At 38.4% G+C, this 144,179-nt stretch overlaps 2 long non-coding RNA genes across 2 annotated transcripts; both read right to left on the bottom strand.

Moving 5' to 3' along the window:
* Positions 1-17,420: 17,420 nt before the first annotated feature.
* LOC139675794 (uncharacterized) lies at positions 17,421-20,438 on the bottom strand. The gene is made up of 3 exons (XR_011698545.1): positions 20,378-20,438; positions 17,569-17,664; positions 17,421-17,431 (listed from the first exon to the last, which is right to left on the bottom strand). It is a non-coding gene; the product is annotated as an uncharacterized lncRNA (long non-coding RNA).
* Positions 20,439-41,974: 21,536 nt separating this feature from the next.
* LOC139675793 (uncharacterized) lies at positions 41,975-92,808 on the bottom strand. Its single transcript, XR_011698544.1, has 3 exons — positions 92,722-92,808; positions 73,723-73,806; positions 41,975-42,043 (listed from the first exon to the last, which is right to left on the bottom strand). It is a non-coding gene; the product is annotated as an uncharacterized lncRNA (long non-coding RNA).
* Between the last annotated feature and the right edge of the window lie 51,371 nt (positions 92,809-144,179).

Genomic DNA, 144,179 nt, shown 5'->3' on the forward strand with positions numbered 1-144,179 from the left:
ACACACACACACACACACAAATAAAAGAGTCTGACACTCCTGTAAAGGTGATGGATCTATATTGAAAACACTGGAAGAACAACAAGGAGAAAGGAAAAATTAAGAAACCTCATATTGCTTGACTTCCCCACCTACAGTGTTGTGTGCCTATGAATCCCCTGATATTTTACTTGTTTCTATTTAATATGTAACTTCTGTATTTTCAATAACATACAAAAAAAAAAGAAATTTATTTTGAGGTTTATATATATGCTTCTGATTTTTTTTTAACTGAAGAATGTGACTTAAATTTCTGAACATATGAAGAGTGGAAATGCCTCAGCATTAGAAACACAATTGGAACAATTTTAAAGTTTATAATTTCCATAAAACATTTAGATACATATCAAATCTAAATGAGCGACTGATGAGAGAACTGTTTTTTTGTTTGGGTTGGGTTTTTTTTTGTTTGTTTGTGGGGGTTTTTTTGTTGTTGTTGGGGTTTTTTTGATTTTGGTTTTTTTTTTTTTTTTTTGTGACAGAAGAATTTCAAGATCCTTGTTCAACCATGACTCTCACTGAAATTTAGGAAAAAATTGTCTGAGCCAAGACAGCAGGATTCAGTCCCAGGGATTTTTCTGCAAGGCCTTAGGGCCAAATTCATTTTTGATTTAAATCAGACTAGTAGAACTGAAGTCAATAAAATGCCACTGATTTATATCAGCTCTTATTTATTGCTGTAGCACCCATGCTTACCTCCATGTCCCCACTGAAATCATTCTCCACCACTGATTAGGTGAATATATAAAAGCTGTCAGAGAGCACAAGCCAACTGGCATCTCTTTGCAAAACTCCAAATGTCAGGTTTCCCTCATTTGCAAAAAAGGTCCTGATCCTACTAATACTGGAGGAAATAAGAATTCCTACAATGCAGCCCCATGCTACTCTGTTGGGGTAAATGGGATAAAAATCAAGAACTGGAACACAGAGCTCCTGTGAGCATTACTGCTCCCGTTCATTTGAGATGTGGTATGCAGGGAAGTTTAGGGCTGGCTCTTTCTGGGTTATCTTACTGGTAACTTCAGTTCTGTTGAATAATGTGAAACCTCTTGGTGACATTTCTAGACAGATTCCCCTTTCATTTCCTAGTTTGCATTATTTTTTTTCTTTTTGTCATTGTTCATCAGAGATGTTCAAGACTCATTTTTATCAACCCCCCCTAATATTCTATTATTTATGCAAAATGACAAATCCTTTTGGTGTCTGAAGACAGAATGGGCAGATGCCTGGCTGTGTTCAAACAAGTGGTTTGCCAAAGAATAATGGGGCAACTGTGAAGTGGATCTCCTGATGGCCCTTTGGCTCAATTTTCAGAGTGACTTGATGTTCCCAATGTAGATTCCTTCTGGAAGAAAGCCAAGTGATGGCTCCATGCCACAAGCAATGCAGTCCAAGAGGCCCCACAGCTCACAGGGCTCCCTCAGTACATGCCTAATGCTTCTTTCTTCTGCAAAGCTTCAAAACACAAAACCTAGAGCCATTTATCACCAAGGATTAGATTCTCTCCTCTAGTGTAAACCCCTCAAGACATATATAACATCAGTGTATAACAGCTCTGCATGAGTTGTTTGGGTCAACTGACCCACTCGTCTGAAACTGAAATACTGCCAAGATAGATGTAACCACTCTCCAGAGAACTTTTAGGTTCCTTCTCCAGAATCTCCATTGAAACTCTAATTTAATTCACTATGCCCCTGCTAATGTTATAAAACAACAACAAAAAATCACTCTCAATCTACAAAGCCAGTATGGGAATATCAACCCAACTAGGCTGCTTTCTTTCATCATCCTAGTGGTTTGTAACAGGACAAAGATATAATTTTAATATGTTGATTATTTACCTTTTCCTCTGGCTTTGCTAATTTCAAAGGAACAAGAAACTCTAAAAGTATCGAGAAATTAAGGAGCTTTCTTTAAAACAAGAAGATCTTGTTTGTATTTATGCCAGTGCTGCACAAAAAAGTGCTCTCAACTATGCACCATATGATGTGCCATTTAGTTTCTTAGGCATTTACTACTTTAAATAAACAGATCACAGTCTGAGAAGTAAATCTACAACACTTTCCACATGAAAGTAGTCTAACTTACATGATAGAGTCATCTTTCACATGGACCGAAGTACAAACCCTTTGGTCTAAGTTTGTGAGGTATCAATCATCTTCTGAAAACTGCTTTTGTTTCACAGTATCCTGTTTTTACATGAGTAGATCCCATTGAAAGATGGACAGATGGTTTGAAAATAAATGAGTCAGTATGACTGTGAGAGAGATGACTGCTCTGGTGAGTAAGTGCTGTAAAACATGGGAGAAAAATGGAAGCCTGAGTTTAGAAAAGTCTTTCCCTTCTTTTTGTCCAACTAGTTTTACTTGAATCAAAACTACACTCCTGTAGGTGCATTTCAATATGTGGGGCTTGATTCTGATGAAGCAAATCAGCACAAGGATGACATAATTCAGCAGTTTGTCCAGGAACGATAGCCTGCCAGAATTTTGGACCTGACTGAATTTCCATTGAAGTTACACTGATTTCATTGACTTTGTCATTGATTTCAACTTGACTTGAATCAAGGCATTCATTACTGAGACGCTATTTAGTTAAGTTGCTGGGTATAGAAAATTTAGAGGTTAAGAAGCTTAAAGAATGCCATCTGAGCACAAGAGAGCTGGGCTGCTCTTTACTCTTATTCAGATACGTGTCTAGTCTTTTTAAAATACTTCACTGCTTGCCTTATTAATGTCTTGAGTCAGGGAGTATAATGTATTAAGATACATTGATTTAAAATTGTTGATTTGTTTCAATGTCCATATCTGTAATGCACTAGAGTAAAAAATGCACATACAGCTATGTGCTCTATCATCTATATTAAACTCTCTTTTTTATTATTTTTTATTATTATTCAGTATCTCTTGTAAATGTCAAAAGTTTACAGCTGTTATAGTCAACTTATGTACAGAAACTTCTGGCTGAAATTTTGTAGTTCAGTATTATTTACTTGAAATTGAAAGAAATATGTGTAATCCTAATTTAAAGATCAAATCTCTGAAACCTCATACCAGTGACTTTGTAGGTTGTGAGACTGCTTCTATGAAAGTTTTTCCCCAATAAATAATCCTGATAAAGAAAGGTTAATATGAAGAAGCTTAAATGAGGGCACTCATCCAGCTGTTCAAATAGGCATCATATTTTCAATAATAATAAACCCATATCTACCAACCTATACACCTATTTTCTAAAATACTTCAATTGCATAGTTCTCATTAAAGCAAACAGAACCTGTTCTGAGACACTTCTGAGACAATGTCAAATGAATTTCTCTCTACAAGTTCCTGTACTAATCTAGCAATCATTCCTCAAGGCTTTCTAGCTCTGCTGCCATATGGTTTTCTGTGGGGAGAACATTAGATTTGAATTTGGTTGTCAGCATTTGTTTTGTTCACAGGAGTATCCTTCACTGAAATAGAGAAGCACATACAGTCAATAGTCATGATGGCACTGTTACATTTTTCCTTACTGCATGGAGTTGACACCTTTGCCAAGTGACTCTGTGACAGGAGTTCCTTCATATAACTCATTTCTTTGCAGTTTATGTTGCATCTTTATTCTTCTCAAGTGGTGCCTGCATCATCACCTCCTCGAATCACCTTAGCTCTGTTAGATCCCTCTTGAATTCCTTCAAATTCTTCTTAAAATTCATAGAGCAAATCGCTGTGTATGACTTGGAAATGACTCTACGACTCTGCTGCCTGCAATGCATGGCAGCAATTATGTCATTCCAAACAGTGCGTGTAAGCTTCAATACTTAATGCACCAGTCCTCAAAAGCCATGTGGACAATGACTTGCATTTGAAGAGAAGGAATTAAAAGAGGCAAAACTATTGCAGAAGGGAGCCAGTCCACAGGAAAGGAGACAGATGTATTGAAAGAATGAATGAATACATCATTGTATTTATGAGCATTTGTCTGGTATGAGGAACTTCAGCTGTGAAAAAAGGGACTGCTCCTGAAAAGCCACAACAGGTGGGCTGCCTACACAGATCAAATTCACTTAAAACAGGGGGGGGGGAATGTCACCGAATGTCACTTCTTCTCTGCAGAAATCCAGCTGAGGGAGTACACTGCTCCATCTGGCAGAAAAGTAGTCAGATCTACAGAGGGAAAATTTTGACTGTGTTCACCTGGGAGAGGCTGAGACATACATCTAAGTATGAAAAGCCTTTCATGAGAAAGGTGAAATTTAATTTCTCTCTTCTCTTTTCTCTTTCCCATTTATTTTTTCTTACTTTTTCTCATGGGGGTGATTTTCTTCATCATTACTGGCTGGTCTGAAAGCAGTGAAATATTTAGAGCATTTCAGTTTTATCCCTAAGGGTCATGCCATCTGAAAAAGCACTTTATTATCATGATACGTAACTTTATTTTGTCATTTGTTTAGCCCTAATTGTTATATGCATCTTATTTAATTTTTTAATCCTTTCTTGTTATATGTTCTTGCACATGGTTGAGATGACCTAAATGCTCCCCATTTGTCATTTATTTCTACTCTGCAGCAGAATAAGGAGGACATCACATTCTCTCTAAGATGTCTTGATCATATTTTTTTTTCTTTGATGCATTCTGAGTGTGCCCTTTCCTTCGTCACATGAAGTGCTTCTTGCAGCAACTTTTAACAATTGTGATTGATTTCTTGGCTTTCCTTTTAACCACAGTCTAAAGCTTCTTCAGTTTTTCAACTGCCACCATCCCTCAGTTTCCATATCTTGACATTTTCTCTAAAAAATTTAAAATGGTTCCCAAGAGTCCATGGTTTGTTAATTCTTCTCAATGTATCTTTATATACTGTGCTTTACTTGCATGTAATAATAAAGCATTGAGACAGTAAACAAAAACGTAATTCAGAATTCTTCATCAATTTTAATTTAAATACTTTTGCCTTTCATATTGCTAGAGACAAATGCAATTACCATAAGCACAGAAAGCACATGCTTGGCTTCACCTGAAATAATACTGCTATGTTTCTTAGGTCTTCATTTTCTCAAGGAAAAGCTGGGGAAATCAGAGGCACTGGTCACCAAACTTTATGGTGTCACTGAGAGCACATTAATACTACATAATACATTCCTGTTTCTCACATACTATTATCATATGATATTGAGGATTTAAGACAGCTACCTAGGCATCTGCATTTATGGACTTTGTAAACACCTTGGTGTAAGCAGGTGGGACTGCCAGGTGTGCCATCCCTCCACAGGGAACCCTATCTCAGCAAGGCCTCTTGCCTCTCATTCTTTTCAGAAATTAAAATCCTTCAAGGTTTGACAGCATCCCTTTGCAAGATAGTCTTCTGTGCAGAGAAGGCTTCTCAATTTACAGTAGAAGTCCAACATCAGAGGAAATCAGAAAAACAAAGCTCTGCCCAAGACAGTTCTGTGCCCTATCAGCTTTGCATTTCAGTGGTGAACACAAAGGAGGAGCATTTGTGAACTGTTCCTTGTTCTTCTATTTCCAGCAGGGCAAAGCAGCCCATGTATCCAGTTTTGCCAGCATCAAGAATGTTAGTCATAGAAACAACTGTGGTATCATATGGAAAGTAGGAAGCAGTTGAGAACCTGGTGGCAAAGGTGAGAAGCCACACAACTTTCTCGTTAGCAATTCATGTGCCTGATAGGAACAATCTCTGGGAATTCTCACAAACAAGTCAAGTTTCCCCACAGTTTGTTTTTAAAGAAGGAATGGAATAAAAATAAGATGTTATTAAAACAGGAAATCTTATCTCATCTTAATCCTCTTTCTGAATCATTTCCCTGCAGTTTATTTGCCTTTTGTGATAGCTCACGTGAAACAGGATATTGATTTATTTAATTCACAACTAAAAAAGGCAATCTGAGGAGATGGAGAAAAAGAGAAGAAATTAAATACATAAGATAACCCAACCATGCGTTTTAGATGTATAATGTTAAGTTCAATGCCTGAGTGCTGGTGATCCTTCATACACTGGATTATAAAACTCCAGATTTCAATGAAGATTTTGGATAAGAATAATAGAGGAAATATTAGTTCCTGCCAGTAGTAGGAACGGACTGAGGGAGCAGAATGTCTCCAGTGAAAAGCTTCAGCTCCAGAAGAGATAATTAAAAGTGGTATTAGTTGACTGAAGGAAAACAGCTGGAACTCTGCCTGGTGTTTAGTTTGATTGAAACCCATAAAGGTGGGTTCATTTAACAAGATGAGAACTGTTATGAATGAGGTTAAAACTTTAAAAGATGGAGTGAAAGAGTTAACTGCAGTTGGCAGGGGTGTCTGATGCATGTGCAAATGGATCAATGTTCTTTCTTGTCTCCCTCCAATACCATGTAAATCTCAATAGCTCTTGGATGAATCAGCAGAAGATCTGACAAATCAGTTTCTCATTGACTTAGGATCTCCAGAACTTAGTTCTTTTTCCTTTAGTGTTACTCAATATGGCCTATTTGAAAATTCATTGTCAGTAAAATTCAATTCTTTTGGAGGTCTGAGCTTGATTTCAAAGCAAAACTGCTCATTTAAAACAAACGTTTGCACATTCACTTTTCAGCAATTGGTTGTGTCTAAACATGTGTAAACCCAACACCCAAAAATAGAGCTGAAACTTCCACTGGGTGTGCACATAGAAAGAAGTTCCTGAAGACACTACAATTTGATTACGTAAGAGAAGGTTAGTATAAAAGAGTATGATTTCTGTCAGAGTTACAAGGACATGTAGACCTAGAGATTAGGTGCACTGTTAATCACCACTTAAGAAATATCTAAAAAAGCTAAAAATCCCTCAGCACTAGCCTAGTTATTTCATCTGAGGGGTACATTTCATCTTCAGCCTTGATTTTTTTTTCAGTCCTTGACTCTGGAATGCCTCTGAAGCCAGGTAAATGAACAAAAACCAAGGGAAAAATAACATTGGTCATACTATTATTATCATTACTAGCATTAGCCTAATCACCACCTTTTAATCAGATGCAGTATCAGAGGTAGCCAAATTTAATAAAAGATTCAGTTCAAATTTTGCTTGAGCTCTAAGTACAGGTGGCCTGTTCCCTGCTTCACTGAAATTATTTCATAGGACTACAATATGTTTGACAGTTAATCTTCTAGCAAGACGGGTGAGGTGAAGGAAGAGTGACATCAGTAGTGTCCTGTCCTTGGTCAGACATGTTACATGCATTTTCAGTGTGTCTCATGAACATACAGTGTTCACCCCACCTTCTTCCACAAACCTGTTATCCTGCTCTGCTGCAGTGAAGGTGAAAAAGAACCTACATAACAAAAAAAAACAAACAAAAAACCAAAAAACCAAAAAACAAAAACCAAACAAAAACCAAACCAACCAAACAAAAAAAAAAAAACCCACAACCAAAAAACGCAAATTAAAACATTTTTTAAAAATCCTCTTGGAAGAGGAAGGAAGAAAGGGAGCAAGAAAAAAAGGGAGCAAGGGAGCAACTGTATCTGCATTCCCATGTAATCCCACCTACCTTGTGGAGACCACTGACCACTCTGTTGCAACTGCTTAATGTCATTATTGATATTATAACAATGTGGAAAAACAAGTAATTGGAAAGAGAATGTTTCAATCATCATTATTAGGGTTCTTGAGCTCAGCTCCAAACTGCAGGAAGTGTATTTAGTTTCTAGCACTGTCCATTTGAAAGCATCTATATTTGACTAATGCAAACTGCACAATCCATAAAATCACTTAAACCAGTTCTCATCAGCCTTAAACTGGTGGGATCCTGGGCCAAACCACTTATACAAAAATGTCAGCTTATTTTAAAACTGAGAAAAATCACAGAATTCAGAGAAATTTACTAATTTGCTCAGGAAAGCAAAAGTAGTCAGCTACTGAGCTATAGAAAAAAGGCAAAGTGGAGAGTTGTCAAATTCTTTTGCTACTGCTCTGTGCTTGATAGCCACGTGAGGCAAACTCACTGGCAGAAAAATGTGAAAAGAAAGTTTATGAAACATTCTTTTCCCAAGAAATCAAAACATATGTGTCTATTGAAGCCTATAGTTAGGTTTTCTAACTGTGTAAAACCTATCATTCATCAGCTTCCTTCATACCATGAAATTAAAACTGAATTAGAACTTTTTTAGAATATTCTGGCTTTGAATAGACATTATCTGATTAAAATGGAATCCCTAAATACTTAAAAAAGTTCTTGAGAATCCTCTCCAAAATTTATCTCTTATTTTCTGAAGGAAGCAGTAAGATGGGACTTTCTTTCTGCTTTCTGCCACCCAGTATCTCTGATCTCTGTGAACAGAGCTGGAGTTGCAGGCTCTCACAGAAAGAGATGACAAGTTCACCCTTCTCCAGCACTTGCTGCTCCATCCCCTTAAAGAGGAAGATGCTGATAAAATGGCCTGTTCTTTCCTCTCCTCAGTGGGAAAAATAAAATTAATTCTGTTGGGGAAAAGCTACAAAAATGTGAGCTCTAAACATGAATACTTAGAAAGAAGAGAGATTCCAAATTTGGTTCTCTAATTGTATGGACCATTGGGCAAATCTGGATTTAAGGCAATCTGGGGAAATGAAGGGGCTCCAGGTGACTCTGTCAACAGAGCTATTAATAAATAATGACTTCCTCAGACATGGAACACAGAAACAAGAACTGCCTGCTGCTCATCTGCACACTGCTGAGAGCAAAGCATATTTGCACAGATCTTTTTTTGGCACTTAGGAAGGGAAAAATTTGGGTTTCTGTTGAAAAATGAAATGCTTTCTTTCCAGATCAGCTGTTGATAGTACTCTGTTCCTAGCAATAAAGAGATTTTAAATATTGACAGTATTTCTTATGTTCTGCATGAGGAGTAAGTGGACACATTTCTTTATCTCCTTTTATCCTTTCCTATTTGAGGTTTGTTTTTTTTTTCTTCACAATGATTTTCTCTATTTAAAAAGCAGGGAAATTAATATTTCCTCAGTCGAAGCAATATACCTGCCCTTCTTTGGTTCACTTTTTCAAATTGTCTATTTAGTTTTCTCTCCTTGCTTTTGTAAATCCCTGTTTTGTTTAATCTGCAGTACACAGGAGGCTGGTAGGATTACAGGAGGAAAATGAGCTGCGTAATGCAACCTGAGGAGGGTGTGGCAAATGGGGACTTACTGGCAAATTGATCTGAAGAGATTATTCTAAAGTCATCTTTTCTAAAGCTCTATTTTAATGGGATTAGACAGATGCCTGATACATATTTGATTTCATCAACCTTTCAGAGACCCTTGCCTGCCTATGATATCTTTGTGCTGTAAAGACTGCTGCAGCTGTGATATTTGTTTTATTTCAGGGTAAATTCCATAGGAAAGTAGGATATTTTAAAGCTGCAGAAAGATGTCAAGAAATTGGAAAATACTGATCTTATAGATTTAAAAATATCCTCTTTCTTTTTTTTTCTTTCTTTTATTCATCATTGCAGCCTAGAGTTACAATATATAAGCAAGAGATAAACTTTCTCTTATATGTGAGACTGACATACTTTATCAGATTTTATGTTTGTTTCAAATCTACAGTAATCTCATGGACATAATTTTTCCATATATTTTAATTGGTTTAGATTTCTGGGTTGAGATCTTGACTCTGGTGAAGACAGAGGCAAAATTACAATCTCTTAAGTGTCCATCTTTCTAAGTATTTACCACTGACCTTACTCATACATTGTTTTCTTTATGAATCCCCCCCCTGACTTTACTCACATAGTGTTTTCTCAGTTTTCCTCATGCTTTGCATACAGCCAGAAGATGAAGTTCTGTGTCCTCCTGGATGGCTCTCCATGACCACAGTTTGTGGAGACATTCATGGCAATGCTTAGGACAAGGCAAGTTGGTGAAGCCCTGAAGTCGATGTTGCCTTCATTGTTTTTTCCACCTCCATTAGACTTAAATGCTTCTTTCTGCAACATGAAAATATTCTTAAAGTTGCCATTGATTTATATTAAAAACTAAGGAAGACTGTTAAGAGGATTTGAAGAAGGCTGCCTGACTCCACCCATTCAACCATGAAGATAACACATCCATCCAATCCAAGTGAGTTCAGCCCTGGCACCTTTTTAGACACCAGTGCTGTCCAGGTAGTGATTTTCCAAAGTGCTTCCCACTAAGAATATCTGTTCCACTGGGCTGGGGTTACCAAGCAGTAAGTCAAACAGACTGCAATTAGTTCTGTGTTAAACTTTCACTTACAGTTTTGGTGGATTTGGCCCCAGGGTTTGCAACCAGGTAAGGGTCTTGCACCCATTTCACAGAAAGAAAAGAATCCAGGAAACTGAGGAGAATTTTGATTTCTCTGTTTTCTCTAAATGTCTTTTATACTGTTTGGCTGAGCAATATGAGACTTTTGGGGATAGAAGTGTTTCACAAAGAATTATAATATTATTGTGCAAAAACAAAGACAAAAAAAGTCCATTTATTTATTTAAATTTCAGTCTTCCATGTTTTTACACAAGGCTGAGCTCAAGAGGCAAAACAAGTGGCTCATCCCAGAACAGTGCCCTTAATTAACTCCACAAATGAGACACAGGAGCCCTGGAAGCAGAGACAAAACAGAAGATAGGCTGAGGGGCGTTTTTAGTGTAATTAGTTATGCTTAATGTACTTTCTCATTTAGGGGGGGGTTCAGCTCTTCCAGTTCACCTTAAAAAGGTAATGGGGCTCTTTCTAAGCTGCCAGAAAAGATTTGACTCTAGTACTGAGGGGCCTCCGGTGCCAATATACTTGTATCATTAGAAGAGCCATTTCATTTTACTTGTAAGCCTAATGAAAGTACACTTAATTTGTAATTTTGTATAATTATAGATCTTGATGAGACAGATGAATGTGAATTCAGTATCAACTTGTGAGTTCATCATTCCTTGTATCATCCATTTCTCAATTATCTCTAATAGTTGTCTTCAAGAGATTTATATCTTGTAATTTTCCTGCTGACCCACGTAACATACCCTTGCAGAACTCTACCAGTGATTTGTCCTAAGGAGACCAATTTATGTCCCACACCAAGTTTCTGAAAGTTAGGCTTCTAAAATACTTCCAAACTATCTCCAGGGTAGATTCTGATTTCACAGGATATGCTGAGTTGGAAGGAACCCCCAAGAATCCCTGCACAGGACCATCCCCAAGGGTTGCACCATGTGCCTGAGAGCATTGCCCAAACACTTCTTAAACTCTGTCAGACCGATACTGTGACCATTTTCCTGGGAAGCCTCTTCCATTTCCTTCCAGTTCATGGTATTCCTTTTGCTTGCTTTCTACTTCCAGAACAGCAGCCAGATACTCCAACATTGGTGCCTTCTCATCTCAAATTTCCATTCCCTTCCCTCCTTTGAAACTTTGCTCCAGTACCTGTTAGATCTCAATAATTCAACTAGTTGTTTCTTCATATGCTTCTTTTATTATAGACATAAGACAATTTTCTAAATGTCCTGCAGGGTTTTCCAGCTCTGGGCTTTCTTTTTTTCAACTTTCCTCTTATGTCCTCACAGTCAGTTCAGTGGCAAAGTGACCTCCATCCTTGGCTCTGGGCTGTATATCACAGCTGCCTTCTGGGTCTCCCATTGCTCCTCTTACTCATAGTAATCTTTTCCTCACAGTCATGTTTTTTCCTTTTCTCTTTTTCTTTTTCTTTTTCTTTTTTTTTTCTTTTTCTTTTTCCTTTCTTCTGAACTTACTCCCATGGGCAAAGCTTACAAGAGAACTCTAAGGCCTAACAGTAAAAGCAAACATGAGTCCCCTTGGGGAAGGCCTGTGTGCTTCTCAGAATTTATTACTGGTTCTTCAGGGAACTACAGGTTTCTGAAAAAAAAATATGTTCTGGACAAAGATGAGAAGGTTCCCTTCCACAACTCCCCCATTAGGAAAGTGACAATCCAAATAATTCAGATATAAGTAAAATTTTTAAAAATCCCACATTTTTAATCTCCTTTTTATCCTTTACATGGTCATCTCCCAGTATTCAGGGCAAGGATTCATTTCCATTTGGGAGTATGGAAAAAGTAACCTCACATATTATGGTGGTTATTCTGTGCTCATTCATCTTACTGACTTTCATCTTGAAAGGCTTCAGGATTAACTGAGAACATTTTTTTTTATTATTTTTTTCATCCTAAGGTGATGGAGGCAGCAGCCTTAGCAGAAACAAATTCTTTTCCATCAGAAGAAGAGCTTATAACAGAGCTCTGTTTATCATCCTACAAAATAAGAAATACTGCAGCTGCTTGATCTGCCACTTTGAAATGATCACAACCACTTTATGCTTTGCCATTACAACACCCACTATTATTAGCTAGACCAGGAAAGTATTTCAGTGCTCTTATGATAAATATTTTGGTTATGAGGACTGTTAATTTTGCAGTATGCTGTAATTGACCTCCCTTAAACATCCATAAATTGTCAGGTACTCCAGGTACCAATCAACATCCCACCTGATTATAGAAATGCTTGGAAGTTTTTGTTTCCTCAATTTAATAAACAAAGTTCTATGAAACACCTGAATAAGCAGTGTTTAAAGATTTGCAGATTTAAACAGATTGGGAAGACATTAAATACATGTAAGACAGATTCCATCTGACAGTGCAAAAAAATACAGCTGACTTTCAATCACCTGCTGATCAATCCTTATTGTATTGCAAATGCTGAAGTAATTTCGTTCAGTTTTATGAGCAATAATCTGGTTACTCAACACTGCAAAGGACTGGGCAAAGAACAGGGAATAGTGCCTTTTACAGGCAGAACTGCTTAACAGGACTAGCCTTGCCCTGTCTTTCTCAGAGAAACGATGACTGATGTAAGAATAACCCCAGACCAAAGCCCACAGCATCACTCTGCACTTCCAGCAGCTCCCAGGAAATAAGGTTTACTATTCTACTTAAGAACGAGGCAGAATGATAGTTCTCAGACTCAAAGGATAAAAGGATTTCCCAAGGGCTCTCATAACTTGTCTTTATTGCTGAATGTGGTTCATATTTGGATGGTATTTAGAGAAAACTCTTATGTAAAGAAATTGTGAGTGCTGACTACCACTTATTGACCTGGTGAGATCTTGCCCTTGCCAACAAATATGAACTGGCAAGTGGATAAAGGCCTGTCATCACACTCTCACCTGTCACAGAAACTTGGTTTCGATGATTTCTATCTTCAGATGTTTTAATTTAAAAATGCCTGTAGTACAACAAGCAGAAATGAGGTGTAGTTTGGATAGATAGAAGTAGCAAGAGAAAGAGTATTGCTTAAAAAGAAATATGAATGGTTACATAAATGGAGAATTACCAGAAAAAAAATTACAGGGAAAGAGTATGAATTTTGAATGACATTTTCATTACAAAGTAGAATACAAATATCAATGTAATTTTTCTAAAAATGTATTTACTGCAGGGTTTCTAAGCTTACTAGTAATTCTAGGATATACCTGGCTGAAAACTTACCATGGAAACCATTTTCAAAGAGAAAAACTTGAGGCTGGGTCTGTGGCTACTACATTTCCACAGCCAAATCCAACTCACTGCATCCCGTACATCATCTGCTCCTTTTCTCTGTTACAATCCTGATGACTAAATAGAAGCAGAGAAGGAAAAAAAATCTCAAATAATTGTGAAAAGAGGTGGTATAATTCTAGGGAATTGCTCAGACACTAACAGCAGTACACAAGACTGGATTTGGAAGGTACATAAATCTCCGGCTTCTAAGTGATGTCTCCCTCCTGCAGTAAAAAAGCTATGTATTTGAAGAAATGAAATGAGAAGTGATGTTTTTCTTAAACTGAGAGAAGAACTACTCAACAAATAAGAAGATCAGCAGAACAAAGAGATTCCATGAATCACAATTTCCTCTGTTTTCTTTTCCTTTCACCATTTGTAGAATGAAAATACCAAGTGTGCAGATAGCTTACCCATGTAATGTTTCATTTCATAGGCTTTTTTTGAGAGAAGGCAATAGAGGGAAAATACAATAATCACATCTTGCCTGTCATATCATAACCATATTGTAACCTGGAAGATTTAGAAAGGGGAGTAAAAACTGAAATGTTTAGAAGATTGCAATGCATGGATGTGTATGCACAAAAGAAATCCTTGTCTAAGAAGTGATCTTTCTAACTTTACTTTTCTAAAACGCAATAGTGACAAGGAGATTTATATGTAAAGCAGAAACAATAATTCTCATCCCCACAATTGCCACAAGGTTTTACATCCATTTGCATAGCATGAATTTCTTCTGGATTTTCTGACCTCTCCATAGAGATCATCAGATGGATTTCCGTAATTTTACATGGCTTTCTTTTAGCCTTATATGCTGTGTTCTTGACAGTATTGGCACACAGTAGTGGCTTAGACTATAATAAGGTGTTAGTTTTTGCTTGCTTCCAGCCCTGCTGTAGTCACTGGTGTGGATAATTACTGTATTCCTTTCTCTCTCCACCTTTCCTTTTTCAACCCATTGTTCCAGCTTCTGGCAATGAAGGAAACACTCGGGATGCCAACATTACTCCTTTTGCTGTCACACTGCTCTGACTCTTTTTTCCAGAGGCTGCTTACTCTGTCTCTCAGCTGCCCAGGGAAGATGTTTGGGAGAAAAGTGAGGGATAGGGGAACCACAGAAAATCTCTTTGGAAAGGCAGAACTTTGTTAGCTCATTTGGCCTTATTCTGGGGAGAAGCCTCAGTGCTTCCAGTGCCTTGAGCTTCACACTGTCCTGTAACTTTATGCCTCAAACTTTACACCTTCCTCAGGTAAAGGCTGGGAAGATCATCTGAGTCGCCTCTAACTTAATTTCTTTAGTCAAGAATTTAGGAAATAAGAGAAAATCACCAACTGTTGTTTCCATCAGCAGACTCAGTTAATAAAGCCCATTGTGATATGATAACACTTTTTACTTTGAATCACATTCCTACTCCTTACTTTTTTTCTTCCTTATTTATATATTTCTTGGGGTTTTCTCTTTCAGTATGTTACCAGAAGGTGAAAAAACATTTAAAAGCACAGTATAAAAAAGATCAGATATGAAAGTCATGTCTGGGTTGAGATGTGACATCATTGCTCTCCTGAAGTCAGCTTAAGTCTGTCTTTCTCTGGAAACAGTGGGCTCTGGAAAAAGCCCTCAAGCCCAATATTACTTTTAACTTTTTTTAATCCCCACTTGCTTTAGTTCTGATCTGACAAACTGTTCTGCTGGTGCTGAACTCACTATTATTGAATGATTGATTGGCAGGCTTCTCTTGTCTGAGATACTGTGGCTGCTGCCAAGCCTGTGCTCCTTCAACTGAAAAAGGACCAATGAATTTAAAGATGCTTTGCTCTCCAAAGAGCCTCTTCATTATCCTCCAGCTCTTCTAACACTTCAGAAATACAAAGTCAAGTTTCCCCTCTGCCTTTTCACTATTTGGAATTATTGTTTTGTTGCATTTTGGTTGCACAAAGGATTGTAGTTCCAAAGGAGTAGAAATTCTGTTAAATGACAGACAGCTGTTAATCTACATCCCTGGGCACTGGTATAGAAGAGCTTAAAAGTGGTGAAGTTTGGGGTGGGAATGGGAGTGAAGCTGGGCTGAAGATAGACTTTTACACCCCAAATCCTCAATGAAACCTTGCCAGTGGCACTAAAGGAAAGTGTGATTTAGCCCATCTCAAATAAAGACTTCATTTACAACAATGGGATCTGAACTGAGCTTTGTCGTGGGCTTGGGCTAAAATCTTGTTCTACTTTCATGTCTTTTCTTCTACATTTCAATTAGCATAAACTATAATGATCCCAAAGACGTGAAAGAGGAAGATCGCCTATGGCACTACTTCCTTGCTTGTGGAAAAACTACTGAAATGGGTGCTTGAGATGACTGAATTCATAGATACTGCTTGGAAGAGCCACCCAAACTGACAGCTGCTGCATCTGTGCCAGAATGTTTAATAGATTTAGCTGTGAAGCACAAATGAAGCGGCAGCAACTGAGCTTTCCTGAATTCAATTTAAAGCAGCCCATTCTTTATGAACTAGACCATTTAGCTTCCATGTAGCCCCTCCAGAAGAAAAATTTGCTAAAAGAAATTTTTTTGTGCTGATAATAACAATTTATGACTAGCACCTTTCATTTCATAAGCTATCAGCAACTATTCAAAAGTATTTTAAGTAAATATATATTCCACTCATATGTATTCAAATTTTGCTAACACAGAGCTACTGTCACAGTGGTTAGTTCATCCATTACTTACATTAAGAAAAAAAAAATTATTCTTCAGCTTTAGCATAGCCTGTATTTAAGAATTTTTAAAAGTTTGGCAGATATTAACCCTTACAAAACTCTAGGTCTGGAAATTATTATAATTTTCCCTGTGAAGATTGTGGATGCTAAATATATTAAGTAATTTCTTCTAAAGTTTCTCACTGAAATATCTGACACTTTCTAGCTTACCATCCTTTCTCATAGCCATTACATTTTACTGATATTTCATGAAGCAACTAAAAACTGAAGTTAGAAAACACAAACCAACTTTGTTTATGTGTGGCAGAATGAAAGGAAAATCTGAGACAGACTACAATTAAGCTGGAGCCTGACAAGTGCCAAAGGATTGGTGCTCTTCTGTCCCATGGCAATACTTTTATTTTCAAATGTCTTGATCAGATACAGCACTGAGAAACAACACAGTATGTGTAGGCTGGTTAATTAGTTTGTTAGCAAGATTAATCATTACATCAGTGTGGCATCCTACCCTCCTGCTGATATTCACCCAAGAAAACTGACTAATTCAGTTAGAGGTGGATTTTCTTTTTCCATTAGGATACAGCTTTCACCTTTTACCTTATTCTTGCTAAGTTGTATTTTAGAGATCATTGGTGAAGAATGGAAAAGAATACACAATGTTAATTTATGTATTTAGCAGTGTTCATGATATTGTCTGGAGTCAGAAAAAGAGATAGGAACTGAAAGAAAGTTTTAAAAAGTGCTTTATGCTGCCATAGTTTTGATAACTGAAAAAAACCCACTCTTTTTCTTTCAAAGTTTTCCTTGAAACAACATGGTTGGAAATCTGTTTGCACTAACTTCAACTGCAGTTTATTTCTTGCTGCTCATAGTCTGATAAGCTGTCAAGCTAGGCCTTTTTAAATTCTTTCTTCCCATTTAATGGAAATACACAATTATTTTCTGTTTTAGTCTCCTCTGGCTTTAGTTCTCTGCCATCTTTGCACAGATACATCATCTCCTGATACCCCAAACAGACCTATGACAGGCTGAAAGAACTGCAGGCCCCTGCAATGAAGTTCACCAGTGTTATCAGACTATAAATCTATTTTTCTGTTTTATTTTTTTAAATATGTTTAAAGAGAATGACTGGATTCTCACCTAGCCCATTTCAATGTTGAGCTCTGAGGTCCTACAATCCTCTACAGTCTGTTCAGAAAAAAAACACACAGGCCCAAGAAACATGATTAGAATGTTCAACCACACAAAAGATTTTGATATAAATATTTTCAAAAGACCAGATCTAGAAGATTGAAAGAGAATAGGACATAACAGGAAAGTCTTACCCTCAAAATTATTTTTCAATAGAATAAAATTCTCTTTGAATTCCATGTTGGAACACTGAGGTGCTATGATAAATGGAGGACTCAATCCTGTTTCACCTGCAGGAAAGGGAAACAAATTCTTTTTAATGCACTTTATTAAAATGCTGATTTTGACTTTTTGCCCACGACAGGGCAATCTGTAAGAGAAAGTAATAAGGCAGGGAAGTTTGAATTTTAACATCTCTCTTCCTCCTCGTTCTTGCCTTCATGTTTTTGTCCCCTCCCTTGGGTAACAGAGAATTGGATGACTATGACTCAAGCACATACAAAATTAAAGGCTTGTATAAAATTAAAAAGCTTGCCCTTGCCTGCTTCTTTATTTACCTATCTAAGTATATACATAAAAATGTCAGTAGACCCAACACTAGGTTACCTGAGAGTATCAATGGTGACTATGTGACTTTTCCAGAAAAGTGACTTAAACTGATGATCTTAGGTCATTGTGCAGGCAATTGAATTTGAAAAATATTTCAAATTAAACTCATACCACTTGGTGTAATTTCATGATGTTTATTTCTTCTTAGTGGCTCATGCTTTGTCTTACAGGTATAACATCCTGCAGAAGTGGCCTCTAGTGGATTTAGAACAAAATGAAGCAAGCAATATCTTCCATATTGTATATTCACCAGGATATTTAAATTGAAGGAATTGATTTTTTCCAGTCAAGTGTCACACTAAAAACAAATCTAGGCAGACAGCTGATTTAAAACAAACAGCCAAATAAACCAACAAAAAAAGGGGAAAAAATAACCATGAAGGCTATGGGGAGAAGAAACTTCATTGACATTAATAATGTTCAATTTTCAGATCAGCACTGAGGGAATGGAGTCTTGTGTCAGCAATAAATGAAACAAAAGCATATGAAAGAGGAGCACCCCAGGACCTTACAGCTTGGCTTAGCCAGTAACTTGGTGCATGACCTTGGATAAATCACTTGTCTGATTACATCTGGGGAAATCAGCTGGAAAACAAGCATAAAGGCTGCCCTCTCTGACAAGCTGCTTTGAACAAACTGAAACGTGCTCCTGTGACATCCCTTATTGCCCTGCATTTCTTTGGATAGAGCACTGCCTAATGGGTACCTTGTGGTGGAAGGGATAGAGTAACCAAACATGAGAGATGCAAAATGCAGCTATATTCATTTACTGCATAAAAGGTTAGAGTTCCTGCTCATTTAAGTATAACACTGGTACACAGGATAAGAGAGCAAATGATTAGCATATTTTTTCCAACTTATTTACTTCAGATCTTAAAAAGTAGTAATTAGATTTAAGTGGTTGGTAAAAAGTTCAAAATTAATTTGAATTTTATCACAACATGTTCCTCCATGCTAAATGGTCTGTATGTGAATCAAAACCTTGGTCAGATGGACACAACTAATGAACATGAACCATCTGGCACATGAAGTCTTGTCTATGGTTTTACCCAATTCTACTCAATGCTATCCAAGTGCACACACATCACTGACCTTGCAGTCTTCATTACCCTTATTGTGAATGAAATACTTGTTTTAGAAAAGACTTGGCAAGTTGGAAGTAAAAAAAAAAAAGGAAAAATTGGGGCATATGCTAGGGGTAGCTAGTAGCTGCTAAAAGGTCTGGAAGGTTTGTTTTTTTCAAGTTTTGGAAAACTTGAAATAAAAGAATGTACCATTTATGTAGATGAGTGTAAGTGAGAGTTTAAAAAATCCACAATATACACCGTGTTCCTGGTGATTCCTTAAAGATAGCTGCTTTACTTTGTTGAGCTCTGCTTCTCAGAGCAAGTGTTTGTATGCAACTTGGCAGTTGCTAAGGTAACAATCATTTGGGGGAAACAGTAGAGTAAAGGAGACTTAGAAAACCTCCATAAAATTGACATGAAATGCCAATGGCTACTCTAGGCTTAAAGTAACTTTCTGCATGCTCATGAATACACATATCTAACACAAATGTTTCCATTTCCCAGGAATTATCCAGTTATGTTTCTGTTTAGAAGGTGAAAAGCAGTGCCACTGGTATTTGTTTAAAAAAGAAAAATATGAGTTAATGAAGGAGATGCAGTTTTCTCTAAAACCATCACCATTTGACACACAAAATATTTACACACCAATACTTGCATGCCACTATTTCTTCTCCAAAGGAACATAACCCAGCTCAGCTTCAGGGGCTGCTGAGGGACCTGTCACCTGTTGGTTCCACCCTCGAGCCTGCTTGTGCTCTGGGGCATAGAATGCACTAAGGGCCAGGACAGTGTTCTCTTCCTCCTCTGGCTCTTTCCATCACACCCTAAACATACCACTTTCATAACTAGCTTGGAATTTCTTATGCTGTCTGCTTGTTGTGATACCATGGGTTTCCCTAGACCAAGACAATTTCTAAGTGGATATTTGAGATAAGGCACATGGACTCACACTGCACCCCATATTGCCCTCCAAGCTTTAGTTCTAGGAAAAAAATATAGGCTGGTTTAACTAATGAAGATATTCTGCAGCTACTTCAGTTACTAAGAGGCAATAAAGTTTTCTCCTTCTATTTTAAGTAAATTTTTGACTGGAGGATGTTTCACTGCTGTCAAGAAATCATTCATTCACTAAGAAATCTTTTCTCTATATCTTTATATTCTGCCTTGCTTTTTTGAGACACGTAGTGGTTTTAGATGATGATAACTGGGAACTGAACATCTTTATTAAATCTATGAGTAAAACATAAAATGTTTTATAAAAAAAATAAAAAAGAGAGGAAACTCCTCTGCAGGAGTAGGTAACAATTTGTAACAGGCAACAACTCACCACAGTCAAAGCATTTGGGGTGGCTGTTCAGTGTGGGCTTCTTAAAGGCTCAGTAATCTTTTCCTGATAGAAAAGCAGAAAACAAGAGTGGTCACAGACCGAAGCACAGATGTTGGCAGCACTCAAACCAGGAAAAAGTCAAACAAAGCACTCCAAACCCACACAAATCTCTACCCACCATTTAAAAGTAAACATGTACAAAGGCCTAGATTTCTCTAACAAGTCACTCAAGCATTCAGTTTTGTGTCAATGGTCAAGAAAAAGCTAGGAATAGAAACCAGGGTGATTCTTTTAGCAAAGACCCACCACCCAGAGATGGAATCCAACATGTTGAGACAACTTGATGAGATGACTTAAGATAGGCAGGGTAAATTCAAGTAACAATATGAGTGCTTTCACCACCTCCCAGCCTTTAAGTTGCAATCTAGTCATAATTTTCACACTGGTGAAAGATCAATTATAGGAAAAGCAGAGGGAAAATGCAAGTCTTCAGGCTAAACACTTCCCAGATGTAAGATTGTACTTGTCCATAATAATAAGAATTACACTAGTTCAGATCTATTTTGTAAATGTCTACCTGTGTCTACCTTCAGGGTAGGGGGGAAAAAAAAAAGGAAGAAAAAAAAAGAAAGAAAAAAGAACCAGGCAACTTTGAGCATAGAAAGATGGTCATAGCTAAAAAAAGCCTTTCTGAATCCAACTTGTACCCTAAATATCCCAAGGGAATCAAGTTGTGTCTAGTGTTGTCTGTCTTGATTCCCTGGCTGCCTGTCTGCACTCTCAAATAGTGCTTTCTAAAATGTGAGCCCCACTGGCAGGCTCTGTCCGAGGCTGCCAGGGAACCAAGTGAGCAGCTCTGCTCTCTTTTCAGCAGAGACTTGTGCCCTGTGGCATGTGCCCAGTGCACGGGAGGAGATCATGGCAGGAAGGGAGAGGCAGCACCTGCTCTGTCCAGGGCAGGAGACAGCAACACTCCATTTTTGTTAGTGTTTCCTCCCTCTAGCATTCAGAGCACCAGCGATGTGGTTTCTAGAGAGAGACATTAACAGTCCCAGTTTTTAGGCACTCCAGCACATTGCCAGAGGGAAGAAGTTTTGACATGTAGCTGGGGAAGATCCTTGCTTTTTTCCCCAAGTTCATGGGTTTTGTCCTTGCAGGCTAAAAAGGTTTGGCTTTTCCTTGTGCTGACATGAATGCGAATGAGGCATCTGCCTCACGAAAACATAAGGACCATGTGTACAAATACCCCTTTCTTCTTCCACTGGCATTTCCCCTGCAGAGCCAGTTTTTGTCTTTACTGGTTCCCATGTTCAGTGTCCTCTGCAAGGCTTTTCCTATTAAGGAAAGAAAGTCCAGGGTACTGCATGAAACACTTGATTTCATACTTCACAGTGTATCTCTCTTAATGGGAATTTACAGCTGCTCCTCATAACAGGCACAAGGCAAAAAAAGTGCATATGTGAGTGCACACAGGGCAAAATACTCTAGTCTGTGACACACTGGTGAGTTTATGAGTTTATTTACTGCACAGTAAATCTCCAAACAGACAAAAGCTGCCATTCATTACTCCTGTTTTGTCTATAATTTTCTACATTACATTTTAATACCATTTTTGTCCATGAAAAGAGAATTTATGGGGGCCATTCAAATACTTTCTTACCATCAGCAGAGGGGAAAAGCTAGGACATAAGCCAGTGCTGCAGAAGAATTTCACTGCATGAATTTACATGTGTGCAAAAGAAATAAAAACACCTAGTTAAAAGTAGATGATATTCATTTTAAGTCAGCTGACTCTAAAATCTGCAAGACAGATCGTGTTGCAAGACAGCTTAATAGCCTGAGAAAGCTGACGGCAGCAGACAGACGTCACAACAAGCCTGGGACGCAAAGTCCTCACGATACCTTCGTTTCAGTCCCACTATGATGTACCCAGGCAGTTCTACACCCTCTTAATGATCTCTGACTCACTGTAATCAAATCCAAGTATCTCATTAAAACATCACTTGGAGAAGGCCAGTGTGTCTAAAACACCCTGCAAATGTGAATTTCTTTAGGCTAAATCAATGTGTTTCTGTGAAGTGTGTGCTGGCAGTCTCAGGGAGGACTTCTCAAAAGTTGCCTACCTCAGATAATTTTTTTCAAACTTAGAGCTACTACTTTGGCATGAGCAATAAATAGTTGAAAGAAGATTGTTAGAGCATAAGAGTGATTTCATTGTAATCTAAACATATGCCAATTTTTTTTTTAGAACAAATGGATGAATAGCAAGAAAAAAAGAGTCACACAGTGAAACAGTAATTTCATATTATTTACATAACTTACAGAACTTTTCCTGAGGTTTTGCAGGGGCATCTTACATGAAAAATCTACCAACTGTAATCTGTCTTACTTGAAATCTCTCTGTTGACTGAAACAGAATTTTTCTTCCATGAGACAAGCAAAAATGGTTGTCTTTCTGAAGGAAAAGTTACATTTGTCTCTTAGCCAGGAATAAGTAATATGAATGTTAGAACACCCAGAGTGTCAAGGGAAGCAAAGGGTTAGCTGCACTGAAGGGCCTCAGGGTTGCTGGGCATCCTGTCAGCAGAACTGGTTTTTATATCAACATTTGGCAGCTCACACTCTATTTGATGGTGAAAAAATGGACCCTTACCATACCTCTGGTAGGGACATAGTGCATAGAAAGAAATGGATGCTGTGCTAAATTCGACCTGAGCCTCTGGCAAGGAAGCCTGACCCTCTGGAAATTATTGAATTCACTAATGGGATCCTTCTCTGTGAGGAAGGAGATAAATATCCAGACCATTTATCACAATCAGATTATTAAACATTTAAAAGTGACGATACTCAGACTAATGCACATATCAGAACTGGCAGCCCAAAAGCGTATTAGCAGTGTGGATTGCACAGCCCTGAATCTGGAGGTGCTAATCACAGTGCTGGGCTGGGTGTCTGGTGAAAATGAACATCCATTGCCTGAGGCCTTGGTGCTGTAGTTTGACTGTTCAACACTACACTGGAGCAGTCAAACAGAAAAAGCAAACCAATATTCAGGAGAGCTCTGCGCAAAAGCTTAGATCCTTGAAACGCTCACTTTGTTGTGCTGCCATCCTTATTTTTAGCATATTTTGATAAAATAGGCTTTTTCTTTTTGTCTCAGCCCAGTGACAATTAAATAAATGCTTTGCTGGATCATGATGCATATTTTATGTGATGAACTGGTTCAAAGGAAAAACCTGTTTGAACTGCAGTAGGTAGATGGGCGTGGGGGGTGGAAGCCCTTACATAAATAACCACATCATTTTACGAATCATCACTTAGGGTTTTTCAACATCTCCTCAGATCTCTCTATTTCTTCTCTAGATGTCCATTCAGTTTGTTTTGTTAAACTGACATATGAACAAATCAATCTGTCTGTTACCCTGAACAGCTCAGCCCTTCGCATCTGTGTTCCTGAAAGCAAAAAAGAGGAGGAAGGAAAATAGATTCCTCACAAAGTGCAGAGAGAAGATTTGTTCTCTTTTCTGGCAATTCAGTTAAACCCTGAAAGGCAATTCATTAGGTTTTGATGTTGGATTTTGAACCAGAAAAGCTACTAATTGGAAGCACCAAATGCTGTATGATCATTTATGTGCCTTGACCTCAGAAGGGAAATCAGACATACCCTTAGAAAAAAATACAAGAAGACAAATTCATTGCACCTCTGAGGAAAGCCACCCACATTTTCTGTGGAGTTTTGCTGGGTAACTTAAAGGACAACAGCAGGCTGAAGGAGAACTGGAGTGTTTCTCACCCCTTCATGGCCCAAACCCCACAGAAGGGAGTGAATGTGACATGTTCTTACTAATTGTCTTCCCCTTGGCTTATCTTCATGATCAATGAGAGCAGATCCTGTCTAATTAACTACCTCTAACCCTGTGGCTACTGAATAAAAACAATCAGGAAAAAAAAAGTTACTCCAAGTAATGACCCAATTGCAGTTATGTCACTTTTATACCACTTCCCAGAGAAACGCGAGTTTTAACGTTTTCTGTGGTTGGCATTAGGGAGCACAGCAAGGAATCCCCACTGAGGACAGCAGCTCATGAGGGTGGAATAACTTTTCCTGAACAGCAGTGGCTTTTTTCCTGTACAGAAAATTTTGATGCCTGTTTATCATTATAAATATTTTCTGTGCATATTAATTATCAGTAGCCATGGCAGGTACGAGATGAAAATTTGTGTGAGAAAAATGCAATGGATTTCAACAATGATGTAAATAAGGCTTTGAAAGACTCAAAGACTTTAAGCATAGGATAAGCATTAGTCAGTTTGTTCTGGAAAATTTAGACCACCAAACTTTATACAGTGACTTCTGTAATGAGCCTAATAACATAAAGGTAAACTAAAGCATTTATTTTACAGAAAGGCCAATCTTACAGCTGAGGGAAAATTTACTGCACCACTTGGAAAATTCTGCAATTACAATTATCCTCATTATAAAAATGTGTTCCTCCTCATTATTTTAGGTGCTGTTGTTGAAAGCTTAATGGTTCACACTCATTTGTATGGGAAAGAATAAACAGTTTATTATGAGGCACAGAACTACAGTATAATGTTCTCAAAAATTAGTTCAATTTTAATAAGGCTGCAGAAAAAGTAAGTTATGTTTTCATTTTTGTTTTGGCTAGGTGCTGAAACACAGCTGTAAGGGCTGTTCCAACCCTTGCTGAATTCTCTCACAAAATTCCGCTGTCTCAGGAGACAATGATCAAATTTTCATTAAGACCTTTAAATCTTTCTGTTGAAATCCTTAGGCTATCAGCAGATCCAAAACAACCTACTTTTCAACCAAGGTATTTAACCTTGGAGGGCTTATTTGATATGAAACACAGCTGCTTTTCAGTTTCTAAGTTGACCAAAAACTATGCATTTGAAATCTGCCTTGGGCTTTTGAGTTCACATACAGAAGCACTTGAAAATGCAAGTATAGCTCAATGTTATTTTACTACAGGGTGGTGGCAGGAAAAGTTTATAACCCTGAGGGCAGCCCCTGTATTTCCACATAATTTCCATTCAGTTTTCACATGGGCCTTTATAAACTGTCAGTATTTACCTGGCAAGAACAATTTTCCACAATGCCAAAAATGAAAATGGAACTGTAACTTACAGTTGCAGCAAACCAAAATGGTTTTCATGACACTGGATTGAAAAAAAATTAAAAATAAAAAACAGATTGAGGCTAAGCCAACATTTTGTTTCAGTGCTACACTTCATATAAATAAATCTGTGCCAGAGGAATAAGATAGCTTAGCATCACTGGAAGCTGAACAGATGCTCATTTTTTTTGTGTAATGCTCAGTCCATCTCTGTGGTTTCCAAATTCCAAATTGATACTAAAACCTGGTACCAATAACTCCTCTTTGCTACTCTGAGTTGTAACACAGATGAAATCTGCTTTGACCTTCATGATCCCCATATATACGAGCAAAAATAAACAAACCACTGCTTATCTCCTTTTCTTACACTGAAGGAGAACAAGAAGGGCTCTTAAATGCTGTAGCCTTCTTTTGCTTGCACATATAGATACAGACACACATACACTCATGCCAGCCCTCACAGATTTTCTAGTGTCTTTCACAATAAGCCCCACCAGCTCAGAGAACAAACAGGCATATTTCCATTGCACAGGTGACATGCAAATTTGTTAACTGTGTAACTCATCTAGGCAGCAAGATGGACAGATGTTATTCCTTTCTTCAATTTTACTATCCACTTCTCAAGACTGTCCTGTACTTAAAGGTTTTTTGATTAATATGTGAAAATAAATTCATCTCGTTTTCTCAGGTTATTTGCAATTGCTGCTTTGTAGCGTATACTTCTTACTGAGATTTTTGAAGGGACAATTATATTTCTGCATCACCCCCTCTGTTTTAAGTTGCTGAAATAACCCTTTATTCAAGATTTTTAGTATAAGGAAAATGTCATAAACACTTCTGAGTGCAGAGCAGCATTTACAGATGTATTTCTATGCTCCTGGAATGTTTTAAACAGCCACTTGTAGTCTTGGGAGAAAAAGTGGGACAGGTGTTTGAGAATAGCAAAGAACCTGCAGCTCCTATAACTTGTGCTTTTAAAACAAGTATGTCATATGCGTATGATTTAATCTGAATGAATTCTTGCAGCTGACCCTGGGTATCTTTTCCTTACAAAGCCCCAGTAATATAAGACACTGATGAAGGTTAGTCAAGAACCAACATTTACTCCGATTTCAATCCCAAAAAGAACAAAGCATCGAACAGGTAGGACTTGGGACACAATAGCAGTGATGCCCTGAGCATTGTAATTACTAAAAAAAGCCCTAAGACCAGACATGATTGTGTCAAATTTAGATCTTCTATCATTTCCACCAGTATTTTTCCTCATTTTCATTTGCTATATAAAATACAATTCAGCAGTGAGCTTGCAAAATACTGGGTTCAGTCTTCAAATGCCATGGATGACACTTATGATTTTAGTTCTTTCCCTGTTCTAGGATACGCAGGGATTCCTCACAGCTTTTCCTTTCCTCTCAAAATGCTGAGTCAAGAAATAAAATAATTGTCCAGATTAATTCTTTATAGACAGAGGAGAAAACTTTATGCTTGAAATTGAAATCTAGTGCATAATATACCAATCAGATAAGATGAACAAACAGGTTCACAGTTTGAAAGTTTTTGTTACATTGTAAACTGAGGCTCTATTTAAAGATTCTGTTGCAGGATGCAAGGAAAATATTACTGGGTTTTGTGTTGTATTTTGACAAAATTCAAGTTCTGGACATAACAAATAGTGTTCCAAATTTCAAGACAGCAGCTCCCTTGCAGAACAATCTGTACGTTCTAAAGATTTCCTTAAAGCATTTGACGTAAGTTATACCTCAGCAAAGGTCAGCTCTCGCTTTAAGACTATTGAGAAGGTTAATTTGACCAGATGAATTCAGACTTCACTCTGAAACTCAGTTGACATTTTTAGATGAAAAGTGAGTGATGGTAGTAAGGGAAAAAAATTCAGTCTCAGCTGCTTCTGTTCAGTCACCAGGGAAAGGAAAAAATTTCGATTTTACAGAACAGTCAGTATAAACCCCCCAACTTCTCAATTACTATGTCCATATGAAAGTTGGATTGTGGAGCTCAACAGCTTCAAAAAGGTTTTTCACACTGTAGTAATAGTACTTTATAGATTTCTGCCATGCCTTCAGGCTGACACCTCACAGAAGTTAATTTTTGAAGCCATGCTCCCCATCCTGATGTAGCTTCAATAGTCAGTTGGAAGCAATGACATTCCAATGGAATGGGGAGAGAGTCTTTGCAGGCCAGGGCAGGAGCGTGGCTAATTGTGGAATGGAACTACTGGGCTCCAGTACTGTGAGCAGGACTCAAAGTGCAAGGAAGAGTCCTGACTCAGTGCACTCACCGATGGCTACAAATGAAGGCAGAGAAACAAGGATCTAAAATGTTAAGGACTGAAGTTAGAGAAGAACATAAATGTTGGAAGCAATCTATATCTTGAGGAAACAAGGCATATATGCCTGTGCATGCACATGCACACACACACATATGTATAGCATAAATATTTACATACACACCCATCCACACATACATAGGTGTAAAGGAACTCAATTAGAATTCCCTGAGAAACGCTTGTTCTTTTAAAAGACAGATATGAATGGTTAAGTTTCCCTTTTCACCTACAGTGCACAATCCACTTTTGTAGTGCTGAGTAATTTTTAAACAGGCACTCTGCCACTTCAGCAGATGGACAAGAGCCCAGCTATTCCAGCCAACCAGCCTGTCCCTGAAGTTTGAGACTCCCTCGCCAGCTCCCTATCCCAAAATACTTGAGCAGCATATCTTGTTTTGCTCCTGTGGCTAAAGGAGATGTGTCACTGCCTGAATCTGGAGCACAGGTAAACTTTTCAAAATCCCCAACCAGCACAATAAAGAATCTATTCTGGGAAGTAAATCCACCAGGGTTTGGATTTTCTGTGAGACTAAAACAGGAGAAAAAGCTCGATGCAGTTTTATGGGCTACCCGGATCAGCCAGGAGGGCTCACACTGTTGTTAGGAAGCAGCAGGAATTCTGGAGTTAGGGAAAGTGGCAAAGTGCAAGACAGACACTGCTGCTTCTCCAGCCACCCTTGGAGCTCAGCCAAGGTGTCCCAAAGACTGGGATCTCACCCAGGACAGAGCAACCTCCAGAGCAGCAGAGTGAGAATAGGATTTGTTATCCCTGTTTTGAGCATTACAGGCCTCTACTCCACTACCATGACCCTATCCATGTGTCTCTGGTCACAGACATTTATCCACAGGAAGCTCCTGAAGATTTCCACGGCTTTTTGTACAGAGAAGCAGTATAACTTGTCACTACATGCATTTTTGTCAGCACTGCCTTACTATCAGACCATTTACATGAGTTCTGCTTATGGAAAAACAAGTCAGATAACGTATTCATTACTACTTAATGCTTCCCAAATAGCCAAAAGCAGTACCAAAAGCTGCAGGTGCTAAGACTGAAATTCTAGAGATCACACAACCACAGAAGGTCTGGGTTTTTTTTATCTTTCTGATAATGCTGCATCAAAGCACAATAGTTAAAAGGATCTGCTACAAATTAGTCACACTACTTTCATTTCTGTTTAGGGCATAGTTTTCTATTGGGTAAATCCTCACCTGCAAAGGGGTAGCCAAGCCACAAGTGAGCTGTGGCAACTGAAATCCAGTTGTATTTTGCAAAGTGCTGATGTATATAATTTTGAAAGAGTTTACCTTAACAAGAGTGAAAAGTAAATAGAGCAGTTTTTTGCTGTCAAAGATGCACATGCTGCAAAATGTTTACATACATGTTCATTCATGCATCCACAGCCAAATATACATAAATATATATATTTGTCTTTGTATTAATAATCTAATATATTTAGAAACAAGATCTGGATATGTCATAATTTATCTATAAGTGTGCTTGCTGTACAAGAGCAGCTAAGAATTCTACTTCAATCATGGCTGTAATTAAGTAGGAGGAAAACTGAAGTGGCTGAAGGTTCATGGTAGAAGACTGACATTATGTCAGGTTTCATAAGTAATAAGATGTGGGAAATGTCAAATTATTGCTGAGGGAGAAAATGTCAAGGATGCACTTAAAATTAGATTTCCCATGCAAGAGTTCCAGTGAACAAGGGGATGCAGAATGATTATGGCTAATGTCCAGATGATGGCCTTCAAGACACAGTGATGTCTCAAGTGCACAGTTCTGTTGCATTCTTCATTGACACCTGAAAAACTATTTCTGTTCTATGTCTTTTCCTAACTATTTTCATAAAGAACTTAGATTTGTTATCAGGGTTAAACCTGGATGAGTGTCCTGGTTTCAGCTGGGATAGAGTTAATTTTTCTTCCTAGTATTTCTGTGGTGCTGTGGTTTGGATTCAATAAGAGAATAACACTGACAACATAGTGATGTTGTAGTTATTGCCAAGTCCTGTTTAGTCCAAGTCAAGAACTTTTCAATTTCTTATGCTTTGCCAGAGAGCAGGTGAACAAGCCAGGAGGGAGCATGGCCAGGACAGCTGACCCAAACTAGCCAAAGGCATATTCCATACCACAGAGCATCATGCCCAGTATATACATGGGGGGGAGTTGGCTGGGAGACACCAATCACTGCTGGGGCCTGGGCTGGGCATCAGACAGAGGGTGGGGAGAATCTGTAACAGGCACCACTTGTCTTTCTGGGTTTTTATTCCACTCACTCTCTCCTTTTCATTATTATTATCACCATTATTACGATGATAATATTTTACTAAAATTATTGAACAGCTCTTATCTCAATCCATGAATTTGGCTTTTTTCCCCGCTTCTCCTTCACACAGGGGATGGGGTACTTAGTTGCCAGCTGTGGTTAAACCACAACAATAAATATAAAGTCCTCAAAATACTTTCCTTCAGCTTTTCAGCTGTTATGTTTTAGCCTGAATTAGCATAGCTCTAATTTCTACCTTTTATGTTTTGTTGGTTTTTTTTCTTTCTTAACGTTTCAGAAGTCTTGAATATGAAAGTGCATCTTTTACTAAACTAACACATGCTGATAATACACGTCACACCAAGAAACACTTAATGGCTCACAGGACTGGCATGCCCCAGTTTAGGGAAGTTCAATAAGGTAAGATATACCACAGTCAACTCCCTCAATCCTCTGTGATCAAAGTACTTGAAAGTGAGTAGGCAGCTTTTATCAGTAAATGCTTGGTTTTAAATCATAACAGCTATTCAGGTTTCCTTGTCCTTCTTTGTAAATTGCCTGCTTTTTCCCCCCCAAATGTTCCAGACATTACCAAGGGAAAAACTCTAAAACTTTATGGTATAACTGAATGGATGATTAATCAATCTTTGAACTTATAACTTGAGCACTGCACAGACACTGAAGGCAGCTGCTAGGAAGCATTAAAAGTATGCAGCTACCCATCACTCAGTACACATTTCTTCTTTCTTCCTTCCCCAGTCCCTTTTAGAACTTCTGTTTCCATATTGCCAGTAAATTCTTTACATAAAATAATGTTATTTTTACAGTTTAGAGCTATATATTCTATTGAATGGTCTTTTAAAAACCTCCATAGGCACTTGTTTACAAAACTATGCTTTTCCACCTTTTTTCCAATGCTGTATCTAGCTGAATTTCTGAAGGTGAAGCCACAATTTTCTTACAAAAGGCTAATGTCAGTAAACTGAGAACCAGGAATTCCCTGCACTGTAGGGGGACAGTCACTACACATTTTACTCTGCCTTAAGTGTTTTTGTTTAACTGCTACTTTTTCTGTAGCGTAAAAGTAAAGGAAGGACCTCAGGGAAATTGCACATGAGGTAAGACACAGGTGTTGCACACCTGGAAAGTTCTACACAGCTTTATGGGTAACCTTTATGAATGTTGTTTGAGTAATTCGGAACTACATTTGGGGGCTCTTTGGAACAGAAAACCAGAAAGAATAACTGGGTTAGAGAAAGTTTCATTATAACTGGGTTATAAGGAGAACCAAGGCACTCCTCATTATTTTGTTGCAAGTAAAATGTGTGTCTGTTACAGTTAAATCTTCAACGTCCTTAGAGAGAGAAAAAAAATACCTTAGGTTCTGCTGGTGTAATGTCAGAATATTCCATTTTAGACAATACTGCATCAGTTGGGAATTAAATATTAATATATCTGAATTAAAATAACTGGTATTTGCACTTAAAATCCAATTTTTATTATGATTTTAATATTCTATGATAATTTTCTTAATATAGTTTTCAGTGTTTCAAACTTCAGTGCAGCCTCATCTATTTTTCGTTTGGAATGGAACAGTTTATAACAACATCTCCTTCTTTCCTACCTATTATAATTTGAAAGAGATAGTTATCAGTAGTTGAAAATATTATTTCACTTTTTATATCAAGTCAAGATTGAATTATCTATATTAATGTAAATTTTCCTGAGAAAGCAGGTGTATTGGTGTGATACTCAGTAGGAGATAATTTGGTTCTTATTAGAAAATGTCTGGCTAATAGAGGGTCACTTGTACTTTTAAAGGTATTTTATTACTTAATTGACTTTCCAAATATATAGAAAGGAAAAAGCTATTGGGGGAAAAAAGCCACCTGGTAACATGGCAAAAATTATATATATCATGCAATTAATTTTTCCCTGGCATGAAAAATAAGAAACTCAAACCAAGGATTCACAAAGAAAATTAATTTTATGCCAGATCCCTGGGTGAATCCTCATTGCTCAGAACAGTAATTTGGTTATTGGTTACCATTAGCCCTGGAGAAATTCTCATTGCAATTAGCATTAAATACCTGTTTGTTAGGCACCTTCTCGTGTTAAAATGGGGTTTATGTGATTGTCCTAGTTCAGCAGGTGAGACCAGTTATCACTGTGTGGGGGTGATCAAAGCTGTGTATTCTACCCCCTCTATTCATTTACCAAGGACAATGGACCATTTGCAGCAGCTGTCCAGGGAGTCATTGGCACCTTCACACCCAGCCTGAGGGGGCATGGCTGCTCATGGGCCATTAACAGTTCAGGGATACCCCATGACTCCAGAGTTAATCACCCATTGTGTGAGTCCCCACGCTGGGGAAAGGACTGGGTGCTCCCTGAGGGTGCGTAAGTGGGGGAGGTTATAAGACCTTGGGAACCACTTGTTGGAACCAGAGGAGCAGCAGGAACTTGACAGGAGGAGATCACCACTCTTGACCAGACTACAGTCATCACCTGCACCAACAGGTTCTTCACTTCCTTTTGCTTTGGACCCGGGGGAAACCACGTGGGTTTCAGCACAAGGGCTAACAAACCCCTTTGGGTTTGTGCCCCGGGACACCAGGTTATACTGGTGGGTTTTGTGAGTTGAAAGCAATTTCTCTTTGTGTCAGTGTATTTATTGTAATATCTTTCATTAAATTGTAACTCTTGATTTATAATCTCTCTTGTGGTGGGTCCATTTCTCCTGCCGGTTTATCTTTAAACCAGCACAGTGCTGCTGATCTGATCCCTAGAGCTCTGAGCAGCCACGAGTAGCCACCATGTTAGAAAGGTGGGAAACATGAAACTGCAGGTTTAAAACAGAGCCCTTTTACCAGGAGAGATGAGAGGACGGAGTCTCCCCACCCCTACAGCCTCTGAGTGCCTGATGTAATTAGCAGGAGCAAGAAAAGTCTTGCTGCTTCTGCCTGGAAAATACACCTTCTCTATATGTAGCTGAACTGTCCCTGACCTTTTTTTTAGCTCATTGGGTAACAAGTTGAGCAAGTAATATTTTGCAGCCTACACTTTGACTTGCAGTCATATGATTTGGGTTAGAAAGTCATCTTACTGCAGTCTTAAACTTGCATCATGTGAAAAACACATCATCATCTGCAACAGACATTACATACATGCAAAAGCTGAAGACAATTCAGGTTCATCAGGAGAAGGAATGACATGAGTGATGTTTAGCCGGATGTCTTCATCTTGTGGTGGATGAAACAGCACATGAAGTGCTGTCAGCTTGCTTTGTCTTCCTGTAACATTAGTACTTGTTAGTTTATAAACCAGATATGCTGAGAGAGTCAATATAATAAGTTTTGTAAGAAAAATAGGAAAGGTACTTTATATTTTATAGAACTATATTTGTTTTTCAATAGTTTTGACCAAAAGGCCTTAAAGTGTACACATCCCAATCAACACACATAATTTGACTCCAGATTTTATCTTTAAACTGGATGTTTGGATTCTACTTGTACTTTTGAGTTATTAATCTTTTATAGTCTCTTTATCTTACTGCAGTCAATTCTTTACCAGTTTGGAATACATGGTTTATCTTTGGGAGATTTTTTTCCTTCCTCTGAAATCATTGGCTTCATTTCTCCCTATCATGCTCACTACTTCTCTTATTATGAGGTCCAACATTAAGAAATCATAGTAGCTTTAAAATATAGCAGGAAAGCAAAGAGAAAAAAAAAGAAAAAATCTACTTTCACAGTAGCTTCACTTGGAGATTTTATTGTAAGGTAGAAACCCAGGTATTTCTATGTATAACCAGCAACCCTTTTTATGCTACAGTGATAATCTATGGATTATTAGGAACAGCTGCTGTTCTCCTCTCAGATTGCTGTGGCTTTAATGGACCTAATTCACATTAAGATGATGAGTCACTAAGCCAAGAAGTTACACCAAAAGGTAACAAGCACCTTTAACTGTTTGACCTTCTTACTACGCTGCAGACTACTGACTGCTTCTTCCTTATCTCATTACAGTTTCTAATTAACAGTTTCCTTAACTCTTCATGTTTCATATGCCCAAAGTGCAATGGATTTTAAAGAAATCACAAGATCTCAAAATTTACTGCTGAAATTATTTACATGCCAAGAATGCCAAACTGCTGGAGAGAGAACCACTGGATGTCTGCTCAATCCTGTTGAGAGGATATGAGAAAAATACAGGTTGTGAATAGAGCTTTACTGGAGTGCCTTGTAGGGATTAATTTCACCAGAAAAAGATTACAGCAGGTGTTAGCATTGCCTTCTAACAAGAGTTCTTTCTGCTGTAAGATTTGAGGATGTTATTTGTCCCCTTAACTGGGATCAAAATACTCAGGGATGGTGTTCTCAGGCTGTGTGCCAGCCCTTGCATGCCTAAAACCAGGTTAATCTTACCTATTGGGAAGTTAAATGTCTGGTCTAAAGTACCTGCCTGCTGTCACACCTCTGGAGGATGTGCAACTCACTTCTCTTGGGTACTAAGCTGTCATTGTAGCCACCTCCCTTCTGCCACTGACCACATGAAGAACTGAGGAAGGAGGTAACGCTTGTTTTGGGTTAGGTCACTTGAGTGATGAACTTTCATACAGCTAAAGTTGGAAATGCATTTCTCCACTGTTGACCACCACTGGTAAATGTATAACCTGTCAATGGCACCTGGAATTGGTATTTTTGTTGCTTTTCTGCAATAAAAATAACTAATACTCAAAACTAACAGATATGGTCAATCACAGGAGTGATTCTGCTTACAGGAGAGGTGACCAGAGCACAGTGCCATCATGGAAAATACAGCACAAGGAATCATTGGAAAACTTCAATCTTGCTGCTACAACCAACAACTGGAATTATACTCTGATCCTTCTTTTGTGCTTTCTATGGCCAGAACATTTCTCTGGGCTCTTTTTGGAAATTCATTATCAAGGGTTTTTTTCCCTTTTTTTTGTCTCCTAAATGTTCCAGTTGGCAAAAGCAGAGCACAGAACATGAGCTGCTGCGTCTCTGATCAAAGTAAGCCAAAGTACCTTAGATCAGAATTTGATCCACAGGTGTAGGTAGGCAAAATATGGAGTGGTGTCAGCAGCTTAAAAGGAATGATAAGTAGAGAGTGTTTGAACCTTCAGGTGGCAATGATATGTGTTTACTTATTTATTTTCAGCATGGCACTTTTGACTAACAAGAAGAGAGTATTACAAGGCCCAATAACTCGAGAGAGAAATGGGGTTGTCAAGGTAAGAAAAGAGGAATAGCAGGGATCTTTTGATAATAGCGTATCTAAAGAAACCGTTTTGATTTCAACTTTTCATTGTATTTCTTCAATACTGCAGAAATAGCACTCATGGAGATGTAAAGCCCTGAAATTATAAATCCATCTTTATGCCATGATGTTGACTGAGATTCACTCAGGCTTTTCCCAAGACTTTGTTTTCATCTCCAGAGTTCCCTGATTGATGTTCATTTCTGAAGTCCAGCTCTTCTCAAACAGCATTCCAGTAATTGAATCCTTCTGATTTGCTACAGATTCTCTCCTGCCAGATGCTCCTGCTCAAACCCGTCATGGATCTGTTACAGGAAGATGGAATTGTTGTGCATGCTAATCTTGCATTATTGTCAACAACAAATCCATCATAAGTTGAGCTGGTAGAATATTATTCAGAAAATGTTTCTTGATTAATTTCTCTATTTTGCATTTCACTAATGCAAATTGTCTTTCTCTGTGCTTAAAGAAAAGAACTCTTAAACCATTCCAAGACTGAATCAAACCTCAGCATGTTTGTCTTGTTCAGATTTCAATGTTGTTAATTATTTTGAGTTCACTCTGAATATAGTTTACTGTTCAGTAAATATTTATTCAATGGACTTCTTGAATGAGGAAATGAAATTCAGCAAGTAATAAAGTCTTTGTAAAAACCTTTTGCTCCTAAACAATGAGCTCATGGATCACAAATGTCCCATGCAGAAAAAAGGACTACATGAAAGATACCAGAAATATCTTCTGTTCACTGCAAGCCACAAATATTCTCCCACATCCTAGAACATGGAAAGAACATGAATGCAGCTCTACCTGCTGATGCTTATGGATATGGAATGTCTAACAGGAATGAAACGTAAACAAATTGAATTCAAAATTTCCTAAGATTTTCTTCCTCTTGTGAAATCTACTTTGTATTGCGAGATTAAAATTCAATAGAGGCAAAATCTTGTGTAGGCAGCACTATTTATTTTTAGGTTATGTATGCAGGTCCAGTGTCTCAGCTTCTACTACCTTAAAATTCAGTGGAGCTCCAATTCACAACAGTACCTTAACCTGAAAGAGCGGCATTTCCAGTGAGAATGTGCTAAAAGGATTATTTTCATTTGTTCACAGAAAACTAGTTTTCATCCAGAAATAATATAGTTTGGCTTGCCACCTTTCTGCTCAGCTTTCCTCCCTGTATTGCACAGGTCCAGTCATATGAAAAAAAAACAGATCCAGATATATTGATTTTCCTTCTGTTCACTACCTGTCATCAGGCAGGTGTGGGAACCTCCTACAGAGGCAAATGATTGAGTTTGCAGGCAACTTCATGCTGTAGTTTTATTTTCTGATTTTATTTTTCTTACAAGCCACACCAGCTTAACCTGAAGGTGAGCAGAAAAGCTAGTGAGTTATAAAATATGAAGGTAATTAATTTGACTTCTGACCAGCAGATAACCTTTACCATCTCTAAACTAAAGTTGTGCTATACTACCTACTGGTGCCTTCCTCTCCCAGAAATCCTCTTGAAACTTAAAAGACCACCAGCATAAGCAAAGCTACTCTCCAGCAGGAGGAACAGAACATCTTGTCCTTACAGGAAAAAGGGCTTATTAGCAGTGTTGGGTTGCTATTCAATCTGCATCATTTTGGAAGAGGTAGAAAGGAAATTATACATTCAACACACATCTAACCCAGGGATATATTGCCAGTAGCTTTTCCAAAAAGTGTTACTGCTCAAATAAAGCTGATCTATGAGCCTCACAGCTCAGAGAGTTTTACAATGCAGTCAGCATTTTCTCCTTTGTTCCCTTGATTGAGCAGTCATAGATTTAAAACTAAGAGATTTAACCAGACAGCATAAGGAGGAACACAAAACATATGATTTAGGTATCCAGAGCAGAGCTATACATCCCACCACGACCCATGGAAGTCAAAAGACAAACACTTTCAGGGTCACACCCCACTTAATCTATAGGAGTGTGGGAGGAGGCAGTGATGACTGGCAATGAATGTTCTAGGCCAAAAAAATAATAAACCCCTACCTGTGGGGTACCACCAGCACCCTGACAACCACAGAGACCCTGAGCCGCTGTCCTGCTTCTCTTGCCATGGTCAGAATATGATAATTCTGGTCAAACATTGACAGGCATTACCCACAGTACTAAACAGATCAATCTAATCCTGCTGTTAATCAGATAAGACTTGAGAAGGAGCACAATTGTGGCGCTGGTGGTAATGGTTGACCCAGAAGGTGCTCAGAAAGCAAAGTTCTGACACAGATGATAACAATAAAACAGCAATTTCTTTTCTCCTGAGTAGAAATTAATCTAATTTCAAGTGCCTATAGTTGCAATCTCTGCTGAAGACTGACAGATTAGAATGGATTGGAACCAGTCAAGGAAGTTCTTTGTAATTCATAGCAGGGTAGACACAGTGATGTAGATTTAAAAATAAAAATCAATCTGAACCCTTGCTTGGAAATGAAAGGGAAGCCATTCTGAGTACTGAATCAATTAGACTGACATCTTTTAACTGCCAGATTTTAAGATTTAAATTGAATATTCCATCTCAAGTCATAAGTGAAAATGAGTGCAGGTGCTTTAATAACTAAAAGTTTCCCTTACCAAAAGTATGATCAATGGAAGGGAGGACCCAGGACTTCAGGCTTGTGTTGCATATCAGCACTGAAGTGTTCTGGTGGACACCTGGGGAGCCACAAATAAGAAGTTCAAGGCAAGGTGCATATCTCAAAGGTACAGCCACAGTACTGTCTTCTCCACTTCTGGGCTGATATAATTTTTTTTTCCAGTCTATATCCATGTCCATGTTTGTGTTGTTTGGTTGATACTTGTTTTTGGTTTTGTTTTTTTTTCTTTCTTTTTAGCTGTTTTTCACTTTGATGAGAACTTAATCCCTCAAACTAAGAGAAAAAAAAAAAGAGTGTCCTATGAAGATGTTGGAGAGTTTCCTTCTACCACTCAGATCAATAGAGAAAGCCAACTTCTGCTTTTCTATCAGTCTCTATTTATCTACTTGCAAGCTGTCATATGTTACACCCTCTGTGTGAATTACAGCACATGGCCTTTCCCTGCCACGTTGCTCATCCCTGACTCTTTCTGCTCCAGAGTCATCAGATGCCACACACATGGAGTGCAGATCACTGACAGTTTCCTGAAGAAACACAAATCAGAGAACACCCTCGTGCTTTGACAGTTTGACGCCTCTCTGTGTCCAGCACAGCTGGGGACAAACTCCTGCCCATTGGAGCAGTGGTGCTGAGGGGATGCCCAGCCTGGAAGCTCCATGCAGGAGAGGATTGTTCAGCATCTTCATGTACAGAAATGGCTTTGGTGTCATGTTTGCTTTGTCACAGCACATTCCTGAGGTGGAATTTAAATGAAGGTTTACAACAGTTTTGCTGTGTAGTGACTGCCCTAGAAAGCTGATACAATCCTGTTCCTCCTAGTAGACAGATTCCCACACAGGCCTGTGAGTTCGGGTTCAAAAGCCGCAATTATTTTCCCATGTCCGCTGTGGACTATAAGTGTAAGGAGTGCTGTCATGTGTTAATATCAAACTGTTCTTTGAATCAGATTTTTTTAAAACCACCAAAAAAGCAAAGTTTACATTTTAGAAAGTGTGTCTGGATCACATTTAAAGACACTGTAGCTTAAAATGGACCAGATTAATTTCTGAACACCTATGGAGAGGATGAACTTGATCTGCCCTGAGATGACCAAGCACAGCTGAAGAATCTGCTGCTCTGGGAGGGTGGCAGGAAGAATGGATCCTTGCTGCCAGAGCTGAACAGAAAAAGGCAAGGGCCATGGGTTAACTACAGATGCTAGAAATCATGAATCAGGTTTTGCTGCTCATGAGGCAGTTCCCTCTACTGGTATGAAGAAACAGTGGCTTTAATAGTGAAGTAATTGATATTCTTGTCATTAGCTAATTAGCCACAATACTTCTTCCACTTCCTCTGCTTTCCATGGAAGTCTCCTGCCTGAGGAATATGATCTCTGATGAAATCTGTGGATTAATACAGAGAGCAACAGGCTCTAAGCTGTACCTCCAATCAATTCAGGATCCTGGGGCTGAAAAGTGTTTATGCAACAGTTGGAGACTAAGAGCACTTCTTCCCCTCACTGCACAGAATATTTAAGAGACATCAACTACTAAAAAAATTTTGAAGGTAAATATTTACCACAGAGCTGTTACATCTCATATAACATTATAGCCAGCATTAATTAGAAAAAAAATAGTGGTTTAAACTTGCTGCAATCTCTATTTGCATAGCTAGCTGAGGCAGTGATCTTACCAGGGTAAGGAACAGTTCTCCTATATGAGGAAGGGCTAAGCAGATTAAGACTTTTCAATTTGGAGTGGAGATAAGGGAGGAAGAGACAACAGAGATTTAGAAAATCAATGGAGGAATGGAAAAGTGCACAGAGGACAATTATTCATTTTTCTTCTAATGCAAGGATTAAGGGGAATTAAATAAACAGATGGCAGATTTTAGAAAGCATATGAAAAAAGTTCACACAAAAGGCAATTAACACTGTGAAACTCATTACCACAGGATGTTGGAGATGCTAAAAAATTATGTGAGTTTGAAAAGTAATACACTGGAAAAAAAATCCACTGAGATTTCGCTCCATGCAGGCACTATACACATTTCAAGATTTAAGCTACAACTCCTAGAAATTTTGGAGTACATAACTTGAAAATATTACTCTTAGGTGTCTGCTGCTTTCTTCTGTAAGAGGAAAATATCTTGCCTTGATATACTTTCAACCTGGCATGATGCAATGATCTTATGTCTTTGCTAATAGATTTGCAGCCACAAAGAGCTGCAAAGCTGAGACATTTCACTGCAGCTGAAACCACTGGGACTGTTGGTTCCCGTGGGATCAAAACTTGCATGGGAACACACTCTGCTAAGTACACCCTTCTAGTGAAGAGCCAATGCTCTGATTGTCAACATTGCTCATTTTTCCATCTGTAAAGAACTAAAATAATTTATTTAATTTTAGATTTCATGATTATTCAACAAAGTGATTTGAAGGTGGAAAATTAACTTCAGTGACTTGAATAGTAGAAAAGGAGGTAGAAAAAGGCTCATGACTCTGACTTGAGTGAGACAGAAAACTCTGAAGAACTAAAATACTTCATGAAGAATTGACCCTCCCCCAGGATTAAAGCTGATACATATTCAGTAGGAATTCACGGGAGAGCCTTCTAGCACTGGGCACCAGCAAAGCTCACATGGATGCCATGCAGATACTCACTTATCCTCTCAGGTGAGTGAATCAAAGCAGTAATATTGGTTTTTGTTCCATAAGCAACACACTGAGATATACATATTTTAAGTATTTTACATAGTGCAATGCTGAAAACACAGTATCTTAAAATTGTGGCTAAAAGCAGGATTTGTTCCCTCATTGTTTGACCTTTTATTTTTGTTGCATTTTAACATAGCAGACAGAGAGGCAAAATAGCTGTAAGTCTGTAGTAAGAGTGCTTATACCTGTGTTTGATGTGATCTCCAGAGTGAGTGTGGCAGCATGTACAATAGCACAGTAATCTTTCTGCCCCCTCTTTAGACAGAAACCTGTTGTTGTGCTTAACTGGATGTGTCCACTGTATTTTAATAAGGAACAAAAGATTATTTAGGTTTTCATTGAATTTTGATTGACAAAATTGTCAGGAAGTTCATGCAAAAATATTCATGGCAGTAATTTTAGCCATCACTTCAGTATCACAATAAAAATCCAGTAATCAATTTAAAATTTAAAAAAAAAAATTAAAAAACCAATGGGCTCAGGGGGAGGGGGGTTGGGAGTGGATCAGTACCTGGCTTATTAATGAGTAATTAGGTGCAGATTGAAGGTGTAGTAACCCAGTGTCCAGTCATGGAAATGTAGCTGTCAGATGATGTGGAGTTGGCTGTTTTGAAGGAATCTGATGAATGCTGGCTCACAGGAAGCTGTCACAATGATGAAACAAGCCCAGCCTGGGCTAATAGATTTATCTATCTCTACCTGGCAGATTACAATAGGATTTGGAGTCACCCTGCTGGTAAGTGGGTATCTGTAGAAAGCTCATCACACAAAGAATGTCATTCAAAGTGGATTGGCCTATTTTTTGGAGCTAGATACCTGGAGATATCAACACTAGAAGAAAAGCAGAGAGGGAAGACTGGATGGTGGGTTATAACTCGCAACAGATTGTCAAACCATCTGCAAAGAAATAGCTAAAATAGCTGATATGCTGCTGTTGTCTATTCATGAGGAATTCCCACAGGAGATTCCTTCCTTTCCCATTTCCCTGAAGACCTAACAGTGCTATAGATCTAGCACTTCATATTTTTGACTGAATGTGTAGACATTTTGATAAAGAAGAGGCTGAAATAATCAGAAATTCCAAAGTCTCTAGCTAAAATGCTGAAGTCAGTCGACTTTTCCAATATGCTAAAGATAGAACTCACTTGGAAAGCTGAAGGAAGTATTATCAAGCAGTTGACTTACTCTTAGGCACATGGTGTGACTCTTGGGGATGGTTCTGTGCAGGGCCAGCAGTTGGACTCGATGATCACTGTGGGTTCCTTCCAGCTCAGCATACCCTGGGCTCCTGTGGTTCTGTGACTGCAATTAAAGACAAGACAAAAGCACACGATTATCACTATTGCACGTGTGTGAAACCAAGCCCTCTTCTGGCAATTGTACTGGCACTTGGGATTGTTCCTAAATGCAAACACAAACCAACTTTGCTTTTATTATTTGAGAGCAGAGTGGTCAATGCTAAAGGAAGACACTGAAGGCACATCCATGCCACATGAATGCCATGTCCCCCACACCTACAAAGGGAAAAAAAATGGGGAAACTCAGCTGACTCCCTCAATATGCATGAAGTCATGCAGCGCAGAAAATACATGCTAGTGAGGAGGTTATTATTTGCCACATCCACACCAAGCTCTTATGGTGAGGGCTGTCAGTAGTCTTGACACTGACTTGGCTTAAACTAGTTCCAAACAATTCATTTTATGCACTCCAGAGGAGCAACCATATTTGTATGAGATAACCATTAAAGTCACACTGTTCAAGTCCTGATAAAGGTTTCCTTTTATATTTTTCATTTTCTACGAATTCTGGAGAACCAAATTAACTTTTATTCCCATTCCTATCAGTTTTGAATTACTCCTTACATGCCAGTAGCAGACATTACCACCAAAACTGGCCAATGTAGCTCAAATAGTCAGTGTCTCTTATTGATTTTTAAGATTAAAACAATAACAACCTCAAAGCTGACTACAAAAACACCACCTGCTCAAAAGTCAGTATTTTCAAATGCAGATCATACATTTATGAAAATGAAAAAAGTAACAAATAGTTCAGCTTTGCAAAGAAGGAGAAATGTTTCTTAAATCAATGTTTCAGTGTAGAAAATGAGTGACCATAACACTATTAGGAAAAAAACAGAAAAAGCAATTCCCCATTCCAAGATGTTCCAAAGTAAATAAGCAAAATATACAGTGTACATTGAAATAATATCAATATTATTTTTCAAATCAGAAAGTTCAATCTGAAGTTCAGATAAAGGGAATATGTTATGTACATATAATATTGAAGTAGTCTATAGCAAAGCAAATTTCATGCCAAATGTCTAAACAAGACTCACATTTTTTTCCTATGGTATATTTATGATCATGCTATCCATGAAAGAAAATGTGCAAACAATCAATGGAAGGTATTTGATTCAGATATCAACTACACTGGAGGTCAAAGGCAAGGCTTTCAGCACCTGCTATGTTAGAAACAGAACAGTGGGGAAAAGAATGTGTGAGTAATTTGTAAACTACAGTTTATCTGCAGTGGCCACTGGATTTGTATTAACATTGGAAGACAGAGTTGTGATCCACAAACCCTTAATTCAGTGAAAAAGATAAAAATATATTAAAAAAAAAAAGCCTGGACTCCTGAGACGTTATACACCAGTGGTACCTGATGTATGAGCATACAGCTGCTGCCTTCTGTGGGGAAAGAGGGTTAGAAAACAGGCAAAAAAAAAATAGTTGTGGTGCCAAGAACAACTTCTTATTCAACTCTTGCTCTCTGTCAGTGAGGGTCTTCAAAGACAGTGAGAGTACAGATACTTTTGCATGTACATCAGGCAAGTACTTGGGTAGATCAGCCTGTCCTCAAATTCGCTTCTCAGAGTGCAAAATGCCAGTGATTTGTTAGGTGAGCAAACTATAAACAATTTTAGAAACAATACTGTGTTTCCATCTTTCTCCTCTGAGCACATGATGATATATATTCTTCCACATGCTTTATTGTGCCTGCAATACACCTTCACTTATAAAAGTAGTGGATGGGACATTTAATGAAAGCTCATTTGTCCCTTTGCTAGTGTCCTTCAGAGAAAAATTTAGGATCTTACTTCTCATGTGGGATCTGAGCCAAAACCTCTTAGCAAATTCCGTGGGTGTTGGATCACAAGGCTCTAAAAAGTAGTATGAATAAATAGTATCTACTGGATACCATTTTCTGTTTCTGTATTTTGTATGCTTTGCCATTTCATGTACACACCTTGGCTTTGGACCAAATCCTGACTAGTGTAAATCAGCCTCACACCACAGGCAGTGGAGCTACATGAGCTAACAACAAGCCTGGAACTGGCCCACTGCAAATAAGTTATAGATTTACCTGCTTCTGTATCACACTACTGGTTCCTGTTATTGCTTTGTAAAGTGCTTTGGGAAATTAAAGGAGTAGTAGGAGCTACATTATATTAGATTCCAGTCTAACACAATCTGACCTGTATTTCACAATGAAAGAACTTCTGAAATGCTGAGCAATGAATTTTATAAAGTACTCAGAGTAAGGTAATTGAGATGGCTCTATGCTACTTTGTTCAGAATCATATGGGAAAATCTATTGCTGGCATATTTTTTTTCTGTCCTCCTAATTATCTCTAATTCTAATTAATAAATGTATGTTAGTTCAATCTCATTGTTACTCCATAAAGTTTAGTTTAAAATTACAATAATGAATTCCAACTTCTTCAGCAAATATAATAAAATGGTGATTAATATTCCCCAAGGCTAGAATGGAATATGATTCAGGGTAATCTAATACAGTTTTAGGTGAAAAGTTTGATATCCATCAGGTACTGAAGGTGACACAGTAAATGTAAAGTGGGATCAGCAATGTGGTGAAAAAGTAGGTCACTGCTCTCTACTCAATGCACAAACACTGTGGCCACCATGACGTGGTCAGAACTGCTTGGCTGAGTATGGACTTGTTGTGTCCTTGTTTTCCCCTTGTTTAATTCTTGTGCCTCTATTACTCTTTAAATCTGCCCACATATTGAAATCTGCCAATGTGTTCTTCTGTATGGAAAGAAAAAAGAAAACCTCCCACTTTGTTAAAAAAATTATTTTTTTCATGGGTTTAGGCAGGTTTAGCATAGCTAACAAAACAGAATAGAAATTTAGCATAAGTCAGAGACCCTCAATGTCCTGTCAATGCACTCACAATCAAAAATATCCCACATGCAAATGCCTGTCAGAGGTGTCATCCACTTTCTCATGACAGTATCATAGAAAAAATTTATTTGGAATGACAGTTGGATGGATGCATGGAATGACCTTGGCGGGGAGCCAGCAGGCAGGTGGGCATGTGAGGTTATGGCAGTCACTCATCCTGAGGAACTGTGACAAATGGGCCAAGACCACATTGCTGAGCCTTCTTCCAGCAACAAACTTTCCAGAAGAAATCTGAAGCTTGTTTGCCAGTGACATGCAACAGTCTGAACACTTAAACATGTACAGTACTGTGTTTTATAACATTTTCTGTTATCCTATATATCCAGTGCTGCCAAAATTACATTTTCCCTAAGAACAGCAGGAGGTACAAAAGTGGGAGCTCTTGATCTCGCTCTGACAATAATCCTTACAAATTCATGCCCTCAAATTCTTACTTTACATAGTCCAATTTATACAAACATGTTCCCCTAGTCACATGCTGCTTTGACTGCTGCAGTCAAAGGAGTTACATTGATGGAGAAAAGGTATAAACCCAGGATACTTCCACCCTGACTCTCACACTGCATTGCACACTTCCAGGTTTCACAAATTGAAAAATCTTACAAAAGAGTACCAAAAAAATGAAATGGAACACACCCTTTATTGCAAAATTAATTTTACAGCTGCAGATAGATCTTTAAAGTGTAAATGTACATGGAGTCTAATATTTACATTTCAAACACTGAATATTGAACTCCTCCCTATGACTTAAAAAAACCCCAAACAAAAAAAGCCAACATACATCTCCCCCCAAACCCAAGAAATTGCTGCTGAAACTAAAGCACGTGAAGACATAATAATGGGATTGCCCTAATACTATAGCAGATCTGACTGTGGCCCTCAATCTTCCCATCCCTCATTTCCCCAAGTAAATGAGAAAAACCCATTGAAAAACTTTTCTGTAATACAAAATATTTTGTAGGTGCTCAGGTGATGCAGGGTTGTGTCACAAAGTAGAAGGTACAAAATGTCTTATGCACTTACCTGTCTATGTATACATGTGAAAATTTCACAAAGCTGACCAACTGCCCTATGAATTTTTATTTTTTCAAAAATAAAATTTTCCTTCTCTCTCCATATCTCTACGTACAAAATGAAAAAAACCCTTACAGCTGTCTTGTGTTCAACAGTGTTGCACATCCGGGTAATAAAGAGGTGAGTTTAGTGAGGGGACAAGTATTCCTGTCACCTGACAGCTCCTAAACCCACATTTCTCTGTATTTGGCAGCACACTCTCAACCAGCAGTGCAGATTCACCCACCCTGTCCCATTGCAATCTGGAGGCAAACTACAGAAGCAGACACAAAGATCCCCTCTAAGACAGCATTACATGTACATGTCCTCTTTTATAAATATATATATATATATACATTTAACTCTAAACACTGAATATTTTCAGAACTGCTTCATTTACAAGTCACTCAGAGGCAATACATGAAAAGTACTTATATACTACAGTGCACAAATGCTGAAATTACTGAGGGAATTGTGTTGCCCCCTAAACCAGTGGGTACCAGAAGCCTGTTTTCATATGGATTTTACCCCTATGCCACCTCACTCATACTTGTGACACCTATCAGACTTCATCTAGAAAGGAACAAGTCACAACATGCAAACTTGCTGCCCAAATCCCATGTGCTCTGAGGTCCACCAAGGAGTGCCAAACAGAGGCAGGTGTCCTTCTTGCCCCTGTTGGGGCCCCCTTCTAACCTGGGGAATGGGGCTACTCATTTAGCCTTATCCACTTCCCAGAACAACCAAACAAATGGCAAATGAGAAATAGGTTATTGTTGTTTCTAAGTGGTAGGATATATACATAGAACACTTGGCCTTATATAAAAGCAAACAAACCAACCGCCCTCTGCTCTCATTTTTGCAGTGGTGGGTATTTGCAGTGAACTGGAAAGCTGTCAGAGGAGAGGTGTTACCTATTTGAATTCTAGAGTGCTGTATTTGCTAACTAAGTAAAAAAACTAGGAGAAGTTTTACTTGTTATCTTGGAACATGTGAAAGTAAATAGATGCAAATAGGGGTAAGAGGACTATCACATTGTGCAATCAGAAGGCAAACTCAGCAATGACAACTAAAAGGACAAGTTTATGAAAAAATCATGGTTTTCTACCACAAGATTTATTATTTATTTATAGTGAATAACTGCACAGTACGAAGGTTTGAGGGTTTTTCCTTAAAAAAATAATATATATTAAATTGTTTTGACATAAAGTACCTTCTGTTGATTTTTGAAAGTGTATAGAATATATTTTTTCTCTTCACTCACAGAAAGAATTCCTTCCTATTTATTATGCCTTATATGTCAAAGGAATGAAAAGCTTATAAGGGTGAAAAGTGTTTATCCAAGGTACTTATTTCAAAAAGCAAACTGGTGTGCCCCTAAATGGTTTTACCAGCACACCTATAATGAGCTATGGAAGTCTATAACCACCCAGAACAAGTGGCTTTCCTGCCTTAGGTCTGCACAGGCTTCCAGAAACTACAAAGCACTGAAGTCTATCTGAGCAGGCTCACCCCTGGCCATGCACACCCCTCAAAGCTGGACATCCCCTGACACCACCAGGGAGAAGAAATCATGTGCACTACAGGCTGCCAGTAGCAACTTTGGCAGTCTTTGGGATCATGCAATAGGCATGTGTGGAGAAGAGCAGCTTGTTCAGAGCTCTGACTCAGAAACAGCCCTCAAAATAGACACAGCTGGTCCCTGAAGATGGCAAAGGTACAACAAGTTTGCCAAAGCTCTGTTCCAGTGAAATCTCTTCCTAGGAGAGAATAGTGACTAAAGTAATTCAGAGCAATGGATTTTCAGTGTTTAAGATTTTATTGTTTAATCCTGAAGAGACTAAAAAGTGAAAGTAAGAACTTGGCCTTAGACAGTGTCCTCATCAAGAACTCCAGCTAGAACATGAAAGGAAAATATTTTCTTTTTTTTGTTGTTGTTGTCATGGGATTGGCATCAATGTTCTGAGAAGATGTTGTGTGGATGAACAATGAGGTTAAAGATATTTAGGAATATTATACCGAAACTGCTAGAGAAGCCAAAAGAGAAAACTTCATTGATAGAGGAGAAATAGAAGACTTACATGCTTTTAAGTAAAGGCACATCAAAGGTCACTCTATTTCATCCTTACTTTATGCAGCTACATATCCTACAATGCTTTCCACATCAAATGCAGGTACAAACACAAACCAGGTTCTGTTGTAGCTCCCCTGAGTAAGGTCCCAGCCAGCTATATTATTTGTTTACCTTTAAGTAAAAGAACTTTGCAACAGTGAGACATTTCTCCTCACGTTTGAATATATATATGTGTATATATGAGAAAGGCAGAATACTTTGTTTTTAATGAATATCTCAGCCCAGTTATGTTAAACACAATGCAAGCTAATAGTGCTAAAGAAAACTGACATGTGATTAAAATAAAAATCCAGAAATAATATCTGTGGAATATCCTCCAGCCAAGGGGAGTGATCAACGGAGGATCAGAAGAAATTTCAACAATAAATATTTGCAGTCACTGTATCTTTCTAAGGTGTACTAGGCTGTATTAAGAATATGCACTACTTTATCTAGTAATCATGCTTGAACTTGGTTTCTTGAGCATAAGAATAGCTGGAAAATGAAGACCAGGAGCACTTTTGGATGCCCTTTATACCCTCAGAGAGTCCCCAAGGTCAGAGCAGACCCAAGCTGAACTGCAGCTGCTTGAGATGCCCATCATGTGGATGTTCAGTCTTCAGCACCAATTGATTTACATCATGAGTCTGACCCACAGTACCTGCCAATGTAGGCAGAGCTGGAGAGACAAAATCACCCAAGTACATCTGACTCGCAAAGATCACTAAATTTAAGGAATCATTACTTCCTGATTAGAGACAAGTTAAAAGTTGTTCTTGACTGAGTAACTGGGAAGAGATTTTGCAAGAGAAAGCTCCAATTTCACTAGCACTGTTGTTCTAGCAATAAAAATTTTAATTGACCTTATAAGTACACTATATGTGTTAATTATATTTAGGAGGCAATGATTCAGTAACCTACTCAAATAATTTATCTCTGGCTTTCAAGGCTCAATTCTTAATAACATAAATAGAAAAAAAAATCCAAGCTGTATTTTCACTTGAATATTTTGAAATTCACTTTGGTGTGTGGGAAGATTTTAGCCAAGCAGTTGCTAATGTAGTAAATAATGACAACAGAAGCAAAATATTAATTATGGCTTAGCAATTAAATAAACACAATATTAAAAAGGATAAGCAGGAAAGGGCTTTCAAGAAGAAAGAGTTATCTTAAACCCACACAATATATACTCAAAATCTGTATCATAATGTAGGTCCAAATTCTGAAAGTTTACCCGGTCTGAAAAGAAGGGCAGAAATTCAGTGCTCCTCACTTGAATATGTTCTGTGGAACAAATGCCTGTTTATTAGTTTTATACCAGATGAATTTCTATGCTTTTTATAAGAAGTATCTATTTAATTAGTAAGTTACTAGCTACAAATGAAAAATTAATGTGTATAAAACTAAATAAAATAGACTATCTAGTCAAAGACTTTAAAAAGCAATAGCATTTGGGATGTTGAGGACAAAAAGGAAATTAGTAGGAATGATCTAAGGTAAAAAAGAAATGATTTTGTTAACATTGTGAATCACTTCACATCTCTTGGAAACTGCAGAAATACTAAACATTTGTTTTCCAAGAAAACATTTCAGCAAAGTGTCAGTTTAATGTGTGAGGAGGGAAAAAAAAAAAGAAAAAGAGAGAGAGAAATACAGAATTTCCATACAGTATGAGCTAAAATGGGTCTTCCTCATCACATCTTCAGCAAAAGTGAAGGAAAAGACCAGCTTCAGTAGAACTTCCTGTTATTACTTAACATCATTTTCCCCAAATTGCCTGTCACTGAGCTCTTTTTGTCATGCAAGAAAAAGAATCAGCAAGTTGCTGAAACAGAAGTTTTTTTGTAGGGTAGGAAAAGAAGTTGGTTTCACTGATCAAACATCTAAGCATTTAATGTATGGTGAAGCTGAGGGCATGTAAGGTTAAGGCTGACGAGGGAGAACTCAATCTGAATTACTGATGTGCCCTGAGTTACAGAAAACAATTTTGATTTGATTTTCCAACAGAAAAGGAGCAGACAGGCAGCATTCACATGGGTGTACATCTTCCTTCAGAGGCTTTGCCTGCACAGGAGTGAGAAGCACTGTAACTGCTCAGCTGCCCATGCCACGCTGCAGTATTCACCACCTATGCCTCATTGGCATTTGGAACAGATTGGCAGCTGACCATCAGCTTTGCTCTCCCTACAAATATGACTGACAAACATGGAGAAAAGGAGCAGATATATCAGTATTTCAAAGCTCTACCTTCTCAGAGCAGATAACATACACTGACAGGCAACGACAAAATGTTGTTACCTTTCAGGCAATGCATGAGTGAGTGGTTGCCTAAACTAGGGTACACTTATAATAAATTTGTAAAATGTCATCAATGCAGCATTTCAGGCCCCTATACTGAGGATTCATAAAGTTAATAAAGAATGCCAACCATAGTGACTTGTCATTGAACTTCTGGGATTTCTAGTGTTGCAAACTAAGTCCTGATGAAGTTTTTACAATATGTGCAAATGAGCCTTTAATCCCCCTTTTCTATTTCTAATTCTCCTGTTGGCAGAGTGTTTGGTGCCCTGTGGGATATGCAAGGAAACAAATATCTAACTCTCATGAAGATCTTGCAATCTGAAAGAAAATGTAGCTCAGATGCAAAATGTGCTTATCTTAACATAAGCTCTTCTAAGAGGACCTGAAATCTACATTTTCCATATTTCATTTCTTTCTGCAGGCATGTTCCTATTGAGATGGTGCTCCTTTTAACCAAATTACATAGTGTCTCTCCCCTTTGACTTTCCCATTCAAGAATTTTTTTCTTTAATACTGTTTTTCTGTGCAGTATTTTTTTTTATTTTCTCCACAGATATCACTATGTGAAAATGTGTCTTGTGTCTGGCATAAGAAATTCCTTAAAAGAAAAAAAAATCAACAAATAACTGCATAGTACCTGAGACTCTCTGTGGTGAATTTTCCTATATTGCTCTTTACAAATGCCACAGTCAAACTGAACCTTCCATATCACTTCCATACCAAAGGCAGCATCTCCTTCAAGGATGGATTCACTATAACTTCAATGCTGAGTTTTCCTAAAGTCTACTGAACAGTAATGAATTTTTACTGTAGCAAGCACAATGTAGTGTCTTAAAAAAGGCACTGAAAGTCTGGGAATGAGGAAGAGGGCTTGGGTTAACAGTATCAAGGCTGAAAAGTGAAAAGCAACATATCTGTCTTCAGATCTCTGGCAACAAAAAACAGAAGGATATTGAGCCTCAGACAGTAAAAGATTCAAAGACTACATCTCAAGCTGCTCAGTGCTGTGGAGACTTGCCAAAAATTTTCTGGAGCCTGATAACCTATAGGCAACACCCACTTGGAAGAGGAAACTTGCCTACTTCACCACGTCTGTGGAACTCAAGTGCAACTATAATTTGCTCAGCTTATCCTGACACTTGGACAGGCCCACTGCCTCAGAATTGTTGGTTATTGGTTTATTTTATTGCCCACATGCATAATAAGGTGATGAACCCTGAAAAAATCATTTTTCTTCTCAAGATCAACGTTCAAAACTGATTTCTGTATGAGCCTACCAATTCCCTTTCTGAAAAGGACACCAAGTAGAATCACACAAGTCTGCTGTCTGCTTTTTTTTATTTTTATTTGATGGTTTAATGGGATCATGGTGAGCAAACATTAAATGTTGGCCAACAGCAAGTGGAATGACTATAGGCCTGAAGTGCAATCACACCCAGTAACTCCCAGGGAAGGCAAATTATTAATTAGTTACTATTCATTCTTTTTAATTTCTGGGTGCTTTTCCTGGGAAGCTGTTTCCTCACTGACCTTTCAGCTGCAGAGTGCCCTCCATTGCCCTGACATATTCAGATACTCATAAGCTGAACCTTGTGAAAATGGTAATTACCGTGCGTTGGGGCTGAGCAAAGCATCAGACCCAAGAAGAGATGCAGGCCCCCAGAGCAGTAAACAGTTACTTAATATACTGTGTAATCTTCCATCAGATTGTCATGTGACCTTTAAAGTTCATAATTTACAGTTATGTACTGAAAAAGATCACTTCTAATTTGTGTTATCATACTGTTGCTGAATTACTACTCATTTAATGTTGCATACACTGCTGCCTGAGCCTGCTTGTTAGATAAGATCGTTTTTAGAGTTAGCTGAAACTCAAAATAAAATAGGAAAGGTGTTCTACTTCTGAAGAGCTTTGTGATTACTGCAACTGCATACATACACTTGTTTCTTGAATAATTCATGTGTCTTCTCAGTACTGAGATCTGAAAGGGAAATATTTCAATAAAGAGATCAGGATATGGGCAAAGTCTAAAGTCAGTAGGCAACAAAGGGAAACTGAATCTGGGATAAACACATTGTCATTTTATGACGTGTCTGAAGAAGGCACAGACTGGGTGGATAGAGACAGATCAGAAGCCTGAGCTCTGTCAGGCCAGGCCTCAAATGAAGCTGCACAGCACATCAGGATGGGATTTTTCACGAATGTATTTTAGACTGTGTTATTAAGCATGATAATCACGTTGGAGCTGTGTTCTGAGGGGGAGAAGATGTGCTCTGAGCTGTGTTACTTTAAAAGGAACAACCATCAGGCCCTATTCTCTGCATGGGGCACTGTAGTAAAGATGCACTTGAACATCAGCATAAATTTTGAATTCTACTTATTTTCCAGAACCCTCTATTTCTTAAAAGATAACTCTGGAGTAGGGATAAGGAAGCAGAGCGGGAAGCTGTAAGGAACCATGATCTGAATCACTTGTTCACACTGAAGAAAAAAGACCATGGGTTTTGAGATGGGCACCATAACCACATCAAAAGGTGGAACAGAGAGAGTGTAAAGGGAGATGTGCAAAACAGTGATTCCTCTCCAAAGTTACAAGAAAGGGCAGTCCTAAAACACCTCTTGGTGCCATCATGCAGCACACTGAATTGGATTATAAAATTACCATGTAACTCCCAGAGATTTGATAAAGCTAACACTATCACTCTGCACTGACTGATGAGCAGTTCACTGTATTTGCTGAACTTGGACTGCGTTCACAAATCTCAGAGGCAAGAAGTTTCCACAGCACTTGCATAAATTGTGACTGACTCACAGTATTATTAATCACTCTGCTGTGTGGCAAATTCATTCTTGTTCTCTGCTTCCCTACATCTACCACAGTAGCTTTACAGAAAGCTGTAAGACTTTTCCTGGTAATTTTACTGTTTGGAGTTTTAATTTTTTTTTTTTTTTTTTGCCAAGTACCTACTTCAACAAACAAAAACAAAAGGTATCTCACAATATTTGTTACAGCTGTGATCTTGTTATCAGGGTGCTGGGTTACTTGAGGCACCCTTAGGTTTTAAGAATTGACCAAGATAGTATTTATCATGTCATCAGGAAATGAAGACTAAATCCTCTTAGGTGGTTGACTTAATGGACCCTTCTTTTAAAGTACGCTCTCATTCATCCTCTCACTCTTATCTTCCTAAAGTATCGTAACTTGGCTCTTGGCAGTGCAGAAGCATATTGATGTACAGAAGGAAATTAAGTTTCTGGATTTCTCCTGTGCAGTATAGATGTTGTCTCTTCAGCATGGAGAACCTGTCCATAATGGCTAGAAAAGAAGTTTTTCCTCTCATATTTCTTTGCCAGATATCACGACTGTTCCAGACCCAGTCGTTTCTGGATTGAGAACTGGTTTCTCCCCCAAGTGTTATTTAATCCTCAAAACTGTGGATCATTTTTATGTGGGTCAGTTAGAAATCCCATAGGTTCTGAAACCACTCCAAAATTATAAAGATACAGAAGGCTGGGTTGGAATGTGATCTTCAAGAACTTATCTGTTTTATTGCTTCCAAAGGGCTTGTCAGCTTCCTACAGAAATACAGTTTGGTAATTGTATAGTGAATATAAATGAGAAGATAGCTTTTTATTAGCACTAAAAGATCAAATTGATTGACATTAGGGATCTTTTTATATAATTTCATTGACAAAAGCATATGCTGAAAGGTGTCTATTTTCCAGTAACACATTACTGTATGTAATAAAACAACTCACTACACAGTATATTAAGCTATAATGTTACTGATCAATTAGAATATGCCTCTGCTCTAATTACTACTAACCCCATCAAAAAAGTACCAGCCTATTTTTAAAATGTTATCTAAACTTATTAATACTAAAATTTTCTTATTTCATCTACGGTTCTAAGATTGTCTGAAGTAAACATTTCACCGTAGGGCACTACTGAGTGGAAATTCCACGGTCTTTTAGACAAACACATTTCAGTAATTCCCATTAGATGCCCACACATTGCTTATGGAAGCCCACAGCAACCCTTCCCCTTTCTTAAGGAGGTATCCTATTTACACCATACTTCTGAGAATGAAGCACACCTTGGAGTGACACATGCAGCACCTCATGCAATCACAAAAGAAAAGAAATTGCTATCATGAGATAAAAGGGTCCATACCAAACTGAATTGCAGGCTTATCAATTCAAAACCTTATTAGTTGTCGATCTGCCCCTCTGTGATAAAATTTCCTCTGGACAACCATTTCCAGAATATAACTGTTCACTCCATACACAGCCTTTTACATATTTGTAATACCATGCCTCCCCTCCTCCATCCCTTAAGTCTTCTTCATAGTCTTCCCTTACCCTTCACTACCTTATTTTCCCACTCTAAATCTTGACCTTTTCTATTGGTGTCCTAGAAATCTTTGTAATGTTTATTTTCCCTATATCAAGTATCTTATCAGTCTCATAAGACTGAAAGGACTGAGCCCAGAGAGAATAGATGGTTTTTCAATGTATTTCTTCATAAATTTTAACAAAGTATGAACCTCTAGAATTATTTGCCTTGGGTTTTTGGAGGATAATACTCAAAAAGGAAAGCCAGAAAACATCTGATCCCTCATTGAGAACTAAGTTAACTGTCTCCAAAGCTTGGTCTGAATTTTCATGGTGTTAATTATTCTTTGATACTTCAGATTTCAAATGTCCCTGTCAATCATAGTGCCAAGGGGCCACTCAAACCAAATACCTGCAGTTCCCAAGATCAAAATGAAACCATAGGATAAAGTAGGAGCCCTGGATGGAAACTCCACAGGTGAGTACTGAACTCTTCCACAGAACCTCACCTACAGCTGACTGCAGAAACTCAGTGTGTAACTACTTCCTTCAGTTGTTGCCTCTGGCCAGAGATTAATCACAAGATAAACTCATACAAAATATCCCACTGAAGGGACAAATAATGTCCTACTTTGCATAAATCTACTTTGTATCATGGGAACTACCAGAGAGATAGTAAGAGTTGCACAAAGGCAAAAGATTTATTTAAGCAAAAAAAGTCTGAAGTCAAAAGTAGTCCAGAGGTCACAGAACTTTTCTTATATTCCCCAACCTATTAACTGCTTGGATTTAAAAAAAAAAAAAATCCACAGGGGCCCAAAATTTACACCATTTGCAAATTCATTTCCAAGACAGGTCTTCTAAATATAGTAAGTTTACTTTTCAGGATGAAAACCCAAAAATTTGATTGAGGAACATTTTTCATTCCCACAATATAGGAGCAGTGCTTAAGAATGCATGAAGAGTTCTGGGAGTTTAAATCTCTGAAAACAGGGAAGCCATGTGAAGTGCAATTGAGATGCATCTATTTGAATTTTATAATGAATGAAATAGATTTTCATGAAAATTACTCTGAAATTTATTACATTTTACTTTATGAAAAATGGGTGGGAGTTGAACACGAACATTGCTATTGCATTTAAAAGCTCTCTTTGGGATTTCTTTGGGTCCAACTCTTTCGAACACAACATGGCCACATGACTCAGTCAGTAAAAAGATATAAGTAGGAGGGATATTAGCACTCATGGCAGGCAACCTTCCCAAAACTCAATTTAGACCAAGGTTTTGATTCAGAAGAAAAAACTGTCAGGTCTCTTGCTCACCTTGTGTTTAAATGCAACACTATTCATTGGGGATGTGTTGGTATCTAAAGCTCTTTGCTGGTTTGTACAGTGGGCATGTGGAATTGTGTACAACCTAAACTGAGACACAGTTACTCACCCAGTAAGCAGTTATCAAGCACTACAGGGCTACTCTTTGCAAGTCCATCATTTTCTTTGCCACTGAACTGCCTGACATTCAGAGTTGGACACGCAACCTCAGAGCACTCTGTCACGTAAGTGTCCTGGCAAAGCCCAAAATGAGGAACAAAATCTCCAACTAATTGATCTGCTTTCTGAGTGGGTGGCAAACCCCCAGAAAGTTGCTGGATGGGAGCAAAAATAGAAAAACCAAAATACCTGAACAGAAGACTGATTATTTTCCATACAGAGTTATCTGAGAGTGGTCTGATTTCCAGGAGAAAACAAAAGACAGGTTTTAGTTGAATTATCTTATTTTTGTTCTAATTAATTTTATCAGATAAGGGGCTTTGTAAATCATGGCTTTACTTTGCGTTTTCTCCAAAACCTGAGTTGCAGGTGTACCTTCTTCAGAATTATGGAACTGATGCTGTGACACATTTATGTGAGAAATCTAAACCTCAGAGAAATAATTGAAATTAAATATGAAAAAATATCAGAAATAGTTGTCCAGTAGTTCAAACAGTAACAGAATTACAGGAAAAGATATGAAATATGAAGAGTGAGGGGGAACTGGTAGAGATACCGTAACAATTATTTATATCAGTTGGTGAGATGATTGCTTTCTTTCTGACTTGTGAAAATCAAGAGGGGGAAAAAAGGAGAGTAAAACAAAAGAATAAAAGATAAGAAAAAAAGGAAAAGAAAGGCAAAAAAAAAAGAAAATAGTAGAGATAAGAAACCAAATATTGGTCACCAAAGAGGGTTAAAAATGGTGCCTAAAATTATTAGTTAATATTCTTCTGGGGAAAGAGGACATATTAACTGTTATGGAACCTTTATAAAATTTATGGAAGCTTCACTCTCTCCTATTTAATCACTGGTGTAGGAAAACTGTGGTAGTCATAAGAGCCATAGTTGGAGATACAAGACAGATTTATTGGAAGTACCTTTAATTTCTAGTCACTTTCTTTCATTTCCAAATAAATCAAGAATTGTTATTGGAAACATTTCTGGAGAAAGATAAATTTTTGCCTCTCTTCCCTGAAGATTACTGTTAAGAATTATCAGAAGTTTACACAAAAGAGCCTCAATTCTCAGTCACTTGCAGAAGTAAAACCCACCTGTATAAAAAGAGCAGAAAGGACAAGTACTGATGGCTGGAATCAAAACCACATGTGTGAGTCTTCTAACACACTGGAAAAATCACTTCTTTTTGTTACTCCTCCTGTCCTGGCAAAGCCCAAGCGGATGCACAATTTCTATCTCTTAAACAGCAAATGCATCATTCTCACTCATGTGCTTATGAATATGTTATAAGTTGTGTCTAAATGTAATTATGTAAATGATAGTCATTTGTTTGCTATACAGATTAATGTTCTGCTTCATTGGGGTCCCAATATGGAGCAGCAGAAGTCTGAGCTTTGCAGCTGTGCCTCTGTGTGGTGCTGCCTCTCATGTAAAAATTAAAATGAAGATGAAATTTGTCTCTTACTTAGAGGGAACAAAACAAACCATTCCTGTATTACTTAATACATTATCTATTACTTTCTACAGGTTGCAGAATCAATCACCTTTCCCAGTGGTGGCAAACTCCTGGGGAATAATTTCATACACCTCCAGCTCTATAAAAGAATGTCAAAGTGTTAATTAGAATCCAAAAAAAAAAAAAAGGATTTATTTTTAGTAAAGCTAAGCTTCCTTTGTCAAGCTGAGACCTGTCAAGAGCCACGAAAAGTAAAGTTGTGCTACACTGAGAAGATATAGCTAATAAGGACTTACGTAAAATGGGTTTTCCATCATGTAAGGCTTTTTTGGGTAATTAATAGGCTTTCCTATTTTGCATCAAGATTAATCTGAGAGCTTTCATGGGTGGGAAGAGTGTTTAAGAAGGAAAACTCTTCCAAAAATAAATACCTTTGTGCTCCACAAACTTGCACTCACACATATTTCTTTTTAAGACAAGTCACACCAGCAATTCTGTGTATTGCTGACTATTTCTCCTCCCTCTCTAGAAAGTTACCTGGAAAGGTTTTCCCAGAACTAGGCTACAATACTAGTATCAGGCTGACTGATCCCATATGAAGTCCTAGATCGGACTTGTTCTCAAACTCAGGTAGCCCATTTCTCTTGTTTAAACTACAACTGAACACAGCTTTGTATTGTTATAATAACAGTTCCAGCACTCATAATACAGTTATTGCAAAGTGCTTATATTCAATTTTCTAATTATGTCTTTTGAATTATGCATGTCTCCATCTAATATGGAGGATGCAACGTAAGTAGCTCTAGGGAAGAAAGGCAAAAAAAATTCTGTGAGACTTAAAGAGCCTTCTAAAAGTAGCAGCTAGTGTGTTAAAAGTGAGACCAAAAGATATGTAATTCTCTCACAAAAGTTCCTTTTACTGACAACATCAGTCCTGAGACTTGCTTTATTATCAGCACATTAGGGCAGTGGAGACAGGGATAGACTGCCTACACATTCTAATGCTTTATTAGTGAAAATTCACTATGCAGAAAAAGCAAAATTTTCTTTCAGGGCTCTTACATCTATTAACAATAAAAGCACCGTTGCTGTGCTGCGGTTCATGTTTATGGAGTTACCCAAAACCCTTCCCACAGAATTTTAGCCCTTCATTACTTAAACAGCTTTCTATTAATTGCACATGTAAGAAGAGTACCAAACTTATTTCTATTACTCTTTAAACTGTATGTCACTGTTCTCAAACACGGTAACAGAAGAACTTCTCACCAGGTGTTTCTGGGATCTCTGGTGATACTTGGCCTTGCTGAATTGAGCATGAAATTTGTTTGGATCCCCTCTTGAATCCTCTTGGGCCACAAATCTATATTTCTAGCTACTCCAAAGTAGCTTTAGAGTAACCCTCACTGTTTTGGTGTTGCTGTGAAATTCTGTAGGACCTTCAAGACAGCAATCCACGTGAAATGGACACTGATTTCTTACACTGACTTTCTCGGGTCATCTGTCCCATCTAAATCCAAAAATTTCTGTCTACACAATAAGAAACAAAAATATAATCTTTTAGATAGTGACCAATGTACCTTGCTGGTTCCTCATAAAGTAACACTTTCACACCTTAGAAATAGGCTGCTTGCAAATTACTCAGAGCTTCTTAAGTGAAAGAGGATGTTGAGCTCACAGCTATTATTCTTTCAAGTCTTACCTCTTTGAAGAAATATGTCCAGGCTACATGGAATCTTTAAAAATGCCACCCACAGGAGGAAGCAATGAGTTAATTTTTTTTAACATATTCTTTTTAGATTCATGAGGATTAGCATGCATTATCTCATTGCCTACATACACAGTGAAAATTACAGGAGGGCAGTTCATACAGCATGTTCCTCTTTTATAATTTAACAGAAAATATCCTTTATCCTCTTTTTAATCTTCCCCTACTTCCATGCTCAGATGTTAATCACTGTATAGAAAGTTTGCCTCCAGTCAGCCCAGACCTGTTTCTCACAGTACTTGCACATCACAGAGAAGCATAATTGTACAGCCACTGCAACAGCAGACCTGACCCACCAGGATGCTCCATGAGTGCAACCAACTCAAATATTCATAAAGCTACTAATTTATGGCAAGTGCTTGTCTCCCATCAGGGTTTTCTCTTGGACTGCATGCAGATTCCAAGTGTAATATGTCTTCTTGCAAAGCAGAACTGTGAGAAATTAATATTTCAGGAAATAAAAATAGAAAGATGGAACAATGACATGGCTTTCCATACTTTTACTAAAAGAAATATTTTTCTAAGTTGCCATTGCCATATGTACAACCAATGACATTTGGATAGTTATTTGGCTAAAACCAATATATTGCTGTTTATTGATTTTTTATTAAATAGTATTTTTGTAAAAGTAATGATGCTATTCAAAAATATTTGGCTGATAATATTATTCTTTGTAAACACTCTGAAATGTCAAATATTTTAAGATGTTATACAATAATGGAATTTTTAATGTTTGCCATTTCTCATTTCCTAACAAAGAAAACATGCGTTTCCTTTTTGCCATCAGAATGAAACTTAATGGCACAAAGTGACAGAAAAAAACCTTAGATCACTAACTAAAGAGACCTTATGGCAATAAAATTCTTTTTTTGTCACAAAAGTCCAGTTAAAACTCTATTGCAAAACATTGTATCCTAAAAGTTGGCTTGAGGTTCCAAAACCTTCCAGGTTATGAATTAGAACAGTTGTAACAGATACTGCAGACCAGGGATAATCTGTAGTGTGATGAACTAATTTTCGGACTACAAATTCAAATATATAAAATAACAACATCTTTAAAAGAAAAAAAAATAATATAAATAGCAGCATTTGGCAGATAAGAGAATGCTAAATATGAAGTGGCTATGCACTACAAGCATTGCACAGGCCAAGCAGTAAGACTTCCAGCCAAGGCTCTGCACGTTCTCTTGCCAATATGTCTCAGCCCTTCTCTAGAAGTCAAATTGTATTGGTGTTAATTCAGTCCTTGGCTGTTCAGCTAAAACTACTGATATTTTTACTCCTCATCATAAAGCAAATTCTTGTCAGTACTGTGGAACTACAAGATCTGAGGCCTATACTCAAGATCAAAAGACAAAGATGCCTCTAGAGAAGATACCTAAGGAGTTCTGGTGCCTCAAGATAAATATGACTGCTTTGGTTTCACATCAGGCTTGGGATCACAGTTCTCAGAAAATCCGGACTCAGATTGGAGAATAAGGTCTTCCTTACAGGGATGGTAAAGTGTCTTTTTAAATTCTGCTAGGCTGCAAGTATCAGGGTATGTGTGACAGCAACACTGGCTAATTTTAGTTACAGAACTAAATCACTGCCAGTGTGAAGAGGATGCAAAGAAATGCTAAGCTGATAAATGACTTCAGGTCACCAATAAAGTGATGACTGTATGGTCACTCACTGCTGGAGGGCCCACAAGCTTCCCATGGAGTCTATTACCTCCACAGTTGTCCAAGCAAAATTACTGCTTTCCTTTGTAAAGGCTTCCAGTTTCCCTAGTTCCCTTAAGGCTTGGCTTTGTCCCTACCAAATTCTCCGTGCCAGCTGTAGAGAACTGTGCTTTAAACGACTCTGGCAAAAGGCAGCTGGGAATGGTTGTTACTCTGTAGTGAGGTTCATGTTTTGCATTGCTGATCAGGCATTGAATGAAGTAGACCCCGTAGGCACTTTGGCTCCATTACTGGGAGTATAACAGAGGAAAGCACTCCAAATGGAAACAAACACAAAAAGCCCCCAGAACAGCAAATGGTTCTGCCAAAGCTGGGGGAAAAGGAGAGGAAAAAAAACAGAGACAAACCCTTCATCAGTGAGAACAATGACCAGAGGAGGTTAAAGCCCTTTAACAGGTGATGTGCGGGCTTCATGGCAGTAAAAAAGGAACATTTATATTAAAAGATTTACTTCTAATAGTCTTTAGGAGCCTAGTGTAACATCTCACAGGCATGTCTAGAGGACTACTGACACTGTGAATACAAAGGAACAGGTGGGAGAGTTGTAGGGGATTTTTTGGGGGGGGAGGCTAACTGTTTTGTTTGGTTGGCTGTATTTTTTTAACATATAGTTGATTTAGTAAAGGGTTAAAAAAAACAACAAAACAACAGGAAAGAATCTTTAAAGTTCATGAGAATGGGAGCCTACACAAATTCCTAGTAAGAAGCTTGTCTGCACATTTAGACTGAGACAGAATATTCTTTTCAGCCGTGAGCACAAGGCTCAATTAAGACTTTACAAAGATATTGAAGCTTGCCAGGAAGTCACCTGCACAGCTCAAAGCGAAGATGCACAGAAATGGGAGTAGCCTGTGTGATTGCCAACACCACCAGCCAAGAGACTCAATGAAAATGATTCCGTGGGGGATGCTAAGGGAAAACAATGGTTGAAAGTACATGTGATAGATGAGATGTTCTGCCTTTTCTACCTCACCCATGTCTCAAAAGGGAGGTACATGCAGATAATGAGCTGGAAGGTGAAAGACTAGATAGGAAGAAAAAAAGCCAAAACCATAAAGAGACCAAATGAAACCAAAAATCACAAAACTGAGACAACTGAGCCCTGAGAAATGACAGAATTGAAACCAACAGAAACACTTTCTGACAATAACTTGTTGCCCAAAGGCTCCCCTGTCCTGATCTCAGAACATATGTACCTGAACATTGCTAAAAACTGTTCTTAATATGGTGCTTATTGATATTTGAAACTACAGGTATTATTTTCAGGTTTATTGCCTCTAATATTATACTTCTTGTGGAGAAAGTACTAGACCTTAAATAAAGTGACACAAATCAGTTAATTCAGTTGCTGTGTCATACAATAGCTCAGATACACAACATAGGCTGGATAGAAGCAGACAAGTGTCTGTGGCTTTGGGGAATTACAGAGCTACTATGGGACAGTAAATGATTTTCTAGATGGAGAGTGAAATTCAAATAAACATGGTTATGAAATAAGTACATTAGGTACAGGGAAAAAAACCAGATCAACCTGTAACACTTACTCACAGTCAGAAGTGCAATCTATTCCTGTGTGTACTATGGATTCTTCCACTTCCATGCCCAAATCACCCACATCTTTAGACTACAAAGTACAGAAATTAGGCACTAGCTTGAAAATAGGGACTTCTCTGTTCAGAGGTATTTCAGTAGGTGACGATGGCTCCCTTCAAAGCCCAGGCAAGGAAAAAGACAGTCCGAGTCTGACATTTCACAGCAGTTTGGCTCATAAGCAGAAATGGAAGTGATTGATCATAATGTAGAGAGAACCCTAAGTCTACAGGTCAAACATGCTTCAACAGCTGGGGGCTGATCTCCCTCATCTGGGTCCAGCTGCCCCTCTCAGCCATGTAAGCCACTTCATCACTAACTTCTCAACAGTTCCACTCTCCTTTCAACTTTGATTTTGAGCCTCTCAGCTTGAGCTGACAAACACAAGCAAAGAGGCCCTCAGAAGTCCTTCTCTCCCTGCAGCCAGCCTCAGAGAAGAAGGCTCTTGTCTCTAAAGCCTCCATTCCCCTTTGCACAGCTACTTCTGGCAACACCCCTCTCTGCTCATGTGGAAAACCTCTTTATTTACTTGCTTATTTATGGGGCAGGGGAGTTGATTTCAGTACATGTAAATGAAAGCCTACAGGAGAGAAGGAGGAGAATCTTTCAAATTAAATTTGCCCATACCACAGAATTAAATTTTGATTTTATCTGTAAGGTTATGAACAAATATTAAAAAGCCTATTAGCTGAATCCCTAAGATCTTAAAAAATTCTAAATTTTCATAATTCAAGATTTTTATCTACTCTTCACCCCTTACTTCTTAAAGCTATCCCTAGTGACAGTATTTGCTTTCCTGGCCGTGACTACCTAAAAACCAATTACTTGTCCCCGAAAACATGAGGCAAACATTGATATATGCAACCTCCTTTTGAAAAAAATGTCTTATCCTTTTAAAAAATATTGTATTTTCTTACTCTTTCCAATAGTGGCATGTTCACTATTCTGATTGCTATGCTCTCTTCATCATTATTTCAATTTTCTTCCCATTTTACCAAATTTGCCCTGCAAATTTTTACTGCCTTGAAAGCATTCAGAAATGCTTTCCAGACTTTACTAGTGACTGGGAAGGACACTCAATGCACAATTCCTGCTGGCAATGGAGTACAGATGTTTTAGTCATTCCCTGAACCATGAATTGCATTCTTCCCATGGAATCCACCATTGCTGTCTTTAAGTGAGGATTAGGTATTTAAAAAAAAAAAAGGGGGGGGGGGTGAGAACTCTAAGGATTCTGAAGCAGAGTTAGTGAGCTGATTCAGAGGGCTGAACATAATAAAGCTGATGTAAAGCTGGATCAGAAAAGCAAGGACCTGATTACATTAATTTGAAGTTACCACAGCAGGCATAAGTACAGTATATCCACTTATGTCACACAGGCAGGTAGGAGATGTCATTACTAATGAAGCTGCATATTAATCCTATGCAGAAGTATCAGAAGGCTTTCACTCTGAGCAGGACTGTGCAGGGAGCATTGCAGCTCAGGCCTGGGCACATGGCCATCAGTGGCATCCAAGGATTGTGTGGTGGCAGCTGTAATTGCAGTGTCCTCTCTCTGCACAGTAGGTGGTTGTTAATGGTTTCTCAGGATCCCAGCAAGTGCTCTCTTGACTGGCTGCTTCAACTCCTTAGGCCAGTATTTTCATCATCAAGTGTGACTGCACTAATAGGAACAATCCTCAGCTGTCTGACATGTCACTTAGATAGATGTGTATTCCCTAACATCACATGATCTCAACTGCTTTGCTGCTGAACTCCAGCTACATTAGTTTTCTGGCCTGGCTATGAAATTTCTTTTCAGAGGTTTCAGAGCTACGACATTTTATTATCTTTATTGCCTTCCTCCATACAACCATCTTTCATTTTACCATGGCTGGTAATGCTGGGAATCAGGAGAGATGCTTGCAGATATTATTGATTTCAGCATTATGCTCAAGAGGAAACTTTGACCATGCAGGTGAGGTTTGAATGCTCTGCAAAACCAAAAAACGCTTTGAACTTTTCCTCTAAACTTGTTCACTTGCTTTACTTAGCCTTGGGGTTATTTTTCTGCTAACCTATAGAGGGATGAACTGAAAACCTCTGAAATTTCTCAGGAGCACATGCAGATCCACCAGACACAATTAAAATGGCACTGCATCAGGTGAGTATTACCTTGGCCTGAACTCATTACAGGAAATCTTGCTTTCAGTACAATTATATAAATATTCACCCATTTCTTTTTGCTATTTCTGATAACATCTTTATACAGAAGAGTTATTGTATCTCATTCACTGTTCCTTTGAGTCTTCCACATTTTATCTTTTGTTCTTGTTGGTTTTATTTCAGTCTCTGAAACAGTGCAGGAACTGATTGGCTACTGGAAGTTCTTTCCATGACAATATTGCACCTTAGGCTTCACCTTTGTGGCATCAAGATCAAACACAGGAATCCCAGCAATGTAGAAGCTGCTGCTATGCTGAGAACAATTTTTGTATTTTGTGATACATTTTAACCACACAATACTCACTCCCACTGCAGCACCTCAACACATCTCTTACATCCAGTGACAAGAGCTAAGGACAGCAGAGCTGACATCTGCACTCATGAGCCAAATCCCACCTGAGAACTTTGGGCAACAATACTCCTCCAGCTACTACATCTGATGCACTGATTTGTAGTATGCTGTTTTCCAAATATAGTTAACTTCAGAAAGTCTTCTCTATGGCCCAGTTACTCCTTAAAGACACACTCGCATCCTTGTCCCCAGCATGTTACAGAAAGTGCTATGACTTCTATTTATCTAGAATAACATCAGTGATGTCTAATCATTCCTAGCCTGATTTCTCAAGGCCAGAAAGAAATAGAAAAAACTGTTGCTTCTAATTCATTTGTAGCCATGCAAGTAGTTTTATGTTGTGATTTTTCAGATCCTGCCATATTAAAAAAACTACACGATATCAGCTCTGGAATTTCTCTTGTGCTGAACAAACAGCAGATGTTCCCCAGAAATGTTGTCTACCAAACTGAGTTTTGAAAGCAAAAATTCTCTTCCTTTCTTGCCCAACTTAACCAAAAGAAATAGTAGACTCCCAGTTGTCTAAACAAGCCTGGAATGAACTCACATATTTTTATCCTTTTGTATAGATGTCATGCTTTAACCCGAGGCAGCAATTAAGCACCAGCCAGCCACTCATTCACTCACTCCTGGGTGGGATGAGGAAGAGAATCAGAAGGGTAAAAGTGAGAAAACTCGTGGGTTGAAATAAACAGTTTAACAGGGAAAACAAAAACTCCACATGCAAGCAAAGCAAACCAAGGAATTCATTCCCCACTTCCCATGAACAGGCAGGGGTTCAGCCATCCCCAGGAAACCAGGGCTCCACCATGGGCAATGGTTACTTGGAAAGACAAATGCCATCACTCCAAACATCCTCCCCTTCTTTCTTCCTCCAGCTTTATATACTGGGATCAGCTGTCCTGGCTGTGCCCCCTCCCAACTCCTTGTGTACCCTCAGCCTCCTCACTGGTGGGGAGGGGGAAGGAGAAGAAAAATCTTTGGCCCTCTGTAAAAGCTTCTCAGCATTAATGAAAACATCTCTGTATTATCTACATGGTTTGCAGCATAAATTCAAAACACAGCTTTGTACTAGCTACTGTGAAGGAAAATCTTTGTCCCACACAAAACCAGCACAAAAGAATTTCCATCTTTTTGGATAAATTGTGTTATTTCAGTATCTTTCTTTTGATGATTTTCACATGCCTGTGTCTTTTTTTTAAATGGCCACACATTACCTCAAAAAAATTCCTTCATTTCATTATCCTCCTTCACTTTGGGCATTACTCTTAATGAGAATCAGTTTTGTGCTTGAAGCTTTTGCAATGGCCAAGTAGACTACTCTAAGCACACAGCTAGCAAAACAACTCCCTCCCACCCCCTCCTTCCTTTTTTGTGATGCCTCTGTCACACAGGATGCAGCTGGCAACATTTTCTCTTGTGCCTATCAGTGATGTTCCCTGCTATGCAGAGGAAACAGCTTCTCTACCACATATCAAAGAGATATTTGTGCTACAAGCTGAAACTTCTCTGTATTTCATCTGTCATACAGTTTAGTTTTGCTTTCATATTAGCTGAGAACTTTATAGATCAGCTAGAGAATATTTCTTTCCCATTTTCCTCTATAGTCAAACCCAACTCTTCCTCCACAGCTGCTTGAGCTGGGCTGAACCACATGCCCTGCTTTTCCTGCTGCCCAGAAGGAGTGGTGGGCACTGAAGTTCAGCTGGTTTCCCATTGACAGGTCACTCCTCCCACTGCCTGTGCCCCAGGTCACACCTACTGTGAAGGGCTTTTCCTGGAATTTTTGTGCAGCTCAAGGTCTTCTGCTGATGCATACATGTGGTTCTTTGTTGTACTTTGGGATTACCATTTGTGTCCAGACTGGTTCTTAGGAGGACTTATTTATATCTACTGTTTTTTCCACATACTTTCTTCAATTTTTGCTGTTAAATTGTCCACTAAAATACCATCCCTCAGTATACTAATTCTACCTGCAAAAGACAGTTTTATGGCTATATACCTACAGGTTTTCTTGCATATTCCTCGACTGCTTCTTTAGTAAAGTTTGTTTTCTATGAAGCTATTATTGTTTGGGAAAAAAAATAAGCTCAAGTAATCAACCACCTATCTGAATTGCTCCTGTCTGTTCACTTGAGACCTCCACAAAGTACCCATGTTCCGTATCTATCCCATCTCTCCCTTCCAATAAATTTTAGAAACTAAGCAGATTTCTTTCAGAGCCTATTCACCTGCCTCAGGATGGGAAAGTTCTGCATAGCTCTGTTCTCTGCAGTGCTTTTGGTTTAAAGTCCCCAGGCTGCATTTCTTTGCCTTTTTTACATGAATGCCACAGTCTCTTTTTCCTTCTCCTACCACACTATTTTAATTTCTATTACTGGCAGGTATCCAAAACAACAGAGGATAGGATGAATCTAAGCTGACTTTTATTACAACCTTCCTAAAGGCTTCAGTCTCATTTGTGCTGCTCACTACATACCTAGAGAGTGACCAGGCAGTTAAACCTTTATATCTCTTAAAGAAGCAATATACCTGTACAGGAACTAACACACACCTGAGTAATGTGATATTGACTTTATGTCGTTGAGATGGTTTATTAGATTGTCTGCATCACCACCCTTGGGCATCTTCAAATGTGAGTTCCTGGAGAGAAACCAGTTTGGGGATGCAGAGAGATGAGTTTGTGTTTCACAGATGGTATTTGCAAAGTTACAGGTGAAGCTCTATTGCTGTAGTTAAAAGATAAAAAGTAAAAAACCCCATGTTTACACGTGCAAATGAAATAGAGACATGAACAACAATCCTGAACAATTGTTTTACACTTCTGCAGTAACAGTAACATCAGCAGAAGTTACTGTGTTCAAAAACCAAAATATTTGATTGTAAGTCCTGAAGATATTTCAGGGAAAAAACCAAACAGAAAACCAAAGCACATTATAAGAAAACTAAATTACAAACAATGGATGAAATATATGATAGAAAAGCCTTGTTATAATCATGAAACAAAAGTAATAACTAGGACAAATTTACCCCTGGTAGCCTCAGGGATGTTTTCTAGCAGATGACTTGTCCCTGTACAACATACTGCTGTCACACTGGCCCTGGAACTCCTTGCTGGCAATTTGCTAAATCCAGGGTTTCTCTAGCTTTAATGGGATCTTTACAAAAGAGCTCCAAATCTCTTTGGTCCTTCTTGCTACTTTATAGAGTTATTTTAGGAGCCTTCTCCTCCCCCCCCCCCCACTTGGGACAACTGAGAACTTTCCCTTATGAATGATTCAAGAAAATCAACAGAGAGATTGATTGTTTTTTAAAGCAATTAAATGATCAGATAAAACATTAAATCTTCAATATGTAGAAGTATGACTTGAAAAATACAGTTCAACTGCCTAAAGTGTCTTTGCCAAGACTCCAGGAGTTGTCTAAGACTTCAAATGGAGCATGTTTTTTCCAATTCAGTTACTAAAAGAGATTTTTTTCTTGCACTTTCCAAATCTAGTCCAGATTACTCATCCATTCTCATAAAGCCAAGGGATCTGTTACTAAATCAGACAGAACACAGAAGCTGCTCTTATGACTGTATTTTGCTTAATGGAAAGTCTGAGGAAATACTGGCCAAAATGCTACAGCCCAAGCTTTCTCTGGCCATGACATTTTGTAGGAGAGCAAAGGTAAGATAGTAGAAATTTTCCTGGTATCATATCACCATTAAGATCTTTACTCTCATGAGGGATTTCTTCTCCTCATGGACCAGTCCATCACCCAGGAGTGCTGGAATAGGTGCTCCTAGGAGCCTTTTTGGAGCAGCAATGAAGAGCGCTGACTCCTTAGAGGAAAAAAAAGAAGACTGAGCCAAAATTGTATTTCCATATATCTGATCAGGTACCTAGTAGTGTTTTATGATCTGGAAGTATTAGCTTCGTAGCAACACAAAGACAGCTGACAGGCAAAATTCCTCATTACAGTTCACTTCAAAGCTTTTTCAGTAAAATTACAGTTTTTGTGAAGTGTAAGTTAGTATGACATGCTAAATTAAGACACTTAAAATTCACTGCTATTGCTGACTGTGGCTTGGACCTGCTTGTTTGCAGAAACAGAGGAGGCTGTTTGTATTGTGCCTTGGGGGACCCTGGTGCACTGTTGTCTCTTTCCCAGTGTCATCCTGCACTAGTCAAGCATATAGAGTTCCACAGCTCTGTGTGCAGGTGATGTGAAAGCATTTTGTGCTATAAGAATGGTTTACATCAAGGTACTCTCTGGGTTGGCTGGATTTCCATTAACTCCATCCTCCTGAGAGCACAGCATGGCCTCTCAGTCACATTAGAGCTGAGTCTGCCATGAAAGCCTTCCAGCCAGACCAGAGGAGCCCAGAAAAAGCTGATACAGCTCTTTAAATACTAAAGAGATGTTGCTTAATTTGGAGGGTGGAGGGGATATGAACTGCTAAATCCATCTCCCTGCGCACACCTCAAGCAGACAGATGAGAAACCATTCCACCTATGCTATGCTAGACATAAAAAATGTCTAGAAGGGGAAAAGAGTAGGTGTACATTAAGCATTTTTAGCTTTTACATCACAATATGTCTCAATTAGTGTCACAAAGTGTTTGTTTGGGGTAAAAAACCAAACTGATTTTGCTGCAAAATTTTGCTTTGACATAAGGGGATATTTACATGCTTACTTACATACATTTGCATATTGCTATGTCCCAGCCCCATCACAGCACACAACTCTCTTTAACCTTGGTCACTGAGCATTTTAGCAACCAACTCTTACACCAAAACTCACACACTCACCCAGGCTTATTCCTGTTGCCACAGGAATCTTCCTTCATTTCAACTTAAAATATTGTACAACAGGTCATATTCAACTTCATCCAGAGACCATACTAGACAAAAAAGCCCAGGAGCAGTGTAGCCTAGGCAGAGAACCAACAGAGGGTTTCTTGGATTGTGCTTTAGCACCAAATGCCAGAACAGGAGAACATTATAACAGAGCAAAATCAAAGAACTTTCACTTGCAGACATTTATTTCATTATTTCGTAACTGGCAATATATAGCGTGTAATTATTGCCGTGTGTAAAATGCTACATTAATTTATTTCTTTGTAGAATGTGTAAAGAACCCTTCTAAGTGCTTTGAAAGAGTACTCAAGAAAACACAGTTAATTATCTCATTTTTCAGAACTGAGTAAAAATTGGGAAGATGTAGTCCCCATGAGTTACTTCATCTCTATCAGCCAAAAAAGCCAGGGGCAAAACCAGATTGAATTTGCTTAATTAGGTCCAGATTCAGTGAAGTATATACATATCTCCAAGCCAGCAAGGAAGCCTATGGACAACAAACAACTTAAAATAACTGTTGAAAGACAGCATAAAACTAAACATGGTGCAGGTTTCAGTTTCTGCATATGATTTCTCATATGTTCAGAATGATCTGCGTGCTCAAGCATTTTGTACAACCATTGCTTTGCCTCTGTCAGAGAATTACCCTGTAGAAAGTTCTAGAAAACTATCTTGCAGCTGATTAACACCTCAGTTCATTTCTTCTCATTTCTCACTCAGTTTTAGAGAATAAAAACCTCTCTGAGCACTGCAGACTTTTGGAAACAATATGTATGAAATTATAGATTTAGAAATATTCAAAAATCTGGCAAAATTATGATTCAAAGTATCCACATTATAGTACAAAAATACTGGACAGGGAAAAAGTTGCTGCCATCAGGCAAAGCAGAAACAAGGCATGTTATCAACTTGTGGGTGACACATGGGTTTTAGAGATATTTCCTATCTGCACAGTAAGACAGTCCTGCTTTGGTCTTTTCCTGAGATAAGACACCCATCTGTCAGATCATTACAGGAATTACAGATAAAATCTTTGCCAGTGCCTATTATTTGACATATTGTGGATAAAAAACAATTCCTTACCAGAGGGAATTCCCCAAATGAGGTAAACCAGGACAGAGCTCAGCTAAGGGGCAAAGGGCACTAAGCTGTGAAGAAACTCACTCAAGACAAGTGATATAGCAGAGAGCTCACAGGCCAGACACATACACTGATTTTGACAGATGACATAATTATACTTGACCTGCAATAAAATCATCATTAACTTCCACCTTCCAGTTCCAGTCCAATTACATTGTTACCTAAGCAAAATATTTCATCTTAAATGTCTTCTAAAGATATTCCAATAATGTGATATAAAAACTAGTTCTAGAGTAAAATATTGAGATTATAAAATGAGCAGTATAAACAAAGAGCAAAGTAATTCCACATATTTTTGGTAACTCAAAGCCAAATTTAAAAGGTCAATGTTTGCAGACATGTCTAAACCTTGGGTACCTCTTGAGTCCAGAAATAGAAATGTTATTTTGCTCTTAGAAGACAAAAGTTTGAAGTCATAATGTGTTTAGATAACTTATATTAACAACTAAGACTGAGGGAATAAAGCCATACTGAATTTTGACCCTTTTGAAGTTTGCAGCTGTTTTGCACTACAATGTACTTTAATATGCATCTAATTATTTTCTGGTTTTATGGGCATGAGGAATAAAGAGCTCCTAGCTGATAAAGGATGAATATCCCTGATCCAAATAATAACTCATGATAAATTAATGGCTGCAAAAAGGACAATTTTGATTTTTTTCTCTCCAGATATTTGCTCAGTTATTTCAATTTTCTTAAAAAGGTGAACATGGCTTTAAAGAGAAAGTGAACAAACAGAGCCAGCTTACACTGCAGTAGCTATGACAACAGACTTTGAAATAAGTGTGGAAAAAGCTAGATCTGAATCTTAATTTCATTTAATTATTTCTTCAGTCTACTTTTCTTGTTGACTACTTTTCATTTTACTCCGAAATTCTGCAGAAATTGTGACTTCTTGCTACCACTAGATGCATAGTACCTTCTGAAGCAGATTCTACAGATCTTATCTAAGCTGGAAATGAAAGTATTCACAGCTTTAGTAGACAACTCTTAACATTTTCAGAAGAGTTTTTCGGGAATATTCTTTACCCAGACATGCTGGGCTCAATGCAGATGGGCATGTGTGAGAGATCTGACTTCAGATGATCCCACTGGTCCACAACTAGAGAAGGATATCATGTTGTCTATTAGAGATGAGGTTTCCAAAATAAAAAGACAAGAGAGGTGGTAGAGTTAAAAGATTTTCAGTGGACTCAGTAACTGGGCTGGAGTGAGAAAGAAGAGGCTTCAGTTCTAGAATCTCTTCCTTTTTTCTTTTAGTCCTTCCCATCTTCCTTAGACAGTCGTTTATGGATGATATCCACAAGCATGGATACTACCACCTTCACCAGACAGAAGGTCAGGCTCCCTGTTCCTGTCTCCTTTCCCATTCCTCTATATTATCTTTAGCAGAAGAAGCAGGGAGCACATTTTTGCTCCACCCATCAAGCACAGGAGGTAGAAAACACACTTGGACAATTATCACTTACATCTCTTCTTACTCCATAAATGTTCCATTTGCCCTCTCTATTTTCTTGGAAAACATCCAGGACTTCATAGGAAAACCAGATCACTTTACAGCTGTCACTATACAGCAAAAGAGTTACTTAAACTTGTTCTAAATTAACATGTTTCACCTGTGCTCCTAAGCAAGTTATTGATCTACAGCCACCCAGGAGCTCCCACACCTGACCAGGCCAGGGACATGACACAGCATTTCCCTCACTGGCCCAACTCAGCTCCTCTGGGGCCCAAGACCCCTGAGCTCAGTGTGGTGGATTGTAGAACATCACAGCAAAGGTTGGCACTGGGGCATGCAGGTAGAAAATACAGAAACAGATGGTCATCATGCTAATAATTGCTTACTAATTCCCTTAAGAGCTGATTATTGAATAATCAATCCTCAGAATTCTCCCAGAAAGGCAAAAATGCATAAGAAGTGTATAAAATATAAGCCCGTTTTTTCCCTTCAAGTCTGATATTGTCAAGTTTTTTTCACTTGGCTCTCTCCACTTTCTCAGTAAGATACCTCCTGTTGCAATGGATGAAGAAAGACTGGTTCAACAAGGACTGGAAGAAAGCAGCCTTAATCTGCATTATCCTTTTTACTGGTGTATTGATTTTTAGACTTAGCTGCCTAACTGATAGAAATTTGTGCAAGGACATCTCCTGTGTAAGCAGCTACAGATATACTTACAAGAAGAGGTTCAGACCTTGGCCATCAGACATCTCCACAAGTTGAGGAATATGGGCTGCCTCACATTCAAGTACATTATTCTTATTCTCTGATTTGTCCTCTTTTCAAACTGCAGCCCTCTCCCACACTCTTGTGGATTTGCCCTGCATTTCCAGTATCTTCACTGTAAATGAGGCATTCCAGTGCCCCATCTATGATTTGTGGAGTTATGAAGAGTTATAAGGTACTTACAGATTTCATCTGCAGCTTCAAAGCAGCTGAAGACCATCCTCACAACAAGCCCTTAGTCAGAAGAGAAGATTCAGCTTTTACTGACTGTAACAAATAAAAAAAAAAAATTTGTGTGACCCCTAAGGAAGAAGAGACGAGAGGAGACAAGACAAGCGCAAATCAGTTTACCAAGGCACCATTTGCATTTCACACAGGGAAACTGCTGCCTGGAGGTGGTTAAAAAGACTCTACCCCCAGACACAGCTGCCACCTCTTATACTAATTTCCCACCTGGAAGTGGAGAAGCAGCATTAACTCTTTAGTGGCTGGCTCAGTGAGGGTAGAGCAGGGGGTGACACTTGGAGAGCTCCTTGTTTCTAAGAACTTCTTGCCATTGCATTTGGAAATGTTCCCAACATATTATTCCATCTGTGATCTCCTTGCACCAATGATCTTTCTCTTCCATCCTCAACACAATCAGCATCAAAGAGTCTTGTTGAACATTCTGGTCTTTCCATATATATTCCAAACAGCACCTCTTAACAGCAACTTTGTTTCTGCCTCCGCTGCACTCAGCACACAGAGTTCATTTGCTTTCTTGATAATGACTCTTGTGAAGTGCATGCACAGCTACTTTTAAATCTTCCTCTCTAAATCAGATATGATTTTTTTGAAAACCTTTTTGCATTGACTCCAGTGGGCACTGAACGCTAAGGAAATAAAATAAAAGCCACATTTTGTACTAGAGTTGGTAAGACCTTTCCATTCCTCCTCTCTCCAGCCAAGCAACAGCATTGAGAACCTTGGTTTGGTCTCTCATGTAGTAAATTTGAAAGTTATTCTGCTTTTTGTAATCAAGGAATGAGTCATGGGCACTTGAAGTTCAATAAATCCCCAGAGGCAGCCAGCTTAGTTTATTTTCAGCTCTGATGACCCAAGAGGGAAAATTAGTTTATTTTTTGAGACATGGGAATTCAATTTTTTCCTCATTATATTTAAACAATCCCCCTAACATAGGAGAGGGAAAAGTTCACATTAAAAGGCAATGTTTATTAAAATATCAACTTCTCTGTGCTGCAGGAGGATTATTAGCATCACTGACTTCCTTCTCTGTTCAAACAATCTATTGTCAGGTTTCACAGACAAGGACTTTTGTGGTTGCTGCTCTTTGACAGTGAATGTTTGGGAAGTTTATCCTTCATGTGAGAACAATGTTGGAAAGAGAAAAAACCCAAGATGCTGAGTTTCCTGGTGAGAGGGTGACAGAAGAACCCCCCTTTCCAAATAGGGCCAGCATGTTTGAGGTCTTCAGTAGAAGCATGAGATGAATTACTTCCTTCTTAAGAACCAGCTTGATATAGCCTACAGAAATATATTCTCAGAAAGAGGCATCTTTACTGGTGCATTTCATACATTGCATTCCTATGTGCAAACACAGATCCAGAGGCATGGCAGTGTCAAAGGAGAAAAGGGAGAATGATGTGCTGGTCATGTACACCGACATCTAGAAATGAAGTGACACAGAAATGACACACTCAAATGGTGCAGAATGAGTATAAATTGGCTCATATTATGTTTTAGTATTGCAGAAGGCTCCATATAATGTATCACTGGGAAAAGATTTTTGTTTACTTAAGTCTTACTGCACGACATTTTTTTTCTCTACTTATTACTTGAATTCATAAACCCCAAAACAAATTCTGATTTTTAGTGCAGAGATATAGAATTTAGGCTACAGAAGCCAATTTAGCACTGAAAATGCAAAAATAGTTCTGTCTAAAAAGGATACTTTACTTTTAAGGAGAAAATGAAAAAGAATACCTAATTAAAGTGGTTTTCAGTTTTATTTTTAAGAGAAAAATGTGTGAGGGATGACATTTATTTAAATCTTTAAAAACTAAATATCTTCCCTGGGTTTCATTTTCTTTCCACAGTATGAAAACATATCCTTTTTTTTTTTCCTAGTTTTTCCTAGGGCAGACACTTAAGCAAAGATATTGTTTTATAAAGCTATCTGTATATTTGCTCAACCTATTTTTTAATCTCTGTTTCTTCACAATGTTTGGTGAAAAACTACTGACTGCTTTTCTGAGAGAAAATTGTTCAAAGTTCCATTTTAAATTGCTGAATATTAGAAACACTTCTGTGCACTCTAGTCATTAAGGATGGCTCCCTTATTTTCAACTCCCATTCTGTTTCTACCCATTGTCATAGTGATTGCCATACAAGTACAATTTTAAACCTCCTGATGTGGCAAAAACAAAGACAATAAAAGATCTGGTGACTTTCTAAGAGTCATTTAAGGGTATGCAGGTCCTTTGAACAATACCAGACTTTCTTTCTAGGAATGTCTGCTTTCCTTGGATACTCCCTTGCATGTCCTGTTTGACATAAAAAGATTGTACATACACTTCAGTTAATTTATAGCGAGTAAAGAAGCTACAAAGACAAGGAGGGCAAAGAAAGATGGCTTTGAGAACACCCGGCTGCTTTGTGCTGGCTTTGCACTGCATCATATACCCAGTGAGTGCTAAACATAACAGAAACATTTTAAGTCTTGGCAGAAAAACCTGCTATGTCTTCCTAAGAACAGTTGGGTCATTAGTAGCCATTCAGTCAGACAGAGCGTGGCTGTCTCGGAGCTATTAGGTAGATGGTGAGAGGTTGGTAGTGAGAAAATGTTGTACTGGAGGATCCCACTGAGCAATTACTTGGCTCAGCTGTGTGCAGAAAGGCAGCCCTCGCTGCAGGGCTGATGGACGGGTGGAAGCCAAAAGGGAAATCAGCACTTCATAAAAGTTAATGACCAAAGATATACTTCTTATGAGCCCTGACCATAGTAGGAATCAAGTTCAAAGCACAATACTATTTCCTCTTCCATTGCTCCCTCTTGTTGTGGACCAGTCTGCCTCTCTTTTTTTGTTGTTGTTACTGGTGGTTTTTAAAATATGCACCTGTGAGAAAGCCCTGAATAAGACACCCTCCATTATTTTCTTCCATGTCATCATCAGATCTGACTCAGGTAGGTCACCCCTTTTCTTTTCTACTTTCCCAAAGGTAATATCTCAAAATGAGATTAAACATCCTCTTCCAGATGGCCTATTTTTGGTAAGAAAATTAATGCATGAAGCCCAGGATTGACAGATCTTAAATCAGCATCCTGCACAGAGAGGGGCACTGGCATTCTGACTACTAGCCCTTTTGACTACTACTTTTATATTGTTTTTACTGACACTATTCCAAACAAAGATATCTTTCGTGAATGCTAAACACCAAGTGTAATTGTCCAACTCCAAAATGTTGCAGTGTTGTGTTTCAACATTTTATTGAGTATTTTAATACTATTATTATGGTTCAGAATTATTAATAAATTATAGTATTTAAGAACTAATATTAAATATATAATTGAAAAGCGTTTGTGTTCTTTTTCTACTGACTGGAAACAAGAGAAGATAGTAATATCCCAAGTCCAGCTTTCAGCTCTGTGCACTGAAATATGTATATATGTATGCTGGTAATGATTAACTGTGACACAATAAATAACAGTCTAACAATAACAAATGTAAATAAAATATATGAATTTCTTAAAATAATAACTTCATAATCATTATTACTTTTCTTTCCTTTTCACCTACACACATATGCCTCTATTCTACCTCTCCCTGCTTTTCTATTCTGTAACCAGCTCTGCAAACATTAATCATAATATAAATGGAAAGGGCATGTGAGATGCTACAATGTTTGTTATCAAACACTGGGTCAAACACACAGATTGTGCATTAGAGAGGAGGCTTTAACACTGAGGAGAGTGTGCCCTGCCAGAAGTGCCCAGGCCAGAAGCACCATGGTCTACACAACACAGACCCTCATTAAGTCTTCTTGCTGGTTTAAAAAATGAGTTTTATTCCAGACTCCATGTAATTCACTCTGTGACCACAGGCTAAATATTTGTTTTCTGTTTTCTATTTTCCCAGTTGTTAAAGATGCTTCTAATTTTTACAGCATTTTGAGCCATATGGGCAGTGGGAAATTCATTGACATTAATGTTCAATTTGGATGATTAGGATGAGCGGCATAGGTCAAGGAAAAAATCTCTTATAAGTATGGTGCTATAAAGAAAGCTCTGGGATACATAAACAAGAGAAAAATCTATAAATGAAATGATTCCAAGAGAGCTTGTAAGATACAGAATAAATATGAGCCCACTTTAAGTATTCTGCCTTATCAAAACTGCATTTATGATGGAATAAAGAATTACTGCATTGCTAAAGGAACAGTCATAACCGTGAAGAAAAAATGTTGAATTGTTATGGCAGACTACACAGCAACTGAGCATTTATGGCTCCACTCAGGGCAGACTGCTCAGTCAGGATTTTTCTCACATATATTATCATATAAACCTCCTGTGCCACATGCAGTTTTGCAGAGTTCAGGGGATGAAAGAGCAAGAGGGGGATAGCTTTACTTATTTTTGTGGAAACCCATTTATCATCCTTGTCTAGAATTATTGTCTTTTTACTTGAATTGAAAAAGTTTTCATTAACTTTCTGACATTTTCCCTTCACCCCAAAGTTCCTTTCTTCATGTAAGCATGTACACCGTTATTATTGGAAGATGTGCTTTTACAAATTGTACTACCAAGGTTGTTACTACCTATTTGCCATCATTTTGCAGCACTGGATTACCAGATAAAAAATAAACTATAATAGCTCAGGACTGTCCCAAAATTCAAACACATGAATAGTAACCCCCTTGACTATTCCTGGGATAATGCATAGGCTCAGTGGACTCTAAATTAATATTTTATGACAATTATATGATTAACTCATGATGTTTTTGAGGTTTTATGGGCAATATGGTCAGAACTATATTTGTCCTTGTCAAAGAGATGCATCCTTTTGGTCTCCATCTAATGTTTCCTTTGCTACAGGTTAAGCAGTGGGGGAACAAATCTCAGTCTTGACTGGGAAAGGGAAAGAGAAAGAAGGGAAAGGAAAAAGACTATCTAAAGTTTGCTGAGATCTTGAGCTACTACTCAACCTCAAACATATACATTTTCATAGTAATACCAAGGGAAAGTACAGCATCTGTGCTGCAAACCTCTCTTGGAGACAGCTTTGAATTATCAGATTTTTTTGTGGGTACAAATGATATTGAACATATGGTGTTTGAAAGAACGGCCAACACTGCAAAAGCCTTTGGAATCATCTGATGTTTTGCTTAGTGTTTCTCCACCCTCAGCTTTTAAGTCTGTCATATTTTTCTAGTAGAAATATAGTGACCCATTTATGGCAACAGCTGCACATTCAACTTGTTACTAGTGATGCTAATTATCACAGTGGAAAGGAAAGATTCAAGAATACAATGATGAACCTAAATGTGAGGGAGAAAAAAAAGTAGCAGTGCTTATACTTCATTGTATGGCCTGGATTATCTTCCTATAAAATGTAAAAATTACTTGATAGGCACAAGTTGACTCTGGAGGTTCATGTTATGTATGCAGCTGAAGCAAAAGTCCTTCCTCATCTGTGAGTACAGTGTGCCAGATATTTCAGGCAGAGCACAACAGTTTCTATCATTGATGTGAAATGTCAGTCTGAACTGGGGAATGCCATGAAGCATGAAGTGATGAATTACTATCATTTTTGCAAGGTTTCATAATGCACAGTGGCTTCACATTACAGCATTTTAACTTGTGCCTGTGTTATTAATGTCATTAGGAAATATCTAAAAAGTAGAGCCTTAAAAATATTTTTGGCCTGTTTCCCTCTCTCTTAAATTTTGTGCAGTTTTTCTCAATCTCACATTTAAGCAAAACCTATTCTTTCTCAACTCATGCATTATGTAGTTTCTAACTCTCTCAATGCATCATCTGTCTCATGCTGAGGGACCATAGTTGAGACAATTGCATCATACCACAAATATGATTTTCTGCTATTAATTCTGTAGTAACACTACTCTGGAATAGTTTAATTCCCTGGAATTTTCTGGGCATCTCCTTATTTTAGAATTCAGGCTTCCAAAGTCTGTCAGTATAAAACAAACATCCTAATCCCAAGGTACCAAATTTCGTGTCTGAAGAGTCAATAAACTTCTGCTTTGGTCTGTACTGAAAACCTGAACATCAGTACTTTGGGGCATCAGATTTTCAGCACTGACCTTACATGTTATGAGACGCTAATCCAAAACCACATTAAACCAATCATTCAGATGAGTAACCAATAACTTATTCATAAGTTGGCAAAGAGACATCCTTCATATTTCATATGTGTCTGTCTGCGCCCTGTAACTAGGCAAGAAGGAAGTTAAGCCTGTGTAGCTTTTTCTAATTGCTTTCAGCTGCATTTCAGCCAGACCAGTTCAGAGTAAATATGGGGCACTTCTAAGTTTCTACTCACGTCTCTACAGTTTCAAGTCACTTAAATCAGTTTACATTTAGGATTGTTTGTAATAGCTGGTAGAAGGTGAGGAATTTCTCTACACTGACAGACCTTGGGATGCATACATATTGTATCAGACAGAATTAAAGCAAATCTTGGGAACAGATTAGAAGGATAGCATCCAAAATTCCATTTCTAGAAAAGGATGTAAAAGCTAGTGAAGAGTGATGAGTTTATTTACTGAAAACACTCTTGCAATCATCTCATGGGAAGTCCATTGCTGAGGGGAATTTATAGTCAGTTATGGCCTTCAAGGGCTTTTTGGTTATACAGTCCAGAAGAGTTTCAGACACCAAAAAAAAAAAAAGGAATAAAAAGATAATATAAAGAGAGGTTTCAAACACTTCCTCTCTAACAAGCCATAAAAAGAAGTATCATTTTGTTACAAATCTGTGCTTGATAATATGATATCAATTTCATCATTCACAGCCAGTAGTTCAAATAGTGATTTAACTTTTTTTTTTCAACAAAGAAATCCACCACTTATAAGATTTGGATATGTAATTGCACAAGTCTCACTGACACACTGTAGATGACTGTCCAAGAGCATCAGGCTGGAAAAATTTGGACAAAATCAGTGCTGGGTGCCCTTATAAAACATGGGGCAGATAAATGTTCACCCTACACGTAGATAAACCTGTTTTTTTCAACTTGCTGTTCACTTGAACCCTCACAGACACTTACAGTAGGGGCAACATGTAACAGAGGACTACAGTGAGTTGCTGAGACCTTGGCTTTCCATAATTACACTGGTTCTTTTATGGGCATGCACAAAATGTCTGAGTACAATAAACATATATAAAGGTACAAACACAATGATATATGTAGATACTTGTCAAAGTATATGCCCAAAGAAAGGACTGTACTGAGCATATCTCTGTGGAACAGAGCAATCAGATATACAGAATGAATGTAAAACAGAGTTTACAATATTACTTTGTAATGTGTAAGGTACTTATCTAGAGAATTTACATTCTAAAATCAAGGATGGAAAAAAAAATACAATAAATAATAGGACTATTGCAGCTTCTGAAAAGCACTTTCTCCTGCAATGATTTTGTAGCCAAAATGATACTAAAGGGATTGAAGTAACCTTAGCATTGTTCCATAGCAACACCAATCTTTCCTCCTCCTTTCTCCCAGCCAGGCTGTTAGACTGTCTTGGGTATCATCTCACCTATTCAATAACACAGCCGGGGAATGAAAAGGGTAAGAAAACCCCTCTAAAAGTAGAGTAGGAAAGATAAAAGGTGTTATCAATAGGGAAAGAAGCATTTTTGGGAGGTGGGAAGTGAGGAAAGACATAGACTGAGATTACAGCCTGCACGCCTTTAGTTCTCACAGCCTACAAGGGTGTGCAGCACTACCTTTTCTTTCTGAGGTAATAGCTGAGGAAGCAGTACCGTGACATATGTTTGATGGCCAAGCCATCATTTACATATACACATGCCTTTATACACACACACTATAGGCTTTTCTCCATTTCCCATTTCCATTTTTTTCAAGTAATAGTTTCATATGCCAGTGTGACAGGACAGTCCTACCCTGACATACATACTATGCAAGCCATGATGCATAGATTATGGAGGGTCGACTGCTGGCCCCAGGATGCTGCCCTGCTGTTAAATTACACTGAGACCATCCTAGCTCACCAGACTTTGAATACACATCCAGCTTTTTGAAGCAGGATTTGACAATAAGCTGGTCTGCAGGCTTGTATATCTGTGTCTACCAGTCCATCACTATTTAACTATAAAAGCCCAGTCCAGCTTCCATATGGCAGATCCTTCCACATACTCCCTTGAAGTGTGGAGTTTCTCCCGTGAAGCAGAGACACCTCTTCACAGTTACTCCGTTGGGGATAAGGGGAGGAGAGGGATCACCCTGCTGTCTCGTATGGTGAGTTATATCAATCTCCACTTAATGATTGTTTTTTTTGCCAGCTTTGATACAATTGTTTTAATATAATTCCTTTGTTACAGTGCACTATATTACTTTGTTAAATAACACCCTACTAGTAGATATTAGCTCTTACACTGGGTAGTAATTAATCCTGGTTCATATCTTTCATCTGTTCACCTGTTTGTTAATTTACCATAATAAATTATTTATTTTATATAAATGTCTCTATTTTGCCACTATTAAAACCTGCAGCACAAGGTGATTTAATCACATCTTTTTAATTCCTTAAATCTTAAACATTGACACAGTCTGAGGCTAAGATTGGAGTCAACCACACCTAAACCCTTCTCTGAGAAGGAATTTGGAAAGCAAGGGAGTCCTTTCTGCACCTAATGACTCAACAGCAAAGCTTTTTAATAACTTTTCATAAGCCTTCCACTCTCTCATGACTGGTAGGTCAGTCGTGTAGTGTAATGGCAACTGAGCTGAGAAAACAGGTGGATAAAAAATCATACAAAATAGAGGGGGTATGGCTGTAAAAGAGGGGGGATCATCAAATCATCCTTCCAGAACTCCCACAAAACTGAAGGCCACTAGAAGAAGGCAGCAATCTTCATAACTGCAATGGGGAGGCAGTTGTTTGCTGTGTTGCTGTGAAGCAACAGGAAAAGAAAAAGAACATTTCATTTTTCACCCTAAGCCTCTCTAACTATGCCTTTGTGGAAACTGAAGATTGGTTTCATTGTGCTACTGAAATGAACCCAAGATCTTGTGTGACATTTCAAATAACGAGAACAATATATTTCTCCATTACTTTACTTACTTTAAGCACATGTGTTTTGTAGTTAATGTAGTTCCTGGTGTTATGAGAGAGCAATGAAAATGAAATCCATGCTTAATGCACTGAACTTTGACAACAGCAGCTGCAACTCAAAATTAAAATCCACTGCTTTGCTTTGCTTTAAGGGTCTGAACCGGCTTTGAGGAAGTGCTGCAGCGCAATGTGGATGAGCATATCTGAAATGAAAAACGCCTGAACGGCTGCCCAAAGGACAGATCAAATGACCAAAAGCAAACAGTGATGTGCTAGGCTGTTTGCTGAATACTCAGGTGAAATCACACAAGCCCCATAAGCCTTGGAAATTTCAAGACCAAAGAGAGATACTGAATTTTTATCATCTGCTGAAGGCACTAATCATGGAGATAAAAGACTCATTTAGACATGATGACTTGACCCAAAAGCCAGAGGAGGTATTGAAGGAAATGAAGTTTCTGCCATTGGTCTCAGAGCACTTTAAATCTGGCCAGAATACATATACACTGAATTTTTTGATTAAGTTGTTTTGGGGCAGGGGGAGGGAGATGTATTTTTGGGTTTTGGGGGAGTGGGTTTTTTGTTTGTGTATTTTTTTCAGACAGCAGCAGTGAACATAGCATTAGTCATTTTTTTCTCCAGGATGTGATTATGTCCTTTAGGTGTTTAACTGCATTTTATAATGACCCAGTATATTCAGGTTTAGTTCATTTGTTTTCCCCTTACATCATCAAGGACCTGCTTTGACTTCTGATTGAAATAGGAATTATGGAAAACCCCGAGAGCCTCTGAAGGAGGGTTCATTAGAACAGCCTCTGCTGAGTGCCTGGAAGGCACCAGCCTCAACTGCAGCCTGTCTGAGCGAGGTGAAATTCTGTCCAGTGGTCTACTACAGGGACAATGAGAGAAAAATCCTGTTATGAACAAGGCCTGACAGACTTGCTGGTGCCATACTAGCCTGCTCCCAGGGAAAGGTACCTGTGCCAGCCAGAGCTCACCACTTGAAACTGGAGTCTTCCCACTGCCCATCCTCCACAGAAGAGACCATTTTTAATCATACAGGGCCCATTCATTTATCCTAGAGGGATAAATGGCAGGTAGGAAAATAGTATGGCCCTACTGAGTCTGAAAATTGACATGTAAAGATAGTCACTTAAAATGAAAGAATGTGACGAGATTTACAGATGAATTATGTTCCTGTGATATAAAAGGTTATTGATTCAGTTAAATAACACAGTCGAATTACTGAATGCGCTTCTTATTCTATGTTAATCGCAATAATATAAATATCTTGCAGATCTTTGTGCACCATCCACCATGCATTTCCAATAAGGAATAGAAGTAGCAGGAGTCAATAGATCTGACTCTCTAAGCTTTCTTTCTTTTTGCAGTTAACTTTCCATGTATTGAAATGCTCTGAATACAGATTGAATTGCTTTGTTCGATATTTATTATTGTTCCACCTGTGTTGAAATGGGAACAGCTGTGGCTTTGATAAATAGATTCAAAGACAGTCAAAATTCATTGTACCTCCTCTAAATGCTTTTGTGTCCTCTGCTGGAGTTCTTTTTGATAAACTCTGGCAGCAAGGCTTCTCTTGAATCAAAATAGATCTATTTCTTGCTTTCATTGATCCAGATTGTCCTATGTCATATATATATCCAACTTTTTGGACAGCCAAAGGCGGTTCCTCTTTTCCATGTTTAGAGATATACTACTCCTTAAATCAGTGAGGCAATGCACATGATAACTAATGGATAATTACAAGTAAAGGTGTCAGCACCTGGCAGAAGAACTTCATTAGCTTCCAAAGCATATCAAAGAACATTCATTATCACAGTATGAAGTTTCATAAATAATTGGTACTAAATCCACACATGCCAAGTGAATGATCAGTATGACTTTGCATAGCGATCAACATGCCTGTTTAGTCCATTACTGTGCTCATTTGCAAGCTCAATATTTTGCCAATGCTACCATTCACACTAGTTCTCCCAGCGTTTGTTTGAAGAAAGGAAAAGCCATGAGGATTGTCTTGTCTGTTTCCTGAATCACAACACCAACTAACTGTAAATCTTTCACCACACAACAATGGCACAATCTTGATTTAACTCATCCTCAAGCCACTGCACCAAGATTATTTACCTCCAGTTTTTTAACTTTGTTTATGAAGGTAGAATAATATTACAAGTTGCATTTGTGAAATAAGGCAATATTAAGCAGAAGGTTGATGAAAAACTTAAAAGTGGAGATCAAAGATGTATATTATGTGTATAAAGCACTTCTTCAAGGATTCATGTTTGTGCCTTTTGCCCCTCTTCCTTTTATTCATTTACTGAATGAGGGCTCTTTTCTCCCCAGAGGAGAACTGAGTGTACAGGAAAAGAACATTGAAATTACTAACCTCCATACGCACACACAGAGTTTTTACGTAAATATGCATTTAAATTTAGTTCCAAGATCATCCTTGTCAGCAGCCCATGATGTAATTTGCTGAATAATGAAAGAGGGGCAACATTAGTTTAAAGCGATTGTTGTGTTTGTTCCTTTATTAAGTTTTGATGCCTGGTGCTACAGGGCAATGCAACATGACACGGCTAAGCGGTGATATGAGTACTATGAAAATTTAAACTGATGCACACACCAAGAAGCTGGAAACAGCAGAACATGAAGTGTCTAAGGCATCCATAGAGCAAACAGCCGAACAAAATAATCCACTCATCCTATTATGCTTACTTTCCTTTCTTCCTCTGCAAATCTCATACTTCTGTACCCAAAAGACACCTTCTGCTTTCACCTTCGCTTCAGGTTTAATCCAGACATCTCTCTTGGACTATCCCATTATTAAAACTTGTTGGTGAATGTACAATTTCTGACACTGCAGCTAACTGGAGTCACTTGATGTAGCCACAGGACAGCAAACCTGCAGCACAGGTGTTCATGGTACAGAAATGGCTTGCTTGCCCTCCACCCAGCACAGCTGAAAAGGGTTTGTCTGTGCAATTCAGCTGCTGCTGACTTGAGTAAGCAGCTAAGAGTAGTCCGTCTTTCTGTGCTATTTCCTAAATAACTCACAAGCATAATAGAAACAAGTTCACCCCAGGTGTGATTATTAGCAAGCTAGTAAGAAAGAAAATTTCTGGTTTGTTTTTTTTTTTTTCCCCAGAAAGAGATGTAACTCACCCAACAGAAATGGGAAATATCAATTATGATAAAATTCCTAATACTGAAACAATAAAAACAGTAAAAACATTTTAAAAGTGTTGAAATATTCCAATTAATTTTCCATTACATGATTGCTCATTGTTTTGAAATTGTACAGAATGGGAATAGAAGGTACCAAAATTATCACACCAGTATAATTCAGTTTACAAGTTGGGTTTTTTTTTGTTTGTTTTTTTGTTTAATCTTCTTAACATTTGTGGATAGAAAATAAATATACACAGTCTAAAATATTTTCAGGGACTCTACTTGGCTCCATAGCTGAGCAATTAGCAAGAGGTTGCCTGGATATACTTCCCAAGGAAACACTAACTCCCATAGCAAACCCCAGCTGCTCCCAAGTTTTCTCTAGACTTGAGAAAAGACAGGGCTGCTAACAGCATGTACTGAATCAAAGGGAAGTGAGACAGACACATTTTTGCCACTAGGCAGCATCACCTACATGAGGATAAATTGGGGCTACCCCTCCTGGAACAACATCCTGCCAGAGCCCCGGGCACGGTTGCATATGAAAGGCTGCAGCCTCTCACCTCCAGAAGGAGAGGGTAGATATTGACAGCAAGAAATGTGTGGAAGGAGCTGTCTCTCCACTGCACCCCGAGTCCTCCTGCTTGGGTTTGGACCACCCAGTCCTAGTCTGCCTGAGTGACCATCATGAGCCTTGCAACTGATTTTGGACTGTGGCACCTCCTGCTTAGAGTGGGAAATGACAGTTACAGCCCTGAAAGCCAGATGCTTTGAAGCAGACAGAGGTAGTCCTGATGGAGTTTCTGAGTCAGCTAATACAATTCACCAGCTTCTGCAGAAAACTAAATAACGGGATTTTGTCAGAGAAACACTAAAGGGAGCTTGGTTGTCGTCTACAGAAATTCATGGTGGAGATTTTGTTCCTGTTCAGTAGTTCATTTTCAGAAGGTGATTTAGCCACTTGTTTTACTCAATTTAAAACTGCCAGCCTGTTTTTTCATAAGGGAAAATAGATTACAGAGCTCAAGAAGCTGTCTTTTTGTTCTTCAAAATGGCTTCAAGCAGGTCCCCCAATTCTTCAACTGGCCTGGGCAGTTTCCCTCAGCTCCCTGTCTACTGTCTCCATGGGGAGATACATCATAGAGAGAAATCAAATCAGAATTTACTGTAAGATTAAAGGCACTGGAGATCAGAGCAAGTTGCAAGGAACCACTGTGTTTCAGATTAATGCTGAGACCAATGCTGCTTTGAATTCCACTCCAGTTTTGCAGATTATCAGGGAACAATAGTCAAGTTAAAACAAGGCCATTTCTTCTTATAAGTGATCACACTTGGCTGGAACTTGTTCTGTCACTGTCTGCACTAATCAGTCACTTCAAAGTTTGCCTGGCACCCTCTGAGGCTGTCCCCCACACATAGCCTGTCCTTACCCTCTCATTTCCATTTCTTCCCAACTTCTTAGACTGATAGGAGAGAGCTTCAAGGGACAACTCACTGGATACAGAACAGGACCCCAGGGAATATAAGCCTAAATCCAAGCACCAGGGAAGATTTATTTTGTGAGCTTGGTAGCTTGCCATTGTACTTTGATTCTCAAGGTAGATTTCTCTCTGATTCTGCATTAACAGAAGCAATAACCTTCAGCTCTGCTCCTTTCCTATTTTCCTCTTCTTGTTGTGCAATGAAGAAAAACTAACTCAAGCTTAGTGGTAAGAGAAAGCATAGACTTTAACTACTGCAATTCTCTTTCAGCATTTTGATAACCCCTTTGCTAACAGAGCTGGTAGAAAGGAGCATGAGAGAGAAGGACATTCTCTTGCTCCTTTTCTTCTTCACTACTTTAAAAGTTTTGAATATTTTCACATAACTACAGTGCTAACAAAAATGAGAAAGAAAATGCCTTTTGAAATGTGAAAATTCAGTATTAGAAATGTGATGACAAGACACAAATGTAGCAGTTTGAAAAGGTTTGCTGAACAGGGAACATAAGGCTGTTGTACAGCTCCTGCACAGGAAGAATGAAGAAAGCGAAAGGAGCAGGCTGTGGGGAGAGAGAGCTGCAGATAGACTGAGATTCTTTTAATTGAAAAGTGAATCCAGCTTCATTCATTATATATGGAATAAAAAAAAAAAAGGTTTCAATGAAACATGGGGCTTCCAGCTTGCTCAAGAATATCACAAAAGCCCTTATTCAGCTTCCCCTAAGCCAAGAGAAACATGTTCAATTTTCAGCTCTTTGAAGCAGAAACTCACTCCCCTTTATGTGTCCCTACAGTGCCCAGTGCAATAGGTCTCCTGTCTCAGCAGGGGCTTCTAAGTGCTATTGTAATAAAATTGATTAATCATAATTTTTAATGAACTCCTTAATATTTTCAGTATCATCCTTGACTAAAAAAATGTATGCATGTTGAAAAGGCATGAAAATTTAATTTAGAATACAGTAAAGAGAACTTTTTGCTGGAAGAAAATCTAGCTCAAAAGGTAGTAAAAAAGGTTGTTCATACTAAGCAGATGCAGAAAGAGTATAAACAGTGTAACAAAATAGAAATGTGGACTTGACATCTATTTGTAGCCTAAAAATTAAGTGTGAGATGGGTGAGATATGCAGTAGCATGTAGGGATGCTATTTATGACTTTAAGAAGAGAGAACTGTACTGTTATCCAGCTCCATCTGCATGGAAATGAAGGACCACTCAGAGATAGATGTGTAAATCTTCCTGATGTGATTCCTCCCTACTCGTTTGCAAAGTAGCACTTAATATTGACTTCTGCACTACTATCATATAAACCCTGTGATAGCTGTGGAAATGAAAGGGCCAGCTCACATCTCTTACTGGCACTGCTTCAGGCTGCAAATGGGGGTGGACACTGCTGCATCAGTCTGCACTTCAATAAATGTTTTTAAGGTTTATTTTTCACAGCAGGAGCAGAAATGAAAAATAAGATTCAATTGTACATGTCAACAGCCTTGGAGAAGTGCCAGTGTGCCATAACCCCATGTACCAGCTCAGCCCTTCTACTCTGTACAGTACAATTACTGTAACTTGATTCAGGGCCTGGCAAACATATGAGAAGCACGCATGTGCCTCTCTGTAAATGTGCATATACTGTACACAGAGATGATCCTGGGTTTTATTTTCTCTCTGTTAAAAGCCTTAATGTGAACTATCCTGTTTCCTTCTCTAGGGAAGATTTCTTTTTGAGGTAGTTTCTCTAGGCTTCCTTTCAAGTCAGTGAAGAATACAAATATCACAGAAGGGGCTCATCAATTCCTGTGGGAAACATGTGAGGCTTGGGCCATTCCCATCTCTCTCCATTAGCTGCAGTCCATCCTAGGCAGATAACTGAGGCTCACACATCCTGTACTTGGTTGGATTAAATGATTAGTATTTGGATGCCTAATGCCATTTGAGTTGAATCTTTGTACAACTCTATCAAAAGAACACAAATATATCTAAATATATTAGCTTCATAGAGGGAGAATTGCCAATTTTAAACTCTATTGTCTGTGGGAATTTGCAAGCAGAAGAAAGTATTAGGTCCATTGAACTATACAAAAATTTGCCTTTTGTAATTTAGAGAGTTATAAAACACTAAAAACCCATATAGTATAGATAAAGATAAGATTTTTCTCCAGAATTTAATCTTCTGTACCCATGATATTTGGAAAAATATATCATAGAATCACAGAGTATCAGGTTGGAAGGGATGTCAAGGATCATATGGTCCAACTTTTCTCAGTAAAAGCAGGGTATAGACAAAAAGGCCCAGTACCCTGTCCAGCTAAATCTTAGAAGTGTTCAACACTGGAGAATCAGTTAGTTCCTTGGGGAGTTTATTTCAACAGGGGATTCTCGTTGTGAAAAATTCTACTTTTGAGTACAATCAGAATCTACCCAGGAGTAACTTGTGCCCATTAATCCTCATCTTTACAATGGACTACATGTAGAAAGGGAGTCTCCATTTATTTGTGTAGCCAAACACTGGAACATGGTGATAAGGTCTTTTCTAACCCTTCCTTTCTCCAGGCTAAAAAAAACTTAGTTATTCTTTCCTCCTATGGCAGATTTCCTAGTACTTTGGTCATTGTGGCCTTTCCCTGGACCTCCTCTGGCCTGTCCACATCTTTTTAAGGGAGCAGGAAGCAAAACTGAGGACAATATTCCAGGTGTGTCCTGGCAAGCACTGGGTAGAGCGGGGTGACCTCTATATCTGCTGCTGATATCCTTGGTGATGCAGCCCAGCACCCAGTTGGTTTGCTTTCACTCAATAGCACACTGTTCATTCAGATAGGGCTTCTTGTCCCCCACGGCCCTTTCCACAGACCTGCTCCCCAGACAGGTAGATCCCAGCCTGTGATGCACTCCTGGGTTGTGTTTTCCCAGACTCATGACATTATGCATGTTCCCATTGCTCTTGTCAGCCCATCATTCCAGTCTATCCATATTTACCTTCAGGGTGGCTTTTCCTTTTGAAATATCCACTTACCCACTCAGTTTGGGGTCGTTGGCAAACTTCATAAGGGTACACTTGGACCCATTTTACACATCACTAATGAGGATATTAAACAGTGTCAGGCCCAATATGGATCCCTGGAGGACCCCACTTGTGACAAGTTGCCAGTTTTCCTTCTGTTCCTGCTTGTTGTTTAGTACCTGAAGAAACCGTTTCTTGCAGTTTTTGACCACTCTGGCCAATTGCAATTTGAGCCAAGATTTTGCATTTCTAACTGCATCTCTGCACACCCTGAAAATCCCTTTGTAGTTCTCAATATCTGTTATCCAGATTTCCATGTCTGGTAGTCATATTAAGCATGTTCAGAACCTTGCAGTTCAGGCATACTGCTGAACAGAAAATCCCATATGTGAATGAATATGAGGAAACTTTTTCCCTGCAAATTATTTCTCAGAAATGTCAGCTGTGTGATAAAGCTGTGGGATTAATTAATTTAGTACGCATCTGTAATTGCCTTATTGCAATCCTTCTCTCCCAGGACTAAAACTAAAGCTCCAAACCTCAAAGTATCTTGAAATAGCAGCTTTTTCCTAATCATGGCATGCCACATATTTATTCTTTAGCTTCAACACAAAAGGAATCTTTGTACCTATTACATACAGGTAGGACATTTATAGGCAGCCTGCAAGTCTGCAGAGATATTGCCACTGCCTTATAGTAAAACCATTTTAAAATGTAGTCACTTTTTCCCATTAATGTTAAGTACTATTGGGAAGTTAAGTGCAAGAAATAACTCTGATATGCAGGTCGACACAATTCCTATGCCACAGTTAAATCAGCTTTTAAATAAGGAGACACCACTGGATCAGCTAATGATCTGATCTAATTTAACAAAGTTAATCTTTTAGAGAGCCCAGTACTTTGTATTTAGCTCAGCAATGTCTCCTCAAAACCATCCAGTTCTTGATTTGACTATTTGAACAGGAATTATCATTCCTATAGTTTCCTATGCCACTCACAGATTTTATAAACACAAACCCTAAGATCTAAAAAAGCACAGGTGTGGATTTTTTATCCATAGATGTTTAACCATTAGATTACTTCTACTGCATTCACACTTGTGTATCTTTTCTAAGTAAATTAAATGCATCATGACTTCAAAGAAAGAGGGTTTTTAAAAATTTACCTGGATTTACCAGAGGGATCATTCTGAAGACTTTAGTTGGAGAGAGAAGACAGTTACCTGGACTGTTTTATTTTCACAAAGAAACAAACCCTAAACTAAGAATTATTCATAGAAATTACTCAACTGATAGTTAAAATACCTATATTACATTCAGGATAATTTCAAAGTTATTATACATGACTAGCAACAAAAAGAAGATAAATTACAAATTGAATTTAAAATAATGATTCCTGACAAGAATATTTTTTTCTTGAAGATAAACTGTGTGGCATGATTTTATTTAAAATCCAGATTTTGGGTAATGTCTAATGCCATGAATAGGCATCACAGGTGATCAGCAAGCTCTCACTGCATTGAAACTGAACCCAACGGTCTGCTCAAAGCCACAACTCAGATGAAAGCCCAGCAGTCCAAGCCATGTAGGCCAGGAAACAACAGTGATTCCATTTATTATTTAAGGGAAGAGATAGCAAACTGATGAGCACATCTTGCAGCAGGTATCTGCAGCCTTGTGGGAGGAAGCAGCGTGTCCTACAGCCCTCTGGCACTGAGGCTTTCTACTTCAGCAAATGCGCCGCTTTGTTTCACCAACATACATGAACAGGTTGGGAAAAGTCTGTTGGGGGAACAGCCACTGCAAGTCATCTTGTTTTCCTGGTACCTTAAATATTTTATTTTGATCCCTAACTAGAATATATACGTGATGAGCACAATAAAGCAAACTTTTTAACAAGCTGTCTCTTTTTTTTGGACAAGGAAGCCCTGATTTACAGCACATGGGAGAAGAAAGTCAGCACTTCCCAGACGATCCTTCTTTAAAACTACATCTTTTTTGTCATAATTTGCATTCTGGTTTTCAGCTAAACCAAGACTTGCACTGTCAATCTCTGTGTCTCTGTTCCAGTGCATTCACTAATAATTTTTGTCACTCTTTGGGCAATTTCAAATTCAAACTTAACAGAGCTAAATTTCAAATATATCCAGTCCCTAAAAGCATTAGTTAGCAACTGTGTCAAACAGCAACAATTACTTACTTTCTGAAGAAAAGTCATTTACAATTCAGTGTAAGTTTATCCTGCAAAAGTTGGAAACCAGTCAGTAGGTCTCAAGGTAGTCACCCAGCAGTCAGTGGGCACTTTGCCTAAAAGAAGAAAGGGGAGAAGAAAAATAAGGGTTAGAAGAGCAACAAGTAGAGCTCCTAGGAAACAATATTACACTAGATTATAAAATATCTTTTTTTTTAAGGACTGTTTTTTAAAGTTTCTCATACAAGTCTTCCTATAAGCTCTTTTTAAACCATTTTTAAGTGTACTATTTTTTTCCACTAATTTTGGAATCCTGTCTTCAAAAGTGCACCACAAATAAACTTTTGCACCACTGCAAATACATTTTCTTATGACTTGTTCCAGCCATATAGCAGCCTCCAGTCTTCAGCAATAAAAACATGGAAACTTAACCAGATGAAGCTTGATGGATGGAGAAAGAAAAAGAAGCACTGGTAGAAAAGCAATATGTCAGAAGCTGGCTCTGACTGTATTTCTGAGAGCAGTGAGGAGCAGGAGGAGTGCTCCTGTGTCCCAGCCCTTACAACACCCCCCTGGCCTTGTCACGCACAGTCCAGACTTGGTGGAATTCTGAGGTGTTCTTCAACAATTTTCGATAACCTCATTGTCAGTTTTCCTGTTATTCCTTTAACCAATAATGTATTTTTCTCTCCATGAAGGACACATTTCATTAGAAAATGAAATTATTCAATCTCCACTTCTTGCTTTAACTTGATCAATACCTTGAATTCACTTGTAGCTATTCCTCAGTCACAGGGAGAGGGAAGCAAGGACCCATGATCTGAATGTAAGCTTGTCTTATTTCATCTTTCTTTTTCTAATTTAATTTTTATTTTTGTAATTCTCACATTTCCTCGGGTTGTTTAGGATGACAGCAGCCTCTTGCCTTGTGTGCTACAGAAGTAAAACTATATTCAGAAGCAGTAGACTCAAGAAAAGAGATATAAGATCTACAAAACTTGTCCAGTTGGTTTACTTGATCTGTGTAATACTTCAAGACACTTATTACACACTTACTGGACTTCCTCAGTCCCTTTCAACATTGGACACTTGCTATCATTTTTTTGATAAGAAAACCAACATGATAACTCCCGCAGAATTTTTTCTTTCCCCCAGAGATGTGTATCCTTATAGAATGGATGGTGTGATCTTCTTGATTCAAAAGTGTTCCCTGAGTAAGAGCTATTGAATCTGACAGCTACAATAATACTGCCCCACCATATGCATTTTCTAGTCAGATCATGGCCCTTTTCCCACTTCTTGCACAAGAGCTTGCTGAGAATGAATGTGTGGAAGGTCCATGACATTTCCCTGATTGTACATTGTGTTCTATTTCCTGTAGCACATGGAAGGCTTCAACAACCACAGCTGATAAAGGAGAGAGAGAAAATATGTAACAGGATAAAGTGGCAACGCAACAAATAAAATTCAAGTGAGAGAAAGGCTGTGTTCTTGCAGGAAGGGAGTAGCTTTGTGTAATGCCTGAGGTAAGACTGTACAGTCAGAAAGGCAATTCCTGGATTTCTGACCTACCTCCCAGAGACTCTGCAAGAGGAAAGGAGGGAGCAGAGGAACCTCATTGTGTCTGGTCTCAGTGCATCAGCACACTAGGGTGGAAAAGCTGAGTTTCAGGGCCACGGGAGCTGCCCAGTCTAAATGCACACTTCTGTGAGTCCCATCAGAAGAAAAATCACTCACAGACAGAATATAAATGCACTTCTTGAATTGCTGACTAGAAAATAAATCAGAAAGCCAAATGGTTCTATCTCAGTTCAGCATGCCCAAACTAATTTGCTTGTATTAATATTTTCCTTCAAATAAGACTTCTCTCAAAAAATAAAGCAGAGTTCTAGGAAAAATGCTTGGTCCTGCAGCTGTGATCAGGGAATGAATGAGACATGACAGTGCTCTTGTAGAAGTTCAGACAGCCTAAGCTTGTTTCAGTCATTTTTTCCTGTAGTGGTGACATCCTGTGTGATGTAGTTCTGTGTCATTTCTGACAGTGTCATTTCAGATGTTGTAAAATCTTGGAAGCTAGAGAAGGCACCAGGGTAAGAGGGGAGGAAACTGAAAAGAAAATACCATCTGACAAGATATATCCAGTCCCTTGTGTCACTGCAAGACTTGCATGACTTGTCAGGATAGCCCCCAATCTGATCAAAATGTGCCTACAGCTGGCATGGCAAACATGCCAAGCCTTGGGAACCGCCTCTTGGGTTGATATTATAACATACATAGCAGACGGATCCTGCAGCATTTGGTCAGCTGATTAGGATTTTCCTTTTACATAGCAAACTTCCTCCTCTCTCAGCAAAGCACTGAAGTCTGAGCTGCATTTCTACTAATCAATGGTAGCAAACTGGACAAGAAAAAGCCAGTTTTAGTATAATTAGCAGCATTTGCACAGGCAACTTTTCTTCAGGTTTCTCAAGAGCTGATTCTCTGGAGTCTTTCAGTAGAGTTGAGTTGACATGGCAGCCTTCCCTCTAAAAGAGGGTGACATTATCTGGGCACATGGTTTTGTGTGCATTGATAGTACCATGGTTGCCTGAGGTCTGTCCTACTGGCTAATCAGGTTCAAAGGGAAGTTGCCAGGCAGACAAATGGACATCTACCATAACTGGAGATGGCAGATTTCTTTAGCAAGTCACCATCAAACTAGTTAATACAGGATATAAACTATTTCTTTCTAAATTATATCTGTCATATGAATACTTAGATCTAACCTGCTAAATTGTCATGACTTTCATGTCTGCCACTATAAGGCTGGGGAGCCTTTTAATGCAAATTCTTCCCATTATCAGATTGATTTCTCAACATTTGATGTCTACTCCTTCTGGCTAATTAGGTGGTCAAAAAATGTTCCAATTAATAAACGTTTAATCAACTAAAACCATTTCATTAGAAAACTATACCCTTCCAAGAATTTTCAACAAACAAAATATTAGGTCATTCTGTTATGATTTGTGTTTTTTCAATAGGCTGATTGCAGGTTTTTGTGATGCCCTCCTAGGAAAGTGGAGAAGAGCTTACAGGGAAAATCAGAATGATTTTAGTAAGTAGATATTCTGATAATTGTTGTATTAATTGAGAGGTAACAGTGGTTACCAAAACAAATGCACTAAAGAAATAAGAAATCACTTACTCTGCATACCACAGACAGAATAAAAAAACAAAGCATCATATTATGGTCTCATAACAGTAAAATTTCTGTTCCCTTGCTTCCAGGCTAATTGTATCTGGTTTACTTTATTACAAGGTCATAATCTGGTCCATATTTTAAAGCACTTTTGATTTTTTTCTATGATGATTTTGGGTGTACAACTGAGAAAGAATTCCAGGCAGAGGATTCTTCTGCCACTTATCAATGGAAAAAAATGGTGGTTCTAGTCTTGGATGCAATGTGTTACACTGATAAATGTAGTGATAATTCATGAACAAGATAATTTCTAAAGCATGAGATGAGAGTACTAAAAGGTCACTGTTGAAAGGTTAGAGATGGTTTTCAAGACCAAAAAAAAAAAAAGGACAAATTGGACTGTGAATGAATTCTGGACTTACAGAGAAATATCAAGTATGGAAAAATCACAAGAAAACTACACCACATGCCAACATTGCACTCTTAAACTCTCTGGTGATATAAAGAAAACTGGAATTAAACTGTGAATTTTATTTCAATAGAAATAAACTAAGATTAACTGTAGTTTATGAATTACTTCTTCCTGTCAGTTCTATGTTTGTCCAAAATTTCATCATTTTCTTAAATATTTTTATGCTACAGTTCTGGTTTACAGCTGTAATACAGTTATTGCTATAATGCTGTGAAAGGCATAAAGGGAAAATTTTACATCCCTCCCTGAATAGTGTTGGATTTTCTGTACTTTTCTACAGAACCAGAAGAACTAAAAATAAAATATAGTTTAGTGGTGCTCAGTGTGTTTAGGTGATTATTAGAGATCTCATAGAGATTGACAGCATAAATACATTTGAATTTCTTTAAAAGAAAAAAAAATTATTTTGACTTTAAAATGTTTCATACATCACAAAATTTAATATATGGCAAATTAGAAGTAATTTTAAACAATTTTCAGCTGTTCAATAGATCTGTTTTAAGTATTTATGTAGTAGAAAATGGAAAAGATTGAAATATGGTTTAATTAGCACTGTCAAAAAGGTAACAAATTTAACTTGGCAGGAGGGATAAAGTTAACAAATCTTAGCTTTTTGTCTCGCTGTATGATCAGCACTCAAATACCACAGTTATTTGACCTGTTAAGAGATCCATAAAACCACAGAGCCAGCTCTCCTTTATTGCAGTTTATTGTCTTGGACACCATAGGAAGCAAGACATAACAGCAACAATGTGGTTTAATTAGACCAGAACTTGATTAACTTTGCACATTGAGGATGTCTTTTTGAATTGTGCAGAGATCCTTCCTTTCTCCCCTCCAGTGGAAAGCTGCCCACTGCCCTTGCAGCACCTCCCCTGGGCAGGCCCCACCGCAGGGCTTGACTCCTTCCCACCACTTGGCAGCCGAGGGCATGGAGGGCAGGCTCTGCCTGTGCTCCAGCAGCCAGGGCAAGCCTGCCACCCTGCCACCTGCTGCACTGCCAGACACCCATCTAATATTGTTTTAAAGCCCTGCTTGTCAGGAAATCCAGCTCTTGATGGAAAGCTGCCTTGAACAGATAAATATCCAGCTGCAGCAACATGCCCATGACCTGATCTGTACTACTCACCATCAGCCTATGAGAATGAGTTTGGAAGTAAACACAGCAAGTAATCCTGTTTAAGACCACTATAAACTGCCTTCGTAGTTTAGACTAGTGACATTATTTTCAAAAACACCAAAAGTAATATCATCACCTTGTTAAAGATAAAAATATATGGGGTTTTTTCCTTCCTTTTCTTTTTTGCTAGTAGAATTTATAAGATCTCTTTCTCTTTTAAAACCAGCTCAGATATTAGGGTGTTTCCCAATGAGTGAAACAGGGACAGTGATGAGGGACTGTTTGTGTCTCATTCAAACATTTCATTTTTCTTCTGATGTTGCTTTTTCCTTTCCCTGCTATAAATATTTCATTTTTATCCCATTTTAAGTGATATTTGAAGTGTTGTGTTTTGCAATGCTAAAATGTAATGTTTGCTCTTGCAGGAATGCTGCCTTTTTCTTCAATGAAATTCTGAGGAAGTCAACCTGTAGTTGTGATATATTTTGTGCAGTTGGAAGATATTTTCCATCAAAATATCTCAGAATAGTAATGCTCTGTATGTTCAAATCATCCTTTTATTTAACTGTTTCAATTTGACCATAAAAGACTTGCATTCAGCACTTCTGTCTCATACAGTGCCACACTGGCATGGTAAAAACTGCAAATGTGATAATGATCATCCTCCTGTGCTCTACCAAAGCTGTGATTTTGGAATGACCATATGCATTCCAAATCAACAGGTTTCCAAAGACATAATAATAACTGGTATAGGGTTTCAAAACATGCTTAGCTGCTTTGACATGTTTGCAAAAAGAACATAAGCACTGCAAGAGAAAATCCTGCTCATGTGCTCTGATGTTCTTCATTCAGAAAGTTCACCTTTACTCTGCTCCATTCTCCCATTCCCACACAGGCTTTCATCTCATGCATTACTCATACTTCTCCCTTCATGACATTTTCTCTGCCTTCCCTGTGAACACATTTATCCACACTCAGTGGTGTTTATTAAATTAGAAATGTCCCACACATTTACTATTAGACTGAATGCTCTTTGCAGTAAGATCCACCCCAATCCACATACAGTGCAGCAAGCATGAGTGCCTCCTACCATCCCTAAGACAGAAAGATTATACCCTGTGCACTGAGCACCATCTGAACATATCCACACCAATATCCATCCATAAGCCCTATTGAGTTAGGTTTTGTTTTAGAAGAGCCTTTCATTCCCTTGCATTCTCTTTCACGATTTCATGCTATGTGTAGATTTTCCTTTACAGTAATTTCTGTGGAATTTTAAAAGAAGCTCCAGAAACTTCTACAGAAAATGCTTTGTGCAATTACTCAACCCAAAGTGTTGTCTGTTCCACTTACTTTTCCCCAAGAAAGAAAGATGTCTTTAGAATAATGCATATATTTAGCCTGAGCAAAACACAGAATGTACCATGAAGTGAGCATTGATTTGTTTTTCTTTGCCCATCTATTAACTCAATGAACATATCTGGAGAAGGTAGAACAGTAAATCAAGTTGTGGAAATTATCCTTGAATTAAGCTGAGGGAAGCGAATTCACAGCACTGTCACCCGGGCTCATATAAGGAATATAGTTATTATGCTCATCTTCTCTACTAAAACAACACATTAGAAAGGTTTGGCTTCTTATAAGTCATTTCATAAATACATTATTATCTAGCAGCAGGCAAAAACACCCCTCCGTGACTACTGACATTGTCTACACTTCATCTGGATTCTGGAGAGCAACATGAATGGAGAACAGATAAACTGACAGCCATAATACATCAAAGGAATTAAAAGCAGAACCTGGTAGTAAATGTGTATTTTACAGCTACTTCCTGATCTGCTCTAGACAGGGCTACTGCTTGAATTCACAGTGTAAGGAAAAAATCCAGATTTTGCAGCCTACTAGTGATGGGAATGTGATTGCTTTTATAGTCCATATCTGCCTCCTGTTACCTGTCAGCTACATCACTGCACAGTTTTGTGCACTCCCTTCAGAACACCAACCAAAATAACCTACAAATAACTTCACTTACTGAGGAGGAATAAAAACAATTCTGCTTAGCTGTAGCATGGCCTGCCACTAAAGCCATTAAGGCTTTAGGTTGTTCCACTGTTTCTCTGCTGGATACAATTTGAAACACAGTGTTTTCCAGCTTCATACCTTATTTCAAATACATGTTCACAGGCACACAGTTAAACTCAACCTTAATATAATTTGACTAGAAAATCCATTTCAATTGTTCATGGAATAAAAGATTATTTCAGAACAAGGTGTCTAGACAGCACTTCTATTTAATTTCTGGTGAGATCATGCTAAGTCCACTTCCAGCACTCATCCAAGGAATTTCCACCACAAGCTTTTGCTGCATTAGAGGAGATGTCTAACAGTGGGGCTTTATTCTGATTCTTGATGACAGAGACCAGTGTTGCTTCACTAATCTGAGCCCTGCCACATAATGCTGTTTATCTGCTAGAGATTATTGCGGACTGAAAGCGGGTGGGTGGCACAGGAGCAGCTCTGTGTGCCTGTGCTGTGCCATGATCACAAGCCCATGGCTGGTCTTAGGCTGACCAGCAGTCAGAGGAAAGATATGCATCTTAAACATTTCACATTACTGATGACAAATGCCATGATAATTTTTAATGTGCAGGGAGGCCCCACACGTGTCACTCTTTCTAGGAAATAATTTGGACTTAAAGCTGCTCGGCATCGGTGCTGTGAGTTGGTTACTGCCACACTGGCAAATGCCTGACAGGTGTACAGTCACAAGGCTCTTACTTTACACTCCTCATTAGTGAGTGATAAACAGAGGACTATTCTACCCAATCTCACTCTCCCAAGATCTCTGTTATCCCAAGCACAATATACAGGTCTCCTTGGAAACCAGTGCACTATGCCCTGTGCACAGAAATCTTATCCACGCTGCATTTGCAGAAACAGGTCCCAGATGCCTCCATACAGAAAAAAATAAAAGATTTTACTCTTTCAGGGCACTTCTAGTAACTGAATTCAAGTAGGAAAAGTTATTAACATATACATACAAGTGTTTTTTCCAAATGAAATTTAAGAATACCTCAGCAGTAAGGGACCCAAGAAAGTTTTCTTTCCTTCAGTTTATGACTCTATCAAGATATGTCCCAGAGAAATTGTGAGTATTGTTTTAGTGATCTTTTGGGGGCACTATAATTACAATATAAACCCATTCGCTTCTTAGGGAGTGCCTAATTACTTTGTGTCAAAATGAGATTAAGCTTGAATTATCTTACATCTCAGTTTAACCTTAGTTTGAGTTGATATATGAAATCCAGATGATTAAAGAGAAGCATTAGACCATCTCATAACAATAATAGCTTTCTTCATTTGTACTCCTTTAAATGAGTTGCTGTTTCCTAGCAATTATCATAGAGTCAAATCTAGTAAATTAGTTTTCCTCTGTGCTCAGTTTCTCCCCAAATCATCTACTGTGGGGAGTGAGCCCTTCCCAAGCCAGCCCCGGGAGCCAGAGGCACTGGCAGGCTGGGAAAGCTTCACCTCACTACTGAGATGGATGCCTGGGCATTTTTAATGAAAATTCTTAGGAAAGGCTAAATTTAAAAACAAACCTGTTCATTAAGTCTCAAGTAGCCAAAATTTGTTCACGGTTAGGCTTGAAGGAAACCCTGTCTTTTGACACACTTCCCTGACAACCTTCCTGCAGCTTCTGAAAGGTCCTCTTTTTATACTGAAATGGGCTACTATAACACACCAACTGTGATGAGATGAAAATCAGAAATTCAGTTCCATTCTTTTTGCTTTCTTTCTCTTTCATCTCTACTGTCTCCCTGTCTTCAGCAGCTTCACATTTAATTTCACCATCCACTAGTACAAATAATTATTTACTTATTTCTTCCTTACTTCTATATGTAGTTAATTGGTTTCACCAAGAGAAAAGTACCAAATGGTTAAGAAAGATTTGCTTATTTTAAATAGCATCTCTGGAAGAAGTTTCTGTTTGCCTTGATGGGAATGGGGATCTGAACACTACAGAATGCTATCATTTCTCATTTCTCAGGCAAATTGGAATCATGACCTGACAAACTCTACATGCTGCTTCCAGTGTTCAGAGTGCTCAGGGTTGCAAATTCAGGCCAACCTTCAGCAGTCTTAATCTTTAAAGAAAGTATGTGACAAGTACATATTTTAAATAAGCAGTTTGACCTTGCATCAGAACAAAGGTTAAAGAAATAAAATCCAATAATTGAATTGATTTTTATTCTCAAGGACCATATGATCTCTCTTAAATCTGTGTGTACTAATAAGATACATATATCACTCCTATTGCAATATACAGGACAGAATTAACTTTAATTTCTGCTTTTTCTTTTAAAAGACAATCATGCTTTCAAACAATAGCAGATTCATGGCAGTAGCAAGTGAAAACCTCTCTTTATTCACACCTAAGAATTTACATTGCTAGTAGTATGGGTTTTGTTATAATATTTCATTAACATTCTTGAGGTTTGACCTGTAAGTAGCATCTCTGAAGGGGAAAGAGTTTTATTTCCACATCTCTTCTTTGCAAAAGTGACCTAACAAGAAGGTGCAGTGAGGATCCTAACTGTGGGAGGAAGACAACTCCGAGGAAAGGGATTGTTTTTCTTTTGTACCACCTGTGAGCTGGATAAGTCTATCAATGCATTTCAAAAGCTTTATAAAAGTTTGTCCTTAAAATCACCTTGAAGTATCATGGCCTTCACTACATGCACATAAGGAGCTTAAATCTTCCTTATTCCTAATCAGTTACTCTGGCAACTATAAATATTTAGCTTTCCTCTGTTGTTTGTTTCAGCTGCTGTTGAGATGAATTTACAGTCATAATAAAATAAAATATATTTGCAATGTAAAACCATCACATACATTTATTGTATCAAAACTATTTTTTATAAAGTAAACTTTTCCAGCTAATTAAAATATATTAATATATAATACATTGTGTTATACAATATGTTTTGATTTTATCATAAAAATGAGATACATTTGAAAAAAACCACAGAGTTTTCACAAATTATGCTATGGATCACTTTGTATTAAATTCATACCATGCCGCTCCCCAGAGCCTTAGGAAAATGTATCTCATTTTTGCTACTTTCCTTGCGCTCAGAATTCTGTATAAATAAGTACATTCACACCGTTATACTTCCCTCCAAAGTAAAACACTAAAATAATTGTATTTTTTCTATCACTATAACAATTTCCATTGCAGACCTCACTGTTAAATGGAAGACAAGGTTATGCTTCCTACAAGAAACAAGATGAGCTGTTAGCCAGAAGTGGTAGGACCTGCCTTTGCACCTGCTAAGGAGAGCACACACGTACACTGAAAACTGCCATTCATGCCTGCCTTCCACAGTGACCACAAACAGCTTCTCCCAATTACCCTGTGCTTCATCCAGCTTTGTGTCGGTTGTATATATGCAGCCTACATGTTTTCAGAGTCTTGACAGTAATAATGGCATTCCCCAAAAAAGAGCCAGGTTTGTACAGTGGTGCCCCAAGACACCTGGTGGTACAGGATGTGGGAATACAATGCAGGGCTCAGCTGAAGGGCAGCCACGCTGCCTCTCAGGTGAGGGACTCTGCTTTGGCTGCCCACACTGCACTTGCCATATGGTGGATGCAAATGTCAGCAGGAGCTACTAAACATTCCTGGGAAAGCAGCACCTGGGCTGCAGACAGCTCTCCTCCGTTAACATTTACACAGGGATGACTATGCTGTCCTCCCTGATCTCTTGATTCTGCTCCCTGGGACACTCCTTGCCTGAGCTCTCACACATGAACCACAGAGCTCTGCGCTCCCCTGACCATGCAGGCTTAAAAAGAAGGTAGTAACATTTACACATTCACATCACCACTGTCATAAATACAGGCTGTGGTAGGAGACTGCAAGTGTCTCCCCTGAATCAGAATGTAAGTGCTGTGGGAATGCACAAAGTCAAAAGTGAGCAGAAACGTTAAGTGAATTTATGAGCTGTAAATGGAATTGAATCCATGTGAAATTTTTACATGACATTCTGCTATTCACTGTGTTGAACTATTCTGTCATTTTATAATGTGTCTCTATTCTACATATAGGCTGCACATGAAGTACTTCAGAAACACATTCTAGATCACAGATTATTTTGCAATCAAAGTGACTTCTGACATCACAGTGCTGGTAAGTTAAAATAACATGGCTGTTCTGAACTTTAAGACAACAGCAGTATCCATTTTTCTTTCTCTTCTGATTACATTAATGCTCGGAGCTGACATTGTGGAATTACTGTGGCAACCTGGGAATAGCAGTGGACAAAGTAGGTTTGGAAACCACTGCCCCACACTGCCAGCCAGGGAGAGAGTGTGGACAGAGCGAGGCTCTGCCAACAGAACCCTCCCTGCCTCACACTCACAAACACAGATCTGACTGAGAGGACTGGACAGCCCAGGGGGAGTGAGAAAAATAAATGGTAGCTAATGCACATTAAGTACTGGGATTATGATCTTAATTGTGAGTGACTATTGTTCACAGTGATATGCAGGTGATCACCTAAATAAACTGATAAGATTTTTTTAGTTCAGTAGATGATAGCAGCATAGTTCTATTTATTCAACCAATTTGATTAGATTAACTACTGTATATCTGAAATAAGAATTCAAAATAACCTTTTTAATACACTTTTCTAATACCATGAGCTAAAAGGGGAATTTTTTTCAGGATTGCCTCCCTTCCTGACCCAGCATATCCCCAAATCATCCCTGCTGGGAACAGGCGCTCTCTTTTTCTCTCATGCTTTTTACACTGGGGATGTTCTCTGCATCTCAAGCTTTGCTTCTCTCACCTCTGCAGGTGTATGGTGTCAACTTCAGTCCTCTGAATCTTTCCCTAGACCTTAACAGTACAAATCTTTTGCTTTTGTCTAAATGGAGCCCCTGGAGCTTTTCTCAGAGGTAAGGAGAAGCTGTAGCATGATGCAGTTCTACTGTTAAACACAATTCAAAAAACATACAAGGGAAAAAGAACTCAAGTACATGAAGGAAACAATAGTGTATTCCTACTGTTTGTGTTGCAATCTTGTCAAAGTAGTTCCCAAATTCTGGTCAAGGTCTGACTGACTTGCCTTTTGTACAGCAGTTTATTTTAAATTGAGCACAGTGAGCCAATTCTGTGCATTTATGAATACATACAGTTATCACAATCTGCTTGAGCAGCACGGAGAGGGTGGGAACACTTGCTGGGAAGACATCCACCACATGGGAGGCATCCCAAGCAGGTCAGAAAAACACGGCTAATAACTACACTGTGATGTGAACATTCATCTCCTCTTCAATGAATTCATTGTAAGCATCAAACTTTTAGTTCCCAAGGGTATCTTTCTCTGGAACTCCCAATCTACTCAAACCGAACCCAAACTCACATGTGAAAACAGACACCTCCTAGAACTCTGGGGTAATGAATGTAGTCTCAAGACTGCAAACAAAGGCAGTACTAATGTCAAGCAATAATATTAAATGGATAAATGTTTCTGAGAGTTCTGATGGCTTAAGTTTAGTTCTGAGAACCCCTTACTTCCTCTGAAAGAAGTTCAGATCGGGAGTACTCAAGCCAGATAGCACCTGACCTTTCCTCAAATAAAAGTGTACCAAATGTACATGTCTCAAATGAGGGCTGGCTGTAGGACTTCCTTAAGAAGCTTCTTTTTAATGACTAAGGGACACAGCTGAACAGTAAACATTTAAAATTATCATAATTACATAATGGTCTGGATGGAACCTAGGACAAACAAAAGTAATGTCATTGAACAAAAATCTCAAAAAGTTTTCAAAGATAAATTTTTCTCATAGTTTTTTTCAAGATTAATTTTCCCTTAAAAATTCATCCTAATTTTCTCTTGGATCTCTTCATAAATTTGATTTATTAGAAAGTCACCTTAAATTATTTTCAGTGTTTCATCATCTCTCTTCCTAACAATATAGTGAAGCTATCTTAAAAACAGAGAACAGCCAGCATTCTGCAGTAGAATGGGAGAGGATTTGGCTAGATATCTCCTTATTTCTTTATCTGGTCATATTTGTCTTGCTATTTCTCTGTTTCATTTCTGTCTTTTTTGATAGAAGGAAATGTTTACAAAGAGGTAGAAGTCAAAACCCCTTATTACGAAAAGGTGCAGACTTTCAGAATAAAACACAGCAGAGAGCTTGGGTTTCTTTTTATTTCCTTCTAGCCACTGCACAGTCACCTCCCAGCTTCCACACCCTCACAGGAAAGCCTATTATCACAAATGGTAGAGATGGCAGAGAGTCTCATTCCAGCTGATCCTGTATCTCGAATCCTGGTGTCCAACATGCCCTCCTGAGATCCTTTCCTGATCTCTGGCCTTGACTTAGGTGACAGATGAAGATGGTAAGAATCTCATCAGAAAGAAAGAGAAATGAGTGAGATTTGTTAGCTCTTCTGCTTCATGTTACCAAGCTATCCTGTCCCAGCTTTTTGACCTAAGGAGGAAGCTCTGAAGTCTTCTTTTATTTCCTCCAGTCATTGTATCAATCATGTCTTGAAAGATTAAAATTTAATAAAGACCAGTGTCTAAAAAAGAAAAGCCTGAATAATAGAGCAAATAGAGCAAAAGACTGAGCTGCCTTTATTCAGAAATAAGATACAGATAGTCGACCACAAGGCACACTGAGAATGAACAGAGGCCAGCAACCAGGTGTGACACCTGGAGGTGGCAAACAGGCATGGGGACAGCAGGGAAAGTGATTAAAATGAGCTGATCTTTGTTGTCCAGTTCTGAGAATTCAAACAAGGACAATGCTCTTTTCAGCCAGTTGTGCACATCTCTGCCCCTGTCTGTCTTTGTGCAGGCTGGAAGAAACACCTTCCTCCACTCCCAGCAAGTCAGATGTTCTTGGGCTTGTGAGCTTTGTGCTGATATCCCAAAGGTGTATATGTGTGTATATATATAAATATAAATAAAAAATATAAATATATATGTAGATAGATAGATAGATAGATAGATAGATAGATAGATAGACCGATCCCAAATGGCAGCGCTCTCTAGCAAGGTAAGACTCAACATGTGAAAGCTGGAAGGGGTCACCTGAAATCTGGAAATAAAAAAACCACATGCCTTGGAAGACAGTGAAAGATTTCCATGGGAACAACAAAAACATGACAAAGTCTATTTCTGTTAACGGACATATACTTGCTCTTTCCCACATTTATTTTTTCCCTTTTGCTATATTTCTCTCTGTTTCAAAGGCCACTACTCTGTTCTTTCTGGCAGATGATAATTTAAATCAATAGCTCTTTGACAGTTTGTTGGGAATTCCCAAAGCAAAGGCAACTTCATTGTGCAACTGATGTATGTTTATACTACTAATCTTTTCTTTAGCTCTCAGGAGCACCTCACTTTTGACACACAGATAAAATCCTAAATCCATGTAACTCAAGGGACCAGTAGTGCACTGTCACTTAGGTGGGTGAGGAAGAGGAGGGAAGTCCCTCCAGTGTGTTTTCTGCATGCTGAAGTGTGGGATTTGATTGCCCTCATTATGACAGTTGGTGTAACTGACTCATTACAGCTGTAACATCAAAAAGGCCTTTGGAAAACCCTGAGTTTGGTCCTCTGATCTCCTGTGGTGGTAAATTATAGTATGAATACACAATGTGTCAGAAAGTAATAATCTTGAGTAATGTAGCTGATCTTATTGCTCTTTAATTTCATTAAGTGTATTCCTGTCAGGCAAAGGACAGACTTTCAGCTCCTGGGAGCAGATGCTCATATCCTAAAGCTAGACCTGAAATACTTATCATGAAGACAGGGGCCATTTGCACAGCCTGGACCCAAACAAGGAGCGATGTTGGCATTTTTTGTTAAGGATTTTTATTCCAGAATAGGTGTATGAAAGAAGACAAGTACTGGTTAATGGTCTGGAATTTCTGTTCTTTGGACTACCACCTTCTCCTACTCCACCCACAGGAGTCTGGGGTGAGTGGTGCTCAGCAGGACTCACCAGGCAGAGGTGAGCAGGTGGTTCACATGGGAGGGGTTTGGCAGACAGCTTCCCACAGAGAGGGTGCCCAGGGACAAGCCTTTCTGTGTACATCTGCACTTCAGCTCCTGTCAAAAGCAAGCTGATCCCACAGCATCATGGAAGAGAGAAGTTAAATCACTGCAGGGAAATGTGGATTTACACTAAAATGACAGACATGGCACTGAAGAGGCTGAGGCAAAAACATATACTCCCTTCTGCTGACTCTGCTGTAAAACATCCAGGAAAGTAATGAAATAAAAAGTATTATTTCTTAAACTAATGGACTAGGGTTTCTGAAATATTTTCTGTAGACATTTAACTCCATCATACTATTGATAACTACCTAGACTCCCGAACTCACACACAGAGAGAGGAAGTCTATAAGAATTCGTAATAAAACACACACTGGAATGAAGGTGATCATCTTTTCAAACAGAGGAACAAAGAATTTTGATCTCAAAAGTCCCCTTGTTTCTATTGGTATTAATATTAGGAATGCATTTTTCATTCTCAAGGTATCTGGAAAAGGTTATTGCTTATCATCCAGTGAAGTGAATCCCAATAGCCAAGTAGGCTGAGTTCACTTTCCATGTGACTTTCTTTCCAATTCATATACTAGGGAAGCTGGTCTAAGTCTTACTTCTCCCAACTATCTGCCCAATTCTGTATTCCAAATTTACTAAAAGTAAATTTACTAAAAGCCTTTTTGGAAAATGAATCAAAGGTTCATAAGCAAACTTGCTGGAGAGGAAATGTAGGAGATTCTTGTGCCTTGGTAAATCTGAAATTTGGTAGAAACTTATTTAAGATGTTGTGTGGGATAAGATGGGGCAACAGTTACTGAGGATTACTCAAACAGAGGGTCTAGTATAAAAACTATATAGATATATTTAGAGTGCATCTAGTGTTCTTTTCTATCAGCACATTCAGAGACATATTGGATAAATTATGTGTTTCATTATCCATTCTTTACTTGAAAGACTCCAAATTAAAAACTGTGATTATGGACAGATATTAAGGTAATAAATTATTTTACTTCAGAAATTGAGTCATGTACATACACACACACACACACACATATACATATATAATGTATGTGTGTGTATGTATATATATACATACATATATATGAATATCAACCACATAAATATTATATCAGGACTACATTTGAAGTAGGAGATGACAAAAAATAGTTGAAGAAGATCCTGAAGTACTAGTACACACACAGACTTGCAATTTTGTGATCCCTTTGTGGTAATCTAATCCAAATTGAATTCTGAAAATAGTATTAGGTTATACAAAATAGGGAGCCTATGTATATTCACCATACAAGTAGAAATCTGTATTCAATGAGCTGATTAAAGGATTTTTTTCCATAGCTCTTTAATCTAATTTTTAAGTGTTACATCCTATTAGTGAGTTCTAAGGGAATAAATAATTTTAAATATATAATTCCAAATAAGTCAGCTTCAGGCTTGACCAGCCATTGACTATAAACAAGATAAAAAAGTAAGTACTGAGAAGAATGAAAAAATTAGCAAAGCTTAAACTCCTCTATGTATAGCTTAGTTATTACAGCAGTACTGTAGAAGGAAAGCAATAATTATAGTGGTTAATTCCCCTTGGAATAATACAGTGTAGTGAGCTCATTTCTCAGTGTGTGCTATATTGCTCTCTACTGGCTGCTGACTGGATCAGAAGAAGCAAAGTTGTAACCAAAGGAGCTTTCATGTGGTCTCTCAAATCCTGACTCTATCTGTAAGCTGAAAAACTAATTCCTGAGAGGTTTGATCACAGAGCAACATCCAGCTAAATTTCAACAGCTGCTGGATGTCCTGCTCCTTTATTGCAAAGACTAAATAGAATATCAGGAGTGGGAAAATGTAGGTGATGCAGTCATTTGAAAATCTTTTCAGTGGCTAGGAAGCTCAGAGATGATAGTATGACATTACAGCAACAAGGATAACACTCGCTGTGAAATAAAAATTAACTGTATTACTGGTACAGTGAAAGGAAAGCTCTTTTTGCCCACATGGAAAAGATTTTCAATTCTGTGACAAGTGCAGGACAGTTCTAATCTCTGCTCTCACAGGTACAAATGTATTATTTAACTGAGTACTATGTCTTCCATCCAGAGCCTTTAGCATCATTATTTTAAAACTCAAAAATTACTGAGGGAAAATAATCTATGAGGGAAACAGAGAAGGTGATGTAGATCCCACTTCTGTTACGTATTTTTTTTATATCTATATAATGGCTGTAGGTTTGTTCCTTCCAGTCCCCACAGAGTCTACTACTGATTTTTTAACCTCAGAGTTACCTAATGTTATGGTGCTGGAAATCAATGAAGGACTTGCTCCTCTAATGTATACATGTGGCTTTCACACAAAGTTCTTAAACACGTGCAGGTGACAAACATGCAGGATGCAAAACGTGAGTACTTTCCTTCTTTTTCCTCCACAGCCCCAGCCACATTCTGACCTCTGAGCCAAAATGCTAAATGAACAGGAATGTGCACTCTCAAAAACCTGGCTGGAGTCTGACCATACTGAGTGTCCTCAGAGAGGCATAGAAGCTTACAAACCTGATCCTAACTGTAAGAGAGGGGAAAGATCATATTCTGGGGCAGGGAGAATAGTTGAAAGTGGTTCTGGGTTTAAGCACTTGTTAACTAATCTGAATAACTTTCCTCACAGTCAGAGAGACACAGGAAAATTGCACTGAAAAATCTGTATCTTTTCCACTTTCACACTATTCTTTTGGAAATAGAGACCAGAAGATAATACATGCAGGCAGTATTTAAGATACAGGCTAATCTATGGAGTATTCAGGGCATAGTAGTGTTCTCTACTTTGCTTCCTAATGAAATCCTTATTAGACTTTTTTCTTTTTTTTTTTCCCCTTTTGCCTGCTATGTATCATGGAATTACCTTTTTCACAGAACCAACATTACTCCAGTCGTGCTCCCAAGAAATAGTGGTCAGCTCAGACCTTATTTTATATGCAAAGGTAAGACTGTTCCCGAGATGCATCACTTCACAACTATTTACACTGAATATTACCTGCTGATTTAATAAGCACTTTTTTAAGAGCCTCATGTACTTCTTCATAGCCAAGTCTCATCTTTTCACCCTCTGCAACTTACTAGCATCAGCACATTTGCCATCTTAAAAGTCACTGCTTTCATAAATCATTTATAAGTGTGTTGAGCACTAGAGATCCCAGCACACAACTCTCAGACTCCTCTCAGCAAGCATTTACTCCTTCACTTTTTTCCCCAACTTTCAGTCATTATTTTAATCCATAAAGTACTGTCCTTTCTATGGCACCTTCTTTTCCACAAGAACTTTCAGAGGACTTGCTGATAAACCTAGTGACATCCTTTTAGAATACGTTCTACTCCAGTTGGACTTTGTAGTGTCTCAGTATTCAATGGAACTGAGATACAACCATTACAAAGTAAGGTAGGGCAACAACATGAAACCCAGGCATGATGGTGACCTCCTCTGTTCAGCCAGCCCCCCACAGGGAGGACAAACAAAACCCTAGACTGATAGCCTGCAGTGGCAGTAAAAAAATCAAAGAAGTTGGTTGCCTTTTTTTTTTTTTAAATCTTTGCTAGTGTTTTTAAAGGCTATCAATTGCATTATTTCCTACTGGTAACAAACAGCTTAAGAACCAGTCAAACTCTGACCCTCCAGGTTTACCTAACCTGTCCCAGAAGACTGTCAGAGTTCATCCATTCACAAAAGTTCACTTCAGATTCAGATTTCTGCAGAGATATGAGGGAAGGGAATGAAAGGAGCTGGAAATGTCACACAAATTTTTCATAACATTTTCCTGGTGTCTACCAGATCATTTTCTTGGTCATTTAGAGCATTTGGATGTCAAAGCCAAAATAAATAACAATGAAGTGCAGCCAAGATTCACACTTATTTTTTCCTTGTTATTTTCATCAGCCAAAACAACCTGTTAATAAAAGCCATTCATTTCCTACTGACTGTGTTCTTCATCAATGTACATAATTTTATTATAAGCTGAACCTGCTACAAAACTAAACTTCCTCAACTTAAAACAAAGAGCATAAATCAAAGATTTATAAAGATAGTGTGAAGACAAAAAAGAAAAGAAAACAACTCGCACTGAACATCTCAGAGGGCTTTGGCCTTGACTGAGCTGGTACCTGAGGTGACTGCTTTTGCTGTCTAACTCTAAAGCCAAGTCAAGAAGAAAACTAAGTGGCCTCCTCCAAATAACAGGTAACTGAGATGGCCTCTCTCAAAAAAAAAAGTTGTGTGTGAAGAAGGAAGACAGAGACAAAATCAAAAAGTGAATGTCTTGTCTCAGGAGACAGAAAACTATGGCTCTGGAAATGGTGGAGCCAGTTCAAAAGAGGACACAGAATGGATCAGACAAACAGATCCTGTCGGCTGTCTGAGGAGCTTGCACCTTACAGTCTTGAAATGCTGGGCTGATCTGAAGTATGATGTGACTATGACTTATGAGAACTGAGTAAATGGAAAGGCTGGTAGGGATGAAGGTAACCTCAAAAGAGAAAAATAGATCATTACATGGAAGGAAAAATGGTAACTTCAGGTCTGAAACTCTACGAGCTGTCCTGCACGAACACAAACTTGGTTCACTTCTACTAAGAAGGTCAGAGGACAGCAAAGGGAAACTTGAAAGAGAAAAACATGATACATTTTTAATATTTTTAATAATTTAATTCTGTTCACCTTGTAGATAGCCAGTTCACTTATCTAAATGTTCATGATGGTAAAGTGGGGTTAAAAACTACTATTTAAAATTATTTACCTATTTTCAGATTTCTTCAAATGAACCTAAAACACTACAAAAATTCTAAAGTTTTCTAGAACACATTTTACTTCTGCAGAATATTACAACATATTCTGCATTCAGCTTGACATCGGACTGATTCTCTTAGGGTATCTTCCAGCATACTTGAAATTATTATAAAGGAGTGTAAGATGGACAGCCTTGGCAGCCAGACACTCTGGCATAGTCCCCTTCTTTTTCTTTCCTGTCTCAGAATAACTTTCTCTCAATGTACTTGTCTAAAATGCTGTTCTAGGAATTCTTAAAAATAGTTGAATTATTATAGTTTTGTCAATTAAAGCTCTATCCAATACAAATTCAGTGTAACTGGAAGGCTGCACCCACTGAAGCCCATAAAGTCCACTTCAGGTTTCATACAGGAGCACTGTCTGTGCCAGAACTCCCACAGCCAGACACAGGAAGCTACTATGGTTAATACGATGGTATTTGTCTCTGCATTACTAGTCTCTGGTGAGCATAAGCTAAGACTTTTAACATCAGTTTTTTCCACACAGGTTTTGCATTTAATTGTAGAGTAAGGTCACTGTGTGTTCCAAGAGCAATCATCTTACTGACATGTTATTCTGAAGCCAGCCTTCATTCAGTGTGACACATGCTGGTTATGCACTACCAAATAGAGCTATAATGAAGTGAGGCTGGGGGAACACATGCTGGAATCTGAAGTAATGCCAGCTAAGAACGAGCTTAACTCTACTTTATTACTATATTTAATAAACAAACTTCTATGCCAACAGAAGAAAGAAACAAATGAGAGCTTTCTAGGATAGTTATGAAAGCCTTGCATGAAAAATGTGTTTACTGAGTTACAACTACTTCCCATTTTTTCAAAAAAAAAAAAAAGGAAAAGCTGAAGCTAATGGAGTTTACAATTATGATGTGAAGAGGAAAAAAAACCTTCTTAAGAAAGAAGAAAAGAATATATTCCAGGTTATGGATTACGAGCACCTTTGGTCAAAGTACAGCCTTTTGTAGGAAGTGTATCATGAGCTCTTCTGTTTAATTGCTGGTCCAATTTAAAGATCCATTGAAGCACCTGGGATAACTTTCCAAAATCAGTAAATAGTGCTGATGAGCAGTTTTGGGTTTGGACTATGTCTGACACCATCTAATCAGCCTTCTTAAAAAGGCTTCTCAGTCATGATCTACAAATATGAGGCTGCAAGGTGGCCAGGGACCCTCATTTTGCTGGGCCAGCCCCGTGCATTGCAGTGCTGGCATTTGTTATCACGTTGTGAGCTGGGATTGAGCATTTCTCCCTGAACTCTGCATTTCACTTCTGCTGTATCCTGACAGCCTATGCCATGTTTATCCCTCTTTTTAACAATTATGTCTTGACTTGACATGGAGCTTCATTGCATAGTACAGGGTGCAAATCACCTTGGTTCCTGGAGCATGATTGGAGCTTAAGCCCTGTTCCAACACAAGGCTTTTGACTTCTTAAACTACAATAATTTCTGCAGAAAGAAGAGATAAATTTTTTTACATGTTGCAATAGGAGCTCTGAAGATTTCAAAGCTGATTGCTATGCTGTATATATTTTCAGAGTCTTGTTTCTCTATTTCAAGACAAAATCTGTCACTGAAGAATGTATTGCTCATCAGTATAAACAAATAATTAGAGTTTCGTTTTTCAGTTTCCAAATTATATAAAGCTGATCTTGAAATTGAGATCTCACTTATATTTCCTAGACTTTTGGTTTTCACATCTCTCTGACTCACTGTGGGCTGATACCATGCCAATGGTACATTAAGAATTCTTGAGTGTCCAAGTCTGTCTTTCCTCATTTCTTGTGTTCACCTGGTTTGAGTGCATGCATTCTATCAGTGAAACCATCCCTGAGTAATTTACATTGGTGTACAACAAGCTTCCTTCAGGAACATTATGATGCAAAATCCCTGATCAAAATTTGAGCAGGGTCAAAGCTTTATAAAAGCAATATAATGTACATTTTTTTGGTCACAATTCTTATTTCTGTTTTATACTTATTATAAAAAGACAATACATAGTTTTTGTATGTTCTAGCTGCACTCATAGAGATGCATTCTTTAGTATTTTCCATAATAGACTTTACATCTGGAGGATGTTATTTGCATAACAAGTTTCTGCCAAGACCAGCATCTTAAACTGAATTCCAAGAATATTAGCTCACAGCAGAATTTTATAGCAAGCTCAATGTGACTACTGCTCAAAAAATAAAATAATTTCCTAAGCAGATATGCTGATTTCTGTGCTGTACCTGGCAACAAAATCTTCTGGGGACAGAAGCAATCTGTTTGGAGGCCGATGGTGTTCCTGGGAGGACACATAAGTTAGTGCCAAATGGGTTATACCCTTAATTAATTTGCAGGTTGTATGGGGCAGCTCAAGGAAACTGCAGCATCCAAGAGGCTTAAGCTCCAATGTTCCAGTAACACACAGTTCCACAGTCAGATCTGGAAAATGCATAACAGCCTCAGAGACTGAGAGCTCGGACTGTGATTCAGATGGTCTTTGATCCTGACTTTGATTCTGACCTGCCACTCAAATAAGCTATTTCAGACCTTCTTCAGCAAAAGTACAAGACAAAGCTAATATTCTGTTGTTATAAATGATGTCTAAGGATTTAACGTATTTTTGGTAGATTTTAAAACAACATAAGTTCTTCTAGGCTGCTCAAATCCTAAATTCAGTTATTAAATGTCTTTCCCACAAGACTGGGTGCTTTCTCAGGCTCTGCCAAGGCCATGGTGTTTGTGAGAAACCACCTGCAGATAACAGAAGACAAAACATAAGAAGAAGGCCTAACAGTCCCTGGAAGGTCTCCAGGGGGTAGTTCTGAAGACCCCTATGGGTGGACCCCCAAGGGAAATGAGAATGATGATTGGATGTTAACATCTTATATGCAAATTACTAGACAAGTTATAAAAGCTGTAACACCCCTGGGGGGTGGTGACAGACCATTGTGGTTTGCACCTTAGAAGCTTCTAATAAAGGTAACCTGCATATCTTTCTCCATTAACCTATTTCCGAAGTGTCTGTGTTCACAGGGCTAAGGCAACATTAAAATCAAATCAGCTTTCCATTATGGTTTTGACATAAGTTTTTCTTTACTTTTAGCATGACCTGGCACAGCCAGAAAGTCTTCTGACAAAAACATTGCTCTGAGGAAAGCTTAAAATTTATTTATCCCATGCATGTCTCAGTATCTTTTCTTTTATATCTTCAGTTTTACATGATTCTGTTTTCATGCACTTCTAAACTTGTATCCTATCTGCATATTAAGGTCCCCAATTCTAGAAACACAAATAATTTCTTCATATCTATGGCAAATCAGTATCAGATCTTATTATTAGTGAAAAATAATTACTGCAAATTAATCTTGAACTTCATTACAAAACCAATAGAAATAAAAAAGGTAAAAATAAACTGACATACACACACACAAACCTCCCATGACAGCAATCTGAACAACTCAAAAAATAGGAAGCCTTTATAATTCCTAAACTAACAATCATTACAATCTTTTGAGTTACAGAATAGCTTCAGTATATTAACATCTAATCTATTATGAAACAATTCCTATGTCTAAGCCTTCCATACTTGCATTTCTACAAGAAGTTTTCTTGAAGATGCTAAAGCCCTCAGTAAACTGACACTACAAGAAATGTAATAATAAAAAGAAGGATGTCTAAAATAGTGTCACTAAAACTGTAGCGATTAATCTCATTTTATTGAAGTTTGTACACTAAACCAAATCCAGTATTCCATGACACTGTTTCAGTAAGAGTAGGTGGACTATCACTTCCCATAGCCCTGTTGCCAATAAATAAATAAATAAATCCTTTCAGACAGGACCAGTAATTTAGGAAGAAATTACATCTATGGAAAATAAAAATTCTCAATGTCATGAGGAAATTTTTCCTTGACTAGCCATTTCAGAGCTCTAGAAAATCTTGGAAAATTCCTGCTGATACTCTGTTGTTAGAAAGTTGCCATGGTATTGGGTTTAGTGCTGCCTTTCTTTTCCTGCATGAATGTGCAGCTTATTAGATTTCTCCATATGGGCTATGTTCATTAAAGTAGCCAAAGATGACTCTAATTTTCCAACAAAATGTTGTAGAATTTTAAAGAATATGAAACAACATTAAGAAACATTCTAAAATCACAGACCTTGGCAAGTAAATCTGGATTGTAGCCATTTCATATATGCATATGCGTGCTATATTTACATGCATTTTGAAAGGTGTTCAGTATTATTCTGCAATAACCAAAACAATTATTGCTTACAAGTAGCAGTATGCTCATGCTTATAAACATTGCAGACTTTAATATAACAACACTTTGGCCTTTTTGTGATAGAGATGATCAAAGGCACAAAGATATGGAGAGCTTAAAGTTTGAGGTCATGTTGCAGTGGTATGACATCACACATCTGCTATCCAACTCCAAACCATCTTTCCTGTCTCAGCTTTCCTACTGTAAAAAGGGCCTTTACCCTCATCAGTTGAACTCAATGATAGCAAAACATTTTTAAGGCTTCATTTTATACCACCCACAAGCAGTGTTTTTGGATGTCTTAATTATATCCTCTGGCAATCCTGTTATCTCTTTTTATCATGCTAATCAAGGTTTTAATCTCCAGGGGCTGTAGACTCAGTGCATCACTAAATCTATCTGCCTTTAGCCCTATAGCCTGTCCTAGGACACCTGAATCTGTGTTTCAGTGAGCTGATGCTTTTCTCAGCTTTGTTCAGAGTATCCATCCTGGTCCGATTCTTGGATATCATTGCTGAAAGCCCTGGTAGGACAGAATGTGGTAAACTTGGCTATACAATGTACTTATTAAGTGCTCACAGTCATCATAAAAGACAGGGCAAGCTCAAATTTGTCCTAATTTCCATCCAGAGCCTCAGAGTTGTTCAAGACACTGAGTGCTGTGGAGCACTGTGGAATACATGGTGCTGCTACTTGCCGCCTAATTAAGATTTTTCTTTCAGTGGAAAACCAATCTAGATATCAGAGTGTCCATGCCTGATTAATTCCTATAGAAGTGGAAAGAATAGCAATTTCAACAAGAACACAAACGGGAACTGATCATGGAACATGGTCTGGTTAAGCAAATCTCTTTTCTGTTCATGAGCTGTTCCTTCTAGCTGTATATTTTAACCAGTCAGCAAATGCAAACACATTTTTGTTTTCTTGGCTCACTTGCTTGGCTAAACATGATTGGCAGTTGCAAATTGAGTTGTTGCTAACTGATACATCTGAAGAAACAAACTCCAGTATTCTTACTAATTTCAATAACTTAAATGTGTCTACATGAGAGGAGAGAAACATAACAAATTTTTTTCTATTAGCAGCCAAATTGCATAGCCTTGATAGTTTCCAGAATAGAGATAGCTTCATGACACCATGAACCAAAGAAATGAACACAAGTCTTTGTTGGAAATGGCATGTTTGTGCAGTTTGAATACATTAAATTCTCCATGGTAAATTGAGATAATTCTCGGTTTTGTTGTTGCGGGTATAGAAAAGGCAGAATCCCTTCCCAGACAAAACAATATACATCAAACCCCCTCTGCCAGCTTACAATAAAGGAAATCATAATCAAGCATTGCTAAAGAAACATGTTTTTCTCTTCTTAAAACTCTCCACTTTATTGTGTAGAAAGCTTCAGCTCTAAGAGATTCATGTTCTGTTCTTTTTTCCTTTCACCAAATGTCAGTCACTTCAGATATTTTCAACTCTTGCACAGAAAAGATGCCTCTGACTTCCACATTGTACTGAAATGATTAGTTTCTGTGAGAGCGACAAGAAAATGCAACTGCACAAAATAGCAGTTGCAATGGCCACCAATATTGCTTTCCATGTATCCAAAGCTTTATTTCCTGGTATATGCAAAAAATCCTGATGGGATATTTTGCTGTATGAAGCAGAATTGGCTAATGCAGAATTAGTGGTGGAAGTCTATGTGAGTGAAAAGAGAGGGAAGTCCTTCATGAAAGTCTCTAGTATTTCTATCAGGACAAGTATTTTAAATTACTTTTTAAAATTATTATTAACTTTGAGACATTTGTAGGTATTTCTTTCTTCTCCTCAATCCTTTTAAAACCTTCCTCAAAACAGACCACAGCACTTTCCAGAAACACCCAGTCAGAAATCCCTTCATTATCAACTGCTGATGGAAAATATTGGTTCCATCTAAAATATGGCCCATCATTAACCTCAAATTATAGAAAAGTAAGTCTGGCAACATCCTTTGTAAGTTCACTTGTTTAGGTCTCTCCAGACGGGTATCCATTATTCCATTCCTACCAGATTTCTTTTTCTTCCAACCTGCATGAAAAGACCTGCAGTGATGAGATTCTGGCTCCTTAACATGCTTTTACAAGCTTAGGTTCAAAAACCTGCTCCAACATATTTAGGTATTTAGTTTTCTTCATTATTTGTAATCTCGGGGTTGACACCTCAATAAACAAGAGAAATTTCCTGTGGGAGATGGGAGGCCAAGTAATGAGGTAATGAGTTAGCTGAAGGCAGGAGTCTTTACAGCCTATTTCATAATTCAACTTGGATTATGGACTTTGCTATTATTATTTTTCTTGGGATTTTTCTGCTTGAGGACAGGTAATTGTTTGTACCTTCCTCCTGCAGGAATCCTTAATGCTGACCCCTACAGTGACCAGCTGGTCATCTTTTGAGTTTTTTTATCCCAGATGCTGTCTTTATTTGAGGAAAAGCAGCATTTGCAGATGAAATTTTATAAATAATGATAGGAGCAAGCAGTAGTAAAATTCTTATATCTTTCTTCCACACCACAGGACAATCTGCCCTTCTAATATTTCTAGCCCAGATGGAAGCAAGAAAATTAGAGATCTCACAAGAGAAGTTGAGATAAAGATCTTCAAATGGTCACATATTTGAAATAAGCATCTTACCCCTTGAGCCAACCCATCAGTGGACATTTTTGAGATTTTCACATTCATAAGATCGGACACCTTTGTGCAGCAGCAGCAATCCACCACTTTTCATGCTGCTAACACAAAAATCCAAGTAAAGTGAAGAGAATTGACCTACAGTTTATTGATATCTAAAGCCCAATTAAGACCAACACTATCTGTGGAACCACATAAGCTTCATTGCTTTCTCTCTTGGCTAATCTGAGTTTATGCAGACTGAAGTTTCCCTTAGAAGGCATTTGTAACATTTCAGGAAAGGGAACCCCTTCATCTATTCCACTCAGATTTTTAACAGTTTTGGGGGTCATATTGAGATCCTCCATGAGTCTCAAGGCATGCAGTGAATTCAGCTGGTAGATCTCCTGATTGCTGATACACCCAGTACTGCTCCAGCGTCAACTTTGTCTGCTCATTAGTAAATGCACTAACTTGCCTGGTCTGTACTCCATCAGATCTGAGACAGAGGTGCTTCCTCCATGTAAATTATAATAAATGGTGACCACACACACACACAAACACTCGGCCCACTTATGATAAGTATGTTTCAGAACCAACTATTTATCTCTCGCTAACTTTTAGAGCTAGATTTAGCTGAGGAACAAAATGCTGTAGGGGCTGAACAGTCTTGAAAGTCTCACAATATAAATTGCCGTGTTATAATTACAGTCCAATTAAAATCCAGTGTTACTCTCTTCATTAATTATCATCTCTAGCCTTACAAATAAGTTGGGAGAGACTGCTGTTCTGTCTGTAGAACATGCACATTTCCCCTGCCTGCTTTGACTCTGAGAAAACCATGGCTAAGTTCTGTGCAACAAGCCAGAGAGAACAGGTAGAACCCCTGGTTTGCTCTCTCAACCTCACAAACACCCCATTCTGTGACTCACAAATGATCAAAACTCTCCACCAAATTCAATCAGAGCTCTTGCTTCAGAAGGTATGAACAACTCAGTCCTGTGAACAGCAATGCAATTGGAAGCCATGGTATACATAAAAGCTGTTGATAGGGCAAGCAAGCCTACAGCAAACCTTCAAGGCTGCACAGTCACATTCTGATACCACATGAACTCCTTCTGCTGCTTCTAAAACAATAACATCTCAGTGCTTTAATTTGTGTGGATGTTTGCCCTGTCCTTCTGGGACCTACACAAAGACACAATAAAGTCTGCAGGAAGCTCAACCTGGATCAGGCCAATGCTGGTAGGTGATGAACAGTTCACAAGTCCAGTCTGAAGGGGCAAGAACTCCTGACTTCAGGCTGTGCTTACAAACATAGCAACACAAGAACTTGTTATTATTTAATAATTTAGAAATTGTTAAATTCCCAAGGATGGCAGTACTATAATTTAACATAAATTATTAGACACACCATGTATTTCACAGAGAACAGTTTGCTTCAAATGCTGAAGTGTTAGTGCTTGCTTAGGCTACTAATGCCAAGGTCTATCTGAATGCCATGCAGGAATTATCAGGAATCAGACCAATATGGGTACATTATTCATCTATGGCCACTGTAATATTTCCCAGTGTAAAGCAAGTGCCTCCACAGACTGTTCCCCAGTGCCACACATAGCCTTTTGGCCTGACCAGAGCTTAATCACCCTTTCTTGCATCAAAAAGATGTGGTCACAAACTGAGAAGAAATACCATTTCTTTTATATCCTTCTCATTCCACAACCAACTCAAATATCTTTTTGTTTGTCAGACTCATAATTAAGACTGATCACCTCCTGTGCTACATTCATGCTTGTACCATCTGAAGTAACTGTTTCACTGATTTAGAGTTTACTGATTTCAGTTGGTCCAATCCACAATTCCATCTCTAAATAAATTAGTAAAATCATAGTACATTAGCTCTGTAATATCTTTTTTAAGTAAAAGATCATAAAACTACAAAGGGCTGTTTCTTTTTGTTAAAACACAACATGGATCTAACCTCAAGTGAGTTGTTTTTCAGCAGCTTGACTCTTATTCCAAATTAGTAGCACATCCTTCACACAGGTGTTGAAAACCCAAAAGGATTCAATTATCATTAGAAGAAATGTCTAAGCTGTAATAAGAGAACAATGTGTTGCAAAAGGGACTATAGTAAAAGAACAACTAAACAGACGTGTAATTTAAAAGCTGTTTCTGCCTTAATAACATCTGCCAATTTTTCTGTTGTGCTTAGAAACTAAAGATCAAAGTATCTCTCGCTTGGGCAGGTTTGTACCAGGGATCAGGAATGAGCTGCTTCAGGCACAGGCTTACAGGGAAGCATGGGATGATGTGGAGAATCAGCTTCCACACCACGAACTGAATGGAGGATGACTATGAGAATAGTCTGGGACAAGATTTTGTGATGTCTTAAACTTCCCTGAGGGATTCCTACAAGCTTCTACTTATTCTTCATGCTGGCCAATATCCAACTGCAGTATTTTTTTTCCCCCTCAGACAATTACTGAGTATTGGAACACGGATCTGTACTTGATATGCTGAGCACATTAATTGCATTTCATTTCTTTTTCCCCTTCCTTATTTTGTTTCTCTGTACCTATGTTTAAAATATGCTTTCTATCCATCAGAAAGCTAATAGTTATTCTGAATTAAACATGATTCCCAGGGACTGGCAGACCTTTCTTCTCCCATATGCATATACAAAACAAAAATAAATCTCAAAAGGACTGTCAGGGATAATTAGACAAAACAGTGTCATATATACAGACAAAAAAAATAGACTCATCAGGTAGCATATGTAAAGTGATATTCCCAGTTATCAAAGTACTCCCCTCTAGTCACAAACTGATTTTCATTTCTTCCTTTCTGGCACTGAAGCAGCAGGGTTTGGAATCTTGCTGCTTTTTCTTTTACTTTATATTGGGTTTATATTTGTGCAACTTAAAGGTTGGTTCTACATCTCTTTCAGCATACAGTCAATCAACAAAATCAGCATGTCTTCCAAAACCAAAGTTAGCTTTCTCTCTTTCCTCAGAGGGTCTGTAAAATGTAATTAATGTTTGCAAAGCACTGGCATATTCTTGCATAGAAAGTGCTAACTCACTTTCCTGTATTGAATACAGGCAGTGCTGCTTCTGTCCAGGTTCCCAAATGTGACTCAGGGGTAGATTCTAAAAGGAGCATTGACCTATGAATAAAAAAGAGCTGAGAACTTTCAATGCACAACCCAAAAATGCCCTCAAAATGTCTACCCCATGACTACTCAAATCTGTAAGTACAAAACTCACCAAGCCTGTTCCTTCTGACCTCAGAACTCTTTGGGCATTAGGAATAGGGTTTCTGAACTTCCTCTGAGCTACTTAGGTCTGGCCTGAAGAGCTCCTAGACACCCAGAAAGTAGACAGGCACATGAAATTTAGTTTTCACATATTAGGTGGCTGAACACAGTTTGGCTAAACACAATCATAAAAAGCAGCATCACAGAGAGAAGATGGGAGTGGATTGAACAGCTCGGGGATTTGTCCTCTGCGTCTATTTCTTTTCTGGAAAGTTATTTCATATTAGACAGGGAAATGGTCTTCTGCAGAGATTTGGCTCTTCCTGACAGGCTGTCCCCAGTTATGAAAACTAAGACTAGCACTGCCTTCAGTTTGCAGAGGTATGTTCACCAGGGCAGAAGGAGGCTCCCCATCCCATGTGGCCTGTTCCAGCAGATCACAGCTCTGCAGACCTAGAAGAGGCTCGGTATGACTGTAGCATACCTCATGGTGCCTGCTCCAAGTGCTAACCTGTTACATCCTGAAACTGCAAGATTGAAATGACATTCTGTGCAGCACAGCAGTTCTATTTCCAATCCCAGTTTGAACTAAAAACCACACATGACATGAAAATTATTAACTGTTTCAAAAAACCACAGTATACCCATTGCCAGGACACACTCTCAGATCCTGGACGAAATAAATTCCATTTGGGATGTGTAGAAGAAACACTTTCATAGTGAAGTCTCAGGATTACCATGAGTCACAGGTAAATAGGTGGCATGTCTCGGGCAGTTAACCTTTTCTTTAGGTGCAGTATGGGATCTTTACAGTAACTAAGTGAAGTCGTGGAAAAAATAGCACAAGCTATTTACTAGAAGTTACATTTTTAACTGATAGATACTGAAGGCATCTGCCCTAAAGCTGTTTAGTTTTTCAACTAAAACAAAACACAAAAAAAATGAAATACAAAGAAGCACTCCCACTGAAGGTTTGAGCTCTTTAAAAGTCTTAAAAATAACAGCAGAGAATAATGAAAATGCAGAGAGAACTGTATTTATTGGCAGACTGACAGCATTTTTAGCAGCCTGGGGGCAGGAAGTTCGTTGGAAAGATGGAAGCTTTTGTAAACCCTTCATTGGCAATGGACTTTAAAAAGTATGAGATTATAACCTTTGCTCTGCTGATCTACGCCAGAGGCCTTCTAGTTAAATGGTTGCCACTAGCCAAGTAAGAAGAAAGCCAGCAGCATATCCTGTACTCCTCGAATTATTGTGTTTGACCTTGGCCAAAAGGAAAGAGGGGAAGCAAATCGTTGGTGGAGAAGGTCTGATTGGTTTTCAGAGAGAGGTGTTGCACAGGGCAGTGCTGGTGGGGAAACTCATTGCTGTGGGCTCTGTCTGCTGCCAAGGGAGAGACAGAGCTGCTTGGAAATGCACCCCTGAGGAGCTGAGTTGGGAGCACATGCTCTGCAATGATCTTCGGGGGGGCTGTTTCTTTGCTCTGCTTTCATCATCAGGATCCTGCAGTGGTTAGTGCCCAAAGCAGAGCTCCGGAACAAACAGCAAAAGTGCCTGCAATGGGTGCAGTCACTGCTGCTGAAGTGATAACATAAGACTTCACTGTAGCAACTTAGCCATGGCAGGGCAGATCTCAGATTCCTGGGAGCTAAGCTGCAGAAACTGCTTATTTCCACCCAGGACTAGCAATGAGACATGAATAGGGATGTTGCCATTGTTCTCAAGATTTGACAAATTTAACTGACATACACTACAGAGTGTAATCATACCCCAGAGACTGAGAAATCCTTCCTAAAACATGATCAAGGACAATGTTTATACATACCTATGTTTGAAGAAAAGATATGTAAATGTTATGGTGTTACATTTAGATTTAAATTAGATAAAAAACAAGGCAGAGTGAAGGAGAAGAATTATGAAGGACATTAATAGATTTATTGTGCCATAAATACAAAGCTATTTATGAATATTTTAATTGGCCTTTAGCATTGCATAAAATTGTTTACAATTTTTTCTCTGTTCAACTAGCAAAAGATTTTCCAAGAATTCATGTTACATATTCTATAAAACATGAGTGGAGACTATCAAGATCTATTTATTGAGTTTTATATGCAGCTCAGCAGTTTGACTGCATAGTGCTTTCAGATATTTCCTGAGAAGACAGGTTGATGACTTGTAGGTGAAAAAAGGTACAGGAGAAAAGGGGAATTTAATTTTTTTAATGCATTCTTCTCTCACTTTCTTATTGTGTCATTAAATATGTACTTTTGCCCTCCTGGCAAAGTTCCAAAAAAGCTTTTTGAAGACTCATTATGTAAACGGTATTTCTTTAGAAGTGGGTACTTTCTGTGATACTTCAGTATTTTTTAAAAATGTGTGAAATCTATGCTTTTTTTATAGATATATTTGCCCACATATTAAGTATAAGGCATTAATTTGTGCAATTATAATCTGTCAAGTTTTAGCATTTAAAGAGTCTGGTTTTGACCATCAGATTGCTCTCATTTACTTTGTAATGAGATTGCTAAGTAAAGATGAAACCGACCACTAAAAACAATGGCCCATCTAGGAAACCACTTTCATTTAATCCCAAATTATTTGTGCCTCAAATCTTGCACAATGGAGAACTTCAATGATGTGGTCTCTCTTCTAGGAATAAGTCTACATTCTCTGCTAATATAAACCAGAAGCAAAGTAGTAGTTTGAGGTTTAGAAGGTGAAAACATATTGTAGTTCTAACTAATTGAATTGAAATCTGTGTAATAAATCAAATATCTGAGCAGTGAGAAGATTATCCTAACAATGGGTCTGTTTGCCTGGAAAACATATGCTTGGGGCAGATGCACTGTGTTTGCTCACACACACAGGTCAGGGAATTCTGGAAAGGTCATTTGAGCTGGTACATAGAAAAGTTTGACAAATATGTCAACACTGCAGCATGTCCATTAAATCAGTCATCATTTTGTGGTTGCATTTAAATTCAGTGATTCAGGATTTGCTACACTGTGCTTGAAAACAGCAATGTGACTGGCTAAGCCAGTTAATTTTAAGGACTAAGCAAAGTAAAAAGAAGGTGGTGTTCATTATGGAAAACTGTGTATTTCTTCAGCATTATATTCAAATACTTCAGTTTGATCATGCACATTTCAGTCCAAGCTGTATGGAGTTTGTGTCTTTCTAGACAGAAAACAAGACTGATCTGAGGGCAATGCCACAAAAGCCTGGCAGAGTGAAGAGGCAGCAGAAGCCGTACCATAATGTCCTGGCAAACCAAGGGGATGAAATGAATGTTGTCACACGGCAAACCAAAAATGAAGAAATCCAGGTCACAAGAAATACAGTAGCTCTGTGTGCCTTGTACTTTACTTTGGGAATTTGGTCCTTGAGTTTGTCAAAGGCTTATTCTTTCTTCCACCAGATTTTCAGCCACTGCTGCTCGTGAAATACAGTGGGAAACTGAGGAGACAAGACAGTCCTGATATATTACCAGCTAGACCAGAATCCCTGAAGAAAAATGGTCCAATGTAGACATATTTCTTGCCAAGGAAGAATCTAGAAGCTCTGAACTGGAGAAGAAAGGGCACCTAGTTTTACAGTTATTGTGGACTGCACTGTAATTTATGCCTGAAGTGTGTCTAAGGTTCCAGAATGTGAAATGGATAACCTTCTAGTATGACACAGATGAGAAAATGTTCAAGTGATGTTACAAAATACTGCTTGTAAATACTTTGCCAAAGCCATATTGCCCAAGTGCAAATGTAACAGAGAAATCCAGCTGAAGATGAGATTTGTGCATTCCAAAACAAAGATGCACTTTGATATTTCATAACAGCAAAATACAACTCCACCTTGATCTCTTTCTTTCTAAGAGTCCTGTAGTGCCTTGCTGGATGTAGCTATAGATGACACAAGTACTCTTGAGTGACATCTATTGACCCATCACAGTGCAAGAGGTACTTACTAATGTGGCCTTCTAGATTAAACTAAAAACAAACAACATCCCTTACCTTCCAGTCAACACCTGTGGACACAAGGAGACACAAAACATCTCTTCTGCTAAGACAGAACTAACAAACTTGCAACTTTCTGCTTAATGATGGAAACATGGATTAATGAGAAATCTTACACCTCCCTCACACAGCAGTTAGTGAAATCACACTGCTCCATGCTTAAAAGATAAATTACTTATATAAGGGGTCATAGGCAGGAGATGGCAACTCCAGAGAACATTACAGACTGGAAGGAACCTGTAGAGATACAGGATATTGTACTAAGTGCTGGTTACTCAATTCACAACAAAATGGAGGCTTGTTCCAGTGGATAAAATGGAGCAGTCACTGCCAGGCTCACTGTGCCAGGTGACCTGTTCTTGGGGAATACTTCTCCAAGGGAAGCATAATTATACCTCTGCTATGTGTGCACTCCACCTTCATTGGCTCTCCAGAAAACATGGCAGAAAATTAATGCCACCTGCATGATTATCAGTAGACAGCACATCCTGAAACTGTGGATGGAAGCACTTTCAGAAAGTTAGTTCTAAATGAAACGTCAAGCATTAAAAAAGAGACAGAGCTTTGATTTTGAGAGCAGGATAATGTGTGGGTGAGCAGTTATATAACATGTAATATCACCATTTTGGTTATTTCTTTATCCCTTTCTAAATATCCATCAGCTTGGACAAACATAGCAACACTCTGATAAAGATATTCTGGAGTACTGGTAGACTTATGTTATTGTTAGAGTGTTTAATAATTGCAGCTATTTCAGGGAAGTTAAAACTGTTTGATACCAGTTTAATCTGAAAAGGATGCTTTCAGTAAACTTTGCTGAATTCTTGACCAAGATGTCATTAAAGCAATCAAAATATAATGAATCAAGGACAATGTATATAAATATATATATGTACATATTATGTATATTTTATATATATGCACACATACCTAACATAAAGGTTCAATATTTGTAGAGTTCAGTATTTTTCAAGATCCATGAGGATAGGATTAGAAACAAGACATGTTTCTAATAACATTATATTATTTTTTTTGTTATCCGTTTTCTCTGGAAAATCTTCAGTATCTTCTAATAGATGTCCTGGTTAGACAAGCTATGTATAGTCATTTACTTCTTCATAATGAGACCAAAGGAAATGAAATAATATGTTAACAAAAACTGCCAAGTAAATTTTAATAATGAGAAAATGATGTGTATGTGAGCTGTATGATAAGCATTAAAATAAGAACTCAATTCAATTAGGCAGTGATCTGCTGATCAGATGGACACTACATTCAATTCAAAGAGGAAAAGGCTACACTCAACAAATCCATTATATATTGGAAAAATGTATTCAGTTCAAAAAATTCTTACATCTTCACACTGGTCATGTAGCTGCTGCCTCAGTAACAATCTAGCAGAATGTGCTAATGGGAATGAAATGGCTGATTTTAAGGAAAAGCTTTAAAATAGTAGGGCCATATATAACAAGATATAGGCCTGAATTCCTCCAAGTACTTTCTACTTCCAGTCAATCCAACTGGTGCATGGAGGAAGGGGATGAGGTGGGAGGGCCTTCTCATTACCTTTGTATAGCTGTTCATCAGAATTTTCCAAGCTCAGTTTTGCTCAAGAGTACCAGAAACTTTAACTGGAGAAAAGAGGTATTCCTCCAATAGCTCTGCAGGTCCATCTATTTGCATTAATGGACAGATTTAGCCTATTTACCTCTGAAACAGGGACATTTATATAACTTCTACTCTTCTAGGATGAACAGCATAATTAGCAACTCCAGCACAGCTGACCTGGCTACCTCCAGCCACAATGGAGAGCAATCAGTACCTTACCAGTCCAGAATGCTCAAACGCAGCTGGGCTCAGCTGCCAACCTCGAATGGTCTTGCCTGTTTCAGGTTTCATTTCCACTTTCATAGCATGACTGGCCTGTTCCATTCTTTCCACCTGTTTTTCCAATGTCACCTCACAGATGGCCCCTCTCTTTTTGTACTGCACTAGTAGCAGAACACTGGAAAAGCCTATTGCACTAGTTGTCTTGCCTGGGAAACCTGCTGCACATCTTCAAGCTCAGGCAGCTGATTTTCATTGTGCCTTATATTTTCAAGCCTTTCTGTACAATTGCAAAAGCTAAAAGACTCTGTAGGCGGGCAGAGGGCAGTGTTTGATAAAAACAAACTGACCCAAAGAGTTCCCAATAATTACCTGACTACAAAATCCTTAACTGTAAACTGGAATATATTTTATGTATAGTCTAGAAGGAGTAGAATCATTAGATCCTGACTTTCTTGTCTGATTCTCCATAAAAATCTAAGACTGTGAGGTTACTATAATGTGTTTGAAGGACAGCTGTATTTCCTATGATATAAGATTTGTTTCAAGATTATTGTCTGACAAACAGGAAAGAAACTGTTTCACATTTTATTCCTCTGTACCAGCTGAAAATTACCTGTGATCCTTCCATATATATACACACACATATGTATTTTTCCATATATAAGTGTGTATTATGTTACATAGAAGATGAATTAATAATGCAATAAACACTGTAGCATTTTTCCTATGGTTTTTCAACTTACAAGTTAATTTTTGCCAAACAGAGACTGAAAGGAACAATATTTCCAAAGCCATGATTCCTGAACTGCAAATACCAAGCAGTTCTTCATGAAGATCGGATATGCACTGACATGCGTAAAGTTCAATATGACATGATATTGGCACCCATTCTGTGAATCAAGGAGTGAAACAGAAATTATATTAAAAAAAAAATACCTACTTCTTCTTGTGCTAAGACTGAATTAAATTAGCAACATTAGGTTGCACAGGGTAGGATTCCAAGTAGGTACATACACATAAGGTGGATGATGCTTCTGAGATAAGATGCCTCTTCCTGAGCAAAGATTGTCCCATAAGAGCAGATGCCAAAGCTCTCTGTATAGAATGGGCTACATTATACCTTGGAAATATTTATTTTCAACAGATTATAAATAAAAGCCTAGATGGATCCCTGAGATATGTGGCAGGTGGGGAGGTTATGTTAATCAGTAACAACATAGTGGCCTTGAATTTCTGCAGACAACACCGCTGGGAACTATTGAGTATTCCAAGGAGAAACAAAATAAAGAAAAGGCATAAATTCCTGCGCAGGGAAATTGAGAATAGTTTTTCTGCTGTTTGATCAGTTATAAATAGAGGCTTATTTCACTGGCCTTGCAAACTTATTAACACTAAATTTCCTTATTGTGCAAGTTTTCTGAGATCCTTTCACGCTATTAATGCAAGCTCTTGCTCTGCAATCTCTCCCTGAGCCAGCTGGCTCAAAGGTATTGTCCAAGCTGTTTTCTGGATGGGCCTAGTGTGAGAAGGAGAGAAACATTGCTTTTGAGCATCAATCAGGAGGAATAAAAGTTCCTTGAAACAGACTACCTCACCCCATGGGTCGAAGAATATAAGAAATTATTTCTGTTCAAATAAGGACAAATAATTTCAGAGAAAAACTGAAAAATCTGTGATAGTCAAAATGATTTTAGCATCATGCTTATTATATGGGAAGTGCACAGCCTTCTTACCTTAAATAAGATCTCCTGTTGCGGTTCTTTATTAGATGACATGAATAGCCCTCAGCCAAACAAATTTTTATGGCTAGTTGCCATAGGGAAATGTCTAGGAGAATTAACCAGTTCACCGTACCATGGGAGCCTTAGATTAGGCTCTGCTAGTGGCTGCAACGCTACGCCTGTAGGGACACGAAGGGGTAAGAAGACAAGAAGAAAAGTGAAGGAAAACTGGTACAGGAAAGACAAACAATACTAAAAGCAAGAAGAGTGCAGCTGGGGACAAAAAGGAGGTCTTAAAGCATTATAGTGGGAACATAATGCAGTGCAGGTTGTTGGTGCAGAGGCACCAGGCAAACCACAAGTTCCCTGAACTCTGTTTCTACAAAGTCTCAGTTTAGTAAACTACTGCATAACAACATGAACTGTGGTTTTATACACTCTTGCTAAGGGATTAGGGACAGTCCTTGCCATGTTTAACTGTGGTCAAATTTCTGCCACCTCAGGAAAGAAAGAATTGTCTGAGCACAAGTAACTTCTTATCTGGCCACCATCTCTAAAAGTGCGGGCTTAGGAAAAGATGCACTTTCAGCAGAAGGTGGAAGTGAGTGCTAGCATCTTCCAGAAATGCTTTCTCTTCTACTTAAGGTCAAGTTTAGGAGCAAGTTTTTATTAAGATCAGATTTCTCAATGTCTTTTAGAAAGACCTATTGCTCAATTGTACTTGTATTTGGTAGTCTGGATGCTTTATTCTTAAGCGTTTGCAATCAAACTTGGTATGGTTTGAATTTAGTGTTCACACAGGTTTGAAGAAGAAATCAGACAAAATGACCTTCTAAAATCCTATTCAATCTGAATTATTCTATGATTCTGTCATTGTTTTTTTGCTTGAATTCTTGCATAGTAGGCATCTTCTTTAACTTGGGATTTTAAACATTCATAGAAGGGGACAACTATGTCTGTGTAAAGAGGCAGCAATATCATCTTTGCACTGGTTACTTGAATGACTAAACTCTAAGAAGCTCTCAGAGTTCTTTAGTGGTAGCTCCTGAAGTATTAAGACTCAGCTATCAAGACTGATGGTTTAGGAGAAAATTAGGTTACTTGGCAAATTTCAGAAGTCAGGCACAGGTGTTTGTGGACTCAGGCACAGAAGTCTTGGCTACAGTTCTGCTTCATGACATAACACTCTCAGAATCCATTTGAAAAACAAAGCATCACTGCATCTTATTGATTTCCCCAGCAAAGGCAAAAAAGGAACTGGACATCATACACCTGTTTTCTCTTTGCCTGTGTTTCTGGTAGCTTGTTCATCTCTGTATTTCTTTACATTAAAGGTTTTTCCAACATTTAAATGTGTTGGAGACTTCTAATAATTCCACTGAGGCACTGCTGACTTCTCACTTTCAGATCTTGCCTGATGTTCAGCTTGACTAAGGACTCTATTCTACTCATTTTTCCTACACATCCATACACTTCCTTATTTAGCATGTTCACATCTTTCTGACATAAAATTAGGTTTTCATCCCTTAGCCTTTTTCTGGCCACATGTAGTTCTACTACAAATACATGGACTTCTGTTGGCCCTTTATTTGCAGAGTGTCTTAGCAATACACTTCTTCATGCCTGATCTCTTTAGGACTGTCTGTTTTTTCCTTTGGGGGTGTATGTATATTTCATTGTCAGAACATTGTGAATTATTCTAGGTACTGCCACCCCTAGAGCTAAAGAAAGAGGAAGAAGTATGTCACAGCTGTGTGTTGAGAAGCCTACATTTAAAGCATAAAATCCTACTGGGCTTTTTTCCCCAACATATCATCCTACAGAATCATGTCTAATTTACTGCTGGCTATTTCTAGCTCTTCCTTTCAGTATTACTGATTTCCATGCTCCTCCTTCCCACGGAATATCAATGCCTCAAATTGTATCCCTTCCAGACAGCAGAGTCTCCTCTGGGAATCGCAGTTGCTGGTTACCACCTGCTGGCCAGGCAGGAACACACCACTGAGCACTGTCGCTGCCTTTCATGCACAGCTCTGAACACCCCAGCCTGAACCATCTCACTTCAACAGGTATACCCAGACCTTCCGACAAGTTGCAAAGCTGAAAGCTGAAAATCAATACAATCAAGTTCTCAGCTGTAGATAAAACAAAATTTTAAGGATATTCAAGCAATCGCTGTGTGAACTTTGTCAGGTATCACAGCACGTAGCACAGTAAGATCTGCACAGGAAAATAACCTCCCTAAATGTCTGGCAAACTGCTGTTCCTCACATATCTGGAGAAGTTCTAATGGGAAATCAGACCTATGGAAGGCTGAGGGCACTTCTATGTGTGTAGAAATACCACATGCCTTTCTTGATTATGTGGAGAAAATGCTTTGTTAAGGAGTTACATCTCTCCTTGCGAGGGAACTAGATTTCTTTGGGAAACAGAGAATAAGTTCCACACAACACACAGATTAAAGTCTCTGGTCAGTACACGAGCAAGGGTGGAGGGAGGGGGTGAGAGAGGGTAGTTACTGCAGAGAAATGACACAGAAAAAATGCAAACAGAAGAGGTAACCAAAAGCTCAGGAGCAGCCCATGTGAAAACTAGAAATGTGATCTGGGGGAAAAAAACCAGGACGGAGTATTTGATGCTAAGCAATAGGAAGACATGACAATCTAAGGAAAGGTACTTGCCATTTCAAGACTTTGTGTGGTGTTCAGCGCCAAACAGTTCTGTACAGAAACTATTCCATACCAAGGACTTACCCAACCTTTGTTGGGACATCCTAGGCTGTGGTTGCTGTTGTGATTTTCTCATTTTCATGCCCGATATCCATGCAAAGAGAGAGTATACATAAACTGAGAAAAACCAGTACCTAGTATTCGATGGTATTGTTTTACTGCCTCCACTAAAAGCATTTCTGACACACTAGAACTAGAACCAGCTGACCAGGAGACAGTGTTGCTCTAATTTCAAGGAATATGTTACATTTTGTTCTGTGTAATTTCTTTCCAGGTCTTTAGTCAAAAAACCCAATTGCATGTATTTTGAAGTTGTTTGTATCAACTCCACCTACTGGGATAACATGCGACTTCCACATTGCTTAAAGTGGTGTTACTGACACAGACCAAACTTTATTTCTAGTGACTGATCAGCAGTGGTGTGAACTTTCCGGCTCTTTCATCCTTTAAGGTTTTAATCTATGACTCATGAACAACTTCACTGAGGTGTAGAATAACCTCCAAAGACAACTATTTTTCAATGAACAGAGTTTTAGTAGAAAAGAGTACCTGCATGAATACCCTAATTAAAGGATGTGTCCTCAGCTCTGCTATTGTATCCCAAGTTCCCACTGTTTTTGTAATTTAACATTTCTGGTTGATAAAAAGTTCATCATGATACAGAGGATATATTTAACGTACATGAAAATTAACTGCTAATTTTGAAGGCAATTTGAACTCTGTGAGATTAAATTGGCACTATTAGCATATTGCAATTGCCCTGACTGAGAAGAATCCTTGACATCCACAAATCAATTGTCACAAAAAGTTTTGATGTCTGTTCTGGCGACATGTCCTCTACTTGTCACAGAAGAAGCTGTTTAGTATTTTAGAAACAGTTACAAGTTCTCACACCGTCGTGGTGCTCTTTCAGAGGTGCCTCACTCATATTTGATTGTCAGACTCCCAATCTAAACCTCTTACTGTCATGTCTAAATTATGTCCATTTTGTACAGAAGTTACACACATATTCAAGAAACACAGAAAAGGTTATGCAAGGAACAGTAAAACTGCGTTGTATAAGGTACATAGGTCAAAACCAAACATGATATAAAACTCTTTCAAAGAGAAGCCTCTGAGCTTGTGTTCTATTTAAGACTGCAACCCTAATCAAGTAGGTGCTGCCAAGAAGCACTGAACCAGCAGCAAAACGCCCAGAGAAAATTCTGGTGGAAACACAACAATCCAAGAGCAAAAATCCCCTGTACTTCAGAGTAATATAGAGAAGCAGCAGCGCCTCCTGGTTGCTGTGCTGACAATGCAGCCCACAGGGGGCAGGGGCTCAGTGACAGCGCATCTCTGAGGTGCACACTGGGCTGGCATGAGACTACAAATGAGCTGACAGATTCATTACAATGTTAAAAATGAAGCATTTTCCTGGAATTTATGTGTGCACCAACAGTGCAGCCAGGGTGGGAGCTCTTCAGCATATGAAGTTTGTAAGATATTCTGTTCAATTTCTTTCCTCTCTCCTTTTACTGTATTCCTCATCTGGTAAACCAGATTTGCACTGCAGAAATTTTCAGTGAACAGTTTGGGCATAGATGAACTTTTCATATCCAGTGTTAACCTGAGCTTTTCCTGTTTCCAATGAAACTCCCCTCCCGCCAAAATTCCACGTGTTCCAGTGTCTGGGCACATAATAGGGCACTTTTGGGGGGGTGTCTGTTAGTCAAGAGTTTTGTTCTAAGTGTCATTCCTACATTCATGAAATTATACTGAAGTTCCCAACTCTGCTTCATCCATAACACCACAATTAAGCTTCATATATGTGCATGCTTTTTTCCAGCTACAGATACCTGCCCACATTAAAACATTTTCATGTTGGAGTTTCAAAAGTCATTGTTATGTTTTACAGTAAAGCGACTGGAAATCCTCTTGGCTCCATCTAACTATAATGAGAATCCTGTACACTGAAGGTTTTCCATGACACTTTGTGATCTTCTTCCCTTACTTGTGGGTAGAAACTCAGAACAGGAAGATTCCTCTGCTGCATCTTCAAGACCAGAAAAGAAGCTTTAAAATCCTTATTAAATTGAACTGAATATTTTTTTGTAATCTAGTGAAAACTTTCTGTTTGAGGGAGTTTTTCAGAGGGTCCCGACTGTTTCTTTTCTTTATTCTAGTTTTCAGTCTACTTCTTTACTCTTTTCCTACATGTCCCTTTTTCCAGGTCTTCTTCTGGGATGAGATGAAATTTCTACAAAGGTATTCTAAAATTATGATTTTATTTAGGGTTTTTTTTTTTCTGAATCACAGAAAGAAACAGGTTGGGGACATAAAAGAAAATAAGAAAATAACACCCTTCATATTTTTTTTCCTTATATTGTGACTAATAATAGCACTTCATTTCGAGGAAGAGGACGAGTGTCTGAGTATGTCATATTTTTGCTACTCTTTGGGGAAAACCACTTTGTGACAGGGAGAAGGAGACTTAATGAAAGGGGGGGAAAAAAAGGGAAGACTGAATAGCATGTACCAAGGGAATTCTCCTTTTGTCTCCTCTCTCTTGCCACTCTGACTTAGACAGGAGGATCACTTCTCATCAAAACATCCCTCCTTCTTGATATTCTTTGCATACCATGTCTAGCACAACAAAACACCAATCCTGACAGGTTCCTTCATGAATGACTGTAATAAACTTATAAAGACATATTATCCTATACTTTCTCGCATAGACACCAACTTTTCTACCCCCATTCCTCTCCCCCTTAGTGCTCATATGGGCTACAGCCGTGTTTATCCCAGTATATTAAAATACAGCAGCTATGAAAGCTGTCAGAACCAATTCCTGTTTCCTTACACTGGAGAAGTTCAGAATGTATTAAGGCTTTATGGTTGGCTTTCATTAAAACCTAAAAAATTGTATCTACACCACCACTGGGAGATAATGAACTACATGCTATCCTAGCTTTACAGACCTAGAAAATGAGTTGTCAAGTGTGGGGAAGTACACCTGTAATTGCCTCTAGTGAGAGAGACAGCTGGAGCTCAGCACTGCTGTTTCTCCACAAACAGCTGAATGAAAAGGCATCTCTTTGGCTCTCCTGAGTTCTCCCAAAGGGTCAACTCTCACTTCAGCTGGTGTAAAATCTCCCACTGCTTTACTCTACTGTTAATTTCTTTGCAGTTCAGCCTTTCTTAACCACTTTTCAGCTAAAATAAAATCCCACAAGCACCTTAAGAGTGCCCTTTTTGAAAAACTAATTCCAAAAGATATATAGTATATATACTATATAATGTGTTTGTGTGTGTGTGTATATATATATATGTAAATATAATATGCATACTAAATCAATCTAAGGTTACATTAAAAAGAAAGATCTAAGAGCAGTGGGATGGAAGGGGATTAGGCTCTTAGAGACCTACTGATAAGCCCCACAGTCTCTCCTCAGGACACACGTTTAAAATAATTTAATTTAAAATAATTTTACTGCAATGATTTTAAGTTTTTTCTTTTCTTCAGAGGTCAAGTTACTCTAAAAGAAAAAAAAAATGCATTGCCAAATTCATTCAGGAGGAGAAGTTAAAATAAACAGCTGAAGTTAACTGGAACACTGACCTTCAACAAAAATATTTTAAATAGATAATTTAAGATTACAGACAGAAACTGGCAAATGTCAGTTTTCATTCAAATCATTAAATAGGTTCCTCTAATTGACTACCTTTATGAGATATTGAGTTCTGCTGCTTTACTAGCTTTTTATTTTTTTTCCCCTGTATGATGTTAAATGGACCCCATTGTCTGAGCATGAGATCCTCACATCAGCAATCAAGTAACTCAGTCTCTACCCACCACCTCATATTGCACTGGAATTAGAGACATTTTGCAGATTAGTGAAGGCTTGCTCATTTACACTCATCAGCTTTAGAAATCCCTCAGTTTTCTTGCTTGTCTGAAGTTTTGACCAAGAAATTTTCAGTGTTTTACTTTGCCTAACTACAATCGTAGGCTTACCCTAGATTTGTCAGAATGATTTTTCTTTCTTCTGTCTGAAAATAAAACCATATTAGTAACTCTGAAGCAAGTGAGAGTACAGAGCAGCCTATGGACTCCACACTGTGTCAGAAGAAGGAAAGTGTCCTTGCAGCTCCATGTTGGTGAGCTCCCTCAATTCACTGTTCCTGTAAGGGCCAATTTTCACATACAAAAAATTCTTCAAAGGAAGCTCTGCAAACTGGAGGTCACCTTAGGTCTTTTGGTGCAGGCTAAGGAATTGTGCAGAAATCACATATTTGGCTCTTGGAGTTTTGGTAATTCATTCGTTTAAGAATAAATTACTTTCCCTCTTCATGCCACCCCTTGGTAGTGCTTTACCTCAGTCCCAGAGCATGTCCAGGGGCACCTGTCAGAGACAGAAATGACAGCTATTCATGTGCCTCTTTCTCCGTGTGCTGTTTACCTCAAGCACATTTTTTGGCATGGTGGTGATAGATTTTTATCATTTAATTAAATCAGTCACTGTCTATTTCTGTTTTCACTGCCAGTAGGCTCAGTAAACACCTCCCAACACCCAAGATCCTTCTAGAAACTAAATGAAGCACAGCAGCACAGTACTCCCTCTCTTCCACTACAAATGTATTCTATTCATTTTTCATAATTAATGGTAATCTCCAAATCTCCTAAACAATTTGTATCCTTGAATCACTTTTATTCACGAAGGTACTTTTTGAATCATTCTCCAAGCTGAAAGAGGGTTTGCAATATGGCTAAATAATATACCCTGGAATTAAAAGAAGACACAAATTTTTGAACAACTACTTCCCCAGACCTGGCACCTATTGCAGCACAAGTACTTTGTGCTAACTAGTGATTGATTGAGTTAAAAAAAAAAAAAAGGCAGGGGTGTGTGTGGGTGTGTGTAGAGCACAGGCGGGGAAGAGAGGGAAAAAAAAAGCAGAAAGACCCAAAAAAGTCACTGTCTTCCACATCCCTGAGTCAGAAACACACCTTCTAGTAAGGGCTGGTACCTCCCTCTGCTTCTCTGACACTACAGATTCAACCTACTCTTTCTCAGAAAGACAAAGTACCTGATCATGGGTTACGCTAGGGCAGACAAAGAAGATCCACCTATTTCACAAATTGCTGATAAATGACATTGCAGTTTCTCTCTTCTCTGTATAAATGACAATGTTTTCTCCAAATATTTTACTGAAGTGTCTCTAGCCTATCACATCTAAGGCTTCCGTTGTCACCCTTTTACTGAGAATAAATGATCACTTTATTTGTAGGTAGACAGATTACCTATACAGTTGTCTGGTCTTTTTGGTTTTCCTCTCACATCTCTTAAGTCTTTCCTTACAGCCCTGACAAACAATAGAAAAGCTAGAAGCTTTCCCTTACTTTAACAAAGAACCTTAAGTAATCTTACTAACTTGCATTTTCCTCTGCAGTATCAGAGGTTTCTATCTACCTTTCAGAAAGCATGAGAAGGAAATTTCGTTTGCTATTCAAAAAATAGCCAAGAGAAGAAAGCTCTGAATCTTTTCCCCATTTTGCTATCAGCCACAAAACTACCCCATTAAAATCAGCTTCTGGCAAACTGATGTTTTCTTAACATATGTTCCTCAAAGCTGTGCCAGCTGTGGTGCTTTCTACGGCCAATCACAGTGTTAATTGAGGTAAGCAATGAAAACATAAATACCTAATTTACAGCAGTTTCTAAGATATTTAAAGCTGACTTGGATAAGCTACTTTAAACCACTGAAATTATGTCCCCTGTCCTTTCATATTCAGAGTAACTGGTCGTTTTGTTTGCTCGTCACAGCTTGTGGCTGATCAAAATAACAGAGGCACCGAAGGTAGCTTTGTTTCTGTTTCTAAGCTCAGAATGGCCTTAGCAGTTCTTACTACAAGACAAAACTTGAGTTATCCAGTATATGAATCTTTATCAGCACCTTCTTTGGTCCAAACTGGTTTTACCATTAATCATTTTAAGCTAAATAGGCAATAACGATAATATTGCAATCTTTTTGAGCATTAAGAAACACAATAGTCTTACTAAGGACAAGTTTCTTCTCCAGCTTTCAACCTTATTGATGAGGCTTAACATGCTTTCAAAAGAGTTTCCAGATTTGTCTCACAAGTCCATTTAGTTGATCAGGTACTGATGAACTTTTAGGAATCTGGGCCCAAGAGTGGAAAGGATGTCCCTAGATTCCTGTACCAGGCATCTCAGAGTGAAGGTAAAAGTCAACAGGAGAGCTGCTCAATTCTGCTGAAAGTAATAAAATAAAAAAGAATCCTTCACTAATCTACCTTGAAATGCATGAAAGCTAAGAAGCACATCTCCAGCCAGTGAGCTGGCTGAAAAATACCGCATCCATAGCTTTGAGAAGGTGTCAGCAGTGGAAGCCCAAAACCAGATGCTGTGTAAGCATAGAAGGACAGTCTGGTTTCCTCTGAAGAGCCTTGTGCCACTATTCTACCTTACAGAAGGCACTGATCTCACAAGCAATAGCACCAAGGAAGAAGGAAGAAAACAGAACTGCTCAGTCCTGTCAGGATACACAAACAACTGGGGTTTTAGGCAGTCTTGAGGAAAAAGGTTCCATTTTGCTTAAACCTTCAAATTTTTTCTGCTCACAAGCTGATCCCCAAGTGTGTTAGCAGCATGGGAATTTATACCAACTGGAGTTTTTGCCCTCCTGACTGTGTTGGCATTTTACTGTGTCACCAGTACCTAGATGGCTAGCTTGAAGGCAGGTTTGGCTGTATTTTTACAGCAAGCATAAATTGATTAAAAGAACAAGATCACTTGATAATTTTCTGCATGCAAAATACATTTCTCAAAAAAGTATAGATGCTCTCTTTTTTTGCAATATTTTTAAATAGAGGCACTGCCCTTGCCTCTTTGAGAATGCATAAAAGTCCTACAAATCCAAAGAAATGTTCTTCTAGGGTCTATTAAAGGTGAACAATTGCATTACAAGGTGCAGCCCTCTATCTTGTAGCTAGTCATTTAAATCTTTATTTGCTATGACCTCCAAGGTGCTGTGTCATTTTGAACTACAGAATGAGTTATTAACTTGATGGGAGAGGCATATGGACACAAATGACTTTCTCTTAGACTGTTTTTTGGTGGTTCTTTTGCAGTCTTTTTGTTTGAGTTTTGTTGTTTGTTTTGTTGTTTTTTTTTTACAGCCTCTCTGGTTCCTAAAGAATATGGTTTTAAATTAGGGCCTTTGACAGCAAAAGCAGAGCACATTTTATAACTCCCAGAGCTCCAAGAAACAGCTGTATATAAGAATAAATACAGGCAGTTCTTGCCTGAATGTGCTCCAGGACACTGTTGGCCCAATTCTCAGTTGTGTTATGGCCCCTGTTGTGCCATTCCTCTTGTGCCAAGAGGCCATTGAGCCACGTTGTGCAGGAATCCCTTCAGCAGTGGCTCAGACGCTGCACAGCACAAAGCCATCGTGGTGCTCAGTGCCCCATCCTCAGGGTGCAGAGCCTTGGGAAATGCATGGATTTGCTGCAGCAGCCCTTCTTGCTCCTTCTACACTGGCTAATCTGCATGCTGAGAAACTCAGTTACTGCAGTCTGCAAGGTGTTCTAACTTTAATAAGGAGAAAAAGACATATAAATACTTCAATTTTTTACTTTTTTCTTTTTTTTTTTTTAAATTCACATTCACTTCTCTTGAGGAACTGTTTCTCTGCCAGAAACTTTACTGGCACAAGAGCTTGGCACATTGTTTTTTCCCCTAGGCCACTGAATTCATTTGTGGCTAGTTATAAAGTAAAGGTGGGATTCTTTCCTCTCCTCTATGGATTGCATTTTCCATAATCATATATTCAATCTAGATTGCAAAATCAATAGATATAGAGTCTTCAGACATGTTACTTCTCCTAGACTGCACAGAAGAACTCAACAAATATTCACTGTCATTCCACAGATAACACATATGGGACAGGAGGTGAGTTTGAGCTGTTCCTGCTTTTGGATGGAGGCTGTTGTTGAAGCAATTGTGGCTACTTTGCAAGGAGCATACAGATGGTCTGGTGATTACTGAAATGCTAAAGCCTCACTGGCAGAGATAATTGAAGAATAGCAATTTTTAGTTAGAAATATGACATAAAATGACATAAAACAAGTGTTTGTAATTTCTTTTGTAAATTTTCCAAGATGGTTGTCTGAAATCTGTAATATTTTATCTGAAAAACTAATTATGTCCACTTTTTTCATCTTTAATTAGTAGAAAGCATGTGAAAAGCATTTCCTTGCTATGAGGATAAAAAATGCATACAAAACCTTCCAAATTTTCCAGTTCAAAGCAGTTCCGATAGAAAATTTCTAGGATTTCTTTAGCTCAGTTGCAAGTTCTTCCTCAGATTTTCTTAATGTCTCTGGCCAAGAATCTTTATTTTTCCATCTCAGCACCGTATTTGAAAGTGATTTTTCTTTGAGTCTTGGCTATATAGACCACAAGCTATTTTGGATGGGGATTCTCTTGCTATTTTCTGTAGTACACTGCATTGCACAGTAAGTTATCCCCTATCATTCAAAGTTTCTAGGGACTGTTCTAATACCAGTGATAAATTAAAGTAATTCACATTAACCGAATGTTTTTCACCAAGTTTGCTTGTGAGTCTCCAAAACTATATATGCATAATTATAGAAGCACAGCTCTATAAGGATTAGTTGCTTGTTCTTTAAATTGAACCAGTCTGTTTCCATTGTACTTTTCATCATGATCTGATACTTGTATTTGAAAATTTAGAAGGAGAGTAAGTGAATAAATTGTATTGCAAAGCGTATAAAATTCAGTAACTTGGAATTTTAAATAATAGTCAGCCTTCAGGGATAGAAACAACAATTCGGTTTCCTAGTTACATCACAGAGGTTTTGTGACTTATGTAAAAATGTATTTGTTCAGCTTGCTTGCTGCCAGATGACCTCCAAGATGATACCTTATCATGGTTGACTGAACATGGGAGACCTGCACATATGCTTGAAAGGTAACCCTTCTGATATTCTGGCCAGCACTGAGAGCCTCAGTAGAATGAGATCCTTGTTGACGCGAGAGGTGTCTCTGGGAGCTACAGCTCGTCACTCTCACCCAGAGCAGACACATCCCTGAATGTTCATCTGCAGTGGTCATTTGGTGAGGGGATATGTGAGAGCATGAGAAATAAAGTAGATCTCTTTGAATCCTGCATACCCAGAGCTGCACATCAAGGGTTTGTGTAGGAAATGAAGAACACAGTGTACTGGATGCTTGATTCAGATGAATAGCTAAAAAGTGTTTCTTAAGCATAAAAGAAAATCCTGTTTCACTTCTCAAAGAGCTGGGCATAGTAGAGGATAAACAAAGTAGTCTGGGTGCAGGGGACTTCAGTGGAGGAATAATGTCATGCATATATGGACCAGTTGTGCTCACATAGAAGCAGTCAGAACCTCATTTGTGTGGCCTCATGCTCCACGCACACAGACAGCTAACAAAGCAGTGGCACCAGCTCATCCAGCTGAGGGAACTGCCACAAACAAGTGACCCTGTGCACTCTCCCCTCTGGAGGACAATGTATCAGGAGTCAGTATATGAGAAAGGCTTGTCCCAACCTTGCTGTCTACACTTCTGGAGAGTACTGTCAGTTCACTGCATGGGATGTCTGGAAAGCCCAGAATAAAGACAAACACAGAGACAATTCTGTGATTGGTTTTTAAAAGGCCATTAGTCTAAACTCCCTGTTGCCACAAAGCTCTGCAAACACTAAAGATACAGTGGGAACAACAATGCTGTCGCCACAACAGTCTAACATTAGTAATGGAAGGTTTATAAGTAGAAGAATGTCTTGCATTACAGAGATTTTAAATGCCTATAAGGCCAGCTACCTGCAGCAAGAAAAAAAATGAGACAGGCCTGCAGAGCAACCAGGAAGCTTTCCCTCAGTCAGAATTTTCCTGGGTTTGTGGGCACATTGCCTGCTACAGTGGTGAAGCAGTGGACATTACAGGCAGGCTGGTGTAGTCATGAATGTGAGCTGAGCAGGCTGGGCAGGGGCTGCTCTGCTCCCCTCTCCTCCTGCCTTGGTAGCTGCAGCCACGGTCCCTACACTACACTCCCCAAAAGTTTCCCTGCATGCAACCCAAGCAGGTTTGTCAAATGACAGCTTATCTATGCCATCCTTGTGATTTCTTTCAGCCTGGTTTTAAAAATAGTTTCTGAGTAATTATGTGTCACATAAGAATAAACCTGCATGCTGGTGCATCTTTCCTGTCACCACAAAATAACAGCATTACATTTTCTACATTTCTTTTTTTTTTCCGCAAAGATCAACAACTTTGCAGCAAAAGCACACAGTATAATCAGGAGATCATCAGCCTGAAATAAGTATAAAACTTGCAAAATTATGCACTCTGTAAAGAAACCTGATCCTTTTTTTAGCATCCAAGCACACATAACGCATAGCTAAATCCACCTATTGAATAAGTCAACACGAGCCTCTTCATATCACCAGGGCTGCACTTACTAATGAGGACTATATATATATTTTTTTTATTTTACTTTAAAATTTTTGCGCAGTTCTGATGATCTGTTGTACTTGGGGCTTCTTTTGTAACTTCTTTGTTTCAGAGTGTTCACAGAACCTTTGTTAAGCCTAGTTCCAGGCATTTGAACCAGTAAGGTGAGCCCTTGAGATGTTCTGCCTTGCTGGTGTTCACACTTTACAGCTGAGGAATGACCACTTGTATAGAAGTGAGCATCTCATGCACATCTTCTGGCCAGGCTGAACAAGGATAGAGAAAACTCATTTAAGTTGTTGTGTCTGCTCCTCATGCCTTGAAATATTTGTACATTTCTTTTCCCAGAGAAGTGATTTGCCATTGTCTGCAGCTACCTTGGACTGTTCCTAAGCTTGGTAAAAAGGTTTTTCCTTTTGAAATTGGAAGGCCTCCATTTGCAGGTTAGGTTTGATACCCCAGCTTTATAGTTTAAAAAATGTCCAATGATGGAAGTCCTCGGTCACACAAGGAACTGCAGCATCATTTCTATCCCATAGCAACCCAAGGGATTTGTTCCAATAAAGGCAAACTTCAGTGAAAAAAGCTGTCAAAGGACTCCACCACTAGATCTCTAAAGCTGTGCCATGGAAGAAACCTTTTTCTCAGAGTATTTCACAGTATCACACAAAACCATTTTTTAAGTTGATGAGATTTCTATGTGTTACTGATATATCTCATTCATGGACAACGATTGTGAACATGTGTCCAGCTGACTGCAGATATATTGAAGAAGGAAGATGACAGAATTTTTGGCAGATACTTCTGTATGGTTCACCATGGTGAAAACCTCAGCATAGCTCTT

Source organism: Pithys albifrons, chromosome 9 (genome assembly GCF_047495875.1).
Source record: "Pithys albifrons albifrons isolate INPA30051 chromosome 9, PitAlb_v1, whole genome shotgun sequence".
Taxonomy (NCBI): Eukaryota; Metazoa; Chordata; class Aves; order Passeriformes; family Thamnophilidae; genus Pithys; species Pithys albifrons.